Raw genomic sequence first — 144,179 nt, 5'->3', positions numbered from 1 at the left:
GAGACAATCTCCACTCCTTCCAAATTAACAATATAAGCTTAGACCACATGTGGCTTGAATTCAAAGAAATAGTATCGGCAGAAACTGAAAGATTTATATCAAATAAATTAGCAAACGACGGAACTGATCCTGCTTGGTACACAGAACGGGTCAGACCACTGTTGCAGAAACAATGAAACAAACGAGCCAAATTTAAACAGACGCAAAATCGCATAGATTGGCGATCTTTTAGAGAAGCTCAAAATTTTGCGCGGGCTTCAATGTGAGATGCTTGTAATAGTCTCCACAACTAAACTTTTTCTCGAAACCTGGTAGAAAAACCAAGGAGATTCCGGTCTTTTGTGAAGTCTGCTAGCGGCAAGACACAATCAGTGCCTTCTGTGCGCGATAGCAATGGAGGTACTATCGAAGACAATGCTGCCAAAGCAGAGTTACTAAGCACAGCCTTCCGAAATTCCTTCACAAAAGAAGACGAAGTAAATATTCCAGAATTCTAATCAAGAACAGTTGCCAACACGAGTCATGTAGAAGTAAATATCCTCGGAGTAATGAGCAACTTAACTCACTTAACAAAAGGATGTCTTCCAGTCCAGACTGTATACCAGTTAGTTTCCTCTCACAGTATGCTGATACAATAGCTCCATACTTAACAATCAAATACAACAGTTCGCTCGACGAAAGATCCGCATCAAAAGACTGGAAAGTTGCACAGATCACACCAGTATTCAAGAAAGGTAATAGGAGTAATCCACTTAATTACAGGCCCATATCATTAACGTCGACAGGCAGCAGGATTTTGGAACGTATATTGTGTTCGAACATTATAAATTACCATCAGGTTGCCCTCCATTCAGCGGCTGTTGCACGCAGCGACTGTTATTGACTTGTAAATAATAGATTTCAGCTATCAGTCGTCCTTTTGAAATTTTATTGGCAGATCTAGATTTCAGCTAGAAACTAGCCATTCTCAATGCACTATCATTTTTGATCAATGCATGTAATGCCTGTTGGTCGGACTTCATTCACAGTTCATTGAATACTCAATTCAATGAACTGTGAATGAAGTCCGACCAACAGGCATTACATCCATTGATCAAAAATGATAGTGCATTGAGAATGGCTAGTTTGTAGCTGAAATCTAGATCTGCCCATAAAATTTCAAAAGGACGACTGATAGCTGAAATATATTATTTACAAATTATTAATTACCTCGAAGAGAACGGTCTATTGACAGTCAACACGGATTTAGAAAACATCGTTCTTGTGAGAGACAAGTAGCTCTTTACTCACATGAACCGTTCAGTGCTATTGACAAGGGATTTCAAATTGATTCCGTATTTCTAGATTTCCAGAAGGCTTTTAACACTGTACCACATAAGCGGCCTGTAGTGAAACTGCGTGCTTATGGAATATCGTCTCAGTTATGTGACTGGATTCGTGATTTCCTGTCAGAGAGGTCACAGTTCGTAGTAACTGACGGAAAGTCATCGAGTAAAACAGATGTGATTTCTGGCGTTCCCCAAGGTAGTGCTATAGGCACCTTACTGTTCCTTATCTATATAAACGAACTGGGAGACAATATGAGCAGCCGTCTTAGGCTGTTTGCACATGACGGTGTCGTTTATCGATTAATAAAGTCATCAGAAGATCAAAACAAATCGCAAAAGGATTTAGAAAAGAAATCTGTATGGTGCGAAAGTTGGCAACTGATTCCAAATAACGAAAAGTGTGAGTTCATCCACATGAGTGTTAAAATGAATCCGTTAAACTTCGGTTACACGATAAATCAGTAAAATGTAAAGGCCGTAAATTCAACTAAATACCTAGGAATTATAATTACGAAGAACTTAAATCGGAAGAAACACATAGAAAATGTTGTAGAGAAGGCTAACCAAAGACTGCGTTTTATTGGCAGGGCGCTTAGAAAATGTAACAGATCTACTAAGGAGACTGTCTACACTATGCTTGTCCGTCCTCTTTTAGAATAATCCTGCGCGGTGTGGGATACTTTTCAGATAGGATTGACGAATACATCGAAAAAGTTCAAAGAAGGGCAGCACGTTTTGTATTATCGCGAAATAGGGGAGAGAGTGTCACTGAAATGATACAGGATTTGGGGTGGACATCATTCAAACACAGGCGTTTTTCGTTGCGACGGTATCTTCTCACGAAATTCCAATCACGAACTTTTTCCTGCAAATGCGAAAATATTTTGTTGACACCGACCTACATAGGAATAAACGGTCACTATGCTAAAATAAGGGAAATCAGAGCTCGTACGAAAGATATAGCTGATCGTTTTTTCCGCGCGCTATACGATATTGGAATAATAGAGAATCGTGTAGGTGGTTCGATGAACCCTCTGCCAGACACTTAAATGTGGTTTGCAGAGCAGATACCCTCCGCCATACACCATATGGTGGCTTGCGGAGTATTTATGTAGATGCAGATCAGATGTAGATCCGTCAAAATACTGTGCAGTTAAATGAAATAAACAACTCGGCTGAACTTCCGTAGGTACACCGTTAATTACTCAGCTCTTATACTATAAAAATGTACATCATCATTATCTTCATTATCATACCCATCAGCCATCCGACATCTACTGCAGTATAAAGATTTACTCTCGACCTGTAGATAGTTAATGTCATCTTCTGTACACACTTATGTTCCACCTACATTTTTTCTAATGTAATCCACTCACTTTCTATGAGGTCGTCAACTCGGCCTTTTCATTACTTTTGGAATCCAGATTATAAGTTCTTTGGTCCATCTGATACCCTTTCGCCCGACAGTCATGACTCCAGTTTTTTCTACGTTTGTTTGTTATCCTCTCCCCCGTAATAATTTGCAGCATACGCTCTGTCAAGACCCACCCTTACAACTTCCAGACAGCAGTTGGAAACGTGTCAGACTCACTCGGAGAAGTATACCTTTGTTGTTATACAATCACAGTACAGAAATACACATGCTATGTCTCCATCTAAATAAGTACTCCGCAAGTCACATTACCGTGTGTGGCGGAGGGTACTTCGTGCAACATTCTCACTTCCCCTCTTTTCCGTTTTCCAGTCGCATCCGGTTCGGGGATAGAACGATTGCTGGTAAGCCTCCACGTCGGCTCGAACCTCTCTGATTTTATCTTCATTATTTTTTTCGAGGCATACAGAGGATAAAGCAACATACCTGTAGTCTTTTTTTGGAACGAACGCTCTAGGAATTTTGACAGCAGGCCATACCGTGATGCTCATTCAGGTACATCGACAAGATAAGCTATTAACTGCTGCCATATTTAAATAAGTAACTACTAACTCAGGGAATTAAAATGAAACTAACTAAATTTTTATTGTCAAGCGGAGAAACTCAAATTCTATCTACTCTTAGTTACGTGAAACGTATCAAAACGTTATTCGTAAGAATTGAGTCAGTAATATTTGGATAACGTCCTTCACTGTAAGAAGTATATACTTAAAGACTTTGTGCTCAGTTGCATCGAAATCTGTTCATTTTGCTGGAAACAAATTCAGTTATCGTACCATGTATGTGACCAGACAAAGGGAGGATCTACATAAAAAGTCTCATTCATAATATAATACTCAGTGTTATTACAGACAAAAAATTGTGTCACCTTTAAAACAAAAGCTAATAGGTATTATAATTGTAAATAAGCTTTCTTATTATAAATTTTCTTGTTGTCAGTTGCACTGTGTAAACGCCTTGCAGGGTAGAAGCTCCAATGTGTCGGAAAAGCGGTAATGTAATCCGACTGCTTTTTGCCAGATGGCCCATCTTCGCAATATGCATTATAGAAGAAGGAGAGGAGAAAAGGTTTTAGTGCCGTCTTATTGGCTTAACTAATCTGCACATTAAGAACAGCATTATCACCTAAAGTAACAGAGACGTTGAATCGTTATCCCTCAAATGTATTCAACAGCACATAGGAGAAACAGAAATAATAATGGAACGAAACCATGCACGCTGCTTTCAGGGGGTTAGGTAACGTCCGCTCGCTCTAATCTCTCTCGCAGCCTGGACCATTACAATCCATTCGTCGCTGAGCAATAGCCTATTTACTTTGAAATTGCATTCACTCTCAAAAGACAAGAAATAAGAGTCACAACTAAAAAAATATGAAAGCTATGGATAACAACAGGGATCAAAATATCAAGGGCGAGGAAAAGAGAATTACTCAAATACAGGAAAAACAATAACATACCCCCTCTTCTAAACAGTTACATACAAGAATACATTCAAATCTACAGAAAAGTGATACGACAGGCAAAAAAAAAAAAATGGCCAATGATAAGTTCATAACAGAATCAGCAAATAAAAGCCAAGCAGTATGAAAACTCATAAAGAAGTAAGCAAATAGTGTCCCACAAAATGGAAAATATCACTCTTAACCAAACCCCCTGAAAGCAGCGTGCATGGTTTCGTTCCATTATTATTTCTGTTTCTCCTATGTGCTGTTGAATACATTTGAGGGATAACGATTCAACGTCTCTGTTACTTTAGGTGATAATGCTGTTCTTAATGTGCAGATTAGTTAAGCCAATAAGACGGCACTAAAACCTTTTCTCCTCTCCTTCTTCTATAATGCATATTGCGAAGATGGGCCATCTGGCAAAAAGCAGTCGGATTACATTACCGCTTTTCCGACACATTGGAGCTTCTACCCTGCAAGGCGTTTACACAGTGCAACTGACAACAAGAAAATTTATAATAAGAAAGCTTATTTACAATTATAATACCTATTAGCTTTTGTTTTAAAGGTGACACAATTTTTTGTCTGTAATAACACTGAGTATTATATTATGAATGAGACTTTTTATGTAGATCCTCCCTTTGTCTGGTCACATACATGGTACGATAACTGAATTTGTTTCCAGCAAAATGAACAGATTTCGATGCAACTGAGCACAAAGTCTTTAAGTATATACTTCTTACAGTGAAGGACGTTATCCAAATATTACTGACTCAATTCTTACGAATAACGTTTTGATACGTTTCACGTAACTAAGAGTAGATAGAATTTGAGTTTCTCCGCTTGACAATAAAAATGTAGTTAGTTTCATTTTAATTCCCTGAGTTAGTAGTTACTTATTTAAATATGGCAGCAGTTAATAGCTTATCTTGTCGATGTACCTGAATGAGCATCACGGTATGGCCTGCTGTCAAAATTCCTAGAGCGTTCGTTCCAAAAAAAAGACTACAGGTATGTTGCTTTATCCTCTGTATGCCTCGAAAAAAATAATGAAGATAAAATCAGAGAGGTTCGAGCCGACGTGGAGGCTTACCAGCAATCGTTCTATCCCCGAACCGGATGCGACTGGAAAACGGAAAAGAGGGGAAGTGAGAATGTTGCACGAAGTACCCTCCGCCACACACGGTAAGGTGACTTGCGGAGTACTTATTTAGATGGAGACATAGCATGTGTATTTCTGTACTGTGATTGTATAACAACAAAGGTATACTTCTCCGAGTGAGTCTGACACGTTTCCAACTGCTGTCTGGAAGTTGTAAGGGTGGGTCTTGACAGAACGTATGCTGCAAATTATTACGGGGGAGAGGATAACAAACAAACGTAGAAAAACTGGAGTCATGACTGTCGGGCGAAAGGGTATCAGATGGACCAAAGAACTTATAATCTGGATTCCAAAAGTAATGAAAAGGCCGAGTTGACGACCTCATAGAAAGTGAGTGGATTACATTACAAAAAATGTAGGTGGAACATAAGTGTGTACAGAAGATGACATTAACTATCTACAGGTCGAGAGTAAATCTTTATACTGCAGTAGATGTCGGATGGCTGATGGGTATGATAATGAAGATAATGATGATGTATATTTTTATAGTATAAGAGCTGAGTAATTAACGGTGTACCTACGGAAGTTCAGCCGAGTTGTTTATTTCATTTAACTGCACAGTATTTTGACGAATCTACATCTGATCTGCATCTACATAAATACTCCGCAAGCCACCATATGGTGTATGGCGGAGGGTATCTGCTCTGCAAACCACATTTAAGTGTCTGGCAGAGGGTTCATCGAACCACCTACACGATTCTCTATTATTCCAATATCGTATAGCGCGCGGAAAAAACGATCAGCTATATCTTTCGTACGAGCTCTGATTTCCCTTATTTTAGCATAGTGACCGTTTCTTCCTATGTAGGTCGGTGTCAACAAAATATTTTCGCATTTGCAGGAAAAAGTTCGTGATTGGAATTTCGTGAGAAGATACCGTCGCAACGAAAAACGCCTGTGTTTGAATGATGTCCACCCCAAATCCTGTATCATTTCAGTGACACTCTCTCCCCTATTTCGCGATAATACAAAACGTGCTGCCCTTCTTTGAACTTTTTCGATGTATTCGTCAATCCTATCTGAAAAGTATTCCACACCGCGCAGGATTATTCTAAAAGAGGACGGACAAGCATAGTGTAGACAGTCTCCTTAGTAGATCTGTTACATTTTCTAAGCGCCCTGCCAATAAAACGCAGTCTTTGGTTAGCCTTCTCTACAACATTTTCTATGTGTTTCTTCCGATTTAAGTTCTTCGTAATTATAATTCCTAGGTATTTAGTTGAATTTACGGCCTTTACATTTTACTGATTTATCGTGTAACCGAAGTTTAACGGATTCATTTTAACACTCATGTGGATGAACTCACACTTTTCGTTATTTGGAATCAGTTGCCAACTTTCGCACCATACAGATTTCTTTTCTAAATCCTTTTGCGATTTGTTTTGATCTTCTGATGACTTTATTAATCGATAAACGACACCGTCATGTGCAAACAGCCTAAGACGGCTGCTCATATTGTCTCCCAGTTCGTTTATATAGATAAGGAACAGTAAGGTGCCTATAGCACTACCTTGGGGAACGCCAGAAATCACATCTGTTTTACTCGATGACTTTCCGTCAGTTACTACGAACTGTGACCTCTCTGACAGGAAATCACGAATCCAGTCACATAACTGAGACGATATTCCATAAGCACGCAGTTTCACTACAGGCCGCTTATGTGGTACAGTGTTAAAAGCCTTCTGGAAATCTAGAAATACGGAATCAATTTGAAATCCCTTGTCAATAGCACTGAACGGTTCATGTGAGTAAAGAGCTACTTGTCTCTCACAAGAACGATGTTTTCTAAATACGTGTTGACTGTCAATAGACCGTTCTCTTCGAGGTAATTAATAATTTGTAAATAATATATTTCAGCTATCAGTCGTCCTTTTGAAATTTTATGGGCAGATCTAGATTTCAGCTACAAACTAGCCATTCTCAATGCACTATCATTTTTGATCAATGGATGTAATGCCTGTTGGTCGGACTTCATTCACAGTTCATTGAATTGAGTATTCAATGAACTGTGAATGAAGTCCGACCAACAGGCATTACATGCATTGATCAAAAATGATAGTGCATTGAGAATGGCTAGTTTCTAGCTGAAATCTAGATCTGCCAATAAAATTTCAAAGGACGACTGATAGCTGAAATCTATTATTTACAAGTCAATAACAGTCGCTGTGTGCAACAGCCGCTGAATGGAGGGCAACCTGATGGTAATTAATAATGTTCGAACACAATATACGTTCCAAAATCCTGCTGCCTGTCGACGTTAATGATATGGGCCTGTAATTAAGTGGATTACTCCTATTACCTTTCTTGAATACTGGTGTGATCTGTGCAACTTTCCAGTCTTTTGATGCGGATCTTTCGTCGAGCGAACTGTTGTATTTGATTGTTAAGTATGGAGCTATTGTATCAGCATACTGTGAGAGGAAACTAACTGGTATACAGTCTGGACTGGAAGACATCCTTTTGTTAAGTGAGTTAAGTTGCTCATTACTCCGAGGATATTTACTTCTACATGACTCGTGTTGGCAACTGTTCTTGATTAGAATTCTGGAATATTTACTTCGTCTTCTTTTGTGAAGGAATTTCGGAAGGCTGTGCTTAGTAACTCTGCTTTGGCAGCATTGTCTTCGATAGTACCTCCATTGCTATCGCGCACAGAAGGCACTTATTGTGTCTTGCCGCTAGCAGACTTCACAAAAGACCGGAATCTCCTTGGTTTTTCTACCAGGTTTCGAGAAAAAGTTTAGTTGTGGAGACTATTACAAGCATCTCACATTGAAACCCGCGCTAAATTTTGAGCTTCTCTAAAAGATCGCCAATCTATGCGATTTTGCGTCTGTTTAAATTTGGCTCGTTTGTTTCATTGTTTCTGCAACAGTGGTCTGACCCGTTCTGTGTACCAAGCAGGATCAGTTCCGTCGTTTGCTAATTTATTTGATATAAATCTTTCAGTTGCTGCCGATACTATTTCTTTGAATTCAAGCCACATGTGGTCTAAGCTTATATTGTTAATTTGGAAGGAGTGGAGATTGTCTCTCAGGAAGGCGTCAAGTGAATTTTTATCTGCATTTTTGAATAGGTATATTTTTCGTTTATTTTTGGAGGATTTGGGGGTTACAATATTCAATCTAGCTACGACAACTCTGTGTTCACTACTCCCTGTATCTATTTTGATGCTCCTTATTAACTTAGGATTATTTGCTGCTAAGAGGTCAACTGTGTTTTCACAATCGTTGACCATTTGCGTGGCCTCGTGAACTAACTGCTCGACATAATTTTCAGAGTGCCTTTATCAGAATTTCAGATGATGTTTTATGCTTACCTCCCAAATTAAACATGTACTCGTATTTTCGCCGACATATCGAGGGTAATTTAAAGTGACCAGCAACTGTAATCGTATGAACTGGGTATGTGTTTGAAATCAAACTCAAGTATTCTTTGAACCTTTTAAGAGTTGTATCGTCTGAATTGGGAGGTCGGTGAAAGGATCCAATTATTATTTTATTGCGGTTGCCAAAAATGACCTCTGCCCATACTAACTCACAGGAACTATCTACATCAATTTCACGATAAGATACACTACTCCTAAGAGCAACAAACACGCCACCACCAACGGTGTTTAGTCTAGCCTTTCGGATCACCGTTAGGTTCTTTGCAAAAATTTCGCCTGAGCTTATCTCCGGCTTTAGCCAGCTTTCAGTGCCTATAACGGTTTGAGCAGCAGTGCTTTCTATTCGCGCTTGGAGCTCTGATACTTTCCCAACAAAGCTTCGACACTGTACTACTGTCATACCGATGGTTCCTGTATCTGCGTTCTTCCTGTGTTCGGCCTGCAGCCTTTGTGACTGAAGCCATTTTTGTGTTTTCCCGAGACCCTCTAACCTAAAAACCGGCCAATTCACGCCACACAGCCCCTGCTACCCCTGTAGCCGCATCCTGTGTATAGTGGACTACTGACCTACTCAGTGGAATCCGAAACCCAACCACCCTTTGGCGCAAGTCGAGGAATCTGCAGAACCGTCTGACCCTTTGATTCAGACCCTCCACTTGGCTCTGTACCAGAGGTCTGCAATCGGTCCTGTCGACTATGCTGCAAATGGTCAACTCTGCTTTCATTTCGCAAGCGAGACTGGCAGTCTTTACCATTTCTGTTAGCCACCCGAAACCACCGTTCATCGCTTAGTATCAGTTGCTTACTCATCAATAGTAAGATGTGTGCGTGTTTGACCAGAAAGAACGACACCTATTGCGATTGTTGGCAACACACGAACAGACATTAAAAATGTACGTTAATTTTCACTAACAGGCCGGTGTGCACGTGATAGGGCTTGAAATGAAATTATGAATATTTTTGTACTGGATCAGGGTTCGGACCCACATACTTACCTTTGGAGGAGACCTAGAGAAGATTGCAGTCTTGAGAAAAGGAACGAAATGATTGAACTATATTGTTCCGAGAGATTCAGATCCTCGAAAGAGGAGATACGAATTCGAATCACAGTCCAGCACCAAATTTTTCAACGTCTCTAGTTCAATCAAGTACAAGTAAAGTAAGAGCCCTGTTCCTTTAAATGGCTATCGGTTCATCAAATAAAATAAAACTTTCTAATTTAAGTAAGTTTGCTGGCGACTGTATTTCTGTATACCGTGGCTTCCGCTATGTCATTTCCCAACGTAAACCGGCTCTGCCCAGTTGGTAATGAAGGAACGTGATGTTTAATGCGGATTCTGGATTGTAACGTCTTTCTCTTGATGTTACCAGGGGTAAAGTAAATCTGTTTGTGCCTCTTAAAAGTAAATGCCTGAACCCACGCACTGCACCCGTGATAGTTCGTTCTGCCAGACCATTGTGGCCACATTTCCCAGCCCCAGGAGTGTGCTGTAACAGATGCCTGTGACACCAGATTAAGTAACCTAATGTACCGAAGACTGTTTGCCAGTGCTCTTTCTCACTGGAAAATACGCAATTCACTCATTGGGCTCCATAAGTACACTGTAACAGTAATTTCTGTGTGTATGCAATGCATACGGATTAGAATTTAGTGGTGCTCTCTGTTCCACTTCTCTATTCAATATGCCTGACCTAAATGGGCCCTTTATCATTACCGGCCCTGGGCAGTGCAACATCGTACTGACAACAGTACTGCGCATATGTTGATAATCAGACTGTTCGTTTTGCCTGATTTTGTAATCATTTAAATAAAACAACATGACCTTCCAGTGGGAGACATTTCGTCCCTCTTTTCCTTCTGTGAAATTTGTCAATAAGCATTTTGCCTTCCAGCCAGCGAAATGCGACAGAGTACGGCCGGTAAACGATTCACAAACCATGATTTAGTGCCGTTAAGACGATTTATTTAAACGTCACAAGACTGCACTTAGGTGAAATCGATTTCGAGGTGCAAAATGTTTGTTATCTTACTTTTGTGACAGGTGGGCATAAGTGATTTCCAAAGACTTTTTATTGTACTGATATGATCTTTTGTCACAAAGTAACAAGGTAAGTTTTTATTCGTATATATTTTGTAGGAAACTGTAATGGTGATTGAAGATTATACACCTGAATGTTTGACACAACTGGTAGGAGAAAACGCTGCATATTAACCAAACCCCGCGCCTCATCTCCACATCCTCCTATGACATGAGCACGGGATTCTCCTCGCGTACCGCTACAGAGCTGTTCCTAGCACAGCTGAGAATTGGCAACACCGTCACAAACATTAGGCAACACTGTGACAGTGCAATCACTTCCACGTATGGTACTGAACTGACTCGCTAAATTCACTTGATATTCCCTTTGCATCGGAATGACTCGTGCTATATAATCCTCGTGTAAACTAAGATACTGAGACAGAAAATTCACTTTTTTGCCTAAAGAAATGCTATTCTTCACATAAGTGACAACTTTTATTATCTTTCACAATGCGTTATGAGGCTGAGCGACAAATACCATGATGAGAGTGGCGTACAGGCAACAATGTGTCCGGTGGTACCGCCCGTGTCTCGGGTCAGAACGCCTCACTCAATCGTCAGTTCTAACCGTGGTAGGGGCCAGCGTATGCGAGCTTTTTTTCTGATATATTTTATGGAGCTGCGAATTTTCAGAAAAAATTATGTATCGAAGACAGAAGAAAACCTTTACACATCAAATCCTCTTGGTAGCTCGACTCAGTAAGTTGTGTTAATGGTCATAGATCTCGGCTTTCTGACTGCCAAGCTGCTTCGCAATACCAGCGTCTCTGAAGAAATTCGAATCGACCATCAGCGATACGAATTTCAATATTGTTCTTCATTTAAGACTCACATTCCAGGGTGATAATTATGAAAGAAATGAACCTCTTGATTACTATAGGGCCTCTATGCTAAATTTACACAGTAGCAATTAGGAACTCCCTGCAGACATTTGCTAACAGTGGCTCTAGCAATTTACTTTTTCTCTGGGTAGCTTCAAATATGGGCAATTTTGTCGCCTTAAAACCAATTGAATATTTTAAACATCACTTGTGAACAGCGTTCACTTCTCCATTAATTAAGGTATAGACCTCAAACAATTTGCCTGAGTAGCTATAGAGCAGGTTCTGATAGGTATTGACATCATCTTTTGCATACCTTTACCATAGAGAATCAAAGAAAGAAATCAAACACATTACATTGCATTTACTTTCTGTGCCTTGACTAACACATATGAATCCATGACAATAATAAATTATTTGAGGAACCTCCTTTGAAAGGAAAAAGAACAGAATGTGACGCTTTAATTGTAGTTCACTGGATCAAAAACAATGAAATTAATTCTGTGCCACATTGATGTATTGCATTCTAGTGTAATAAAATAATCATCAAATAAAAACGGTTTTGTGCCTCCTTTGCTATCAAGAGTGAAACACAAATCGTAGACAGATTTTATGGGTCACCACTCAACAACATTAAAGCATTTTACATCGTCGAGAGTGCGGAGTGGAGCAGACGCTGTCGGCAGAAGGCGAAACAATGCAGTGCCTCAGCCCCCGCCGGTAGGCGGTGAACGGGTCCCAGAGAATTCAGACGCATGCGGTGTTGAGAGGCAGATGGTCGGCAAAGAAATCTTTCGCTAAAACATTGTTGGACCAAACTGTTATTAACAGTGTGACAGAAAGCGAAATCTATTGTAGATTCGCTTGAATTACACTCATAGCTTCAGCACCGAGAGGAAAGGGGCGATAAAAAATTTGTCGGCGAGTGCTTTTAGTTACCAGACGTCGTATTAGCTAGTCTAGCGTTTTACCTCAAGACTACGGTCGTAGTCAAGAATAAATGGCTCTGGGCACTATGGGACTTAACTGCTGTGGTCATCAGTCCCCTAGAACTTAGAACTACTTAAACCTAACTAACCTAAGGACAGCACACACATCCATGCCCGAGGCAGGATTCTAACCTGCGACCGCAGCGGTCACGCGGTTCCAGACTGTAGCGCCTAGAACCGCACGGACACTCTGGCCGGCTGTAGTCAAGAAAGAAGTACTAAGACTGAAGTCAAGACTTCATCTGGGAAGTGCCACAGTCTACAGTGTTGCCAGATCGAGCATATTGCCGGACATAGGATTCTGAGAGGAGCACGACTGTATTGCCCACCTTACGTGAACGACTCGGCGGTCAATCTTTTGCTCTAAGACTGTATCTACAACACATATTGCACGCTGAAGTCCCAGAAGAATTAAAAAACAAAAGTGGTTTATGAGAGCAACGTTAACTATAGCGTTCGAAGTATTCTTAATATTTTATACGTGTGTGTAAACGCCTTCCAATGCCCACTCACGGAAGACAAGGATAAACAGTCTAGCTTCAATATTATAAATTCGCCTCAGTTTGCGTATGAACTCAGACTTAGGTTGATAATCATTTTGAATATTTAGCAGTACTGTACCCACTGGTGTTAAACTCGTTTTCTACCAATGATTCCCACAGCTACAGAAACAATACTTGTGATACCTCATAGACAAAATACTTATGCAGTGCTATCAGACGAAAAGATCAACTTGACACAAACTGTGGGAAGTTTGTTTTACAACCTTCGTACCTGGATAATGAGCTTCTTCCTATTTCAGATGTCTGTGAACATTGCTGCTTGACACGATTTAAGACGAAACTAAATTCCTTCAGCTACGACAGTATTTAAATAAATCGTCTTAACGGCACTAAATCATGGTTTGTGAATCGTTTACCGGCCGTACTCTGTCGCATTTCGCTGGCTGGAAGGCAAAATGCTTATTGACAAATTTCACAGAAGGAAAAGAGGGACGAAATGTCTCCCACTGGAAGGTCATGTTGTTTTATTTAAATGATTACAAAATCAGGTAAAAAGAACAGTCTGGTTATCAGTATAAGCGCAGTACTGTTGTCAGTACGATGTTGCACTGCCCAGGGCCGGTAATGATAAAGGGCCCATTTAGGTCAGGCATATTGAATAGAGAAGTGGAACAGAGAGCACCACTAAATTCTAATCCGTATGCATTGCATACACACAGAAATTACTGTTACAGTGTATTTATGGAGTCCAATGAGCGAATTGCGTATTTTCCGGTGAGAAAGAGCACTGGCAAACAGTCTTCGGTACATTAGGTTACTTAATCTGGTGTCACTCTGAGCTAGAATTTATGGTCAGCGACTAAGTGTAAGGTCAATGAGTCGGATGCGAGTTTTGCAACTGTGAAATACTTTCCTATATTATACAAGCGAATATTAAATTTGAACTAATATTGCGAAAATTTTTTACTTGGATAGCTTAGAATGAAAACGTTTCTGCTTATTGCAAAGGAAGACAATTGATTTTCATAAACATTGTCTGTCATACACAACTTGAAACAGGTCATGTCGACCAAATCATATGGAAGAACTGACAGCGATGTATATCGGAAGGCAGTAAGATCTCTTGCCTTTTGGTTTGGCAGTACTCGATAGCCATTTCTAGGCGCAAGTAAATGAAGAAAGGCAGCGAGTTTTTGTTATCAAGTAACATCTTCTTCAATTACTTTAGTTTTAATGTAATCTACCAGTAATTGCTGATTGTTGATATTAACATGAAAAGGATTCCGTAGACAGGGGAAGAACAGTGTTGGGTTCGTATCACTGTCTCAGAACTTCAGATCATGCACTTCATCTTTAAATGCATGCACACTTTGATACTTCAGAATATAAGTATATCAGACATCTTTCGTGGTTAATTAACAGGAACGAAAGGGTCTTGATAGAATTCCAGGTTTATAACAAAAACTGTTGTCTTTTATTTTCAGGTTTATATTTGCTTACTGGTATCGGCAAAAACTTCGGTAATTCATGACTCTTCATGGCTAGTCATCAATATGATATGATTAGATTAGATTACATTAGATTAATTCTTGTTTCATAGATCATGAATACGATATTTCGGAATGATGTGGAACGTGTCATTTTAATGAAAGATTTCTTTACATACCATGATTCAATTTCTTTACAATTTTTTACTCTCTATCTTTTTGATGTCTCTCTCTACCTCTCTCTCTCTCTCTCTCTCTCTATCTCTCTCTCTCTCTCTCTCTCTCTCTCTCTCTGTCACACACACACACATTCTTTTTTTATTTTTATGTGTTTGTTGTCTCGACTGTCGGCGAGGCACGAAAACGTCTGCGAATGAGTTTCTTAGTTTTGAGTACACTTACGAAAGAATCATAAAAACAACTATGACAGTTACTGATTTATGATACTTAGTTTGCAGTCAGTTCTGAATATTATTAGTAATTACGCTCCAGTCCCTAAATCTAGTTACAGAAATGCGAATCAGACGCATTACGTATTCCAAGTCGTTGCAGCCGCGACTTGGAGACACCAGCTATGGTCACTTCCCAGCCCGCTGTAAGATCACATCGGTTCATCTTCTTCCTGCTGGTATTGTAACTGAGATTTGGCAACAAGGCAATGTATGTTTGGCAACTCTGTGAGCGACGAGTTACTTCCTGGTGTGCACGGAATTAAGCCTCAAAGTTAACTTGATTTTACCTGTCATTCCCATTGAATAATCTGAGTTATTATCGCTTGAGGTGTAACAAAGGATTGTAACTTTACGGTTTTCGGCCCAGAAAAGTCGTTGCACGTGGAAATAGCAACTAATGTCGTCTTTTAAATAGCGGTTTACGAGTAGTAGCCACTATTGGTCTCGTACGAGGACGTTCAGACATATACTTCTTCGCCAGCTCTGTGGTAACATGCTGACCTGTAAAGAAGCGTCTATAATGATTCGCAGTTCCAGTCTCACTAAGTGTAGCATTTTTATCCCTTCTGTGAAAGAGTTACAAGCAGTCAGATCAGACATCGCTAAGGAAATCTCACGAAAATACTTTCGGCTCATAGTGCAATGGTAAAAAACTTGCAATGCTGCACAACAGCCTCTTTCCACTGCTGACAAGTACATTTTGGGTTTCTAGGAATACATGACTTTATTTATGAAATGCCACATTCGCATCCCTCTTGAGTATGACACAGCATACCAATTAACCACAGACCCAATCAAAATCTAAGTGAGTGGTATTTTACCAATTCGTGTCGATAGAGGCACGCTTGTGTACAGATACTCAGTTTTATTAAAACAGACTTTCGTCGTAAGGTTATTGTGGGTAGTTTTATTACATTTCTTATAATACAGCTGCGAATTCTCTGATGCTATTTGCACATGCAGTTTATTGATTACATGCATGTAGAAAACTTGTTCTGAGTTCAAGCTGTCAAACAAGGTTTGAAGAAGAATAAAATGCCACTACCAGACGACAGCTTATGTAGAAAATTCTTTTCCGACGTATTTTGGCACGATGCGCTCTACCCATACATAATACAAAAGTTTCGAGATGCGTCTGTTGTCTGGTTGTCTATTAAACCTGAAAAGAATAAAATGACACAGAAGTTAGCCCTTTTCCCACATGCGACTATTTTAGGTTGAGAAGTGATGAGAATTATGTAACAAGTTCTATTATGTTGATATCTTAAGCAGACAGTAGAATTGCGTTTTAAAAAATGTAGCAATGAACGTACTCGAAATCGCGACATATTTTCTACGGGTCACGACACTTACCATTACGCTACCAGCGGACACACAGGTACAACAGCTCCAGAACTCAAAAACAATTCCTCCAGAACTTCTGCATTCCACAGCGCTGTGAGATAATGCATGTGCCTGGGTCTAGAATTCTGAGAGACAACCAATTACACCTTTTCGTTCGGACTGCACGATGTTTTCAACAAAGAGATAGCGCAATAGAGTAGGTCAAGTGGAAAGGAACACTTCCTATTTAAATTTCTGCATCCTACACTGTTGGCGGTTCTGTGTAGGTGGCAGTTACGTGACTTTACTTCGGTGATTACAAAATAAAGTTGAATGTATGTACTGGGTGGCCGAGGCAGCTACTTCATGGTGATTCGGTCAACCAAGTAAATGAATTTACTGAACGTACTCCAAATTGATACAGGGAGCCTGTGTGTCAGAATTCTCAGCCAATGTGGCACAACGGCGTTATGATAAAAAAAAATGAGAATGAGCCACTGAGAAGAGGATTTGGTGGTCTGTTGGGCTGATGATAGGTTTATGTATCTATGGTCTGGGTTCGATTCCAACTTCGGTAAGTTATTTTAGATAGGGAGAGGCAGATTCCATTCTCTTCTGGCTACACCAAGTGAAGAAGATAAATGGCATTGTGGTCTGAAATTTACGTTAAAAATGATATTCCTTCTTTACCAAGTAGACGTTAGGTTGAGCCACAATAAAGACTGGAGTGGCGACATGTAGAAACTCTATCACCAGGAACCTTTCTTATACTAGTTATTTATTTCTAGTGACGAAACAAACGCTACGTAGAATCACAGGACACTTATTCTGTCTTTTATCTGAGATTCTGTATGTCGATAAAATTGGTTCTGAACTGGGAATGCAACTCAGACCGCCCTTAACGCGGAATTTGATCCCTTCGTGACAATACAGCTCGTCTACAATTTGTTGTTTGTTCAAAACTGCAGTTTCCTCAACATCTCCACATATTGCTCGTGAATGGGTCCGAATCCTGCCCCGGCACTAAAGATTTCATTATGTATTATCAAGATCTACCATGAGAACACCTATCTGCTGGTGGATAATAATTTCGATGTTTAATGTATTTCCATTCGTTGTCAACACTAACGACATTTGACGTTTTTGACTCCCAGTGAGACACAGAACTATTTGCGAGATCACCGTAAGTTCAAGATGTTATTCCGAACTGCTGGTCGAGAAAAATTCGGTAGCTGACGTGTCTTTGTGTGTAGTCAACAACGATATGTGTGGAGCTCTATTCCCAGTCAGCACTGAACTCCTCGTCATATTATTTCTAGTTCAATCATGCTCACATGTCGCTGCTGGTGCAACAAACCCATATTCAACGTTCGTTTTCTCTAGAATATAACAGAGATAGGTGCTGGGTTGGAGTCCTAGGAAGGAAAAAATTAACGTTTCGTCTCGTCATTTCAGTTAAAACATCTAGCTACTGCCGAGAAAATGCGATATGTCATAGTTGATTGTGCTTCGATATCTATTCGATTAGGTTCTGGGTTCGAATCCCTGTCCAACACAAAGCTTTACCTCACGTAATTTCAAGTAAGTTACTTGTTAAGAAGCAAATTTAACATCTCTCGTAGTTCGTTAACAGGGACAATAGGTGCTGGGTAGGAATTCGCATCCGTTAAAAATTTTTGCGTTATGTAATTTAAAGTTGGTATTTGATAACTGATACTGTCTAAAATCAAGGTATATCACTCTCTGTATGCCTAATCAGTAATGACTGTTAGTTTCCGTCAGTCACGAAATCTTTGCTTAGTCTGTATGACCTGGGTTTGAATTCATATCCAGAACGAGGCGGTTCGTCGTGTCATTTGAAGATCATACATATTCTCAGCTAGCTGCTCGTGAATTACTTAAATTTTTAATGTCATTTTGTGTTAAATAATAAGTACGGTATGTTACTTTGAAGAGGAAATCATCAATACGACGAACTTACTACGTGCATTACCTATCTGACGTAATAATGAGAGTGGTAACATTTCAGGTATGTCATTTATTGTAATAAATGTGAACTTACAAGCCTTAAGGGCAGTCTTACCTGTGATAAGGTGTTCCTTGATATTTGTAGTATCGTAGTATTACTTTACATCTTGAGTTATTGCGATACAGAATAGTGTGTTCTAGTGGTGACTTGTTGGAACCATTTTCAATAGTCAAACGACTGTACCAAGGAGCGATTAGAGGGCCTGGTAGACAGCTGCGTTACGTGGGTTGCATGCGAATCAGGCGAAATGCAATTCAGGTCGTTCGGATACTTTTGTGCATGACTGTCCCATAACCAAATATAGTAGCGATATGATCACACCTAAGAAATAAGGAAAATACACACTCTGGTTAAATTAAACTGAACGAGGTACGATTTTCGAGGTCCCTTGACTGTGTTCATCTCATATATGCTCGTCTTTAAAAGTCGGCTAAGCGAAGTCAAAACTTCGGCGGAGTTCGATGAAAATATTCTGAGGAAAATAAGATGACCTTTTTGAGGAAGTGAACCATGTTAAAAATGCCGAGTGAAGTGAATGTATTGGTGAAAACGGTCTATCATTTTTAACTTCTTTGCATCACAAAGTATATGCTGCAAAAATTTTCGCCTCATTACTGCGTTTGTACTAGCTCTACTTGGTACTAACGCTGCTTCAGGAAGAATGTTCTCTATTAGAAAAACTTTATGAACTAATCAAAAGAACAGGGTTAGTGCGGAAACTTTTAAGTAAGTAATTATAACGAAGGCCCACTTTCATAATTCTTGTGTTGAATAAAATTCTATATGAAAATATCAAACTCTCTCTCTCTCTCTCTGTGTGTGTGTGTGTTTGTGTGTGTGTGTGTGTGTTTGTGTGTGTAGTATTAACGAAAGTTTCCACAAAATGTCGATACATTTCAACTGTTTATGTTGATCCCACATTTGGACTTTGGAAGTCTGGTCACCTTATCTTAAAAGTTACCGAATTTGCTGGCATTTGCTGTTCACATAACGAAGACTGTGATCGTGAAAACATTACGCGAATATGTCATGAAGTCGTCACAATATTATAAGAAAATTACTAATATTGGATTATCTGAAACTAACTACTTAATTATAAACCAAAAACCTCTTTGATAAAGAAAAGACAAGGGCTCTGATAACTTCATGTCTGAGTGCCCATGAACCACGAAGGCACATACGCTAGAAAATAGGAAGTATGAGAAATACTCAAAAAACGGAGATGGTTGATATAATTTTAAAAGTAGAATTGACAGTATATGCATCTTGTGATCTAAACTCGTTTTCTTTCAAATGTTGCTATTAGAATATATTGGTTAAAATTAATATAATAAATGAAAATAATTTACTGCCCAACTCCTGTATTCTTGCTGATACGGCCAAAACATTTTGGCAACCATGAAAAGACAGAAGCAAAACATTATGAAATTTTTATTTAATGACATTAAATTTAGTTGCTGATAGACGTTTAGCACAAATACTGATCGACTCTACAGTGCACAAGTGCATTAGTTTAGTGGAACGAAACACTGATTTTATGAACACACATAACGCGCTTAAAATGTAAACAAAAACGCCAGAACACGTTCGCTACCCGTCAACTTTGAGAACTGCCGTTGCTCCAGCTCACAGCCACTGGTATCAAGCCACTCGTGTTGCATACTGGCGGACCGAATATTTGCTCACTTCAAATTTAGAAACATTTATTACATGCAAAATCTCAGCCTGGCAGTTTGTAATCTGCACTGAATATTGCATATGTGTGTGAGTGTGCATTCTAATAAAATTTTTGTAACAAATTTGCAAAAAAAAAAGAATTAACTAGAGACAATATTTGGAAATCTTTTGTTGATGTAATGCAAAATTATAGTGTCGTTAATGACAGTAATCGTAATTTCGTCAGAGTGTTAATAGTTTTTATTTTTGTTTATTTACTCGATCGATTTTGAGATTGATTACAAGTATTTAACTATTTGTGCTATTGGTAGAACTATATTTACACAGTCACTAAATCAGCTTTGGTCAATTCCAGATTTCAAAAGAATGTACTTTCAAAGAAACCTGATATGGTAAATTACTGCCCTGTATGATTCAGTGCTTTTAGACCTATTAATAGCATGCTTGATTCTCCTATTTTCTTTAAAGTCATATGGAGTTGAACAGCGAGAAACCACCCAGAAGACATGGTCGGCTGTCAAAGCAACTTCGTAGAGCCCACGCAGGATGTGCTGGCCGATCGGAAGTGATCATTTTCGTCCAGAGCGCTGGCCGAGTTCATTCGTTTGTTCGGAAGGGGAGGCGATGACAGAATCGATCCGCACGCCGTGCAATTTTTCTCAAACGATTTTACAGAAACTCTTTGGTTAGAAAATTTCATTTTTGCTTTACTTTAAACATTGTAAGTCAGGTTTTTTGATGATGTGCCCATCATTTCGTTAATGGACATATTTTTTGTGATATTTACATGGAAGTAAGACACTGCTAATTTCGTGAAAGTTCGCTATGATGTTACGCTTGTTGCATATTACATAATATGTTGCTGCGCAAGAAATGTAGCTTACATATTGAATTATCCTTCAGACTTGGGTGGAGGTGTCTATCTGTCACCAACTCGAAAAAATTGATCTGACGTAGAACACTCATTTGCGATCGCGCCGCGCCAGCGATAAAGCCAGAGTGAAATATCCACAACAATCCTCATATATCATAAATGGTTTCAGATAGCGAAATGAGATTTTGGCAAATGATAGCACACAGAGATGAGAGTATTTTTCCATATGGTTATTATATGAAGCTTCATTATCTACCGTGTAATTCCACTAATTATAGGCGTCTTCGATGAAAGAATGATTTTTAAGGGCCATCGATAACTGGTGAAACGAGAAATACTGTGGGTTTTGGAACAACGTGAGTGAGGATGTTACACGTTTATTTTGTTCCGAGGATGAGCTTTATCATAAGATACTGACCTTACTTTAACCGCAGTTCCTCACTTAAATAACTTCGTAAACCACTATTTCAGAATTCTCTTGCAGTTGCGCCTTCACAACATGTCTGTGAGGTGAAACCGCCGTGTTTTGGCAAAATAAGCAAATTTTAATATGGCAACAAGAGAATTGTGTCGATTTCACTCAAAATTCGCCACTAATGACGCTGCTGTGAAAGTGAAAAACGGTTAACAGGTAAGGTGAAAGTAAATCGCTACATTTCCAGCGGAGATACTAACCAAAGCGGAGGTGACAGATCTTTTTGAATTGTCGCCATGCAAGTGTCGTCGTGAAGGTGGCCCACTTAAAATTTACATAAAATGTTACAATAGGCTTCAGTTTAGAATGGCAGTCACCCTCCAGCAAAATGGTTCAAATGGCTCTGAGCACTATGGGACTTAACATCTACGGTCATCAGTCCCCTAGAACTTAGAACTACTTAAACCTAACTAACCTAAGGACATCACACAACAGCCAGCCATCACGAGGCAGAGAAAATCCCTGACCACGCCGGGAATCGAACCCGGGAACCCGGGCGTAGGAAGCGAGAACGCTACCGCACGACCACGAGCTGCGGGCACCACCCTCCAGCACTCGGCATTTCCCCTATAGCCCCTGCCGGTAACCCCCACCAATGCCGCTCTCGCCACGGATACCCTACCGTCTACACATCTACCTGCACCGATATTCTACGCAAAGCTCAAAGTCAGCTACTTTGCAAGTGAGTCGAGATGAAATTCTCTGTGGCAGGTAGAATGGCCATCAGAGTGCATTAGTGTTGTTCCTATTGATACTTGTATATAAGGGGCATGAACAGTGTCACGTGTTGAGTGGTCACAGTGAAGGATGCACAGATGCCGCATACTCGTCAACTTTATCAGCGCCTGTCGGAGTTTGGAAGTGGCATTATTGTGGACCCCCATTCGACCAGCTGGACGAATCGTGTAATATACAGATTTGTAGAAGGCTGCTATTATCGTTACAATTCAGAAAGTTGCCTTTGGAATGGTACCATGATTAGGAAACATGGAATTCTGATGAACGGCGTCACCTTGTCTTCAGCCACGAATCGCACGTCTGCACCACCTCGTATAACCATCGTGGCTACCTGGGAAGAGGTCGCATTCTTCCATTGTTTTGGTGATGCACAGAAGTGTTACTCCTGGCATCATGGTATGGGAAGTTGTCAGGTGTGACTTCATTTTCATGGCAGGTGGCGACTGAGGGAACTCTGAAAGTACAACGTTGTGTCACGGCCATCGTGCGTCCTCATGTGTTAATTAACATGTGACAGTATCATGGCGTCATTTTTCAACAGGACAACGCTCGTCCAAAGATAACACATGTCACTGTGAACTGTCTGCACTCCCATAGAAAGCAAGGTCCCCAGATCTGTCTGCTATAACACATCAATGCTACCGTCTCTGTATTTATGTTTACCCCAGTTATATCCACGACATCAAGGGCCAGTTACAATAGTTGCGTGCCGGCGTGCCTAAGGAGAGTATACGACACCTTCATGACACTCTTTCAAACCGAATCAGTGCACGCATCCAGGCTGGGCAAAGTGCTACATCATACTGAAGTTCTTTGTACTGGAACTTGTTGGGTTTGTTGTTGTGAATTAAATTGGTTTCCTATTCTTTAATTTTTGAGTATGTCTGTATTGATTGTGAACAGGAACAACACAAGTTGTGTGATCACATAAACGCTGTCTGATGAAATGAGTAACTTAATACAACTGCAACTATATAATTGTAACTAATTTTTACCAGAAATAATTAGAAAACATAAAACTATACTAAATAATCTATCTTATGAAATTCTGTGTTGTGCAGTGCAGTGCACAGCTCTACAATGCGTAACGTCACAGTACGTTACTTGCAGTTCCAACACACAGAAGTAACTAAATAAAAACGCTTCATGGAATTACAAAAGGAATTTTGAAGGAATAACTGTCCAAAATGCGTATCTTCAAATGTCATGTAAATTTACGTTTGCAAACTGACTAAATAAAATTTCAAGCATAAAATTCTGGATACACGATTGTAACACTGCGCTGTAGGAATAAGACTGTCTGACAATGAAATGAAATCTGAACTGAATATTACCTAAACTGAATCCGATAATAGTTCTGAAGTGCAATCCTCAACTGTGAATGATTTAACTGTGTCCTGACAGTGATGTTTAACTGGCCGTAACAAATTTTCATTGATTGCCTGTGCCAACAGAAATGCTCGAAAGTGGTGAAAAATAAAAATGCAGCGCAGCAGCACAATAGCAATCCCAGTGCAATACAATAATTAGAAAATAATATTTTCGTGGGGAGACCGTCGAAGATGATGAATTTACTGAATGATGCAGAAGAGACTAGCATTCAAAAACTATATCGCGAAACTCATTTCTTAACAATTATAATCTGTTTATAAATATTATTTATTATTAAAAATATTATTCTGCCACGAAATTAGTTAACAGAGTGGTAAAGGAGTGGTGCATTTATAACTCGGAGTGCAAGTCATGTGAACAGATACTTTTAATTGATCACGTCTGGCCAGTCAACCTAAACGCCTCGAACCATAAAAGAGATTAAAAAAAAGCACTTCGTCTTCAGGCCACGAGTGGGCTACCGGGACCATCCGACCGCCGTGTCATCCTCAGAGGAGGATGCGGATAGGAGAGGCGTGGGGTCAGCACACCGCTCTCCCGGTCGTTATGATGGTATTCTTGACCGAGGCCGCTACTATTCGGTCGAGTAGCTCCTCAATTGGCATCACGATGCACTCAGCACCCCGAAAAATGGCAACAGCGCATAGCAGCTGGATGGTTACCCATCCAAGTGCCGGCCACGCCCAACAGCCCTTAACTTCGGTGATCTCACGGGAACCGGTGTATCCACTGCGGCAAGGCCGTTGACCATTAAGGAGATAATCACCGACATTTTGCCTTCCACAAACTTGTCATAAATTACGCCGGCCAAACAATGAAACGACAACACTGACTGTAAATCTTCACACTTCTCAAATCTATCTTTACAAAATCATATTTCGAAAATTCAATTTCCTCTGCATTAGTATCCCTGTTCTCTGCTAGCTACATCCAGACCGCACAGTAACATATGCAATACCTGACTCAATCACTTTCTTCCCACTGAATGCTACTGGCAACGGCAGTGCTAGAGACAATGAAATATCACATTTCCTGTACTAAGAACCTCTGTTCCAACTAACTATGGAAGTTGATAGGGGAGGAAGAAAGAAATTTTTTAAATACGAGGCCAACAATCTTCGGATACACCAGTTTTGATTTCTTATTAAAGAAATATCTACTATTTCTGAATAGAGAGTAATTAATCCATAATTTGTACGCATGGGAGAGTGCTCCACTAACAATCCGCCACAGAGGTCTTTGCGTTGCCTCCGCTTTAGCTCATGGCTGTATCCCAAAATTCCTGAAGACAACTATCTCATTTGGCTATCTTGTATTTGAGGGTTGCAGCTGCAAAGTCTTCCTCCGCTCCTTTCAGATGGTGTTTTGCCTATTTATCATCCTAACTTGATGATGCCTCATGAGCATGAGCCTGTATCCCGAAGTTCTTGATGTCAACCATCTCTTTTGGCGATCCTGTACTAGAGAGTTATAGCTACAGGTTCTTCCTCAGCTCGTTTCAGATGATGTTGAGATTACTTACCATCGTAGCTTTACAAGTACTGTTCAGACGTATTTAACATCACAAGTGCATTTGCAGCAATCGCACAATCGTGACTATCATCCTGGGACAACAGAATAACAGACAATCACATCCATATGCATAACATGCGTGACACCGATCTATTAGTATTAATACCATTTCCATGGTGTTCCAACTGCGAGAGTATGATCGCTGTGTAAAGTAATCGTTAAACCGCCTTTGTCCAGTTAGTTGAACGTTACAACTCAGTGTATTTACTTTCCTCCCGTCGTCGTTAATAATCAAGTTCTCTCGCTACTTTCAACCGTTTTTGCAATCATAAGATATCAGAACCATTAGCCACAATCGATAGTTCATTGTCAAAAATGGTTCAAATGGCTCTGAGCACTATGGGACTTAACATCTATGGTCATCAGTCCCCTAAAACTTAGAACTACTTAAACCTAACTAACCTAAGGACATCACACACATCCATGCCCGAGGCAGGATTCGAACATGCGACCGTAGCAGTCGCGCGGTTCCGGACTGAGCGCCTAGAACCGCTAGACCACCGCGGCCGGCAAGTTCATTGTCGACTAATGTACAAGCTCTCATGGCAAATATTACCAACTCGTGCGTCGTAAATCTGTGATCTAACTCCTACATTTGCTCTTACCAAGAAACAATGGTACTAGCGACTAATCATTTTAAAATTGAAGAAAAATGTGTGAAGAGTGTGTATGTAGGTTCCGCACTAAATGCCTACGAAATCTTTGTTTGGTGTAATCAGTGATGATGGCAGTGAGAATAAATGTTCCGAAATTGAGTAATTGTACTGTAATATTAATTCTTTATGAAATGAATGAGTGTAAATATGCAAATAAGCTTGCTTTCTGATAGTTTCATCGTGGAATTCCAGTAAAGCTACTGGATTTTGTTGTTTAAGGTGGTCTGTAATACATCGTTTCCAGTTCCAATTTCAGACTGTGAAACAGACGAAAATTTCAACACTGAGCCTGATTTGATCCACTATAAAGGATTTTTGAAAGCCTGCGACTGTGAAAACAATGGGTTTGTTTATAAATAATTCTTCTGCTACCAGTCACGATTTTATTTATTTACTTTTCTCAGGAAGCATTTCGGGAAATGAATCCCATTTTCAAGTGTGTTTTTTGTGTGTATTACGCCATTTTTATGTGATGTTGTTGGTGTGTGAGAGTCTGCTTCATTTCGGTGACTTTGTTGCAATGCAACACGTGATTTTTAGTTGGTTATCGATCTTTTTGTTAAGTTAGTGGCAAAATTTAGAAGAATTTGTACTTACAGTTTTCTTATGATCCATTTGTGCAAAGTCTAACACACAATTTGCTGTACAGTTTAGCCATCGAATATATCTTAGATAAACAAAACAGTTACAAAGATGTTCCAAACTACTGAGGTCATCGGTCCCTAGACTTACATACTACTTAAACTAACTTATGCTAAGAACAACACACATACACCCATGCCCGAGGGAGGACTCGAACCTCCGGGGCGGGGGGGACTGCGCAGTCCGAGACATTGTGCCTCAAACCGCGCGGTCACTAGGTCTTCCACAGAGCATGATATGCTTTTCTAGAGAGGTTATTTATCTTAACAATTTGGATCAGAATTTACTTATATCGGTTTTACAATTGTGCTTATTTCTAAGTGTTACCATTTTTATTTAAGTATACTATCGAAACATCTGAAGAGCTTCACTGATCCACTTTCAGGTTTTTCACTTAATATTTTATATTCATATTTTCATTAATGTGAATGTATCTCCAGGTCTTCTAGCAAATCCATTTTTTGTCCTTTATTTAGTCGGTGGAGTAATTTAACATTTTGCTTTATTTTTTCCAAATGGGTGTCCTGTATGATATATGTGTGTTGCTATGGCTGATGTGGTGTGTCTGTTGTGTGTGTCGGCTTTAAAGTGCTCTGCGAACCTGATGTTGAAATTTCGACCTGTTTGTCATCGGTAGAACATGGGGCACTGAGTTGTAGGCAGGCATCACGAAAAGAATGTTACACATGGACCATTCGACCAAAGCCTTCAGAAAAAGGAAACACACACACACACACACACACACACACACACACACACATTCATTAACAAGGACGTAGCCGAAAGGGAAAGGGTCCGAGAGGTGCAGTACTCCCCCCCCCCCCGCTCTCCCCCCATCCCCCCCACCCCCCGCCATCACCACAACGAAAAGAATGTTACAAATTTCTTTCGAACAAAGCCTTCTGCAGAAAAAAGATATACACCCACATTTGTTCACAAGGACGTAGACGATAGGGTAGGGGCGTCTGGGACTCCCCCTATCACCTAAATGAAATTACACACGACCCAGCTACCCTGCAGTGAAATTAAAAGACACGAGGAAAGATAAAGAAGTCTCCGTTTGAGAGGGTCGTTAGAGAGATTATGCAACGCAGTGCGACTCCAGTGTCAGTATACAATCACTTACAAGTGGGCAAGGGATTAAAGTGGTATTCGTGTCCTCCCTACGTGCATATGGAAACACAGACTACGGCGACATCGTTACCAAACGCATCAAAGCAGGACCAACGTGCTGTTATTCTTGTCTTGGCCGCCGAAGAAAAAACACTGGTAATTATCCATCGGAGAATCAAGAATATGTATGGAGCAGCAGGTCTGTCGAAAAGTACCATTGTGGAACGGTGCGTCAAAGAGTGCGGCTGCTTCATGATAGCGCGCGTCACCACACCGCAAATGTCCTAAAGCAGAATATTCGCCAAATCACGTCGGAGACACCCGAGCACTCGCCCTATAGTCCTGGTCTCTCCTCGTGCCATTATCTGGTCTTCGGTCTCATGAGAAAATGCCCTGAAGGGTCGACGATTCCTGTCGGATGAGGATGTGCAGCAGGCGGTCATCACTCAGCAGGTCACGGTGTTTTACCAAACAGGTGTATTCAGCCAGGTGCTTTGCTGGGGTGATGTATTCCCATGTTGATCCGAGACGCATACCAGTTCTGGACTCTACTGCCTTGGAACGGAAACGTTTTGATCGCTCATTATATTTTGATTTTCGATTATACGCCGAAAAAGGGATAGGCGCTATCGATAGTCAGTAACGTCATCGATATAAATTATTCAAATACGTATATCGCAACCACCATAGACCATCGCCTATCCCTACTTTAGCCAATGCCAGTTACTGTAGGTCTGCAGTATTGACCTTATTTGAGCTCAGTTGCTGTTTTGTTAAGCAGTTAAATTCGTACTTACAGTTAAATTTACTGTAAGTGCTGCCGTTTATTGTTTTTGTGCTCTGTGCTGTTCTGATAGATTCTAATTATGGATATGTTTGTAACAAGAAGTAACAACTTGACTAGAAGAAGGGCTCGATTGATACTACACATTCTGAGACATCAAGGGGGTTAGTTCTGGAGGGAAGCTTGGTGGGGGGAGGCGGGGGCAAAAATCGTAGAGTGGGACCAAGAGATGAGTACAGTAAGCAGATTAAAATGGTTCAAATGGCTCTGAGCACTATGGGACTTAACTTCTGAGGTCATCAGTCCCCTAGAACTTAGAACTACTTAAATCTAACTAACCTAAGGACATCACACACATCCATGCCCGAGGCAGGATTCGAACCTGCGACCGTAGCGGTCGCGTGGTTCCAGACTGTAGCGCCTAGAACCGCTAAGCAGATTCAGTAGGATGTAGATTGTAGTAGTTACTCAGAGATGAAGAGGCTTGCACAGGATAGAGTAGCAGTAGAGCTTCATCAGACTAGTCGTTGGGTTTAAAATCACAATAACAACATAAACATTGCAACTGGAAAGAAGGGGAAAACCGAATCTATCTACTAGCTTATAACTTAAAGATATGTGTGCGCTGCTATAATAACCTAATTAAATACCTACAGCAGTCAAATGTTAACACTGGAGTCATTATTTGCAAACGAATAGAAATTTGTAGTTGCAATAGTTCAGTGTTTCACAGTCAGCGGAGCGGTAAACATCGTTACAGATAACATTAAATTAAAAGTAGTACATTAAAATACACTCCTGGAAATGGAAAAAAGAACACATTGACACCGGTGTGTCAGATCCACCATACTTGCTCCGGACACTGCGAGAGGGCTGTACAAGCAATGATCACACGCACGGCACAGCGGACACACCAGGAACCGCGGTGTTGGCCGTCGAATGGCGCTAGCTGCGCACCATTTGTGCACCGCCGCCGTCAGTGTCAGCCAGTTTGCCGTGGCATACGGAGCTCCATCGCAGTCTTTAACACTGGTAGCATGCCGCGACAGCGTGGACGTGAACCGTATGTGCAGTTGACGGACTTTGAGCGAGGGCGTATAGTGGGCATGCGGGAGGCCGGGTGGACGTACCGCCGAATTCCTCACCACGTGGGGCGTGAGGTCTCCACAGTACATCGATGTTGTCGCCAGTGGTCGGCGGAAGGTGCACGTGCCCGTCGACCTGGGACCGGACCGCAGCGACGCACGGATGCACGCCAAGACCGTAGGATCCTACGCAGTGCCGTAGGGGACCGCACCGCCACTTCCCAGCAAATTAGGGACACTGTTGCTCCTGGGGTATCGGCGAGGACCATTCGCAACCGTCTCCATGAAGCTGGGCTACGGTCCCACACACCGTTAGGCCGTCTTCCGCTCACGCCCCAACATCGTGCAGCCCGCCTCCAGTGGTGTCGCGACAGGCGTGAATGGAGGGACGAATGGAGACGTGTCGTCTTCAGCGATGAGAGTCGCTTCTGCCTTGGTGCCAATGATGGTCGTATGCGTGTTTGGCGCCGTGCAGGTGAGCGCCACAATCAGGACTGCATACGACCGAGGCACACAGGGCCAACACCCGGCATCATGGTGTGGGGAGCGATCTCCTACACTGGCCGTACACCACTGGTGATCGTCGAGGGGACACTGAATAGTGCACGGTACATCCAAACCGTCATCGAACCCATCGTTCTACCATTCCTAGACCGGCAAGGGAACTTGCTGTTCCAACAGGACAATGCACGTCCGCATGTATCCCGTGCCACCCAACGTGCTCTAGAAGGTGTAAGTCAACTACCCTGGCCAGCAAGATCTCCGGATCTGTCCCCCATTGAGCATGTTTGGGACTGGATGAAGCGTCGTCTCACGCGGTCTGCACGTCCAGCACGAACGCTGGTCCAACTGAGGCGCCAGGTGGAAATGGCATGGCAAGCCGTTCCACAGGACTACATCCAGCATCTCTACGATCGTCTCCATGGGAGAATAGCAGCCTGCATTGCTGCGAAAGGTGGATATACACTGTACTAGTGCCGACATTGTGCCTGCTCTGTTGCCTGTGTCTATGTGCCTGTGGTTCTGTCAGTGTGATCATGTGATGTATCTGACCCCAGGAATGTGTCAATAAAGTTTCCCCTTCCTGGGACAATGAATTCACGGTGTTCTTATTTCAATTTCCAGGAGTGTAGAACTGGATATCCTGTGTCGCCCAAAAATCGCTACGATAAACAAAAATGTCGCCTAAGCTACGATAGTAGCATTTTCCCTAAAACTTACGCAAAATTCTATTATGATTAGCCCAAATGGAAAAATATCGCCCTATGTGGTCGCCAGGGTTGAACTCAGTTACGAAAACCGGTTCCGATACGGAACGTTGGGGAGGGGTTTGCGGACAGTGGAAGGAGTGTATGCTGACAGCACATTCTACAAATCGTTTGTTACTATTTTTTTTTCTTTTTTTGTGGGCTGGTAGAATTCGCGAGAGCTAACTGTGTTCTGCATCCTCGACCCCCTCCCCCCCTTTTAGTCCAAAATCTATTTACGCTTTTGTAATACTATAATAACTGAAGCCACGAATTCCCTGCAGAATTAAATCTTGAAATATGCATCCATTCGTCAGATGACAAAACGTGTAAAATGAAACACACAGTATCAGAATTCCATCTTTTGTTGCATTGCATTTTATTTTATTTGTAAACAATGTACAACAACCAGTTTTTGCAAATTATCGACCGAGCAAGGTCTTGAGGAGCTAGCGAACCCTGGATTCAGGAGGTGAGGCGATTCAAATCCACCCACTAGCAACGGTGAAAATCGTTTTATGGTGTTTACCATTTTCAACGTAGACAAATGCCGGAGCTGGTCCTTTACTATAGGCTACAGTCATTTCCTTCCGAATTCGTTTCTTTCCCGACAGATATCAGTTCTCTTAAAAAGGCAACCTCTGTTTCAGTGAAAAGAGCTCCATCGATGGCGATCTGAACATTTCTTCTGCGACTCCAGCACTAAACGCCATATGTGCATTGAAAGGTTGCTAGTGATAGTCATTTTGTACTATGAACCTGTGCATTAAGATAGGTCCCTTGTGAAAAGGCGATTTATCACGTCTTCAAGTTTTACTACAAGGACGAGTTTCTACTGTGAAATGTCTTATTCGTAATATCCTTGGAATAGTGAGTCCAACCGTCACAACTCTAACGTTTTTGTAAATAAACCTCATATAAACGACAACATACGTTGCACATCGTAGAGGAGTTTATTGGCATCAAAGGCTGCGTAACCATATTGCCATGGCTAAATACAAAAATCATTTATGAGGTCCCATATAATAGAAGTCTAGTTGAAATTAATTCGTGAATCAACATTAAGATCCCAAAACAGTAGCTCATTTCTGTGTATTCTGTTTCGATTTATAAATAAATATGCTTGCTATTCTTTAAAGTTGACTATTGAAATAATATTTTTTTAAAAAGGTTTCATTACTTAATAAAACCGAAGAATTTTTATAAAATGAAAAGTATTTTAATAAAATTTGATACTGAGTTGAGGAACTTGGAATCCTTTGATGTGCTACAGAAATTATGACTCCGTTTCAGATAAGACGTAAATTTAAATGCAATATTGTTGCAGGAGAAAGATAGCTATTGTCAAAAGGGATCTGGATAAGTTTAATTTTATGTTGAACCTTGCTCTGGGATAGTGAACACACACACACACACACACACACACACATATATATATATATATATATATATATATATATATATATATATATACTCCTGGAAATGGAAAAAAGAACACATTGACACCGGTGTGTCAGACCCACCATACTTGCTCCGGACACTGCGAGAGGGCTGTACAAGCAATGATCACACGCACGGCACAGCGGACACACCAGGAACCGCGGTGTTGGCCGTCGAATGGCGCTAGCTGCGCAGCATTTGTGCACCGCCGCCGTCAGTGTCAGCCAGTTTGCAGTGGCATACGGAGCTCCACCGCAGTCTTTAACACTGGTAGCATGCCGCGACAGCGTGGACGTGAACCGTATGTGCAGTTGACGGACTTTGAGCGAGGGCGTATAGTGGGCATGCGGGAGGCCGGGTGGACGTACCGCCGAATTGCTCAACACGTGGGGCGTGAGGTCTCCACAGTACATCGATGTTGTCGCCAGTGGTCGGCGGAAGGTGCACGTGCCCGTCGACCTGGGACCGGACCGCAGCGACGCACGGATGCACGCCAAGACCGTAGGATCCTACGCAGTGCCGTAGGGGACCGCACCGCCACTTCCCAGCAAATTAGGGACACTGTTGCTCCTGGGGTATCGGCGAGGACCATTCGCAACCGTCTCCATGAAGCTGGGCTACGGTCCCACACACCGTTAGGCCGTCTTCCGCTCACGCCCCAACATCGTGCAGCCCGCCTCCAGTGGTGTCGCGACAGGCGTGAATGGAGGGACGAATGGAGACGTGTCGTCTTCAGCGATGAGAGTCGCTTCTGCCTTGGTGCCAATGATGGTCGTATGCGTGTTTGGCGCCGTGCAGGTGAGCGCCACAATCAGGACTGCATACGACCGAGGCACACAGGGCCAACACCCGGCATCATGGTGTGGGGAGCGATCTCCTACACTGGCCGTACACCACTGGTGATCGTCGAGGGGACACTGAATAGTGCACGGTACATCCAAACCGTCATCGAACCCATCGTTCTACCATTCCTAGACCGGCAAGGGAACTTGCTGTTCCAACAGGACAATGCACGTCCGCATGTATCCCGTGCCACCCAACGTGCTCTAGAAGGTGTAAGTCAACTACCCTGGCCAGCAAGATCTCCGGATCTGTCCCCCATTGAGCATGTTTGGGACTGGATGAAGCGTCGTCTCACGCGGTCTGCACGTCCAGCACGAACGCTGGTCCAACTGAGGCGCCAGGTGGAAATGGCATGGCAAGCCGTTCCACAGGACTACATCCAGCATCTCTACGATCGTCTCCATGGGAGAATAGCAGCCTACATTGCTGCGAAAGGTGGATATACACTGTACTAGTGCCGACATTGTGCCTGCTCTGTTGCCTGTGTCTATGTGCCTGTGGTTCTGTCAGTGTGATCATGTGATGTATCTGACCCCAGGAATGTGTCAATAAAGTTTCCCCTTCCTGGGACAATGAATTCACGGTGTTCTTATTTCAATTTCCAGGAGTATATATATATATATATATATATATATATATATATATATATATATATATATATGTGTGTGTGTGTGTGTGTGTGTGTGGACATCCATCACGTTGGAAGTACATCGTCATTCTGTCATGCAGTGTAACATCTAGTAGTAACATCGGTAGAACATTACGTGGGAAATCAGCATACATTGCACCATTTAGATTGCCATCGATAAAGTGGGGGCCAGTTATCCTTCCTCCTATAATGCCACACCATACATTAACCTGACAAGGTCGCTGATGTTCCAATTGCCGCAGCCATCGTGGATTTTCCGTTGCCCAATAGTACATATTACACCGGTTTACGTTACGTTACGTTACTGCTTCGTCGCTATATAGAACGCGTGCAAAATATGTCATCGTCCCATAATTTCTCTTGTGCCCAGTGGCACACGACGTTCAAAGTCGTCGCCATGCAATTCCTGATGTATAGAAATATGGTACGGGTGCAGTCGATGTTGATGTAGCATTCTCAACACCGACGTTTTTGAGATTCCCGATTCTCGCGCAATTTATGTGCTACTGATGTACGGATTAGCCGCGACAGCAGCTAAAACATCAACTTGGGAATCATCATTTGATGCAGGTCGTGGTTGACGTTTAACATGTGGCTGAACACTTCCTGTTTCCTTAAATAACTAACTATACAGCGAAAACCGAGCGAGGTGCGCAGTGGTAGCACACGCATTCGGGAGGACGGCGGTTCAATCCCGTCTCCAGCCATCCTGATTTAGGTTTTCAGTGATTTCCCTAAATCGTTTCAGGAAAATGCCAGGATGGTTCCTTTGAAAGGGCACTGCCGATTTCCTTCCCAATCCTTCCGTAACCCGAGCTTGCGCTCCGTCTCTAATGACCTCGTTGTCGACGGCACGTTAAACACTAACCTAACCTAACCTAACCTATACGGCGAACGGTCCGGACACTTGGATGATATCGTCCAGGATACCGAGCAGCATACATAGCACACGACCGTTGGGCATTTTGATCACAATAGCCATACAACACGATATCGACCTTTTCCGCAGTTGGTAAACGGTCCGTTTTAACACGGGTAATGTATCACGAAGCAAATACCGTCCGCACTGGCGGAATGTTACGTGATACCACGTACTTATAGGTTTGCGACTATTACAGCGCCATCTATCACAAAGCGCAAAAAGTGGTCCAACTAAAACATTCATACTTCTTTACGTACTACACGAATGTGTAATAAAAAATGGGGGTTCCTATTTAAAAAAACGCAGTTGATATCCGTTTGACCTATGGCAGCGCCATGTAGCGGGCCAACCATAGCGCCATCTGGTTTCCCCCTTCAAGCTAGACGAGTTTCGTTCTTTGTAGTTTTTTCGTTTGACACTTACTTCGTGAGATATTTGGCCCGGTCACTATGAATGGACCGTGTGCGCACTGTTGAGAATATATGTTATACTTTTTTAAGAAAAGCTTTTCTTGCTTCATTTTATAGACCAAGTGCTATTTGTATGAAGGCCTTCTGAAAGCAAATTATGTACATAAAATTAATAAATAAATATATGGTTTTTGAGCATAAAATCCTCGCTACGTGCTTGTTACTCACACAAGTAAGCATACCTCAGGCACACATGTCCGTCTTCTTCGGCAACTACGTCCGGAATGGCATTTCCTTCGAAAGAAAATCACTAGTTGTTTTGAAATTAAAGGGCGCGTTACGCTTGCTGAAAACCTTTCAGTTCGCTGCCGCCTTCGGTCACACATTTCCTTCCCGCAGACCAGCTGAACACAACGCCTTATCGTTTTCTTCCGCACGTGTTTCTCCATCTTTTACTTCCTGACGTCACTTGGTCACCAGGTCACCAATATGTCTCCTATTTACTATTTTTATCGTTTGTACATAATATTCCAAAACGTTGGTAGAAAACACTCATTGTTGTGTAAATTGAAACGCGTACGTTTCATATGTATTCATTACCAGCGATGGCGAGGCATGACAGAATCTCTGACCAGAGAGTTATTTATCGTTGCTAGTCTGCGCTTGACCGCGCGAGTGTTCAGTTGCGTGTTGTACTCTGTCTGTAGTAGAAGTCGGATACAGTTGTGTGTGGCGAGTCGGCATGCGTCCGCGGTGTGCTCTGCCCACGAGTCTGGTCAGGAATGTGGTGGACGATGTGTATTATAGTAGAAGGTAATGAAGCAGCATTGCGCTCAGCTAATAATGTATGGTAATTGTTATTAATTTGTTCAAGAAATTCCCCAATAATAATTTTTATAAAGTAAATATTTTAAAGAAAAGTAATCATTTCAATTTAAAGAATTTTTCCACTCCTTTGAAGAAAAAGATTCATTTTAAGTTAAATAATATTTCCTATGCATTCCCTCCAAGAATCAAAATTAAATACAGGCAAGCATTGCACGGAGCTGTGCCGAAAAATAAGAGCAGATATAGATGCAGTGTTACTGAGGTAAGAATTTATCAGGTTTAATTATTTCACAGGGCCAAAGGTCAGCGTTGCTGCCCTTATAAGATTTATCAGGTTTAATTATTTCTGTTAGGAAGTTACATTTCCTACATGGGTCATTAGTTAATTAATATTATTGTGGGTTTAATGAGCAATCGTCTTAACGTTAATTTTGTGGGGAGTTTACATTTGAGCCATTTTTATTCTTTAATTTTGCAAGGAGGTTACGCTTGGCTCATTTTATTATTTCATTAATATAGACAAACTTTATTGCGGGGAAGTTACACTTGGCGACATCCGAACCAGGATCGTAATTCTTTGCAAATCTTCTGATAAGTAGCCATATATCTGCTCTTATTTACTTAAATATAATTGGGATTTGGCGCAACGCATTTACTAATTTTGTCATTTTCTTCCACAGATCATCGGAAATTCGTTGTTCTTTGTTGTATTTGTATTTGTTGGATTTTTCATTGTGTTTGTTTCATTTGTGAATAATTTTGATTTTTTTGATTTGAGAAAAATGCCGCGAAAAACTGTTAACACTACATCGCGATGTGTAATGAATGAGATAACCGACTCTAATAATTTGAGCGATAGTACATGCGACACGCAGTGTAATAATGACATTTCCCCATTTACGGGCAATCAGTGCGTGCTGATCACCGGTAATGATTTTATTGCTAGTGATGAGCAAATAAATTCAAATGTGTCCTCTGTTAATTTTACAATTGATGACGCGGGGCGTTCTGTTGCAAGGAGCGCTGCCCAGCTTGACACACCCGGTTTGCAGGATTTTCGTGACGAACGGCAGATTTTTTTAATGAAAATGAACATAGTAATCAGAGTACGACGGACTTATTTAATTCCGGTGTAGTGACTAACAGTGCACATCCGATTGGGAAACATTTTCAAGAATCACAGAATAACCAAATGGTTACACAAAACGTGACAATTGCAGGTACGTCATCAAACAGCACAGAGAATAGAGCCGGTAATATTGACTTGGAACAAATTATGGCAAGATTGCTACAACAACAATTTAGTGAACAGAACAAACAGCCGGCCTCGGTGGCCGTGCGCTTCTAGGCGCTCCAGTTCGGAACCGCGCTGCTGCTACGGTCGCAGGTTCGAGTCCTGCCTCGGGCATGGATGTGTGTGACGTCTTTAGGTTTAAGTAGTTCTAAGTCTAGGGGACTGATGACCTCAGGTGTTGAGTCCCATAGTGCTCAGAGCCATTTGAACCAGAACAAACAACTTAATGAAAATAATGAGAATCTCAAACAACAGCTTAATGAAAAATTAGACAACAATTCTAGACAGCTTAGTGAACAGATTAGAGCCGTTGCCGCGCAGTACTAAGGAACAATTGCGTGAGGAAATTGAGACTTGTGCTAGGAAAAGTAGTGAGGAAATTAGATCTGTTGCTCAAGAATTAAGGGATATGCAAACAGCTGCAACAGAATCACTTACAGACGAAATTAGTGCAGTCGGTAAACAATGCTCTGAGAAGGCAACACAATTACGGGACGAGTTTAAATTGATGACAGCAGAACTTTCGCGCACACTGCATACAAAAATAGACGCGAAGTTCGACCAACAGAACACCCAAATTGACGAACGCTTTAATCACCACTTACAAAACAGTGAAACGCGTTTCCGTAAATTCATACAGGAACAAAATAAAGTAAAACGACAAGTCATGGAAACAAGTACTGCACAGAGACAAGAAGACTAACGTAAATTGTTTGCGAAAGCAAAAACATACGTAGACAACAATATTGCTACAGTATCGGACAAAATTAATACCATCGAACAGTTGAACACCGAATTACGTGATGAAATTTCCGATCTTAAATCGAAAACAGACACACACACACACAGCAGATTTTCAGACAGTGACAGACAGACTCGAACAATTAGAACTAACACAGAATTCTGATGTTATCAAAGCTGACGTTAAAAAATTGAGCGAAACTACACGTAAAATACAAAAACAGATTAATGCCTCTGACACTAAAACCGATGATCAGGTAAAAATACTGACTGAAAAGTATGATGAACTGGCCAGTCGTATTGACGTTATTGAAAATAATAATGACAGCAAATCAGACGATACTTCACCGGTTTCGTTTAACCAAACACCTGAATTCCAAACTCTACAGCAGACAATCAGTGAAATAGATTCGTCTAATAATACATTACGTAGAAAATTGTCAAGTTTACAGCAGGAGGTAACAGAGATGAAAAGTATTTCAGTAAATAACACGTCACAGCATACGGCGAATTCCGAACATTTCTCACACTCACACAGCCAGTATAATTTAGGTAATCTACAGAGAGTACGTGAGTTAGATTCCGAACAGTCACAGTCACATAGATTTACATTCAATCCTGAACCGGTTCCGATATACAGAGACGATAATTTTGATTACAAACATTTTCTATCAGCAAAAAAATCTAAAGTATTTGAAAATGACAGAGCACAGGTACACGACGAGTTTAATTTAAAGTCACCAGAACTGTCACACAGGCTGGATACGGAAAACGATAAGAAATTTGAACAACAGATCAGCCAAATTTTCGAACGTATTAAAGTAACAGAAATGAAAAATGTTTCAGTTGCTAACGCGTCACAGCGTGCGGCACATTCTGAACGTTTGTCGCACTCTCACAGCCAGTGTAACTTAAGCAATTTACAGAGACTACGCGACTTAAAATCCGAAAAGCTACGTGACTTAAAATCTGAAAAACTACGCAACTTGAAATCCGAAATGACACAGACAAACAGATTGTTACACAAACCTGAACGTGTTCTCAAATTCAGAGACGATAACGTTGATTACGAGCAAGTTTTATCCGTAAGAAAATCTAAGGAACTTAATAATGACAGAGCACAGGTACACGCTTTGAACTGGATACGACAATTTGCTTTTGTATTTTCAACAGCATTGCGTGTAATGCAGAAACTAGAATTAGCATGGATACAGCAATTTTCTTCTGAATTTTTACCGCCATTGCCTGTAACGCAGAAGCTAAAATTTATTTGTAGCGCCTAATTGACCTCGGGGATTCATTACGCTTTAATGAGTATGTGCCGTAGCGTGCACAGGGCTCCGAGCTGTAGTAGTGCTGTTTCATCTTTTGTTTTCTGCACTGCTGCCTTCTCTTCTACTATCCTTTATATCTATCAAAACAGCTCTTTAACTATTGCCCTATCTAGGATTAAGAATGAGTCAAGAAAACCCGTTATGACAAATTTTACCGAAAGTGACAGTTCTTTTAGACACTCCCGAAATGACAACTATCGCCGTAACTTTAATAACAGATAAAATTGCAATCATCAGTATGTATAGCATTTTCAGCAATCGTCAAAATTATCAGCAGTCGTAAACACATTTTGGTAATAATAGAGGCTTTTCCCCACAACAGCAACAAAACCAGCCGGTTTGCATACCTAACCAACAATGTAATGCACAAGGTCAACCAAGCCTTAATGTTTCGCTGCGTGCACGTATAGTCCCAGCTCCAACAAATGGTAGCGCACAGCAACAAGGAAATCAGTACGTACAGAAGACACACTACTTCAATTCCTATCGCAATGCACCGTATAGAAATGACTATCATGACAGACGTAAAAACAATGAGCACAATTTTCAGCGTACATCTAATAACAGTCGGTGTTACCAACATCAAAATCATCCGCAAGAACATATTCTCATGAATGAACCAGATAGTAGATATCATCCAAAACGTAATACGTCTGGAAAAAATAAAAGAACAGTTCAAATAGTGGAAATGCCACAGCATCTTGCCGAAAATAATAACACGTCAGATAGGATTTGACTAGATACAGTACAGGTCGCATCTTCTAGTAACACAAGCACTACTTTAGACACGCAGAATGTTGTTCACGAAAATGTAATTACTTTTGACGACATCCGAGACACTCTTTTGCAGGAAAGACCAATTGTTCAGAAAACCATTTCACATCCTGTCATCGAGATTAAAATTGGATCATCGTAATTTTCAGCAGTAATCGATTCTGGATCACCTATGTCAGTTATAAATGAAGAAACTTTCAACGAGTGTAACAAAGAGAATACCTATCCTACATTACCATTAGGCAAAACGAAAGTGAAAGGAGCAGTATCGAGTAAAGGAGTAGACGTTAAATTACAGACACATTTATCATTTTGCATTGCAGGTCACACATTTCACTCAAATTTTTGGATTGTTCCTTTATTGACAACAGACGATATTTTAGGTACTGATTTTCTGGTACAACACGACGCAGTTATTGATTTTCAAAATTCCTATTTAATGATAAAGGATGAAAATGTAAAACTGGTTTTAGAATTTCAGTACTCTTTATCTGCGGAAGAACAAACAATTAATTGTACTGAGGTCATTTCCGTATCACGTAGCATAGACTGTAATTCCACATTGTTCACAGATACGTACGTACATAACTATAATACTCCAGACGAAGCTGACTATGACATTATGCAGATGATTTCTGATAAAGTTAAACAGAGCAGTGCAAATACAGACGACGAACGCACGCAACTACACAAAATTCTTTTACAGCAAGCTCCAGTTTTCGACAACATTCCTGGTACTATGTCCGGTTTTATGTATGAATTTCAAGTCAAACAGCACGACACATTTAAAGCCAAACATTATCCTATTCCGTATATTCATAGAGAGCAAGTTAAGAAAGAATTGCAAGATATGCTTGACCAAGGAATTATTGAACCGGCAGTTAGTCCGTACATAAACCCGCTCCATATTGTTAAGAAAAAAGATGGTTCACTTCGCCTCGTACTTGATTCACGCACATCAATGACATAATTATTAATGAAACAGATCGACCACAGACACTAGAGGAACTACTACGGAAATTTCACGGTACTGCTATTTATTCTACATTAGATCTGAAATCGGGATTTTGGCAAATTCAGCTCCATCCGAACTGCAGAAAGTACACGGCTTTTCTCTGTTTTGGTGACTGTTAACAATTTCGTAAATTACCATTCGGTTTAACTATTTCTTCTGCAGCTTTTATTCGCGGTTTGAACACAATACTTCCGACAGAACTTAAAGACAGAATCACAACGTATGTAGACGACATTCTTATTGCAGAAGATAACTGGTCTGAACACAATCTGATTCTTGAACAACTGTTGCAAACTTTTCGTGCACAAGGACTCACAGTTAATCTCAGTAAATCGCACTTTGGCAAAACTTCTATAAAATTTCTTGGACATGTAATTTGAGCAGAGGGCATTACGCCTGACCCGGAAAAACTTCAAGCTTTACGTGACATTACTGTTCCTACGACGAAGAAACAACTACGCAGTTTTTTGGGTTTAATTAACTTTTTTCGTAAATTTATTCATTACTCTACTTTAGACACCCCTAGATTATGTCAATTGACAGGTAGAAACCCTATTTGGTCCTGGGATAAGCAAGCACATTCTGAATTTATGAACCTGAAACATGCTTTGTTGAAGGCACCACTTTTATCGCACCCAGATCTTACTAGAAATTTTTCCATTGCCACCGACAGTTCTAACACCGCTTTAGGCGTACATATTTTCCAGGAAATTGAAGAAGGTGGTTCTACAATAATTAAAAACATAGCATTTGCAAGTCGCATTCTATCACCTGCTGAACGAAATTATTCTGTTACAGAACTTGAAACATTATGTGTTGTTTGGGCTTTTACGAGATTTAGGCATTTTCTTTATGGAAGACACACCACCGTTTACACAGACCATAGAGCAATACAATTTTTACTTTCGGCTAAATTTACACACGACAGGTTAAGCAGATGGAAACTTTATTTACAGGAATTTAGTTTTACAATTCTTCACATTCCCGGCACACAAAATATTGTAGCACACGCACTATCTCGTTCTCTTAGCAACAATCAGCAAGACATCGCAACCAACTTCTGCAAAGCAAATTTCAGCGTCATGTACATTCAACAAGTTGCATTTGAAAATTTCATTTTGTCGTCATTACAAGACATAGCACAAGAGCAGAATAAAGACAACGTATGGAAAGAGATTAAACACCTTTGGCAAGATAGGAAAATATTACCATTAGAAACCATTACACTGTACGCAATGACATTGTGTTTCGCCGCTCTCATCCTGACAGCAACAATTGGTTATTATGCATTCCTGACGAACTTGTTAACAAATTAATCTGGTATACTCATTTAAGTTATGTAGATTACGGAGCTAGAAAATGTTTTCTTATACTGAGACAGAACTGTTATTTTGCCAACATGGAGAAACGTATACGACGAGTTTTAGCGTCATGTAAAATCTGCCAGAAAGCTAAATCAGATACGAATTCACATATTCCTCCATTATATCCCATTGTACCTGTTAAATTGATACATATGGCCGCTGTAGACATTTTTGGTCCGATTCCCAGAACTAATAGAGGTTTTTGCTACATCTTTGTCGCTGTTGAACTCACTTCAAAATTTGTTACCTTCACTCCGTTACGCAAAGCTACTGCTAAAACTGTTTCGAAAGCATTTGTAAAACATTTTCTATTTCATGTAGGGCATGTGTTGAAAGTAATTTCCGACAATGGACCACAGTTTCGATCTGCTATATGGACACGTATGTTACGAGCTAGGAACATTTCTCCGGTATATATATCCAGGTACCATGCTTCTTCGAACCCTTGTGAACGAGTAATGAAAGAAATTGGTAAACTGTGTAGAATTTACTGCCATAAAAAACATATTGATTGGGACACACACATACTCTCATTCCAAGATGTAATTAATTCCATACCGAATGAATCTACTATGCTATCTCCGTCTGTTATACTGAAAAATGTTGAACCACCTAACAAAATTAAAGAATTAGTAACATTTCCTACATCTCGTCGACTACGACACCATGAAATAATTGACATTGCGCTGAACAACATCAAACCTTGCCGCAGAGCGCCGGAGAAGACAACAAAAACAGGTTTGTATACGCCGTGTCTTTCACGTTGGACAGAAGATATTAGTACGTACACACTATTTATCCAACAAAATAAAAGGTAGGTGCAGTAAATTTGAACTTCTATACGCAGGTCCATATCGGATTCGCAGCATTCCTCACCCCAATGTTGTACACGTCGAAACTTTGAGAACCAGAAAATCGAAAGGAAACCACCACGTCTCCAACATCAAACCCTTTATTGAATGAACATACTTTAGGATTTATCACACTGTAATGCCATTTCCTAATTTTTTTATGACCACTTATGCAATTATACTTATGTGATTACTTACTGATGATTATCGTATTTTTTCTTGGCAAGTGCCCGGCAAGGTAAGGTTAGCAGGTCGCTTTTCTTGTCGTTACACATCAGACCGTGCACATTTTTCCAGAAAAACCTACATATCTTATGAATAATTATGCAATTCTATCTAGTGACATATTAATTTTATTAAATTCTCTCTTCATTAAAGTCTACAATTCTCGCCTCTATTAACTACACAACATACAAGCTGAACACAAAGAAAGTCACATTTCTTGTCATCATTTTTTATGTATGTATGATTGTTTTCCTGTTTGTTTGTATGCATTATGAATTAGTTAAGATATAGCAAACACCAGTTGACTTTGACATTTTTGCCTTATGATATCTCAACATTGTGACTATTTTACACTTTTTTTTGCTACTACATTGTGATACTCTGTGTACATTTTTTGCATCTGAACACTGTCTATATTTTTTGACATAATACGTTTTCTGTCATGGTATGCTGTATGCTTAATTATATCGCTATAAACCAGTTTTTATCTAATGGGTATATGAATTAAATGCAAGACATTAATCTTTGTTCATCATTTTCAGAAAGAAGTAACGTGTAAAGGAAATAAATTAAACAGAAATGGGAATTGCACCTACGGAATAAACGAAAGAAGATGCAAAAACCTTATGAGGAAGAGTAAATGGATCAGGATTAACAAGCATTAACAAGAATATACTATACACATCGTAGAATAGCAGTCTTAAGTAATTTTGTCTTTCAGAATACGAAGCGATTGATGCAGGCTGTCAGACAGAACTTCACATCTTAGTTTTAGTGAGGAAATATGCTAGAAATAAGGAATAGTTGTGTAATGAATAATGAAGTGATTTTTTTTGCAGATGATAATGAATGGTGATGAATAATGATGAAGAATATGCAGCTATGAATATTGAAGTTTTTCTTTACAGGTGATGATAATTATGGAGTTATGATAATATGGATAATGAAGTGATGGATAATGAAGTTTTTTCTTTACAGATGAGGACGATGTTGAAGTTTATGTATTTGTGCTCTGTAGTTATTTAAGTATTTGTTGCAGTTCGTTTTGACAGTATGTGTTGTATTGCATAGTATGATGACTGAAGGTTTTGGAAAGGACAGCTAGGAAATACATTTTATACACATTTCACTACCTGTTAATTCGAAGTCACTACTTTTCAGCACAAAATGCGTTTCTTCTTTCAGTCTAATAATCCATTTTTGTATATTTTGCAGGAGAAATTATTCATGAAATTAATGTACTATAAGCAGTTGTTCATTAAACCCATGTCATTTATGAATGTGATTACATATACTCTACTTGTTTCATAATCTTGATACAGCTGACTCATGACGAATGACGTTACACATCTTCATTTGCAGCAATCACTCGAAAGCAAATATTGTTATTAATTATCGAACCCAACGCAATGCATTGCTAGCACAAAAAAAATAAATGCTTTGTAACTGGCAAATGAATACCACTGATTAATGTAATAAGATGAACTATGAAGACAATGTTTACTATAATTAGATTAATTATGCCATTTATTAACTCATTTTCTATGATGACTTCTGATTGTTTGTAATTAGGCAATGAATGCCAATGTTCTCTATAAATGATTTCTGATGGTTTGTAATTAGACAATGAGTGCCAATGTTCTCTGTAAATGATTTCTGATGGTTTGTAATTAGGCAATGAATGCCAATGTTCTCTGTAAATGACTTGTGATGGTTTGTAATTAGTCAATGAGTGCCAATGTTCTCTGTAAATGACTTGTGATGGTTTGTAATTAGACAATGAGTGCCAATGTTCTCTGTAAATGATTTCTGATGGTTTGTAATTAGGCAATGAATGCCAATGTTCTCTGTAAATGACTTTTGATGATTTGTAATTAGTCAATGAGTGCCAATGTTCTCTGTAAATGATTTCTGATGGTTTGTAATTAGGCAATGAGTGCCAATGTTCTCTGCAAATGACTTCTGATGATTTGTAATTAGGCAATGAGTGCCAATGTTCTCTGTAAAGTTACTCATGAACATTATTCTGTAATACTACGTACATGGTACAGAAATGTTCAATGACTGGGCAATGAGTGCCACCCATTACTAGTGTAATTCTCAATGAAGACTAATATGTGACTTAATGTCCTTCACCTTCTAACCTAATTACCTGGAATTACTGCAATATCCGTTTGTCCTGTATATCCTCATGATCATGGAGAACTATATTTGGTTTTTGCACTAATTCTTCATTGTTGTAACAGACAAAAACGTGGTGTTGACACGACATGCTGTCCACCACCATGAGCGATGAAGATGCTATTATGGTCCCACTGTTTGGTGCACCTAATGTACTACCAAAAGGATAACATGGAATATTACTACGGCATTTCAGTGTCTTGGCTACGCTGATTAATACTTCTGGGAAAAGAACTTTAGATTGCCTCACTTGGTGTTGTGCTTCTGTAGAAAGATATGGACTTTCAGTGCAGCTGCGTGCAACCTAGAGTGCTACAACCATGACGCAATCCTTCCCTTTCCTATCCTAATTCTTGTGACATAGTAAAAAAAAATCATTTTTGTTATCATGATTTGTATTCATGGCCTATACATTTCGTGATTTGCTGATATGTTCTGAACTACAGTGCAGGTGCACTTTTGTCATTTTGTTAACATGTTTTCTACTTATTGCATATACATTTTTTGTGATTTTGCTGATATGTTCTGTACTACTGTGCGTCTGCACTTTTGCCATTTGTGAATATGTTTTGTACTCATTGTATATATTTTGTCATTACCTGATATGTTCTGTACTCAGTGCATGTGCACTATATTTACTTCATGTTCTACACCTATATATATATCTGTATATATTCTGTAATTGTAAGGTTAATTAGTTAAGAAAAAATTTGTTGCTCATGGCAAGTCCAAATGACTCACCATCGCTGCCAAATTTTTGCCCCCCCCCCCCAGTGGAGGGTTATGAAACGCGTACGTTTCATATGTATTCATTACCAGCGATGGCGAGGCATGACAGAATCTCTGACCAGAGAGTTATTTATCGTTGCTAGTCTGCGCTTGACCGCGCGAGTATTCAGTTGCGTGTTGTACTCTGTCTGTAGTAGAAGTCGGATACAGTTGTGTGTGGCGAGTCGGCATGCGTCCGCGGTGTGCTCTGCCCACGAGTCTGGTCAGGAATGTGGTGGACGATGTGTATTATAGTAGAAGGTAATGAAGCAGCATTGCGCTCAGCTAATAATGTATGGTAATTGTTATTAATTTGTTCAAGAAATTCCCCAATAATAATTTTTATAAAGTAAATCTTTTAAAGAAAAGTAATCATTTCAGTTTAAAGAATTTTTCCACTCCTTTGAAGAAAAAGATTCATTTCAAGTTAAATAATATTTCCTATGCATTTCGTCCAAGAATCAAAATTAAATACAGGCAAGCATTGCACGGAGCTGTGCCGAAAAATAAGAGCAGATACAGATGCAGTGTTACTGAGGTAAGAATTTATCAGGTTTAATTATTTCACAGGGCCGAAGGTCAGCGTAGCTGCCCTTATAAAATTTATTAGGTTTAATTATTTGTGTTGAGATGTTACATTCAGTTCACGGTTCATTAATTAAAATTATTGTGTGGGTTTTTTGGTCAATTTGCATTTATCAAATTCCTGTGTGGAGGTCACACTTGGGCCATTATTATTCTTTAATTTTGCAAGGAGGTTACGCTTGGCACATTTTTATTATTCACTTTTGTGGGAAGACAACATCAGGCAGATTCTTTTATTATCACTGACTTTCTAATTTCTTGCGGGGACTTTCAAGTTACATGCGGGGAGGTAATTCAGACGCCAGATATTTCCTATGCGGGGCCTGCGTTTTAGAATATTACATACAGATGAAATCACTTGTACAGGAACGAAACCATTAGGCGCTGTGTTCAGCTGCTTTTCTGGGAGTAAATGTGTGACCGGCGGCCGCAGCGAACTCAAGTTTTCAGCAAGCGTAATGCGCTCATTATCGAAAAAAATTAATTTCCAAACAAATATTGTTTTTCTTTCTAAGACTGCCACAACCAAATATGTTACTTGCGATAAAAAAGTAACGACACTTTCCTTAAATGATCGCAGCAGTTTTGCGCTCTAAAACCATAACAAAAAAAACTTTCGTTAAATCGTTACCGATAAAACTAACGTAGTGACGGTTAAAGTTACTTTATCGAAATAATAACGTCGTTACCAACCGTTACCTTTGAAAAGTAACTGATACTAGTAACGGCGTACAAGTAACGCGTTATTCCAAACTCTGCTTATTTTGATATCTATCTTCCGGGATTTATTTTATTGGTCCATCACTGGTAGATAGCGCTGTTACTGATGTGTCAGTGTGAGGTAGAAGAGAACTGGAGCACGCCCCCTATATAGTACATTAGCAGTGAACCAGTAAACATCCGATCGTCAAAGAATAGAACTCCCACTTACAACAAAACCCCTGATTATGAATGAATTACTGTGTTAAATATTTGACATTAAGCATGTAAACGAGGAAAAGTTTAGAAATTACTGAAATTATGCTTGAAGTTTGTTGGAAGTCGCCAAATACCTTCAATCTCAAATACTGGATGTATTAAGTCTAGGTATTTGCGCGGCGTCAGTTGCACTGCCTCAAGACAAACAGCTTCTAACTGTAAAACGTGTCATGTTGTGTTACATTTGCAATACGCTATTATAAGCCTTAGTGGGTATATTATCGCAGTACTTAAAGTTTTCAAATTCTGTCGATAATCATGCGAAATATTGAACATCAAGTTTTTGTTGCCCCTGGCAAATGTTAGACAGGCAACCTACAAAGTGAATCTATATCCCCCCCCCCACAAATCCCCAAACTTCTCCATTTTAGTTAAATACGCGGAAACCGAAATGAACTTTTCTCTCGGCAGCGGCTTGTGTACTCTAACGAAACGTCCCGACACGTTATTAAGTTTACACTGTTACGAGGGTGCTACTGCGTTATTTTAACTTCGGCGTAGGGTGTCAGGCGTACCTGGATTGCGGAGTCAGTCAGAGCATTCGCCGCCACAAAAGGCCAATGTACGATTCCAGTTCTCGGTCCCTCAGACTGGTTTAATCTTTCAGAAAGCTACTGAGTTGTTCCTGCCAAGACGCAAAATTTCAACTCTGTAAAAAATTGAATGCGAAGTATTCAGTACATTAGACTACAGAAAATGCCTGCTGGTTATATGTTATTGGTTGTGCGATTGATTATCAACATGTTCAGTAAGAAAGTCCGTCTGGAATCGAAAGTGCAACCGAACGCTGGAAAAAATTCGTTGGTCTTTGGTGTTTTTTAATCATTATTTACGAAGAGTTGACAAAGTAATAGCCAAAATTAAATGTCCTAAGCCTTTACAATGAGCTGGGACAGCAACGAAGTTTATTCAAATTCCCAATTTAAGTGGGGTGGTGAGATATTGTTCCTATTTAAAGTGTTCAGTCAGTCATTTGGCGGGCATCAGACGTACTACTTTCCGAACTTTTTTCTAATTATTTAGTAATATAAACACGAAAATGGAACGGACATGCTCAGTGAATATGCGTAGGAATCATCGGAGTAACGACAATTTTTCTTCTTCTGGAATGCTATTCGACGAAACAAGGTAATTAACATTGCTGATAGACCAGTAAACGGTTGTAGTGCATTTTACATTGTGGCTGTTAGAACGGCAAGGAAGACTAAGATGTGTGAATATTAAATGTATGCCGAAATCAGTATTTATTTGTCATAAAAAAGTACATTCGTAGATTTCACTCGTAGGTCGTCAGCAGGTTACCTTCATGTATCTCGACTTGCTCACCTCAGGATGATTCTCGACGATTTCCCAGATCTTGGCTTCCAATTCGTCGCTGAGAGTCTCTTCGGTTGTCAGAATAAACGAAGTCTCTGTAAGGAAAATTTTTTGTTAGCAGAACTTTTATTTACTTCCATAGGCTTTGAATGACATGAAACTTAAAAACTGTTTTGTGAGGAAACCTCACTTCATGACAGCAGTGGTCTAGTGCTATTTGTTCAGATTGATTGAACTGTTTGCTCAACACGACATTATTTGAGGAATATAAAAGAAAATATTACAGGACGATTTCTTTACGAGTTTACAAACTTTCAGCGGTGATGGAGAAGACTAAATGTACCGGTCTGTGGTAACGGACCCTAGATTGGAAACGAACGAGTCGAAGTTTATAAGCGAAAATCGCTCAGATACCTCTGACAGAGTAATACGTGCTTCAGCGTACACAGTGTTTAACAAAAACATTCTTCCCAAGTTCCTGAAATATATCGCACTTGTTATTCGTCAACGGACGTAGTTCCAACATGATGGAGTCTCACCTCATTTTGGACTGAAGCACCTGGATCAGATATTACCTGAAAAGTGAATAGGCAGAGGAGGTCCTCTTTCGTGGCGAATGTGTTCATCTGATCTCAGCCGACTTGATTCCTTGTTTTGGGGTCATGTGGAAAGTTTGTGTACGAAACATCTGTCGAGAATGAAGAGAATCTCTTGGTAAGAATTCTTGTGACACAGTTCAAACGACGCCGGGGATGTTAGAACTGGTACGATAGAACTTCGTGCGACGGTCCAATGTATGCATTGACGTTGGGGGACGCCATATTGAATAAAAGTTGCAAATGTAGCAGGTTTTGAAACTTGTGCAGGTAAATGAAATTCATTACCACTGTAGCGTAGACTTAGCATTTTCGGTCTCACTTAGGCATAACTTGAGTAGTTTTTCGCTTCCACTTGAAGGCTCGATCGTTTCCGTACTAGGAACCCTTACCTCAAACAGATACATTTACCCTTCTCCGACGTCCCTGAAAGTTTATAACATCATCACGAAATCATCCTCTACACATTAACATATTGACTGTATTCATATCCAAATGCTGAACCATGTTAGTGGTGTTAGAAAGCTGCAGTAAGTACGATATTAATATACACCAATTTGCGCCCGCCATGACACACCATTTTTGGTACGAGTTTCAGTAGAAGACTCCAGTTGTCTCACATGTCTAAGGAACGGTGTACATTGTACGGTTTCGCTTTTTACTTCCTTTAGTACGATACATGGTTCCTTAGATATATTAAAGAAAATTGTAGAGTGAAGAAAATGTAATGACTGCCCTTATCAAGCAAACAATAGCACTTGCGCAATTTCAGAGTGATTTGTATGCCTCTTTTTCTAATTATTCTGAGGAGCAGAATTGAATCTCTGCTCCACAGGAACACTGGAGTGAGTTATGGGAAGGAAGGTACTGGAGGTATCGTTCCGAGAAAATTAAACTGTATGAGGCAAATGCTTGGTGAAGTAATGAAGTTTGGTGACAAACATGAGATCACTGATTTTGTAAATTACCGTCGTAATGCAGCAATTTGGAAAATTACTGCTACTGCTGATAAGGATATTTTAGAAACATAATGCATGAATGTAAGCGAAGGCTTCCGCGGCCGTTGTCATCTTCAATAAAATTCTTCAGGGTATCAGACCGCATCGTCATAATTTAAAATGCGCCAACGTTTCGGCCAGCGTTGCAGCTAGCCTTCATCAGGGCCTTACGTAAGGCCCTGATGAAGGCTAGCTGCAACGCTGGCCGAAACGTTGGCGCATTTTAAATTATGACGATGCGGTCTGATACCCTGAAGAATTTTATTGAAGATAATGCATGAAGTTTAAAGCCAAGGTCACAGTTTTAGATGCTGTAAGCAGTGGTGCAACTTAATTACTTTTGTTAGCAGAAAGAAGGACCTTCTTCCCAGGATTAGCAACAAGAATTACATTCACATTCTGTAGTACGGGAAACAAAAGTAGTGATGAAGTTTGTATAAGGAGGGGACATCAGAGACCAGAGAGGTAAACAGGGAAAAAAATCAGGCATATAAAGTGAAAGTATTAGACTTGACTAGTACTCATTTACTTATAATATAGTGACCATTTCGTCCAGTTTGGCCGATGCTGATGTTATTGCAGTTGTTACATGTGATTTTATGTGGACCCGGGTCAGCATATTCTGAGGATTTAGTATTGGCCGAATGTAGTTTTATTTTGAGGTGGCTGTTAGTAGGAAAGTCTAGCTGTATATTTGTGATTTTGAACAGTGCATTTATTTTGTTGGATATTTGACCTAGTTATATACAATGTACACAACGACAGATCACCTAGGTCAAATAGTACTTTCATGTACTACAAAATCCTCAGAATATCCAGGTACATATTAAATCATGTGAAACAACCGCAATAACTTCTACATCGCCAAAACGGGACGAAATGTAGTCAAAACATATTCAACGCTTAACTAATATTACAGTTAGATAGTTTTACTAACAACTAAGCACTGTCAGTTATGAGACAGTTTAGTATCATGTAATATGGACGTCTAGTTCACCTAGACGTAACTACCAATATGTAATCAACCAAAAATACAAAGCGTATGAAGTCCGTAAATGATCTTACCAAGATTGTATTCTGAGGTTACTTGAAAATGACAATGAAAAACAAACAGATTTGTAGTGAAATAAAGACTGTTAACTACATTGCAGCTATTCTGCACTCTCTTTATAATAATGTCGTTATCTGACGGAAACTTTGTTGCAGGCCCAAATCAACAAAAAACTTCCTTCTTGTTTCTTTTTACTCTTAGACCATATACTAAGCTCAACAGACTGTTCATTCAGTTTAAAAGGCGCAGTAATTCTTCGTGACTTTCACAAACGATAGGAATGTCATCAGCGTGTATTATCACTAATGTACGTTAAACCTGTAATCTCACATCCGATCTTCTCTTTACCCTCTTTGCTTGTTCTATATAGAAGTTATACAGTATATCAGAAAGACTGTATGTACCCTGTTTTACGTCTTGACTAATGTGCGAACTTTCTCGTTCTTCCATAATTATTCTTGCCTCTTCACATTGTCTATTAATCGTAAATTCTGTGAATGGTAAGAATATTACATCTCTGAACATTTTCGAACATCTTTCAAGGTGTTATGAAAGTAATTACTTATAGGTATAACATTGTGAATTTATCAGTTTAATATGTCATGGTTGCAAAGTATTGGCAGGAATTATTTACAGAGAAGAATGGAGAAGCTGGTAGAAGCCGACCTCTGAGAATACTATTTTAAGTTCCAGAGAAATGTAGTGACATTATACGAATGATCCGAAGATAGATTAAACAAGGGAAAAATTACGTTTATAGCATTTGTAGACTTAGCGAAAACTATTGACCATGTTGACTCGAATACACCGCTTGAAATTCTGAAAGTAGCAGCAAAGGAAATCTAAGTAAAATTTGAGGAAATTAAAGTTTAGGGAGAGCAAATAAAAACTTACAGGTTTGCCGATGACATTGTAGTTCTGTTAGAGACGCAAAGGACTAGGAAATGCGTTGCTGACGGAATACCAGTACGATTCTGCATGGAGTATGTGAAAGAACTTGCCCCTTGGCTAGCGGCAAAGTACCGTAGCTCTCTGGGAGAGAAATGTGTTCCAGATGACTGGAAAAAAGCACAGGACATTTCTATTTTCAAAAAGGGTTGTCGAGCAGACGCAAAAAACTATAGGCCCACATCGGTGACGTTGGTCAGTCGTAGAATTAGGAAAATGTATTGTGCTCGCATGTTATGAAATTTCTGAAGATCCAAAACCTTCTCTGTAGGGATCAACATGGGTTCCGAAAACAAGGATCGTGTGAAACCCATGGGACTCAAAAAGTCAGAAGGCAGCACATACGGGCTCCCAGGTAGATGCCGCATACTTCCGGAAGGCATTCGATACAATTGCACACTGCCGCCTAGCGAACAAAATACAAATGCACAGAATAATAGAGCAACTGTGTGACTGGACGAAGATTTTAGAGCAAATAAAACACACCATGTCATTCTAAATTTAAAGAAGACTTCAGAGGTACAAGCGACTTCGGCCTTACCCCGGGAGAGTTTTATAGGTCCATTACTTTTGCGCAGTGTATATAAATGACATAGTAGCCACCATACAAAGTTGCACGAGGGTTTTCTCGGAGTATGCTGTTGTATACAGAGAAGTCGCCGCACTAGAAAGTTGTAGCGAAGTGCAATCAGATCTGCAGAGGATCGTCGTTTGGTGCAGGGAGTGGCAATTCATCCGCAACACAAACAAATGTGACCTATTACGTTCGTTTGCGTACCCATCTTCCGCAGTAACTGTTAAAATCTTTTACTATAGGTCATCCATCTTGAGCGGACTGCAATTTAATAAAAAAGAATTACACCAGACACTTTTTGCTTTTACTTATAAAGCATCTTCCGTGGTTATTCTGCAAATTTGATACATGCATTTGTACACTTTTAGATGGTTTGGAGTAAAAACTGCATGTTGTTTATAGAGTTGGTGTGCAAGTGCATATTCTGCTCCTTCCCTCCTTGTCAGCTGCGGTTGGCGTCGAAAGACTTCCTTTCCGTTGGCGCTTGGCGGTTTTTGCCTTTCTGCAGTAGTATTTCTTGCGCTGCGTTATTTACACTTCACTTACTTAAACTGTTTCTCATTCCGCACTGCAACAGTGTTTATGTTTGTTCCTTTGCTTTCGTTCACTTTGAGTGTTGCCAACTTGGGAAACTACTTCTTTGTTTCTTTAGTGTGTGTGTGTTAGTGTGTGTGTGTTTGTGTGTGTGTGAGAGCTAGTGACATTTGCTAAATTATCTTGTATGTACATAGAGACGCGAGAGGAGTTGGGGCTGGTTGACTTTTTTTTTTTTTGGCGGGGGGGGGGGGGAAGAGAGTGGGGATGGGCTTGGACAGTGGTTATAGGACAGAATCTGGGAGGAGATGGTGATGGACAAGACAGTGTAGTTCAGCCTCCCGTCCGCGACCGTGTGTCGCTAGTGTCGCCATAGGAGCGAGAGAGAGAGAGAGAGAGAGAGAGAGAGAGAGCTGCAGAGCGAGTGTGACCGCACAGCACTGCTCTGCGCTGGGCTCTCCCGCGGTCAGATCAAACGTAAACAAAATATTCTATTTTAGAATTAATTTTATGTAAGGGATATAGAGTCTCATTCTTTCTGTTAGTAGTTACAAGGAAGTATTTTTTGTTGTACTTCGTGCTACAATTTTTGTATCCCTTTTCAGAGTTTAGAAATCGGATCCTTAGTTTGCTGTTTTGTACGTAATAATTTTAACTGACCAAGTTTGAAAACTTATTAAAATAGAATTAAGGGTATAAAGCTCTTTAATTCTTACAGTCAACATTGTTAAAGAAGACAATTAACATTTTAGACGTTTTTCTTTTTCGAGGAAACGATTTTGTCTAGGCTTGGTGCAATATTCCGTGAGACTGTTAACCTCAAAGAATTGGTCAAATTTTTATCGCCAAGGAATGAACGATTCTTAGTTTTAGCATGCTTTAAAAGAGAGAAAAAGCACTCACAAATATACGTTGAACCAAACTGTGAGAGAACTTTGGCCGCGTGCTTGTACAAAAGAGGATATTTCTCCTGTGGAAGACAGCCGTAAAAGTCATCCAAAGTTTTACACATAAGAAAGCGGTCCTTCAGGCGGATATGGCACTGTAGGTCAATCAGCTCCAGTTGAAGCACTCGTGAGACGTCGTCTGCCCGAAGGGAAGTCGGGTGAACAAATATATCTATCGGCTGGCGTTCGGGCGGTCCGCACGGCCAGCTAAGCGGTGCGGCTCGGCCACTGCAGCAACGTACGAATTCGCCCGGGGCGCTGGCCGCGGGCGCTAGCGCCCCAGGGGAACAGTTTGGACGAGCCTGCTCTATGTGTACATTTAGTGTTGTGTTAAGTGGTCAGTCAGTCAAAGAGCGCGTGATTTGCCAAGTTGGTGCGATCATTTATAAGTTGTTTCTTTTCTGTTGTGGTTTTTGGTTGCGGTAGTTTTCTCGTAAGGTGAGGAGGTGTTTTTTGTTGTTGTTTATCCTTATATATCCATGTCTGTGTCTGTGGTTGTAATGTTATGTCGGTGTTCTGCAAAAGTTGAATTTGTCCTATACTTACATGCTCTTACATGTTTTTTGTACCTGGCTTCAAATGTCCTCTTGGTTTGACCTACGTATTTTCCATCACATGTACTGCATTTCAGTTGGTATATTTCTGTTTTCTGACATAGATCAGTTTTTCCTATCATTTTTGGGAAGTATTTCTGAATTGATTGGTTCGTTGGTTTAGAGCGGGGGAGGGGGGGGGAGTGAGGGACCATACTCGTAGGTCATCGGTCCCTTTCTGAATTGAGTTGATGGTTTGGTGGGCTATTTTTATGCCTCGTTTTTTGAGTGTGTATTTGTGGTTGTATGTCATTGTGTACCATCTTTTACTTTGTGTTTCTTTCACACTTTGTGTTGTTTCTATTCTTATGGGTATGGTTGTATGTCATTGTGTACCATATTTTACTTTGTGTTTCTTTCACACTTTGTGTTGTTTCTATTCTTATGTTTTGTGTATTTGTTTCTGTGTGATTTTGTCCTTGTGTTGGTGACAGCCGAGTGTTTTTTCTTTTCTGTTTCTTGATTTTCTTGTTCAGCTTTGTTACTAAGTTCTCTTTGTATGCATTGTTTGTGGCTGTTTGTATTATGGTGTTCATTTCTTTTTTTGAAAATTGTCTATATCTGTAATTGTCGGACTATTAAAAAATATTTCATTAACTCACACATACACAGACACACACACACACACACACACACACACACACACACACACAAAATTAGTTTTACAGGTTAGCAACGATCACAACATGAATAAAGCAAACGAACCAACATAAACACTGTGGCAGTGCGGAATGAGAAACAGTTAAGAAAGTGAAATGTAAATAACGCAGCACAACCAACACTGCAGAATAGCAAAAACTGCTAAGTGCAAATGTGAAACGAAATCTTTCGACTCCAACCGCTGCTAACAAGGAGAGAAACACAGTGTCACTTGCACACCAACTTTATAAACAAAACGCTGTTTTTAACCTGAAACAGCCAAGGATGTAGAAACGTATGTTTCCAATTTGCAGAATAAGCACGGAAGATCTTTATAAATAAAAGCGAAACGCGTCTGGCGTAATTCTTTCTTTAATTAAACTGCAGTCAGCTCAAGACGCGTAACCTATAGTAACAAACGTAACGTATTGCGTATACATAGACAGAAAGACCGATTACTTTTTGGTTACACGATTGTAGAACAATCACTGGAAGAAGTTACTTCCACAAAGTATCTAGGGCTAGGTGTACTGAGCTTTTTAAAGTGCAACCACCACATAAAACTAATCGCAGGAATTGGAGATGACAGACTGAGAGTTATTGGACGAATCCTGAGGAAATTTAGTCCATCAACTAAGGAGGTAGCTTCCTAAACCGTCGTTGAATACTACTCGTCAGTGTGGGATCCATACTAGATAGAATTGATAGAGGAAGTAGAGAAGATACAAAGAACAGCAGCGCGTTTTTTTACGCCTTCATTCAGTGAGCACGAAAGCGTCACGGAGATAGACAACCAACTCCATTGGCAGTCGCTGTATAACGGGTTCGCTTACAGTTCAAGTTCCGAGAGAGTGCTTTCCTAGAAGAATCAAAAAATATATTTCTTCCTCCTTTAAACTCGTATATCTCACAAAAATACCATACAGGTAAAATCAGAGAGATTCGAGTCCACGTGGAGGTGTAGCGGCCGTCGTTCTGCCTAAGAACCATTAGCGACTGTAACAGGAAATGGGCGGATGTGACCGTAGTACACGAAGTACCCTCCACCGCACACGGCATGCTGGCTTTCGGAGTAGAGATGTAGGTGTAGAACGGTGTGTATAGTGTCTTGAAAAGAGGTTATAAGATAACACCAACAAAAATAAAACGACGGTAACGAAACGTTCTCGAATTGGCCCAGGCAACGCTGAGAGAATTACATTAAGAAACTAGATACTAAAGGTAGCAGACACTGATGATTTATTAACATGTAGTACAAAGTGATGTGCTGGGAAGTCTTTTCCGAAGGTAAATGTCTGGAGTGTAACCTTCTAGAGAAGTGAAAGATGGTCGACAAACAACTATGACAAGATGAAAATATAAGCTTTTGGTATGTGGTGCTAAAGAGGAAAGTCGAAGATTGGATGGATAGATCGCGTGACTAATGAGGAGTTACCGAACCGTATTGGGGTGAAAAGTAAATTATGGTACAAGTTGACACATTCTGAGCAATCAAAGTATCATCGAGGGAAGTGTAAGAGGATACAAATTGTAGCATGAACATAGTAATGAGGTGCAAACGGATGGAGGCTGAAGTAGTAATTCTGAGATGAAGAGGCCTGTACAGGGAAGAATAACATGTAGAGCTGCGTCAAACCTGTCTTCGGACTGAAGATCACTACAACAGCAACATGACAGCGTCCTTATTTTCCTTAAGTCTTGCTTAGATTAAGAGACATGAAGTCTGAATTGCCTCTGAACATACGTATTAGTTAACGCTTGTATTAGTCAGCCTGCATGTAGGTACCCTCGGATACGTAGCCTGTGATTTCAGGAATCACACTGAATCAGGATGTCTAGTAACTTCTGACAGTGTTGACCTGAGGCTCGATAGACGCACCACACACTACATTGCGTCTATTGTCTCTTTCATCTTCACGATTTTCACCTTTTCACCAGTGAGTCGGTTTAGACATCTGTAGTCTGTCCAATGTCCGTGTTATGAAGTCGAGGACATTTAACTGAAATGAAACAACTGTTACTAGTATGTCTGCAGAGCAGTATCAAGTCCTGCCTTCACCGAGGAGTCATGGTCAGAAGCCGCAGTAGTCATGTGGCAATTAAACTGACAATACCGAAAGAAGCCTCCAGCCATTCTTCACATCGTGGGATGCACTTCCCCCACCCTCACTCGCCATTTTCATGGCGCTCGTGGTCCAACTTCTGCTGGCAACTGAAACGTACCGACTCCCGCCACGCAGAAGTGTTCTATGAAGATCTCGGCGTCGGTGTAGACGATGTTATGCGGGCCGCTCAGTGGAAGGTCCCCTGCAGCACAAATCAGTTAGAGAGTACAGGTTGACACAAATTACCTCTCATTGTACAAAGAAAAAACCATGCATTAATTGTAAAACAGTGAGGTAATTTCAGCCAGAATGTGTGTGATGTATGAAATTCTGGACAAGCAAACACGAAGCTGCATGCCCAGTATTTATTCTTTGATCTGTGTTTGATTGCTACCCGATTATCATGAAACTTACAATGGTATTAATCACATCCAGGTACGCAATGTGTACTCTGCTTAGTAATTCTCAACATTAATTTGATAATAAGGGACTTGAAAAACACATCGTGTAAATAGGTGGCAACTAGTTAGCAACACAAAGTGAAATCAAAAGTACATGTCACCTTTTCCGCGGTTTACATTGATGCACTAAAAGCGATCAGCTAATAAACACGAGTGTCTGCCGTTCTTTCTGCTATTAGGCAGTGTATATTTTAAGTTTGCATGCTTTCGTGTGCTTTGTCATTGATGGTAAAATATTCTCAATCGTTACTTATCCTTGTCTTCACCTTTAAATTTCTTCAGTGCATAACTTTTCGATCTCTCTGCTGCGATCTTCTTTAGGGTTACAATTGTTCCCATAGACGGCTCAACTCTTATAATAAATAGGTATTTTTCCTGCGCTTTTACAGTCCACGAACTGGTGTTACTGGGCACAAATTTTCGCACTGCCATGAGGCTGTCGTTATTTGGTAAAATGCTGAGAGCCGATATTGAAAGAGAAGGTTAATGAATCCAAAATATTATTGTTGTGTTGCACTAAAGGAATTTTTAAGAAAGAAATGACGCTGCTAAAGGACTCAGACGACTTTACCATCATTGTACATATTGCCTATGTAGATGTGATTAAATGCTGGACATCTGTCGAGGAATAACTATTCTGTACAGAGATGGAAGATCTTTGCTTATCAAAAATGGCATTCGTCATGAATATGAAGCGCACAAAGAACCTTAGACCCGATATGTTCGCATGAATTGTTTCTTTCGCTGCACAAAGAAGTCTCACTTACATATGCCGTCCACTTTGCTGTCCATGCGGTTGCCGTTGAATTTGCCGAGAGCATGCCAAGGAAGACTGGAAAATAATTTTTTTACAAAAATTAATGCACTTGGTCATCTTACAATTATAGCTACATATTATACAGGTCTCGATATTCCACTTTAACAGATCTTTAAAAGATGAGATGTACCGGGTTTCCTCGGCGTTAATGATTCATGGTGTGCTTTCTGGTGTTCCATTTTATGCACAATACGAGTATTTCAGCGGTCAACGCCGGCCGGAGTGGCCGTGCGGTTCTAGGCGCTACAGTCTGGAACCGAGCAACCGCTACGGTCGCAGGTTCGAATCCTGCCTCGGGCATGGATGTGTGTGCTGTCCTTAGGTTAGTTAGGTTTAATTAGTTCTAAGTTCTAGGCGACTGATGACCTTAGAAGTTAAGTCGCATAGTGCTCAGAGCCATTTGAACCATTTTTCGACGGTCAACCCAGTCAGTTTCTTCAGGTTCTGCGAGTTTAGCTGTTTTGCGTGCTCGCTGCCTGGTCACCGAACAGAAGACGAATGAGTCGGTCGTCGGAATACTGAACATGAAATAGAATCAACACCCGAAAGAGCACTACGATAGATCTCGTAAAGAAAATGAACTTTGATAGGTAAGATAAAAAGAGAAACAATCAGTTAACACAGCGGGTGTCTCTTAATTTTTGAGGGATGGAAGCGCCCTTCGGATGGGCCAATCGGATAGACCATTTGATGAATGGATACCTGTTAATCTCAATATCAAGGTTCGGGTACCGATCTACCACTTCGGATTTTTATTTTTCAAGTGGTATACGACGCTACTATTCATTGTGTGTTCTCTTCGTCTGTATATCAGAGAAATTGCAGCCAACTACTCAAAATGAAGAAATTTGGAAAAAGTAGACTAAATAAAATTCTTGGGACTCAATAGAATCTCTGTCAGAGGGCGTTCTATGTATTTGTGGGAGGAGAATTGGAAGCCCTCTCCCATTGGTTCTCAGGGAGAAAATCTAAATGATTGAATCGCTATCTTATTCAGGGTTTGACAGGAAACGGTGCGTACCATGAATATTTATACAGAAAAATACACAGCAACCGATTTGTGATTGTGAATCCTTCACGGAAGAAGGGAGACAGCAGCAATGGAGCACCCCCGTCTATAAGACGCTGTGCAATGATGCAAAATTTAGTTCACTGGACGCAATAGCTGGTACTTCCCCAGAGAGAGGCAAAATAGAACGTGCCAATTAATTAATGCTTGGGGTGGTCCCGGCGGAGGTTCGAGTCCTCCCTCGGGCATGGGTGCGTGTATGTTTGTCCTTAGGATAATTTAGGTTAAGTAGTGTGTAAGCTTAGGGACTGATGACCTTAGCAGTTAAGTCCCATAAGATTTCACACACATTTGAACATTTTTTGAACTAATGCATGCCCAAGACAGAATGATATTACATACCATAGAGAAATGTAACTAAACGGCTCGGTGCCAGAATAAGGATGAATAAATACAATGAAGAGGACAAGGTCGAACAAACCTGTAATTTGAATTAAAATCTGAAACTGAGTTTGAAAGGAAGACTACATTTCGAGTACCTGACCTACCACATAGACGGGGAAACAGCACGCCGTCTATTTGACGTAGGATCCAACAAAGCTGCTGTGACTAGTATGAAATAGAAATGTTCAAATGTGTGTGAAATTCTATGGGACTTAACTGCTAAGGTCATCAGTCTCTAAGCTTACACACTACTTGACCTAAATTATCCTAAGGACAAACATACACGCACCCATGCCCGAGGGAGGACTCGAACCTCCGCCGGGACCAGCCGCACAGTCCATGACTGCAGCCCTTTAGACCGCTCGGATGATCCCGCGCGGCTATGAAATAGAAAGTGAAAGAAGAGTACCCTAATCTCTGATATCAGATTACTTAAAAATTGTCTCCTCTTTTACATAATTCAGTAACAGTAAAAGAAACTCATTTTTTAAAATTTTATTCATTTTGTATCCGCTTTTCCATTGCCTCGTTCTGTTAAAATTTTTATGATTAAATTTTTTTAGTATTATTAGGTCTTGTTTCTTTTGCAGTACCAGGTAGTGGGAAGTTTTAGTTGTCAAATGTTGACAAGAAACATCTTCGTGAGGAAATAATATACATCCAGTCAGTTGAAAAATGGAAGGTTTATTTAAACCTCGTGAACATGGATTTAACGTTTACAAAAAGTCTTCTTCGAAAGGAAAGTAATGGCAGCCTAAACAGTTTGACAGCCAATACCACAGGAACAATAATAATTCGTTTCGAATACAAAAATTATTCAGACTTACTGAGTTACATGTTGTAGTGGAGGTACGCTGAAATATGGTCAGAAGGGGTCAGTAAAATATAAAATTTAATTCCGTAATATTAAAAGCATGCACAACATGCTGGTCGTCATTGACTAGTAATTGACCAACAGTCACAGGAAGTACACTTCCGCGACGCAGAAGACTACATAGTTCACAGAGAAAGAAGGGGTGCCTCACACAAAGATCACCCTAGGGTGCCCATGAGAGCTACAACACCAAGAAGAATCGCTACTCTGCTTTTTTTTAAGATCAATTGGAAAAGGTGTCTTTATTTTTGGGAAAAGGTATCTTTATTCCTGATAATACAGGTCAAATCTCCGACAAAATTTACATTTTCATATGCACTGACTCTTACTCCATACATACACAACTTCATCCTCGTCAACCTTACAGCGACAACGTGTCCTAACAACGAAAGACATCGTAGACTAAAAGTAAGACGTACCAATATCCCTTTTGAAAACTTCATCAGTATTCAGTAATGACGTCACGACTATTAAAACTTTGAAGACCACCAAAATTCTCAATAACTCCATTAGCGTCGCATGCGTAATGCTTGGGCTAAGGGAAGCTGCTTGCGACAGAGGGCATGAGTGGTATATGCGAAGGGTTGCTAAACTTCTTTGAAACGTTAAAATTCAAATTATGACATTACAAACCATATCATATGTAGCTACGTACATGTGCAAAATTAAGAAAATGGTAACACTTCATAAGTTAAGAACGAGTTATTATGGTAAAGTGAAATTAAGTAAACTGTGAGGTAATATAAATAAAAAACAATTCAATACACCGGGAGTGGAGGGGGAGGCAGGGGTTGGAGACAGGAATAGAGAAAAATGGGGAGGGGGGAGTGGAAGGAACCAGGAGGAGATCAGGTGGACGAATAGGGGGCGTGGAGAGAACGGAAAGATGACAAAAACATAAACAACTATTATCAGGGTATACATTATAAACGTCAACACCTCACTAAATTTATGTGATTACACATCATATAAACACCGCGGCCGCCCACCGGATCACAAGAAGAGCTAGTCTGGCGCTTGCAAGAGAAAGGATCCGGTACACCCGTCGGCGGCTAGACACGACATCTAAGGAATTACTCGCGCACTACTTAGAGATGGCTTGTTTGCTCTCGCCCGATTCTTGGGAGTGGGTCGACACTGAGTCTTGGGCTCATGCGGACCTGTCTCGACACAGCGCCACTTTTAAACAAGTCTCCAAGTTCCAACGTCTGGCAGCCATAGAACAACAGGCGCAAGAAGTGCAACGACGAACCGTAATCAACTTTACCGGGAAGGAGATTGACGACGCAGCAAAATCAGTTCTGGAAAAGGGACTAAATTTCGCACCAACACCGATTACTATACCCATCGCAGACTTCATCAGTGTATAGAACAAGTAATTTCAACCCTTTCCAGCGAAAAAGCAGAAGAGATACGTCGGGAAACGTGCCGTGCGATTACCAAAGCCACTCTACCGAGGCCGAACATCACGAAAGCAAAAAGAGCTGCCATTCGAGAACTACGGAATGATCCTAAAATAGTTATTTTACCCGCGGATAAAGGAAATGCAACTGTACTGCTTCCATTATCAGAATACAATCACAAAATGTACGACCTACTCGAGGATCCAGCATACAGAAAACTGAAGGGAGACCCGACCAACAGGGTGAAAAGGAAGACTATTGAGCTTCTACACCAGTGCCTGCCGAAGGAAATCGTCAAGAAGCTCCGACCTCGAACTGCTGCACCCCCAAGGCTCTAAGGGTTACCAAAGGTGCACAAAAAGGATGTTCCTTTGCGCCCTATCGTCAGCAACATAGGCGCTCCAACGTACCAGATAGACAAATATTTAACGGTGGAATTAAGCCCTCACGTCGGGAAATGTCAGCATCACGTCAGGAATTCTGCACATTTCATTCAACGGATGCAGGAGCTGCGTCTCCGTAACCAGGACCTCATGGTGAGCTTTGATGTGGTCTCGCTTTTCACCAGAGTGCTGCTTGATGACTCTCTTAAGTTGATTAGGGAGAAATTCAACCCGACAATGACTAATCTTTTCGAATTTGTCCTCACATCAACATTCTTTCTCTTCGATGGAAACTATTACGAACAAACGAACGGTGTTGCCTTGGGGTGTCCTCTGCCATCAGTGGTAGCAAACTTGTTTATGGAGGACTTCGAAGAGAAAGCACTGGAAACTGCAGCACTATGTGCTTTTACAGATATGTTGATGACACATTTGTGATATGGCCACATGGAAGAGAAAAACTTCAAGAGTTTCTCCAACGTCTGAATTCTCTGCATCCTAACATCAAATTCACCATGGAGGTGGAAGAGAGTGGTGAACTCCCGTTTTCTGGATGTCCTAGTCAAGCGCAAAGAGGATGGCACCTTGGGACACAGTGTATACAGGAAAGAATCCCACACTGATCTGTATCTGCACGCTACCAGCTGCCATCATCCTTCACAGCGTGAGGGTGTACTGCGAAGACTGGTACACAGGGACCGCGCAGTATCGGATAGGAAAGCCTACAAGGGGAACTTAACCACCTTAAGGACGTTTTCAAGAAGAACGGATATAACGAGAGTCAAATTCGACGTGCTTTCAGGCAGAATGCACAAGCCCAGCAGAGAGCGAACAAAGAGGACGAGAAGGCAATGGCGTACGTGCCTTATGCCGGCAAAGTATCCAACAAAATCAGCAGAATTCTGGCTCGGCGTAACATCAAATGTGTCTTCCACCACCTCCGAAAACGCGTGCCCTGCTAGGTATAGTAAAAGATGACCTGGGGCTCCGCAAACCGGGTGTTTACCGAGTTCCGTGCAAATGCGGTAAGGCATACATCGGGCAAACTGTACGGACAGTCGAAGAAAGATGCCAGGAACACAGAAGGCACACTGAACTGAAGCAACTACAAAATCTGCGGTTGCGGAACATTACATGGATACTGAAAATACTATGGAGTACGCGAAAATGGAAGTTTTACGGCAGGCCTCGACTTTTTGGGACTGTGTTCTGAAGGTGGTGATTGAAATACGTGTAGCTGATGGGCTGATCAACAGAGACGCCGGGTTCAACCTCAGCAAAGCCTGGGACCCAGCACTCAGCCAACTAAAAGCACAGCGCCGACCCAAAGCGACTTCCACGCCCGAGGAAGGCCACAGGACATCTGATGGGCCACAGTTCGCATCCAGCAGCCAGTAGCCCGCCCCTCCCCATCACCACTCCACGCAGCGCCGCGTGCGGCATGACGCGGGGGAAGGGGTGGGCAGCGATCAGAGTATAAAGGGGAGAAGATTCAGCGGAGACGCTCAGTCTGCATGTATCACCTGAAGATAACGGCAAGGAACGCTGTAGAAATATCGTGGTTTGAAAACGACTGCACCCGGCTGGAGACCCGAGAACAGTACAAACCTCACGAAATACTTTAACATCATAAAATATCGTCGTCTTGGTGCATACGTCAACCTATTCACCATACGCTCCTCAGTTTACAGAAACGAGAAGAACACTAAAATAAAGAACCATGCAGGAGACAGCGATACGTAGCGGGGTAAACAGTGTGTTGAACAGGCAGTGATTGACATTAATGTTTTCCAGGTGTACAGCTGTCTGTCTAAGTATGTTACGTTAAAGGGTAACTGCTCTGAATAGAGCGATGCCAGAAGCAGAAAATGACACGACTGCTGTGGAACACCAGAAAGCGGATACTTACAGAGGCAGGCTGCTGAAGGTGCCATTGATGTTCATCTCGTCGCTGCTATCTCCCGGAGACTGTACCACAGTGAGGCATCCGAGCAGCGACGCGCCGGGGATGTTGTACTGGTACTGCGCGTACCACGTCTTCTCTGCCTGTAAACGAGCGAAAACTCGCCAGTTGTACCTAAAGTAATGACGTTCTTAGGAAAGCGAATACAATTTAAAGTAACATGTATCAATATACGACGATCAATTTATTAGACGCATTCGTATGTGAAGTAATTTACGGTATGTGGTTCTTCAGCTTGTAGTTGTTGCATGTCGTATATTTTGCACCTAAATAACAGTTCTTGAGTCATCATTATTCTGACTGGTTTAATGCAGCACGCCACGAATCCAACTTCCGCGTCAAACTTTTCACCTCGGATAGCAGCTGCAGCCTACATACTCAATTACTCGCTGGGTCTATTCCAATTTCTATCTTCCTCTACAGTTTTACCCTCTGCAGTTCCCTTTAATATCATGGAAGTTTGATGTCATAACAGATGTACTGTCATCCTGTCCCTTCTTTCATATTTTTCTTTCCCCGCCGATTCTGCGCAGAGCCTCCTCATTCCTTACCTTATCAGTCCACCTAATTTTCGACATTCTTCTCTAGCACCACATCTCAAAGGCTTAGATTCTCTTCTGTTCCGGATTTCCCACAGCCCATGTCTCTCGGTCACACAGTGCTGTGCCCCAAACGTACGGTCTCAGAAACTTCTTCCTCAGTTTAAGACCCATGTTTGATACTTGTAGACTTCTATTGGACCGGAATACTCTTTCTGCCAGTGCTAGTTTCCTTTTTACGTCCTCCTTGCTCCGGCCGTCATCGGTTATTTTGTTGCCTAGGTAGAAGAATCCCTCAACTTGGTCTGCTTCGGCGCGCGGGGTTAGCCGAGCGGTCTAAGGCTCTGCAGTCATGGACTGTGCGGCTGGTCCCGGCGGAGGTTCGAGTCCTCCCTCAGGCATGGGTGTGTGTGTTTGTCCTTAGGATAATTTAGGTTAAGTAGTGTGTAAGCTTAGGGACTGATGACTTTAGCAGTCCCATAAGATTTAACACACATTTGACATTTTTTTTTGTCTACTTCGTGATCCCCAAATTTTGATGTTAAGTTTCTCGACTTATTTTCAATCCATATTCTGTTCTCACTAGACTGTTCATTCCATTCAACACATCCTGTAACTCTTGTTCACTTAAACTGAGTATAGCGATGTCATCAGCGAATCTTATCACTGATATCCTTTCACCCTTAAATTCAATCCCACTCTTGCTTCCCTCATTGCTTCTTCGATGTACGGATTGAACGGTAGTGGGGAAAGACTACATCCCTTCCCGTGCCGTACAACCTTTTCAATCCGAGCACTTCGTTCTTGGTCTTCCAGTCTTATTGTTCCTTGTTCATGGTGTTAGGACAGCAACCAGCCACAAATTAACTTTCAGTTTCTTTATTCAAAGGCTACCGTTACCGGTTTCGAATTGTTGTGATAATCCTCAGACAGTTTACACGCTTTCTTTATGACATGTGGTGTGTTTTTTACAGATTAATTGTCCTAAAATATAAATAATACATAATTATAAACACGCCACACACAGATGGTTGCGCTACAGATTTTCGTTGCATGTGACTTACGTGAAACGTCGGTTTGGAGTGTTTGTTTTTGTTTGTTTTCATAAAAATGGTTAATATGTTCTTGTTTCTTGTAAGTCATAATATTTGTGTTTATCATTTTAGGAGCTGTACTAAGTTTTGTTAATACAACATCTAATATTTATCTGAATTTGCAATATTATGAAGTAAATCCGTTTTCTAGAAATAATCGAAACATTGTATGCCTATACACTCAGTTAAGAAATAAAATGAGAATGTTAATCCCCTAGCAAAAAAAAAAAGAAAGAAAAAATACTAAAAAATTACACATAAATAAAATGAGTCACTTTTTTCTCGAGTAGTGACAATACGTTGGCTTATTTATTCATTTAAGAAGGAAAAGTCTTTACACTAACTTCTAATTTTACTAGCAATCTAGGTACAATTTTAACTACAGTAATTAAGTATCATAGACCTTCTGACAGCTGGGCCTGAAGCATCTGCTTCGGGCTGAAATGCATATTGTTCGATGTCATTCACCTCCACAGCATCAGGGTAAAACACATCTTTAACTTCTATTCCAAAGCTGTGTAGAACTGCAGCAGACACAATAACATTCCCACACCTGTTTGATTTAAATAGCATTGTTTTAGTGAGAATTTGGAAACGTTGCTTTGAAACACCGAGCGCTCGCTCTATAACACATCTGGTAGCATTATGGGCTCTATTGCAACGCCGTTCGGCTCCTGTGTAGGCTCGGAACTCAGGCGTCATAACATGTTTGGAGAGAGCATAACAATATCTCCAACAAGCAACGCATCATATTGTCCATTAACAAATGCGGCAGCAACTCTGCTATTGTCCCCAACATTTGTGGAACCCGGGCAACGGCCTACCACGTTCAAAATCTTCATATTGGCACCACAGATGATTTGTGTATTGATAGAAAATAAATTCTTGCAATTTCTGCATAGTTCTGCTTGCGCTTCACATAGACAAAGTATGGATATAAGTACACAATCTATGGTCCCTATGACATCTGAGAATCCACCAGTTCGATAGAATTCCCTTTGTTCTCTGATACTCGTTTATTTTCTTGGCTATGTGGCATGGACACATGCAGTGGCTTTAAGGCAATTAAACTGTTTATCGCAATATTAAAAGCTCTTCCAGCAGTAGTACGATGGATATTAATGAGATCCCCTGCTACTATTAGATAAGTGCCGTGCGAAAGATTCGCAGTTCACAAAGAAGGTCAGCGTAGGAGACAAAGCATGGTTACGGTCAGAATTATGCTGTAGTAACGGCTCCAGAATACCAAGCAGCATCTCAAAAGATTCCTTACGAAACCCAAACCACTCTTTGAAATCACTGCCGCTATACATCGCAAACTGGTCTCTTCTCTTCATTACAGCTCTCGTTCTTGGGATGGTGCATCTCTTCCTCCATCTCCATATATTCTTCGTAGTCCAGGCAATACAGAGAATTCGACATTTAAAACACAGAACTTTAAGATCGCACCTAACTCTCTTACTTTACTCCTACTACTGCCCCCGCAGTAGCGTACTCTTAAATGGTGCTCTCCACCAGTATTGGTGTGAATAAATTTACTTCCGGAGCAAATGTAAAATTTACTCCTGGAGTAATTTAGTTCAGTGCTATCGACTGGAAGTCGCCTATTTCCTTCTCTCTTAGTAACTTACTACTTTAGTTTCACTTACTTCTGGTTGGTGCTCCCCACCCTTAAACTTTAGCTTACGTTTCATAAGGAGTTAGATGGTGCAGTGGTTAGCACACTGGACTCACTTTTTTTTTTTTTAAGGTTTTCCGTGATTTCCCTAAATCGCTTCAGGCAAATGACGGGAAGGTTCCTCTGAAAGGGCTCGGCCGGCTTCCTTCCCCATCCTTCGCTAATTCAATGGGACTGATGACCTCGCTATTTGGCCCCCTCCCCAAAATCAACCAACCTACTCTTCATCATTATTAAATTGCTATTGGGGTCTATATCTGCTGCTTGGTAAGCCTTACAATCCAGTATCTGATTTCGGAATCTCTGCCGGACCATCATGTAATCTTACTAAAATGTTTCCGTATCTCCCAGCCTTTTCCAAGTGTGCGTCTTCCTCTTGTGATTCTTAAACAGAGTATTCGCTATTACTAACTGGTATTTATTGCGTAACACAATTAGTCTTTCTCCTCTATCGTCCCTCCTGCCAAGCCCATATTCTTCTTTTTTCTTCTCCCTTCCATACAACTGCATTGCATTCCGCCATGACTACTGGATTTTCATTTCTCTTTGCGTAATGAAATGCCCGTTCACTACTCTCATATCCTTTCTCTGTCGGTTCATCCTCTGCTTGCGACGTTGGTACGTACACCTGAACTGTTGCTGTCGCTGTTCGTTTGCCGTTGATTCTGATGAGTACAGCACGACCACTGAACTGTTCACAGTAACCCACTTTACCATTTTCTGCTGCTGTTGGTATTGTCCTATGTTCATACATCCAGAAATCCTTGTCTTCTTTCCATTTCGCTTCAGTGCCCCCCCCCCTCCCCCCCCCCCCCCCCCCCGTATCTAGATAAAGCCTCTGCAGTTCCGTTTTCAGTTTTTCTAACTTCCCTACTTCTCTACCACTTTCATACTTCTGACATTCCACGCCACGGTTCGTAGAACGTTATCCTGTCGTTGGTTACTCAGTCTTTTCCTCATGGTCACCTTCCCTACTGCAGCCCCTCCAGGAGTTCCGAATATGGGACTAGTCGGGCATCTTTTGCCTATGGAGAGATCATCATGACACATTTTTTCCAATGAACGGTCATGTGACCTGTGGATACACATTATGTGCATTTAATGCAGTGGTTTCCATTGCAATCTGTATCTTCATGCCGCTGATCATTGCTGATTCTTCTGCCTTTGGGGACAGTTTCCCACCACAATAGCAAGAGAGTGCTGTGAACCTCTGTCGGCTCCTCCGTCCTCTTTGACGAGGCTGTTGGCAGAAAAAGGGTGACTTCGTATTCCGGAAGACATCGGCTGCTGTTGCTGGTGATTTTTATCCGAAATTTATGAAGAGAGGCGAGGTTCAAACCAGGCACTGAGGCAGTTCTAACCACTAGTCAGAGACACTAGCCCTACCGTAGACCACATGTGGAACGACCAGCTAAACAGTACATGACACGGCTCTTTCAGTCTACAAACGCCAGTTCTAGCATAACGATGTTGACTAATTCCGAAATCCATGACATGTATCTCACAATACTACACCCACGACTTACAATGTTTCATTATTTTCTATAAGCCCCTAAGTTCGAGGTATATTTTTGCATTCCATACACAGTGGTGCTTAGATTAGTCTTATGGATCAAAGCATCATCATGTGAGATAATATTAAATTACAAGTAACAAATACCACAACCTTTTTCCAATAAACAATTTTGTTCAATGATATGCATCCAGCACATAATAACCAGGCTTCTGGAATTTCCTTTAGCTCTATTTGCTTTCCTGTCTGAGGCTGAATCTGTTGTTTTGCTTTGGTAGTTCGTTTGTCACGTTTATGATTCAAACCACTGCCTATTGGTCGGAGGACAGGATAAAAACAGTTCACTTTACTGAGAGTAGTCATCTTCCTCCGTTACACTTTCTCCAGAGCTTACCGTGGTGATGTTGAGGCTCTCAGTGGAGGCATCAGGCAGGTTGCAGAAGAGGTCGTTGAGGAACGAACCCTCAGCCAACAGAGGCAGCAGCAGCAGCACACCGAGGAACATCTGCAGCCAAGTTCAGAATTTTTGTTACACAAACGCAGTCGTGCAGCAAGTGCACAGCGACTTTAATATCACATCATTCTTTGCTTACACAACCACTAGAATCATCAGTTTTAAGGGAGACTTTAAGCTCCATACGAAGCTTTATTGTAGTTATACTCTCGGGCCGTTGCTATGCCTTCACTAGTAACTGCTGAAACGACTCTTACTTTCTTTCGATTTCAAGTTCTGTTGCTGAAACATCTACAGTGGTATGGAGTTACAGTGGATTCCTTCGACATCTACTCGGCAAAATGTACGTACTTAAAGACTGGAAAGCAGCACCGGTCTCACCAGCACTCAGGAAAGGACGTAGCAGTAATCCGCAGACCCATATCACTGACGTCGATTCGCTGTAGGATTGTTAGTCATATATCTTATTCGGACGGTAACTTGAAGAAAATGATTTATTGACACATTTATTAAAGAAAATTAGCTGAGTACCTGGCGTTATTTCAATCATTTATTAGTTCATTTCCTCTTTACCCCTCTCTGCCTATCTCCTGCTTCACCTACATCTTCACCATCGCCTCTCTGTGTCCATCTCCTCCACTCCTCTCCACACTGTCCAATTCCACCTGCCCCTCTCTCTGTCCATCACCTCCTCCCTCTCTGTCAATCTGTTCCTCCTCCTCTGTCCATCTGCTCCTTCCCCCTCTGTCACAAGCCTCCTCCCAATTCCATCTCCTCCTCACCCTCTCTTTGTCGATCTTCTCCCCTCCTCTTTCTGTCCATCTCCTTCCGCTCTCCATCTACTCACTTTCCTTTCTATGTCCGCCTTCTTCTCTCCCCTCTCTCTGTCCGCCTCCTCTCCTTTCTCTGTCCATTTCTTCCTCCTCCTCGGTCTGTTAACCTCATCCTCTCTCTGCCTATCTCTTCCTCCCCCCTTTCTATTTCCAGCTCTTTTCTTTCTCTATCCAGCTCCTCCTCTCCCCTCTCTTTGTCCATTTCTCCCTCCTATATCTCTATCCATCTGCTCCTTGTCCTAACCATACTTATCTCTTCCTTCCCCCTGTCTGTCCATCTCGTCCTCCCTTCTCTCACCCCAACAGGAGACCGGTAGTTTTTCCCCATAAAGTATTTCTTTCCAGATCCTAACTACTATGTGTACCAAATTCGACTGAAATCGTTCAAGGTGTTTCGCATGAGATTTTTACCCATGGCTTTGCCCTCACACTCTCATGCCAAATATGTCAAATATATTTCACAGATTTAACATATGTCATACGTATTTGTACACTTATTTCACCTGTAGGCCTAGCGAATTTCGCCCTACAGTTTGATTTCCACACTGTTCAATGTTTATGGCGTCGTATATTTTGAACTATGTGCTGTAAGATGATATAATTATCCAGTTACATGCAGTGGTATATGTGCCTACTATCTGCGTAATGCATTGTGAATAGGATTAGTAGTAAAAAAAGATAATAGATTAAAACGTCATACGTGATGCCGGAGTTTTTCACGCATCTCTGTATTTGCCGTTGCACCTTCTGAATTATGTCTCGGACAAAGATGCATTTTGTAGGTAAATGCAGCAGCGGATGTGCGTACTGTTTGCGAAAAGTGTTGCGATTAGCATTGGTAGCAACGTAGTAGTAAATGTAAACGTCTCTCACGTTGCGGTAGTTTCTCAATTATCTCCTGAACTAAGTGTCGTGCAATGATAAAATTTTCCTGGTACATTCAATGTTATACGTGAATGCTGTGTGCAAAATTTGTCACGAATATAGTTAGTAGTAAAGAAGCAATAAATTAATTGTCATGCTCCATGCTACTGCAAGAACAAAGAAAATGGGATAAGCTATAAACTTTCTTCGTTTCATCATTTTGTGGGGCGAGAAAAAGTTTCGCAAAGGTTTTAAATAGTGTGATACTAGATGACTATAGTAACGGTATTCACGCGTCGTGGCCTTCACAGATTTTTCTCCGCCACCCCACCTCTTTCGTAGACGTGTGATTATTACCCCCACGGTGATTCTTACCAGACAGTATGTGATATGTGTAACAAGTTTGGTTGAAGTCGGTCCAGTGATCTGGGAGGAGATGTGGAATATACATACGCACGTAAATTCATTTGTTCTTGTGAAACACAAATAGCTCTTTATTCACACGAAGTAATTAGTGGTATCGATCGGGGATTTCAAATTGATTTCAGGTTTCTAGATCTCCAGAAGGCTATTGACACTGTTTTTTCAGAAACCACTTCTAATTAAATTGTATGCCTATGGAATATCGTCTCAGTTGTGCCAATGGATTCGTGATTACCTGACAGAAGGGTCTCAGTTCGTAGTAATAGACGGAGCGTCATCGAATAAAGCGGAAGTGATACCTGACATTCCCCAAGAAACTGTTATACATTGAACCTATGGCTTTCATATTCGGTATAAACGATTTAGGAGACAATGTGAGAAGCCTTCTTAGATTGTTTTAGATGATACTGTCTATTACCATATAGTGAAGTCATCAGAAGACGAAAACAAATTGAAGAGTGATTTAGACAAGATATTTTTAATGTGCGAAAAGTGACAATTGACTCTAAATAATGAAAAATATGAGGTCATCTACATGAGTAGCCCTACTAAAAGGAATCCACCAAAATTCCGCTTACGCGATAAATTACACATATCTAAAGGCTCTATCTTCAACTAAATACCTCAGCATTAAAATTACGAGCAACTTAAATTAGAACTATCACATAGCTAACGTTGTGGGAAAGGACTAACTGAAGACTGTGCTTTATTGGTACAACATTTAAAAGGTGCAACAGGTCCAGTAAAGGGACTGCTTACACTACACTTGTCCCTCCTCTTCTGAAGTACTGCTGCGCGGTATGGGATCTTTACTAGATAGGACTGACTGCGAACACCTAAAAAGTTCAAAGAAAGGGCAACTCGTTTTGTATTGTGAAATAGGAGAGACAGTGTCACGGAGTTGGGGTGACAACCACTAAAACAACGCCGTTTTCCTTTGCGGCGATACTTTTTCACGAAATTTCGAACACCATCTTTCTCCTTCGAATCCGAAAACGTTTTGTTGACCCCGACCTACGCAGGGAGAAATTATCGTTGTAATGAAATAAGAAGAATCAGAGCACGCATGGAAAGATTTAAGTGCTCTTTTTTCCCGCGCACTGTTCGAGTGCGCGGCGATAAAGAAATAGCACGAAGGTAGTTCGATGAGCCCACTGCTAGGTACTTAAGTGTGAACTGCAGAGTAGGCATGTGAACGAATTCAGAAATGAGGATTCAGAAACTGAAACTTACTGAGAGATTAAAATTCGATACCAGTCTGCACGTTGCTTTTCATCTTACCAGCTGAGCTGTTCATTCGCAACTCACTAATTTTTCTCACAGCTTCAATTCTGCCACTGCCTTCCTCCTACGGTCCAAGCTAGTGAAAGCGCACACCCCTCTCCAGAATGATAAATTCACTCTGGGAACTTCCAGTAGGGTGTGGCTAAGATATTCATCAGTGACATTATTCCGTCCCAGACTACTAGTCCAGAACGTATGAAAGTGTGATTTTTGAAGTCTGGAAAGGAAGAGGTTGACTTGCAGCTTGCGGCTGGATCGTAAGCCATGCCTGGATGATTCAGTAAGAACATCAAAAGCGTCAGGTAAGGTTCCGGGTTTGACTCCTTGTCCGGAAGACAACTTTAATTTGCCAGCAGATTTCGAAACAACGCTTCACTGGAGAGTGAAAAGTTGATTCTTGAAGTTCACATTATTAAGAATATTTTGTCTGCTAGTTCAGTGTTGTTCAAATTAGCGCACAATTTTTAGAACGAATACGTTCTAAGTTACACAGAGAAGAACCAACATAGGTGCGAATGAAGGCTCAATGCTGTCACAAGCTTGGAATGTCCACTGAAATTTCCACTCTATGATACTGTCAAATAGGCTATAAGAAAATTCTTTGAGATAGAATGAAACCGCGCGTTGCTACGACACTGGGACAAGACACTGCTCTGATTCAGCTTGTTTTCCTATGTAGCTTATCAGAATGGTGAGATGTTTCCATGAAAAGGACAGTGGCTGATTCCCTTCCGTACTCTCGCCTGAAAGACGAGGTACTGCTCTGTTTCCAGTGACTTCTTTGCTGTGGGGATCTTAAATCTGAACTTTCATTTTGCTTCAGTAGCGAGTGACAGTATGAAGAACAACGCTCCAACAATAAAGTTCTTGTCCGCAGCTCGTGGTCGTGCGGTAGCGTTCTCGCTTCCCACGCCCGGGTTCCCGGGTTCGATTCCCGGCGGGGTCAGGGATTTTCTCTGCCTCGTGATGACTGGGTGTTGTGTGATGTCCTTAGGTTAGTTAGGTTTAAGTAGTTCTAAGTTCTAGGGGACTGATGACCATAGATGTTAAGTCCCATAGTGCTCAGAGCCATTTGAACCAATAAAGAATCAAGAATCAAGATAAACAACATTCTATCGAAGGGAGGACGAATCATAGAGCAGGTTATTCTGAACATCTAAATCTAACGAGCTGAATGGCTTTAAGCTCATATATGCTTCACAAGATTAAACGACGACCACTTGCTGACCGCTTTCATTTCCGTATGTTTTCATAGGAGCGGAAGCTTTTACAGCTGCATTTCTGTGTTCTTGCCGTACAGGCGCAGGGTGTCAACAATTTAATAAGAATAAGCACAGGCCATGCAATACACAACAGCTTATATGTAAAGCTGATGCAATACGTATTTGCATGAACGACAGTAAAGGCCAATAATAAACACCTATTTTTGGAATAGCTTAAGCAACTGCAATTGAAATGCAAAAGCAACTGACTACTACAAATGAAAAAATTGGTTCCTGCAGCATGGCAGAATATTGTTCGAGTCAAAAATTGATAAATAGGTAGCAAACACTGTGGGAAATCTGTTACGAAGAAAGTGTATCTCGTGGCTGACTAGACATCTTAAGCCGTCGGCACACGGGACGCGTTTATTGACGTGATTTTGCACTCTCTCCAGCGGTGGTTGTCGCACGTATTTGACTCGCAAACCATACAGTTAGTTCACAAAAATGGAAGTGTGTAGAATTCCTACGTTAGCTCTGTTAAAACGAACATTTCCTTTCCTGACCGTATGGTAGTACCGTTGTTCTCTCTGTGGCACATACAAATGAAAACTTTAACGTCCGTGGACATGTAATTAGATAAAAATGGAAGATCCATGTTCACTCAGGAAAGCCGTCAGCTTCACTAAATCACTGTCATTCCTGACAGAGAACTCACATCTATTCACACAACATCAAATATTACAGGAATTATTTCTAGTGGTTTCATGTGAAACTCTCTCAACGTTTCGGGAAACACGAAGGTGAAAAAACAAATAAATAAATAAAATTCAACCTACCGGGACGAGAACCCTCATCCGATTTCATTTTATTAGCTTTTTATTTACTACGGTATGCTGCAAGTCGTCTCTAAACATCTCTCTTTACCTTTAATTTTGTTCCCGAAATGTTATTGAGAATTGTATAACAAATCATAATAAGGACGACATGTTTTCATGAAACTAAAATGGGTCATTGTCTTAAAAGGGCTTATTCTCATTACATACGAGTTGAGAATAAGTAAATGTGAAAATTCTTTAACTACCAATATGACATTTCCGGTCATTCTGTTACAACAAATCGTATCAAGAACGATACGTCGTCGACATATCAGCATGCTGGTGACTAGAAACAGCATATATTCGTAGGGTGTAACGTGTATCGAATATGAGCTTCTTCTGAACACGACAGGTACAGTATGACGTCTTGCTTTCTGCTCGTGACGTAGGGAGCGTTCTTGGTTACTGTTGGTTCTACCGCAGAACTTGTTTTTTGTTTCACGTTACGAAGTGGCATCTAAACCAGAAATAGCAGGAAGTGACGTCAAAAAACAAGTAGAGCTTCGCGTCAACGTTACCTAACTTTTCCCGTGTGTCGACAGCTTTTAGGGATAGGTTCAACCCTCTAGTTATAGAGGATTTTCTTCTTAAACGCACAAGGAAGCTCTGCTTAAGTGGGTGTGAGTGGCGTTTGACGTTTGCTTTGTATGATTGTGAGAGAAGGGAGGGAATGAACTTCAGTGCCAGCACGCAGCCTATGCCTCTCGAACAGCACCAAGGGGAACGCCGAGCTTGAAGTCTTCACTGCTACGTTTATCCACAGTACAGTTTGTGGACGACTTAAACCAAACTCCGGAAAACAATATTCTCTGACGAGATTACGTGTTAAATCCTGAATCGCTTTTACTAGCAGAGTCAAATATCAGTTTCCAATAGCTGTTTCGCACGAATGACCTCTGAAAATCAGCTCTTTCGGTTTAAAAGTTACTCAGAACGATGAGTGTTTATCTTCAAAAAATGGCTCTGAGCACTATGGGACTTAACATATGAGGTCATCAGTCCCCTAAAACTTAGAACTACTTAAACCTAACTAACCTAAGGACATCACACACATCCATGCCCGCGGCAGGATTCGAACCTGCGACCGTAGCGATCTCGCGGTTCCAGACTGTAGCGCCTAGAACCGCACGGCCACTCCGGCCGGCGCGTTTATCTTCAAGTTAAATGTAAGAGGAGGATAATTTCTTGCTCAGAGCGATATTTCGCCATTCCCTTCGATGGAGACGAAGTCGCTGCGTTTAATCAGAAATGGTAAGCGTTTACATGGGAGCGAATTTTGATTGTGAGAGAGATAATCCTGCGGCAAATATTGCATTTGTGACATCTGTATTGGAGTCTTTATATGACGACCCAGAAGCGGTACTGGACACTGATTTACGAAAAAAGGATTTGCGAACGGCGTCTGAACATGTAAATCGACAGCGCCTAGAGACGTTACCCAGTGGTGTGGTGCTGAGAGATTTGGAATTTAACCGAGAGCACTGACGCTAAGGCATGTATGCGGAAACTTAACGTACAGCCTCTTCTCTCTATGCTGGCCAAATATGGTGGGGACAATTTTCATACAGAACTAAGATTCAAATCAGGTAGCTGCGGCGTGCGTTAGCGACCTCTGCTACGGAAGTGGGAAATATAAAAGTGTCATAAACCAGCGGAAAAATGCTCCTATCGGAGCACAAAAAAGGCGAACACGTTCCTGTTCATTTAAAAGATTGTGACTGAAAATTGGGGTACCAGCTGCCTCTTTCTACCATCCTCAGCGTCTTAAAAAGTTTTCCCAAAAATTTTGGTATTCCAACTTGTACGCGCTGTTTTTAACATCCGACTCTGCTCTCACTTCCACAAGGTCCCCTAGCTGTAACTTGCTCATACCCACTAGTCAAGCGCTGTAAGTCTCTCATACCCACCCACCACTACTTTCCCAGTCCCTCTCACTCATTCAGCTCTACTCGTTATCTCTTTGTGTCTCTGTCCCCTGCATCACAGTCATAGTATCCTTCGTTGTTCCTACTGCTACAGTTTCCTCTCACTGTAGCTGTCTCCCTCTTGCTTTCTCATACTACTAAAATCTCATTCATTCCTTGCTTCCCGCTGCTGCTGTCTCTTCTCATTGTCACTATCTCTCTCTTCCTCGTTGTCACTGTTGTAGACTCTGTCTCTCATGATCACTGGCTCTCACGAACTTCCACTTTATCCTTTTCGTTATTCCTCTCCCATTGGCACTGTCTCCTTCACTTTTATCCTACCACTATTCTGTCACTGTCAACTGCGTCCTACTGCACTGCGTCCCTCTGTTTCTTTCACACTGCGATTGCCTCTTTCGCTCTTTCTATACCACAACCACTGTCTATTATCATCCAGTATGCTATGTCCGCGGACCTAACCGAATCACGCGCGCCCTGCCGTCGCTCAGCTCGGCCACACATGCGCGGTGGTCGGTCTTAGCTTCACGTCGCGGCCGCCGAATGTTCATGGCGTTATTCTATAGTTCTTGCCTGCAGCTCCCTCTATGGCCACAAGATACAACGGGAGCACAGACCTGACGACGGCCACTCGCTCTTGCTCGCTAGCTGTGTTATTGTATAGATCTTATATGACAACCTTTGGCTTAAAACTTAGTTACGATTTGGATTGCACTGTGGATTTGTGAATTGTATTGTGAAGTTAATTACGTAGCTACTTGCTATGAGAGCAGTAGTCGGTAGTAGTATGGAGAATAAAGATAAGTAATATTCCTGATCGCTGGCTCCTTACTTTGAGACTAGTCTTTTCTCGGCCATCAGATATTGCGTCACACCCCGGTCGCGTCCTGTTACCAATTCCAACTTATGTTTGCCACTCCAGGCAGACATAAAACAGTACACATTACTTTCCCGTCTCTTTTCCACTGCCTGCTCCTCCCTCAGCATAAAAAAAGCGCGAATGCGTTCGCGTGCCAGAGCTTTCGGAAAATTTTTACAGGAACAGAGCAATGTGGAATGAAACAGCTGGTACCCAACTCTCTTGTAATAAACATGAACATATTCGCCTTTCCTGTGTTCCGACAGGAACATTTTCCACTGGTTCCCTTCTTTTCCCTGATACAGCACGGCATGTCACTCATATGGAAGAACTCCATGAATCAGTAAAATTTTGATACCTTACTTATGTGAAATAGAAATAATGCAAAACTATATAATCTTACAGCTCAGACCGCATTTTATGTGCACAATAATTTTGCATGTACTTCAGTACTACATCATCATAGGGTTCACAGAACACTTCTGACGATAACGGAGACACTGCACAGAATATTCCTTCGTGCTACGTCACTTTATAAACAACGTTTTCCCCCCACACCGGATTGTACGTGCGTATTTTATACAGGGTGATTCAAAAAGAATACCACAACTTTAGGAATTTAAGACTCTGCAACGACAAAAGGCAGAGCTAAGCACTATCTGTCAGCGAATTAAGGGAGCTATAAAGTTTCATTTAGTTGTACATTTGTTCGCTTGAGGCGCTGTTGACTAGGCGTCAGCGTCAGTTGATGCTAAGATGGCGACCGCTCAACAGAAAGCTTTTTGTGTTATTGAGTACGGCAGAAGTGAATCGACGACAGTTGTTCAGCGTGCATTTCGAACGAAGTATGGTGTTAAACCTCCTGATAGGTGGTGTATTAAACGTTGGTATAAACAGTTTACAGAGAATGGGTGTTTGTGCAAAGGGAAAAGTTCTGGACGGCCGAGAACGAGTGATGAAAATGTAGCACGCATCCAGCAAGCATTTGTTCGCAGCCCAGGAAAATCGACTCGCAGAGCTAGCAGAGAGCTGCAAATTCCACAATCAACTGTATGGAGAGTCCTGCGAAAAAGGTTAGTTATGAAACCTTATCGTCTGAAATTGGTTCAAGAACTGTCTGCAGCTGATAAGATTAAAAGAATCGATTTCTGTGATTTTATCCTTGCTCAAATGGAAACAGATGAATCTTTTGTTTCAAAGATTGTGTTTAGTGATGAAGCAACTTTCCACACTAACGGGAAAGTCAACCGTCACAATGTCTGTATATGGGGCACTGAGAATCCGCGGGAAACAACTCAGTATGAACGTGACTCGCCTAAGGTGAACGTTTTCTGTGCCATTTCAGCCAATAAAGTTTTTGGTCCCTTTTTCTTCGAAGGTGCTACTGTAAGTGGACTACAGTATCTGGAGATGTTAGAGAATTGGCTGTTCCCTCAGCTCGAACAAGAAGCACAATAATTCATATTTCAGCAGGATGGAGCGCCACCACATTGGCACTTATCTGTCCGTAACTACCTGAACGTCAACTACCCGAGGCGATGGATCGGCCGCTAGGCAGCCCGTGACAGAGCACTTCATCACTGGACTCCAAGAAGCCCTGATCTTACCCCCTGCGATTTTTTCTTATGGGGGTATGTTAAGGATATGGTGTTTCGGCCACCTCTCCCAGCCACCATTGATGATTTGAAACGAGAAATAACAGCAGCTATCCAAACTGTTACGCCTGATATGCTACAGAGAGTGTGGAACGAGTTGGAGTATCGGGTTGATATTGCTCGAGTGTCTGGAGGGGGCCATATTGAACATCTCTGAACTTGTTTTTGAGTGAAAAAAAACCTTTTTAAATACTCTTTGTAATGATGTATAACAGAAGGTTATATTATGTTTCTTTCATTAAATACACATTTTTAATGTTGTGGTATTCTTTTTGAATCACCCTGTATATCAAGTAGGGTAACTTTGAACCTCTGTATCTCAGAAAAGAAACAAAGAAAGTTTTAGAAGCTGCTCGGGGTAGGGAACTTAGGACTATATCGTAAAAATTTTATCCATTTGCTGCGCATACCTGTCTTTGAATCTTCGGCGCGATTTTGGTACCCAAAAACCAGCTTTTACGGGTTTTTGTCGGGAACTGCCTATGAACTAAACAATGCTTCCATAAGCCCCATAAGATGCACCAGAGACCACATCTAATGCAAAAATTTCAGCCATTTGTTGTGCATAGCCGTCTTTGAATCTTCGGCGCGGTTATGGTACCTGAAAATCATGATTTTCGGGTATTCTCAGGAACCGCCTATGAACTAAATAAAGCCCCCATAAGTCTCATAAGGCGCGCCGGAGACCACATCCAATGCAAAAGAGAATCAACCGATTTGCTCCATTCACCTAAACTGGAGAAGAAGATTGTTACACTCAAAATTTAACCGTGTACTGTAGGATACTTACGGTAAGACGAGTATACAAGTGGACGCAAAACGCTCGATCCTACCTTTCTGTCACCAAGAGAATTCGAGCTATGAGCCGCCGAAAATCTCATTTTTATGCATGGTGTTTTGGAACATATCAGGAGCAATGCTGTCGCACGCGTACCGATTATATGTGCACTATTCCGGGAAGCTGGTAGAGTGCATGAGGCAGACAGTAGCAGAAAAATACTTACTTTGGTGATTCGGCGTTGTTCTCTGCTTGACAGGGTGCGAGGGTTCTCTTTTATACTCTCTTTTATACAGTAGTATTCAAGGTCGGTGTGATGCTCCACACGTGCGGCGCATGTAGACAAGCTGTCAAAACAAGGCCAGGCGATTTGCAGCTGTTTCACAGACACCGTTACACACTGGACAAAGCCGCTTCCGTTGTTTGCCTGGCTCACAGTCTTAAGGTTACCATATCTTCATGATCAAACACTGAGGGAATTCAGATAATGTGATTTATCTGACATATTTTTCATTTCCTTGAATTCGTTTTAGAATTTTTTTTTACCTATAATTCTGTACTAGTACTAAACATACGTCACATTTCTCATGTCGTACACTACAATCAACAACGAGTTTGAAAGAGTTTATTCCGCTCATTCGTCTACTGAACATTTAGCCGAGAAAATATTCACTCTACAGCTGTTTTATGTATAGGTATGGCAAAATACTACTGTACCACTTTCAGCAATTCACTGCAAGCAACACTCATGTATTGGTAGCATTTCTCAGCGACACTTTTCCCTGTCAAAATTTTATTGCGGCCGGACGGGTTAAAAATGAACCGTAAATGTTTGATCACTTTCTCGCGTCGTACTGTGCACTACAAAAGTTCCACCTACCTCAGTATGGCGTCTGATCACCAGCCCGTTTCTCTGCATACGTAGATACTGTCCAGACGATGTTAAAAGCAGCTTTGAAGAAAAACACCGTCAATACGTTTGCAAAGTTCGCGTAAACTCTGGTAGCAAGGTATCCTGTAATATCTTATAACAAATTTCGGGTGCAGGACGATTGTTTCATCTCTTTAGAAAAATGGCAAAATTCTGCAACGAGTTCTTTTATTTCCCTAGGCTTAAAATCGAACACTTGCCATCAGCCCGTATTTAATTAACGAATGACATCACTGTCCTCAGATCACATGCAAGGCACCCAGGAATGTACTTAAGTCCAACCCGAATTATCACGCGATTTACAGTCATTACTCTGCTACAATATACGAGTTTCACATTAGGTCCTTTTTCAGTGCATATCTAATAAAGAAATTGCTCGCCAAATATTCCATAGACGAATATGAAACATGTCACGTGGAATTTTACAAAGGCCGAAAGTTCACTCGCGGTTCTCTTTCCAACAAAACAATCCAAAAACTTCCAAACTTCACAAAACTGTCCGTAAATGCAACTGCTATTACGAAAAAATGGTTCAAATGGCTCTGAGGTCATCAGTCCCCTAGAACTTAGAACTACTTAAATCTAACTAACCTAAGAACATCACACACATCCATGCCAGAGGCAGGATTCGAACCTGCGACCGTAGCGGTCGCGCGGTTCCTGACTGTAGGGCCTAGAACCGCTCGGCCACTCCGGCCGTCCTGCTATTGCGGCCACACAATCTGTAAGTGAGAAGCCAATTATTTATTCATTTTACACATAATAAAGACCGAAGAGTTTAACATAACCTCACGTCCGATAGTTGACTAGCGGCTCACTCACTGCCGTTCCTTCCAGGGCCTATAACTTCTTGTAATGCGCGGGAAATGCTTAACTCTGATTGGTTGTTCAAAATGACCAGCCAATCAAAACAGTTCTTGGAATTCTTTTTCGCGCTAAAACTGTCTTATGCCAATCAACATCTACAGATGCATTTACGGCACTTCATCATGCAAATATTAATTAAATGTTTCACAAAACCAAATGAAGAGAAAACTAATCTTGAAATAACTTTAGAAAACTATTACTCTGCAAATGGCTATTGTGGCTGCCTTCTTACAAAAGCAAGCACCCTTGGACATACGGCATCAGCAAGGTGGGGAAATTACATTTTTCATTGCAACTTGCTTGCTTAACACTTCCCCATGATACAGTTACATAATGTTTAACATGCGATAATACTGAATCTTTACGCATGTCCCACATATACACTCTCACTCACTCTCATTTATTCAGACAACAAAACAAATAGTTAATAAATAAATATTAATCCTTTCTGAATTTTATGTTATGAGAATGAAAAATAGTGAACGTTTTCAACTATAAAAAATCTAAATAAATTGTTCTGCCATTTCAGTAATAATTCCAAATGATACTAAAAGACAAACTACGATGAATCCTAACTGATTTTAATCTTATAAGTGTCGTTTTGGGGGAATTTTCTCTAACTCTGAAAGTATGCCAGCTAGAAAGCTGAGATTTTAACACAATTTTCTTTTCAATAACAAAGGGTAGTATATTAACCTTTAACTGAATCGAATAATATTTAATATAGTTTATGTAGATTCTTAGGTTCTAGAATATTCTGTCGCTCGAACTGACGCAGGTACCGCTTCCCACAGCTAGGCTAGCGACGGGTGAGAATGAGTCACACTGAAATACAAGCGGCTGTTTCTATCACCGCCAACGGCTCCAAAGCTACGAGCCGTACTGCAAAGCAGTGCAATAAATGCTATTGAGTATTGACTCGTGGCGTTACAGATGCAGTGTTCAGCAAGTAGTATGTTCTTAGAGCACTTATTTCATCAAGGAGAATAGGGTCATCAATAACAATATTAACACCTCTTAAATAAAACATAGTTTTTTCGACTGCTTGCCACTCTAGCCCACTATCCGGTGTTAACCACTGAAATACGGACTCAACATTGTATTGAGTCATCCATTTATTAATATAATTGTAACTAAAAGTGTACATGTAACTTTTAAAGACGTTAACAAATTTCTCTACCTCATGATGACTGGGTGTTGTGTGATCTCCTTAGGTTAGTTAGGTTTAAGTAGTTCTAAGTTCTAGGGGACTGATGACCATAGATGTTTAGTCCCAATAGTGCTCAGAGCCATTTCGTTAACCAAATTTCAGTCGCCGTATTTACTAATACAATGGCGTGACAAAAGTCATGGGATACCCTCTAACGTGTTGGATCTCCTTCTGCTCAGGGTAATGGAGAAACTCGATGTGGCATGGACTCAACATATCGTTGGAAGTCCCCTGTAGAAATATTGAAACATGCTGCCTCTTAACTGGGTCGGGATTTTGTGTACGAACTGTCCTCTCTGTTATGTCCCATAAATATTCGATGAAATTCATGTCGGGCGATATGGGTGGTCAAATCATTCGCTCTAATTGTCCAGAATGTGCGTCAAACCAATAGAGAACAATTGTGGCCCAGTGACATGACGCATTGTCGCCCATAAAAATTCCATCGTTGTTTGGCAACATGAAACCCATGAATGGCTTTTAATGGTCTCCAAGTAGCCGAACATAACCATTTTCAGTCAATGAACGGTTCATTTGGACCAGATGAAGCAATCTGTTTCTTGCAAACAGAGCAACACCATTATGGAGCTAACACCACCTTGCACAGTGCCTTGTTAACAACTGGGGTTCATGGCTTCGTGGGCTCTTCGCCGTACTCAAACCCCACAATCAGCTCTCACCGACTGAAATTGGGACTCATCTGATCAGGCCACGGTTTTGCAGTCATTTAGGGTCCAGTCGATATTGTCATGGGCCCAGAAGAGGCGCTGTAGCCGATGTCATGCTGCTAGCAAAGGCACTCGCCTCAATCGTTTGATGCTGTAGCCCATTAACGCCCAATTTCGCCGCACTGTCCTAACGGATAAGTTCGTCGTACGTCCCACATTGATTCCTGGGTTATTTCACGCAGTGTTGCTTGTCTGTTAGCACTGACAACACTATGCAAACGCCGCTGCTCTCGGTCGTTAAATGAAGGCCATCGGCCACTGTTTTGTCTGTGGTGAGCGGTAATGCTTGAACTTTGGTATTCTCGGTACATTCTTGACACTGTGGATCTCGGAATATTGAATTCTCTAACGATTTCGTAAATGGAATGTCCCATGCTTATCTAGCTCCAACTACCATTCCGCATTCAATGTCTGTTAATTCCCGTCGTGCGATCATGTCTCGTCTTAAACCTTTTCACCTGAGTAAAAATGACAGATCCGCCAATGCACTGCCCTTTTATACCCTGAGTACGTGGTACTATGGCCATCTGTGAAAATGCATTTCGCTATCCCATGACTTCTGTCACCTTATTGTAATTTCCTTTACGTTTTAAGGAAGAAAATGGTTTTCTGTCCATGCGTGGAAACTAGACGCAGCGCTCTCTCAGAGTAGACTTCTATAACTACTTCATTCTCGCCTTCAATATGTAGAATTTGTTTCTGCAAAAAAAAAACTCATTATATTGTGTAGAAACTATAAGTAGCCTTCGGCCAATGGTTACGCTAAAACGCGCCTGATAGTTGCGGAACTTTTGGTTTGGATAAGAAATAACTTTTTAGAGCATCATACATCTCAAGTATCCACCCAATTGCAGGTGCAAGTGACAAGCATTTTGTTTTACAGTGAGACAAAAAACTGCCTTGTATTCTGTTCGTACAAACTCACAGAATTCCTTTAACTTCTAAACTCCTACAACGTAGATTGAGAAATGCGAAGATACAAAGTGTATAAATGCTTCCAGGTACAAATTCAGAAAGTCACAGGCAGCTTTCCCAGCATTATGAAAAATATGGCAAGAACATACGATCACTCAATCCATTTTTCGGTCTTCTGTATAGTTTTCTTGATCCAGTCCGATTAAGACCACCAGCGTTTGCCTTATCATTGCCCCCCCCCCCGCCCCCCCATAAAAAGCAACTACCTTTCTTAACAGATTGTAATTATTAAGAACTACCAATGTTCATTAGGGAGAGACAGCAAATAAATAAGTTTAGTCCGCATACCACTTTCAGGATGGGCGAAAAACTCCAATACTAGGAGGAAAAAACTTTAGATTTCCATGATTACTGGCATCGGTACTGACACAAATCTAATGAACTGGTTCTAATATCGTTCTTAGCTCATTATGACAGTCAGGTGCAATTACTTTGGTCACTATTGCCTCATATTTTGTCCTTTCACATGCGAAATTTGCCTCTATATTTCAGCCGCTGAAAGTTTATTTGGCACATTTATTGGTGTAGTCCATGGAATTAAAGCTCCAGTGGTGTTTAATGGTGTGAAAAGAATGAGTAGCTTCTGCTGCAATTTTTGGATCAGTTTCAGTAAATGTATATCTTATAGCACAGCAGTCAGTCCAGCCTCCAGAATATGTAGGTCCACTGGAAACATTACTGTGAAGCTTCTCTTGTTTATCGAGTCTTCACAAAGGGAAGAGAAAACAAAGAGTAAGAGCATGCGGTGTTGTGAACTTCAAGCAGAATTCACGAAACGCTGTCATCTGGAAATGTCCTGCAGCTAGGACGACATTAATCCATATAAAATATTTAAGTGATTTGATATGGTTAGTACTATCAGCCAGAAAGTTGTTCCTTAGAATGTACTAGATCTTCATTACATTTATACACAATTATTATTTTAATTAAAGACTGACGTTCTGTTTTGTAGAACATTGTAGGGAAACAATATGAAAAGTGACCTGGCTAATGTGTTTTTTTATTATGTCAGTATATGATGCACAATAAAGTAAATAAAATATCATCTTTATCTGCAGAATAGTTACATTTTTAACACTGAGTCATGGTCTTTGAAAGTGTTATCTATTGTTATTGACTTAATGATTGATTTATTGATTCATACTACAAATCTTTCCAGATTGTGGGGGACACAGAACAGACACACACACACACACACACACATACACACACACACACACACACACACACAGATATATATATATATATATATATATATATATATATATATATATATATATATATAAGAAAACCGTAATTATTTCAACAGATGCATGAATTTTAGCTTTATCCACAAAGATTCTTGCAGTAGCTGCATTGTCTTGTTTGGTCTTTTGTATCTCAAATGATCTAATAATTCTGCTACTGAATAGAGGCAATGATCCAATAAGAATGCCCTTAGGGTTTTACAAAAGAGTAAGAAAGCTGATATGTCTTTTACTTTATACGGAAGACTATTGTAAATTTGTATAAAGATGTTTACTGCGGAGGTTTTATAGGCTGACGTCCTTATTGACTGGACATGAGACTTCTCCTTTTGTCTTATATCATGTTCATGGATATTAAAATTTTCATTTACAACTTTTAAATTCTTACTAATATATTTACAGATTTCTAGTATATACATACAGGGAAGAGGGAGAACTGATGACTTTTGAAAGAGGGTTTTGCAAGAAACTGTTTGTCAAGCATGTTGCATTGCTTTTACAGTTATTTTTTGAGTTAAGAAGATGACTGAACTAGGTGGTGTATTACCCCAGAATATAATTCCGTAAAGTAGGATGCTGTGGAATTGGGCAAAGTAGGCAGTTTGGACACTGCTATAACTTGCTTTGACAGAGAGTAAATGCAGACTGTAACATATTTTATTTAGTGTGTAAGACGTCGTGCTCTCCTGACCTTCCTTGCTTACATATTCCGCTCTCAGAATCATATTCCGCACATCAAGACGCTTCATTCGATTCCAAACTCGATAAGATAAAGTCAATGTTGTATGAATTCATGTAAACAATATGCAAATAACAATTAAGCGCACTGTGGTTGAAATACTCGAGGCTGGCGTACACACATACATTCCAGACACGATGGTCACAGGAGCTTTTAGTTTGGGAGAGCAACCGCACACCAGGAGGCCGGTCCCAACCTATCTACGTCGGCCAGTGACCGCCCGTAGAGCAGACAGCGTTTGCCCGAGTGAAAGGACGACCCCGTGTTCGGCTTGAAAGCAAATTCCGCTACATTGTGTGGGAGCGCCCAGCTGCACCAGTGTAACAATAAACTCCAACAAAATTTCATCTTCTTTGGAAACAAAGTTTTTAGGCTCTTGGCTTCAAAATAACCTCAAATGGCACACACATATAAACAAAATTAATGGAACACTTGTGAACGTGGTGTTGCTATTCTGTCATTCTGTGCAACGGATTGATCTAAGATGTTCTCTTTACCCTGTGGCTTCTGTAAGATGCAATTTCCAGCTCCACACTACTACAGAAGTCAAACAGACGCTCCTAACGTTCTAAAGAGAAATGCCTGAAAAAGTTTCAGCAATAAATATCTTCTGGAGTCGTCCGCTGTAAGGAAATGACACAAAAATTCACAAAATTTCTTACATAACTAGTGGGATACTTGGGTACTGGAGTAGTGCTAGTTAGTGTAAGAGAAACATGAAACTAACGAAAATTATTATTTATTTTGTAAAAATTCTGAGAAATCACAATGGCACTTTTAGTTATGAACTGAACACGTTATTTCTGGGTTCTTTTCGGAATGTGAAGATACCTCTCAAGGATAGGATTCGCTAATGAAATTTCTATACAAAGTTTAAGATTGTTATTGACTTGTCAGAATGGCTGAGAGCTGGGCCTACTCAACTTGAATAATTATTCGTCAGAATGTTGCTAGGTAAGGTCGAGGCTCTCGCGTGTGATATGCAGTGAAGTGTGCTGTTATGGAGGAAATATGGGGCTCGCAAGAGCTGTAGCGCACAATACCATAAACTGTGATGACTGCTGTCTGCGCCGCTCGCTGCTGACAAATAAGATAACCCACGTTCTATCTGGATTGCCCTTCGCCAATCAAAATCTCCCTATGCCTTGATGAAGTCAAGGACTCCTATTCGCCCCTAGTCTAACTATTGGCGTGGTACACCGGTCAGATAACAAGTCCACCACGATGCCACTCAAAAATTCGCTAGCAGGCGTTTAACTATAACTCTGTCCGTTCACACAGGACAATATGTGTGGCGGCCAACACAGTGAACAACGCTTAATCGCAAGGACTCAATATAGAGTCGCACTCCAATTCGCTCTCGACAGAGGTGCTCTCCCAGTGAAGTACTGAGGAAAGACTTGTTCCTCACTCTTTGAGTACACGTAAGAGCACGCACGCTCTCGTTACGTGTTCTCGCTCCAAGAGCGACAACGGAACGGCCCCTCTTCACGCCAGACGTGAAGGGGTATACCTATCGGTCTCTTCCATTACTCCTTCAGCTCAAGTTGTCAGAAATATCGTCTGCCAATCAGCATTGCTCTTCTAAAATGGGAGAATGACGTTTCGTTTACGGCGACCAATCTGGAAATCTGTAGCATCGGCGTTTGGCGTTTGCTGTCTCCCTGTGAAAATATCTGAAACTGCATGCAATGTTGTAAAGAATGCGTAGGCTGGGCGCTCCCACACAATGTAGTGGAATTTGCTTTTAAGCCGAACACGGGGTCGTCCTTTCACTCGGGCAACCGCTGTCTGCTCTACGGGCGGTCACTGGCCGACGTAGATAGGTTGGGACCGGCCTCCTGGCGTGCGGTTGCTCTCCCAAACTAAAAGCTCCTGTGACCATCGTGTCTGGAATGTATGTGTGTACGCCAGCCTCGAGTATTTCAACCACGGTGCGCTTACTTGTTATTTGCATATTGTTTACATGAATTCATACAACATTGACTTTATCTTATCGAGTTTGGAATCGAATGAAGCGTCTTGATGTGCGGAATATGATTCTGAGAGCGGAATATGTAAGCAAGGAAGGTCAGGAGAGCACGACGTCTTACACACTAAATAAAATATGTTACAGTCTGCATTTACTCTCTGTCAAAGCAAGTTATAGCAGTGTCCAAACTGCCTACTTTGCCCAATTCCACAGCATCCTACTTTACGGAATTATATTCTGGGGTAATACACCACCTAGTTCAGTCATCTTCTTAACTCAAAAAATAACTGTAAAAGCAATGCAACATGCTTGACAAACAGTTTCTTGCAAAACCCTCTTTCAAAAGTCATCAGTTCTCCCTCTTCCCTGTATGTATATACTAGAAATCTGTAAATATATTAGTAAGAATTTAAAAGTTGTAAATGAAAATTTTAATATCCATGAACATGATATAAGACAAAAGGAGAAGTCTCATGTCCAGTCAATAAGGACATCAGCCTATAAAACCTCCGCAGTAAACATCTTTATACAAATCTACAATAGTCTTCCATATAAATTAAAAGACATATCAGCTTTCTTACTCTTTTGTAAAACCCTAAGGGCATTCTTATTGGATCATTGCCTCTCTTCAGTAGCAGAATTATTAGATCATTTGAGATACGAAAGACCAAACAAGACAATGCAGCTACTGCAAGAATCTTTGTGGATAAAGCTAAAATTCATGCATCTGTTGAAATAATTACGGTATTCTTATATATATATATATATATATATATATATATATATATATATATATATGTGTGTGTGTGTGTGTGTGTGTGTGTGTGTGTGTGTGTGTCTGTTCTGTGTCCCCCACAATCTGGAAAGATTTGTAGTATGAATCAATAAATCAAAGTCAATAACAATAGATAACACTTGCAAAGACCATGACTCAGTGTTAAAAATGTAACTATTCTGCAGATAAAGATATTTTATTTACTTTATTGTGCATCATATACTGACAATAAAAAAACACATTAGCCAGGTAACTTTTCATATTGTTTCCCTACAATGTTCTACAAAACAGAACATCAGTCTTTAATTAAAATAATAATTGTGTATAAATGTAATGAAGATCTAGTACATTCTAAGGAACAACTTTCTGGCTGATAGTACTAACCATATCAAATCACTGAAATATTTTATATGGATTAATGTCATCCTAGCTGCAGGACATTTCCAGAAGACAGCGTTTCGTGAATTCTGCTTGAAGTTCACAACACCGCATGCTCTTACTCTTTGTTTTCTCTTCCCTTTGTGAAGACTCGATAAACAAGAGAAGCTTCACAGTAATGTTTCCAGTGGACCTACATATTCTGGAGGCTGGACTGACTGCTGTGCTATAAGATATACATCATATCGTTATAGGTATCAAGATGGCAAAAGATAACTATAAGTGCAAGTTTAAAGTTTATTACAAAACTAAATTTCTGTTTCTGTGGCAGGTTTGAACAGACATAGATGCAGAATGCACACTATGCAAGTGAGTAATTTACTGTGAATCGTATTGTTACTTATTTTTCTGTTCCATTCACACATTACGTTGTGAATATTGTAATATAATATATACGGATATGTATGCGCTAATGCGGTTTTCTTATTGTTAGTTATGGAATTTTTCTCATTTTGATGGACAAACCTCAATACCTTGTAACTAGAACTGTCAGTGCCGTGGCGTCTTGTGCATAAAATATTATAAACAACGTAGCCAACACGTCTAGCAGCTAAATAATTTAATAGTGATACAGCACAGTAAATAAATAAGTAAAATAGGTTAGTATTAAGATAGGATTTTAAAACTTATTCTTGTTCCAGCTGCTATTTGACCATCTAGCGTGGAGAGCATTCTGATTTATTAAACCATAATGTGAAAAATAAACTCAAGAAAAGTAAAGCTGCACAGGATGCAACTCGAAGAGCAATAAAGTTTCTCCACAATTATCTACTGAAACTGATCCAAAAATTGCAGCAGAAGCTTCTCATTCTTTTCACACCATTAAACACCACTGGAGCTTTAATTCCATGGACTACAACAATAAATGTACCAAATAAACTTTCAGCGGCTGAAATATTGAGGCAAATTTCGCATGTGAAAGGACAAAATATGAGGCAATAGTGACCAAAGTAATTGCACCTGACTGTCCTAATGAACTAAGAACGATATTAGAACCAGTTCATTAGATTTGTGTCAGTACCGATGCCAGTAATCATGGAAATCTAAAGTTTTTTCCTCCTAGTATTGGAGTTTTTCGCCCATCCTGAAAGTGGTATGCGGACTAAACTTATTTATTTGCTGTCTCTCCCTACTGAACATTGGTAGTTCTTAATAATTACAATCTGTTAAGAAAGGTAGTTGCTATTTATGGGGGGGCGGGGGGGGGCAATGATAAGGCAAACGCTGGTGGTCTTAATCGGACTGGATCAAGAAAACTGTACAGAAGACCGAAAAATGAATTGAGTGATCGTATGTTCTTGCCATATTTTTCATAATGCTGGGAAAGCTGCCTGTGACTTTCTGAATTTGGATCTGGAAGCATTTATACACTTTGTATCTTCGCATTTTTCAATCTACGTTGTAGGAGTTTAGAAGTTAAAGGAATTCTGTGAGTTTGTACGAACAGAATACAAGGCAGTTTTTTGTCTCACTGTAAAACAAAATGCTTGTCACTTGCACCTGCAATTGGGTGGATACTTGAGATGTATGATGCTCTAAAAAGTTATTTCTTATCCAAACCAAAAGTTCCGCAACCATCAGGCGCGTTTTAGCGTAACCATTGGCCGAAGGCTACTTATAGTTTCTACACAATATAATGAGTTTTTTTTTGCAGAAACAAATTCTACATATTGAAGGCGAGAATGAAGTAGTTGTAGAAGTCTACTCTGAGAGAGCGCTGCGTCTAGTTTGCACGCATGGACAGAAAACCATTTTCTTCCTTAAAACGTAAAGGAAATTACAATAAGGTGACAGAAGACATGGGATAGCGAAATGCATTTTCACAGATGGCCGTAGTATCACGTACTCGGGGTATAAAAGGGCAGTGCATTGGCGGATCTGTCATTTTTACTCAGGTGAAAAGGTTTAAGACGAGATTATGATCACACGACGGGAATTAACAGACATTGAATGCGGAATGGTAGTTGGAGCTAGATATGCATGGCACATTCCATTTACGAAATCGTTAGAGAATTCAATATTCCGAGATCCACAGTGTCAAGAATGTACCGAGAATACCAAAGTTCAAGCATTACCGCTCACCACAGACAAAACAGTGGCCGATGACCTTCATTTAACGACCGAGAGCAGCGGCGTTTGCATAGTGTTGTCAGTGCTAACAGACAAGCAACACTGCGTGAAATAACCCAGGAATCAATGTGGGACGTACGACGAACTTATCCGTTAGGACAGTGCGGCGAAATTGGGCGTTAGTGGGCTACAGCATCAAACGATTGAGGCGAGTGCCTTTGCTAGCAGCATGACATCGGCTACAGCGCCTCTCCTGGGCCCGTGACAATATCGACTGGACCCTAAATGACCGCAAAACCGTGGCCTGATCATATGAGTCCCAATTTCAGTCGGTAAGAGCTGATTGTGGGGTTCGAGTGCGGCGAAGAGCCCACGAACCCATGAACCCCAGTTGTTAACAAGGCACTGTGCAAGGTGGTGTTAGCTCCATAATGGTGTCACTCTCTTTACAAGAAGCAGATTGCTTCATCTGGTCCAACTGAGCCGTTCATTGATTGAAAATGGTTATGTTCGGCTACTTGGAGACCATTAGAAGCCATTCATGGGCTTCATGTTGCCAAACAACGATGGAATTTTTATGGGCGACAATGCGTCATGTCACTGGGCCACAATTGTTCTCTATTGGTTTGACGCACATTCTGGACAATTAGAGCGAATGATTTGACCACCCATATCGCCCAACATGAATTTCATCGAATATTTATGGGGCATAACAGAGAAGACAGTTCGTACACAAAATCCCGACACAGTTAAGAGGCAGCATGGTTCAATATTTCTACAGGGGACTTCCAACGATATGTTGAGTCCATGCCACATCGAGTTTCTCCATTACCCCGAGCAGAAGGAGATCCAACACGTTAGAGGGTATCCCATGACTTTTGTCACGCCATTGTATTAGTAAATACGGCGACTGAAATTTGGTTAACGAAATGGTTCTGAGCACTATTGGGACCGGTGTTAACCACTGAAATACGGACTCAACATTGTATTGAGTCATCCATTTATTAATATAATTGTAACTAAAAGTGTACATTTAACTTTTAAAGACATTAACCAATTTCTCTACCTCGTGATGACTGGGTGTTGTGTGATGTCCTTAGGTTCGTTAGATTTAAGTAGTTCTAAGTTCTAGGGGACTGATGACCTCAGAGCCATTTGAACCATTTTTTCGTAATAGCAGTTGCATTTACGGACAGTTTTGTGAAGTTTGGAAGTTTTTGGATTGTTTTGTTGGAAAGAGAACCGCGAGTGAACTTTCGGCCTTTGTAAAATTCCACGTGACATGTTTCATATTCGTCTATGGAATATTTGGCGAGCAGTTTCTTTATTAGATATGCACTGAAAAAGGACGTAATGTGAAACTCGTATATTGTAGCAGAGTAATGACTGTAAATCGCGTGATAATTCGGGTTGGACTTAAGTACATTCCTGGCTGCCTTGCATATGTACTGGGTTACATGAACTGTGATCTGAGGACAGTGATGTCATTCGTTAATTAAATACGGGCTGATGGCAAGTGTTTGATTTTAAGCCTAAGGAAATAAAAGAACTCGTTGCAGAATTTTGCCATTTTTCTAAAGAGATGAAACAATCGTCCTGCACCCGAAATTTGTTATAAGATATTACAGGATACCTTGCTACCAGAGTTTACGCGAACTTTGCAAACGTATTGACGGTGTTTTTCTTCAAAGCTGCTTTTAACATCGTCTGGACAGTATCTACGTATGCAGAGAAACGGGCTGGTGATCGGACGCCGTACTGAGGTAGGTGGAACTTTTGTAGTGCACAGTACGACGCGAGAAAGTGATCGAACATTTACGGTTCATTTTTAACCCGTCCGGCCGCAATAAAATTTTGACAGGGAAAAGTGTCGCTGAGAAATGGTACCAATACATGAGTGTTGCTTGCAGTGAATTGCTGAAAGTGGTACAGTAGTATTTTGCCATACCTGTACATAAAATAGCTGTAGAGTGAATATTTTCTCGGCTAAATGTTCAGTAGACGAATGAGCGGAATAAACTCTTTCAAACTCGTTGTTGATTGTAGTGTACGACATGAGAAATGTAACGTATGTTTAGTACTACTACAGAATTATAGGTAAAAAAAAATCCTAAAATGGATTCAAGGAAATGAAAAATATGTCAGATAAATCACATTATCTGAATTCCCTCAGTGTTTGATCATGAAGATATGGTAACCTTAAGACTGTGAGCCAGGCAAACAACGGAAGCGGCTTTGTCCAGTGTGTAACGGTGTCTGTGAAACAGCTGCAAATCGCCTGGCCTTGTTTTGACAGCTTGTCTACATGCGCCGCACGTGTGGAGCATCACACCGTCCTTGAATACTACTGTATAAAAGAGAGTATAAAAGAGAACCCTCGCACCCTGTCAAGCAGAGAACAACGCCGAATCACCAAAGTAAGTATTTTTCTGCTACTGTCTGCCTCATGCACTCTACCAGCTTCCCGGAATAGTGCACATATAATCGGTACGCGTGCGACAGCATTGCTCCTGATATGTTCCAAAACACCACGCATAAAAATGAGATTTTCGGCGGCTCATAGCTCGAATTCTCTTGGTGACAGAAAGGTAGGATCGAGCGTTTTGGGTCCACTAGTATACTCGTCTTACCGTAAGTATCCTACAGTACACGGTTAAATTTTGAGTGTAACAATCTTCTTCTCCAGTTTAGGTGAATGGAGCAAATCGGTTGATTCTCTTTTGCATTAGATGTGGTCTCCGGCGCGCCTTATGAGGCTTATGGGGGCTTTATTTAGTTCATAGGCGGTTTCTGAGAAAACCCGAAAATCATGATTTTCAGGTACCATAACCGCGCCGAAGATTCAAAGACGGCTATGCACAACAAATGGCTGAAATTTTTGCATTAGATGTGGTCTCTGGTGCATCTTATGGGGCTTATGGAAGCATTGTTTAGTTCATAGGCAGTTCCCGACAAAAACCCGTAAAACATGGTTTTTGGGTACCAAAATCGCGCCGAAGATTCAAAGACAGGTATACGCAGCAAATGGATAAAATTTTTACGATATAGTCCTAAGTTCCCTATCCCGAGCAGCTTCTAAAACTTTCTTTGTTTCTTTTCTGAGATACAGAGGTTCAAAGTTACCCTACTTGATATATAGGGTGATTCAAAAAGAATACCACAACATTAAAAATGTGTATTTGATGAAAGAAACATAATATAACCTTCTGTTATACATCACTACAAAGAGTATTTAAAAAGGTTTTTTTCACTCAAAAACAAGTTCAGAGATGTTCAATATGGCCCCCTCCAGACACTCGAGCAATATCAACCCGATACTCCAACTCGTTCCACACTCTCTGTAGCATATCAGGCGTAACAGTTTGGATAGCTGCTGTTATTTCTCGTTTCAAATCATCAATGGTGGCTGGGAGAGGTGGCCGAAACACCATATCCTTAACATACCCCCATAAGAAAAAATCGCAGGGGGTAAGATCAGGGCTTCTCGGAGGCCAGTGATGAAGTGCTCTGTCACGGGCTGCCTAGCGGCCGATCCATCGCCTCGGGTAGTTGACGTTCAGGTAGTTACGGACAGATAAGTGCCAATGTGGTGGCGCTCCATCCTGCTGAAATATGAATTGTTGTGCTTCTTGTTCGAGCTGAGGGAACAGCCAATTCTCTAACATCTCCAGATACTGTAGTCCAGTTACAGTAGCACCTTCGAAGAAAAAAGGACCAAAAACTTTATTGGCTGAAATGGCACAGAAAACGTTCACCTTAGGCGAGTCACGTTCATACTGAGTTGTTTCCCGCGGATTCTCTGTGCCCCATATACAGACATTGTGACGGTTGACTTTCCCGTTAGTGTGGAAAGTTGCTTCATCACTAAACACAATCTTTGAAACGAAAGATTCATCTGTTTCCATTTGAGCAAGGATAAAATCACAGAAATCGATTCTTTTAATCTTATCAGCTGCAGGCAGTGCTTGAACCAATTTCAGACGATAATGTTTCATAACTAACCTTTTTCGTAGGACTCTCCATACAGTTGATTGTGGAATTTGCAGCTCTCTGCTAGCTCTGCGAGTCGATTTTCCTGGGCTGCGAACAAATGCTTGCTGGATGCGTGCTACATTTTCATCACTCGTTCTCGGCCGTCCAGAACTTTTCCCTTTGCACAAACACCCATTCTCTGTAAACTGTTTATACCAACGTTTAATACACCACCTATCAGGAGGTTTAACACCATACTTCGTTCGAAATGCACGCTGAACAACTGTCGTCGATTCACTTCTGCCGTACTCAATAACACAAAAAGCTTTCTGTTGAGCGGTCGCCATCTTAGCATCAACTGACGCTGACGCCTAGTCAACAGCGCCTCAAGCGAACAAATGTACAACTAAATGAAACTTTATAGCTCCCTTAATTCGCCGACAGATAGTGCTTAGCTCTGCCTTTTGTCGTTGCAGAGTTTTAAATTCCTAAAGTTGTGGTATTCTTTTTGAATCACCCTGTATAAAATACGCACGTACAATCCGGTGTGGGGGGAAAACGTTGTTTATAAAGTGACGTAGCACGAAGGAATATTCTGTACAGTGTCTCCGTTATCGTCAGAAGTGTTCTGTGAACCCTATGATGATGTAGTACTGAAGTACATGCAAAATTATTGTGCACATAAAATGCGGTCTGAGCTATAAGATTATATAGTTTTGCGTTATTTCTATTTCACATAAGTAAGGTATCAAAATTTTACTGATTCATGGCGTTCTTCCATATGAGTGACATGCCGTGCTGTATCAGGGAAAAGAAGGGAACCAGTGGAAAATGTTCCTGTCGGAACACAGGAAAGGCGAATATGTTCATGTTTATTACAAGAGAGTTGGGTACCAGCTGTTTCATTCCACATTGCTCTGTTCCTGTAAAAATTTTCCGAAAGCTCTGGCACGCGAACGCATTCGCGCTTTTTTTATGCTGAGGGAGGAGCAGGCAGTGGAAAAGAGACGGGAAAGTAATGTGTACTGTTTTATGTCTGCCTGGAGTGGCAAACATAAGTTGGAATTGGTAACAGGACGCGACCGGGCTGTGACGCAATATCTGATGGCCGAGAAAAGACTAGTCTCAAAGTAAGGAGCCAGCGATCAGGAATATTACTTATCTTTATTCTCCATACTACTACCGACTACCGCTCTCATAGCAAGTAGCTACGTAATTAACTTCACAATACAATTCACAAATCCACAGTGCAATCCAAATCGTAACTAAGTTTTAAGCCAAAGGTTGTCATATAAGATCTATACAATAACACAGCTAGCGAGCAAGAGCGAGAAGCCGTCCTCAGGTCTGTGCTCCCGTTGTATCTTGTGGCCATAGAGGGAGCTGCAGGCAAGAACTATAGAATAACGCCATGAACAATCGGCGGCCGCGACGTGAAGCTAAGACCGACCACCGCGCATGTGTGGCCGAGCTGAGCGACGGCAGGGCGCGCGTGATTCGGTTAGGTCCGTGGACATAGCATATTGGATGATAATAGACAGTGGTTGTGGTATAGAACGAGCGAAAGAGGCAATCGCAGTATGAAAGAAACAGATGGACGCAGTGGCAGTAGGACGCAGTTGACAGTGACAGAATAGTGGTAGGATAAAAGTGAAGGAGACAATGCCAGTGGGAGAGGAATAACGAAAAGGATAAAGTGGAAGTTCGTGAGAGCCAGTGATCATGAGAGACAGAGTCTACAACAGTGACAACGAGGAAGAGAGAGATAGAGAAGAGACAGCAGCAGCGGGAAGCAAGGAATGAATGAGATTTTAGTAGTAAGAGAGAGCAAGAGGGAGACAGCTACAGTGAGAGGAAACTGTAGCAGTAGGAACAACGAAGGAGACTATGTGATGCAGAGGACAGTGACACAAAGAGATAACGAGTTGAGCTGAATGAGTGAGAGGGACTGGGAAAGTAGTGGTGGGTGGGTGTGAGAGACTTACAGCGCTGGACTAGTGGGTATGAGCAAGTTACAGCTAGGGGACCTTGTGGAAGTGAGAGCAGAGTCGGATGTTAAAAACAGCGCGTACAAGTTGGAATACCAAAATTTTTGGGAAAACTTTTTAAGACGCTGAGGATGGTAGAAAGAGGCAGCTGGTACCCCACTTTTCAGTCACAATCTTTTAAATGAACAGGAACGTGTTCGCCTTTTTTGTGCTCCGATAGGAGCATTTTTCCGCTGGTTTATGACACTTTTATATTTCCCACTTCCGTAGCAGAGGTCGCTAACGCACGCCGCAGCTACCTGATTTGAATCTTAGTTCTGTATGAAAATTGTCCCCACCATATTTGGCCAGCATAGAGAGAAGAGGCTGTACGTTTCCGCATACATGCCTTAGCGTCAGTGCTCTCGGTTAAATTCCAAATCTCTCAGCACCACATCACTGGGTAACGACTCTTGGCGCTGTCGATTTACAAGTTCAGACGCTGTTCGCAAATCCTTTTTTCGTAAATCAGTGTCCAGTACCGCTTCTGGGTGGTCATATAAAGACTCCAATACAGATGTCACAAATGCAATATTTGCCGCAGGATTATCTCTCCCACAATCAAAATTCGCTCCCACGTAAACGCTTACCATTTTTGATTAAACGCAGCGACTTCGTCTCCATCGAAGGGAATGACGAAATATCGCTCTGAGCAAGAAATTATCCTCCTCTTACATTTAACTTGAAGATAAACGCGCCGGCCGGAGTGGCCGTGCGGTTCTAGGCGCTACAGTCTGGAACCGCGAGATCGCTACGGTCGCAGGTTCGAATCCTGCCGCGGGCATGGATGTGTGTGATGTCCTTAGGTTAGTTAGGTTTAAGTAGTTCTAAGTTCGAGGGGACTGATGACCTCATATGTTAAGTCCCATAGTGCTCAGAGCCATTTTTTGAAGATAAACACTCATCGTTCTGAGTAACTTTTAAACCGAAAGAGCTGATTTTCAGAGGTCATTCGTGCGAAACAGCTATTGGAAACTGATATTTGACTCTGTTAGTAAAAGGGATTCAGGATTTAACACGTAATCTCGTCAGAGAATATTGGTTTCCGGCGTTTGGTTTAAGTCGTCCACAAACTGTACTGTGGATAAACGTAGCAGTGAAGACTTCAAGCTCGGCGTTCCCCTTGGTGCTGTTCGAGAGGCATAGGCTGCGTGCTGGCACTGAAGTTCATTCACTCCCTTCTCTCATAATCTTACAAAGCAAACGTCAAACGCCACTCACATCCACTTAAGCAGAGCTTCCTTGTGCGTTTAAGAAGAAAGTCCTCTATAACTAGAGGGTTGAACCTATCCCTAAAAGCTGTCGACACACGGGAAAAGTTAGGTAACGTTGACGCGAAGCTCTACTTGTTTTTTGACGTCACTTCCTGCTATTTCTGGTTGAGATGCCACTTCGTAACGTGAAACAAAAAACAAGTTCTGCGGTATTTCGGCAGTGTCCCATGTAAAGTAGAACCAACAGTAAGCAAGAACGCTCCCTACGTCACGAGCAGAAAGCAAGACGTCATACTATACCTGTCGTGTTCAGAAGAAGCTCATATTCGATACACGTTACACCCTACGAATATATGCTGTTTCTAGTCACCAGCACGCTGATGTGTCGACGACGTATCATTCTTGATACGATTTGTTGTAACAGAATGACCGGAAATGTCATATTGGTAGTTAAAGAATTTTCACATTTACTTATTCTCAACTCGTATGTAATGAGAATAAGCCCTTTTAAGACAATAACCCATTTTAGTTTCATGAAAACATGTCGTCCTTATTATGATTTGTTACACAATTCTCAATAACATTTCGGGAACAAAATTAAAGGTAAAGAGAGATGTTTAGAGACGACTTGCAGCATACCGTAGTAAATAAAAAGCTAATAAAATGAAATCGGATGAGGGTTCTCGTCCCGGTAGGTCGAATTTTATTTATTTATTTGTTTTTTCGCCTTCGTGTTTCCCGAAATAATTTCTGTAATATTTGATGTTGTGTGAATAGATGTGCGTTCTCTGTCAGGAATGACAGTGATTTGGTGAAGCTGACGGCTTTCCTGAGTGGACATGGATCTTCCATTTTTATATAATTACATGTTCACGGACGTTAAAGTTTTTATTTATATGTGCCACAGAGAGAACCATACGGTCAGGAAAGGAAATGTTCGTTTTAACAGAGCTAACGTAGGAATTCTACACACTTCCATTTTTGTGAACTAACTGTATGGTTTGCGAGTCAAATACGTGCGACAACCACCGCTGGAGAGAGTGCAAAATCACGTCAATAAACGCGTCCCGTGTGCCGACGGCTTAGGATGTCTAGTCAGCCACGAGATACACTTTCTTCGTAACAGATTTCCCACAGTGTTTGCTACCTATTTATCAATTTTTGACTCGAACAATATTCTGCCATGCTGCAGGAACCAAATTTTTCATTTGTAGTAGTCAGTTGCTTTCGCATTTCAATTGCAGTTGCTTAAGCTATTCCAAAAATAGGTGTTTATTATTGGCCTTTACTGTCGTTCATGCAAATACGTATTGCATCAGCTTTACATATAAGCTGTTGTGTATTGCATGGCCTGTGCTTATTCTTATTAAATTGTTGACACCTTGCGCCTGTACGGCAAAAACACAGAAATGCAGCTGTAAAAGCTTCCGCTCCTATGAAAACATACGGAAATGAAACCGGTCAGCAAGTGGTCGTCGTTTAATCTTGTGAAGCATATATGAGCTTAAAGCCATTCAGCTCGTTAGATTTAGATGTTCAGAATAACTTGCTCTATGATTCGTCCTCCCTTCGATAGAATGTTGTTTATCTTGATTCTTTATTGGTTCAAATGGCTCTGAGCACTATGGGACTTAACATCTATGGTCATCAGTCCCCTAGAACTTAGAACTACTTAAACCTAACTAACCTAAGGACATCACACAACACCCAGTCATCACGAGGCAGAGAAAATCCCTGACCCCGCCGGGAATCGAACCCGGGAACCCGGGCGTGGGAAGCCAGAACGCTACCGCACGACCACAAGCTGCGGACAAGAACTTTATTGTTGGAGCGTTCTTCTTCATACTGTCACTCGCTACTGAAGCAAAATGAAAGTTCAGATTTAAGATCCCCACAGCAAAGTCACTGGAAACAGAGCAGTACCTCGTCTTTTAGGCGAGAGTACGGAAGGGAATCAGCCACTGTCCTTTTCATGGAAACATCTCACCATTCTGATAAGTTACATAGGAAAACAAGCTGAATCAGAGCAGTGTCTTGTCCCAGTGCCGTAGCAACGCGCGGTTTCATTCTATCTCAAAGAATTTTCTTGTAGCCTATTTGACAGTATCATAGAGCGGAAATTTCAGTGGACATTCCAAGCTTGTGACAGCATTGAGCCTTCATTCGCACCTATGTTGGTTCTTCTCTGTGTAACTTAGAACGTATTCGTTCTAAAAATTGTGCGCTAATTTGAACAACTAGCAGACAAAATATTCTTAATAATGTGGACTTCAAGAATGAACTTTTCACTCTCCAGTGAAGCGTTGTTTCGAAATCTGCTGGCAAATTAAAGTTGTCTTCCGGACAAGGAGTCAAACCCGGAACCTTACCTGACGCTTGTGATGTTCTTACTGAATCATCCAGGCATGACTTACGATCCAGCCGCAAGCTACAAGTCAACCTCTTCCTTTCCAGACTTCAAAAATCACACTTTCATACGTTCTGGACTAGTAGTCTGGGACGGAATAATGTCACTGATGAATATCTTAGCCACACCCTACTGGAAGTTCCCAGAGTGAATTTATCATTCTGGAGAGGGGTGTGCGCTTTCACTAGCTTGGACCGTAGGAGGAAGGCAGTGGCAGAATTGAAGCTGTGAGAAAAATTAGTGAGTTGCGAATGAACAGCTCAGCTGGTAAGATGAAAAGCAACGTGCAGACTGGTATCGAATTTTAATCTCTCAGTAAGTTTCAGTTTCTGAATCCTCATTTCTGAATACGTCCACATGCCTACTCTGCAGTTCACACTTAAGTACCTAGCAGTGGGCTCATCGAACTACCTTCATGCTATTTCTTTATCGCCGCGCACTCGAACAGTGCGCGGGAAAAAAGAGCACTTAAATCTTTCCATGCGTGCTCTGATTCTTCTTATTTTATTACAACGATAATTTCTCCCTGCGTAGGTCGGGGTCAACAAAACGTTTTCGGATTCGAAGGAGAAAGATGGTGTTCGAAAAGTATCGCCGCAAAGGAAAACGGCGTTGTTTTAGTGGTTGTCACCCCAACTCCGTGACACTGTCTCTCCTATTTCACAATACAAAACGAGTTGTCCTTTCTTTGAACTTTTTAGGTGTTCGCAGTCAGTCCTATCTAGTAAAGATCCCATACCGCGCAGCAGTACTTCAGAAGAGGAGGGACAAGTGTAGTGTAAGCAGTCCCTTTACTGGACCTGTTGCACCTTTTAAATGTTGTACCAATAAAGCACAGTCTTCAGTTAGTCCTTTCCCACAACGTTAGCTATGTGATAGTTCTAATTTAAGTTGCTCGTAATTTTAATGCTGAGGTATTTAGTTGAAGATAGAGCCTTTAGATATGTGTAATTTATCGCGTAAGCGGAATTTTGGTGGATTCCTTTTAGGAGGGCTACTCATGTAGATGACCTCATATTTTTCATTATTTAGAGTCCATTGTCACTTTTCGCACATTAAAAATATCTTGTCTAAATCACTCTTCAATTTGTTTTCGTCTTCTGATGACTTCACTATATGGTAATAGACAGTATCATCTAAAACAATCTAAGAAGGCTTCTCACATTGTCTCCTAAATCGTTTATAGTGAATATGAAAGCCATAGGTTCAATGTATAACAGTTTCTTGGGGAATGTCAGGTATCACTTCCGCTTTATTCGATGACGCTCCGTCTATTACTACGAACTGAGACCCTCCTGTCAGGTAATCACGAATCCATTGGCACAACTGAGACGATATTCCATAGGCATACAATTTAATTAGAAGTGGTTTCTGAAAAAACAGTGTCAATAGCCTTCTGGAGATCTAGAAACCTGAAATCAATTTGAAATCCCCGATCGATACCACTAATTACTTCGTGTGAATAAAGAGCTATTTGTGTTTCACAAGAACAAATGAATGTAGGTGCGTATTTATATTCCACATCTCCTCCCAGATCACTGGACCGACTTCAACCAAACTTGTTACACATATCACATACTGTCTGGTAAGAATCACCGTGGGGGTAATAATCACACGTCTACGAAAGAGCTGGGGTGGCGGAGAAAAATCAGTGAAGGCCACGACGCGTGAATACCGTTACTATAGTCATCTAGTATCACACTATTTAAAACCTTTGCGAAACTTTTTCTCGCCCCACAAAATGATGAAACGAAGAAAGTTTATAGCTTATCCCATTTTCTTTGTTCTTGCAGTAGCATGGAGCATGACAATTAATTTATTGCTTCTTTACTACTAACTATATTCGTGACACATTTTGCACACAGCATTCACGTATAACATTGAATGTACCAGGAAAATTTTATCATTGCACGACACTTAGTTCAGGAGATAATTGAGGAACTACCGCAACGTGAGAGACGTTTACATTTACTACTACGTTGCTACCAATGCTACTCGCAACACTTTTCGCAAACAGTACGCACATCCGCTGCTGCATTTACCTACAAAATGCATCTTTGTCCGAGACATAATTCAGAAGGTGCAACGGCAAATACAGAGATGCGTGAAAAACTCCGGCATCACGTATGACGTTTTAATCTATTATCTTTTTTTACTACTAATCCTATTCACAATGCATTACGCAGATAGTAGGCACATATACCACTGCATGTAACTGGATAATTATATCATCTTACAGCACATAGTTCAAAATATACGACGCCATAAACATTGAACAGTGTGGAAATCAAACTGTAGGGCGAAATTCGCTAGGCCTACAGGTGAAATAAGTGTACAAATACGTATGACATATGTTAAATCTGTGAAATATATTTGACATATTTGGCATGAGAGTGTGAGGGCAAAGCCATGGGTAAAAATCTCATGCGAAACACCTTGAACGATTTCAGTCGAATTTGGTACACATAGTAGTTAGGATCTGGAAAGAAATACTTTATGGGGAAAAACTACCGGTCTCCTGTTGGGGTGAGAGAAGGGAGGACGAGATGGACAGACAGGGGGAAGGAAGAGATAAGTATGGTTAGGACAAGGAGCAGATGGATAGAGATAGGGGAGGGAGAAATGGACAAAGAGAGGGGAGAGGAGGAGTTGGATAGAGACAGAAAAGAGCAGGAAATAGAAAGGGGGGAGGAAGAGATAGGCAGAGAGAGGATGAGGTTAACAGACCGAGGAGGAGGAAGAAATGGACAGAGAAAGGAGAGGAGGCGGACAGAGAGAGGGGAGAGATGAAGGCGGACATAGAAAGGAAAGTGAGTAGATGGAGAGCGGAAGGAGATGGACAGAAAGAGGAGGGGAGAAGATTGACAAAGAGAGGGTGAGGAGGAGATGGAATTGGGAGGAGGCTTGTGACACAGGGGGAAGGAGCAAATGGACAGAGGGGGAGGAGCAGATTGACAGAGAGGGAGGAGGTGATGGACAGAGAGAGGGGCAGGTGGAATTGGACAGTGTGGAGAGGGGTGGGGGAGATGGACACAGAGAGGCGATGGTGAAGATGTAGGTGAAGCAGGAGATAGGCAGAGAGGGGTAAAGAGGAAATGAACTAATAAATGACTGAAATAACGCCAGGTACTCAGCTAATTTTCTTTAATAAATGTGTCAATAAATCATTTTCTTCAAGTTACCGTCCGAATAAGATATATGTCTAACAATCCTACAGCGAATCGACGTCAGTGATATGGGTCCGCGGATTACTGCTACGTCCTTTCCTGAGTACTGGTGAGAAGTCATGTGAAGTTAGCACCCCTTTTTCAATAAATATACATTTTTTTCACAGTTCTTGATAGATGTACAATAGTTCTAGAGTTCTTTGTACAAAATTTCAATAGTTCTGCAGAATTTAGCGACCAAAACAACAATACTCGAAAAAAATTTTGTATCGAAAATGTTCTTTGGCAGTTTCCGCAAAATGTAAATAAGTACAAGAGTTCTGAGCACAGTTCTGAACAGAGCTCCAAGAGTTCTTTCGAAAATCCAAGTAACATTTTTTTGTGCAGCTAATAGTTTACGAGATAATTGCATTTTAATGAGAAAATCTTTTCACTTACTGTGAAGTTGGCACCCTTTTTTTCAGAAATATATATTTTTTTCAGAGTTCTTGATAGATATGGCATAGTTCTAGAGTTCTTTGTACAAAATTTCAATAGTTCTGCAGAATTTAGCGAAGAAAACAACAATATTCGAAAAATTTTTCGTATCGAAGACATTTTTTGTCAATTTTCGCAAAAATTAAACTTGTACAACAGTTCTGAGGACAGTTCTGAACAGAACCCCAAGAGCTCTATCGAAAATCCCAAACAACATTTTTCTATGGCGATAATAGTTTGAGATAAATTGATTTAATATGGGACACACTTTCTTTACGGAAAATATAAATATATTCGTACAACAGTTCTGATGACAGTTCTGGACACCACGTGAAGAGTTCTATCGAAAATCCTAGTGAAATTTTTTTGTGCGGGTAATAGTTTAAGAGCTAATTGCAACTTAATTAAGAATTCCATAAGAGCTCCTACTGTGAAGTTGGCACCCTTTTTTTCAGAAATGTATATTATTTTCAGAGTTCTTGATAGATATGCCATAGTTCTAGAGTTCTTTGTACAAAATTTCAATAGTTCTGCAGAATTTAGCGACGAAAACAATATTCGAAAAAATTTTCGTATCGAAAACATTCTTCGTCAATTTTCGCAAATTGTAAATAAGTACAACAGTTCTGAGCACAGTTCTGAACAGAACTCCAAGAGTTCTATCGAAAATCCAAGTAACATTTTTTACTGCAGCTAATATTTTACGAGATAATTGCATTTTAATGAGAAAATCTTTTCACTTTCTGTGAAGTTGGCACCATTTTTTTCAGAAATATGTTTTTTTTTCAGACTTCTTGATAGATATGGCATAGTTCTAGCGTTCTTTGTACAAAATTTCTATAGTTCTGCAGAATTTAACGAAGAAAACAACAATACTCAAAAAAATTCGAATAGCAAACATTCGTTATTAATTATCGCAAAAAGTAAATTCGGACAACAGTTCTGAGGGCAGTTCTGAACAGAACCCCAATAGTTCTATCGAATATCCTAATTACAATTTTTTGTGCAGCTAACACGTTACGAGATAATTGCAATTTAAGGAGGGAACCTCTTCACTTACTGTGAAGTTGGAATCCTTTTCTTCAAAAATATATATTTTTTCAGAGTTCTTGACAGAAATGTCATAGTTCTAGAGTTATTTGTACAAAATTGGAATAGTCCTGCAGAATTTAGCGAGAAAAACAACAATACTCGAAAAATTTTTCTTATCGAATACATTCTTTGTCAATTTTCGCAAAAAGTAAATTCGTACAACAGTTCTGAACAGAACACCAAGAGCTCTATCGAAAATCCTAATAATATCTTTTTGTGGCGATGATAGTTTATACGGTAACTGCTTTGATGTTAGACCCACTTTCTCCACAGAAAAAGTAAATTCGTTCAACAGTTTTGATGAACAGTTCTGGTTAACACCTCAAGACTTCTATCGATAATCATAATAACATTTTTTGAGGTTATAATAGTTTGTATGGTAATTGATTGTGGGGCACTCTTACTAAAAAAAAATTATGTCTGTTCGTATGCTCTGATGCCAGCTCTGGATAGCATTGTAAGAGTTCTATCGAAAATACTAGTAACATATTCTGTGCAGGTAATTGTTTACGTAGTAACTGCCTTTATTAAGGAATGCTTATGAGCATTTCCCGTGAAGTTTGAACCCCTTTTACGATAAATATAAATTTTTTTCACAGTTCTTGATTTATATGCAATAGTTCTAGATTTCCCTGCTCAAAACACGAATAGTTCTACAGAATTTCGGGAAGAAAACATTAACTCGGCAAATTTTTGGTATGGTAAAAAATTATTTGTCAGTTTGGAAAAAATAAATTTGTATAACAGTTCTGTTGGCAGTTCTGGATAGCACCGGAAGAGTTGCATTGAAAATGATAAGAACATTTATGTGGCGATAATAGTTTATACAATAATGGTTTTAATCTGATACTAACTTTATCTAATATAGCAAAATTCGTAGGATAGTTCTGATGACAGTTCTGCATATCACCCACAGAGTTCTACCAAAAACTATAACATTATTTGTGACGATGACATTATATGAGATAATTAATGTGGGACTCACTTTTATCATGTAAAAGTAATAAATTCGTACAAAAGATCTGATGGCATTTCTTAATACGACCCTAAGAGTTCTACCGACAACTGTAATAACATTTTTTGTGGGGATAACAGTTAATGAGATAATAGCATTTTCGAGAGACCCACTTGGTCTACATTATAATAAATTGGCACAACCCTTTTGCTGACAGTTCTGGATAGCACCGAAAGAGTTCTTTCAAAAACCCTCATAACATTTTTATGGTGCCAGTAGATTATGAAATAGATTGTGTGTTCACTCTGCAGTGGGTGTGCGCCGATGTGAAACTTACTGGCAGATAAAAACTGTGTGCCGGACCGGGTCTCTAACCCCAGGCTGTGACGAAAGAATATCGTCACAATATCCTTTCGTCCAGGAGTGCTTCTTCTGCAATTTTCGTAGGACAACTTCTACGAAATTGGGAACGCAGGAGATAAAGTACTGCTGGAAGTACAGCTATGAGTACGATCGTAAATTCTCACTTTTATTTTGGAAAACCGAAAATCGAAAACCCGGATGTATATTCTACTAAATACAAAAAGTCTAAATGTTCAGCACTATACAAATGCCAGTACACCTTCTTAAGACTGACTGTAGTAACTGTAGGTGGAAGCGTGGGATGTGCACGCTTAGATGATTCAAGGAGAGAAGGCTCATCAGTGCAAAACAAACAGATGGCTGAGAGAGCAGATACATTCACACGCGCCACTAACCAGATGGTGTCACACCTGTCGAGAATCGCACCAGAGGTACAATGAGCTGTGGTGGAGTGCTGTTGGCGTGGTTACTATGCAACTTACTTGATGGGCATCAATACACCGTTATATTAATGTACAATACTTGAGAAACAATGTCATTCACACACTCCGAGTTCCTTATCACTCAGTACTAGACTAAATTACCGGCCTAGTGATAAGCAGCCTATGTACCTCACCGACTACACATCTTCGTGTTACAAGAAAAAAAGAGAAAAATACCAAGGGACACAAAATATGAATCCGGATAAACCGGAAATCCGGATTACTGAGGACCAAATAAACGAGGTTCTTATTTACAAATTTCGAACTTCTTATTAACTTTACTACTGTATCCCCTCAACATTATAACACCTCTATCAGTCATGTATTGAATTAGGATTTAAACATACTACTTAGTTCGTTTGTACGATATATTCAGTAAATATACTTACATTTCTATACATTGTAAAGACTTTTAACTCTCGCTGTAGTGTAACTCATCAAACTTCCACACTTCCTTTCTAACTAGAACAAATGTTTGCAACAATATTAACGACAGCAATTTCAAATTTATTCGTTACACACAGCACATGTTTTTATGTATCCTAGCGGCTGGTGACGTTGCCACATAACTGTCATCCATGAGGGTCCTGGGAATATTTTTAGCTGTTAGTGGGTCCTGGATGTCATGAGAGCTCAAAACAATTACTGTTTTACGTAATAAAATTCATCTGGTTCTTCCTGATTCTAAAAGTATACACTTCATGTGTGCCTTTCATTGTTGTATGATTCAGTATCGACGCTAATGCTCTCTTGATGAGATATGAGCCGATTGCTCGTTTTTATCCACTGTGCCCTTTCGTATTTCATTTCAGCGATTAATTTATTTGTTTATCAACGTAGTAAGTAGTACAAAGCTAATCCAGAATGTAAACTGCACTTAAATTCTGTTTGAACTGTTTAATAGTCAGTGTCCGCTGTCTGAACGTCAAATTTCAGATTAATACACTGCGCGTGGTTGCGTTATTTTATAGGAATTTTATTATTGTAAGTGGGAAGTACTAGATAGTGTTGAAGAAATCCAAAGCATATTGTTCGAAGAGCATAATATTATTCGAAATTTACGTGTACCAATAGGTGCAGCCAAAGTAGCATTTGTGATGCTGTAATTACCTCATAGATAACGATATTTCTCTATTGTAGTTTTGTATTCCAATCAGAATTTTGAGAGCATCAAAGCCTCATTTCAGCGTGAGAGAGGGGTAAAATCAATAGATGATATTGAACTGAAAGCCTTCATGAGTCTCTTGTTTTTAATTGTTGTTAACAAAAGTAACAGATAAAGCCTGGAAGATCTGTGTGGAACTGATGGTGATGGCATTGAAAAATTTCTCCTCGCAAATGAACATAAAACGTTTCAAATTTATTCTGGAGAGCCTTAGATTTTACAGTCGCGCTATTCGTGATGAAAGGAGACAATTAGACAAGCTAACAGCTATTCGGGAAATATTTACTGTGTTTGTACGCAACTGCCACAAATCTTACACCCTTGGAGAAAATGTTACAGTAGACAAGAAGCTGGAAGGATTCTGTGGAAGGTACAGTTTTCGCCAATATGTATCAATCAAAACAAACGAGTATGGATTCTTAAGTGTGGATTCTTAAGTATTTTACCTGTAAAATTTGGAAATATACGCTGTGTTGCAACCAGAAGGATTTACCAACTGAGCAATAAACATTTTGATGTTGTTCTGTGACTATGTAAACCTATATATCAGTAAGGGCGAAATGTGAAAGCGGACAACTGGTTTACTAGTACTGGAATGATAATAGAGCTATGAAGGGAGAATTTTTCTTTTGTTGGCATGATGAAGAAAAACAAGCGTGGAGATTTCTCTAGAGTTTGCTATCAGTAAAAGAAGGGATGCCCACATTTCCTTTTTTGGCTTCCACAAGACTGAACAATAGTTTCCTCCGTACCTAAAAAGGGGACGTGTGTGATCCAGGCATCACGTTTGCATGAAGATAATTCGATAGATGCTGACATTGTAGATAAACGGAAACCATCCACCGTAAATTTTAAAATAGCGTTAAGTGTGGTATTTTCACAGCGGATAAGCCGAATGCTTTGTACAACGCTGCAAGAAATGTGGGCCGCTGGTCAATGGTTGTATTTTTGTAATGATTAGTGCCGTTGGAATCTATGCACAAGTGATTTATTGTGACAACAGTAAGAATTGTATCAGAAGGAAAGGGTTCTTGAATCAGCTATGTTATACAATGTTGTTTTCTTCGCTAAAGTCTGCATAACTATTGAAATTTTGTACAGAGAACTCTATAACTATGCCTTATCTATCAATAACTCTGAAAAAAATATATATTTCTGAAAAAAATGGTGCCAGCTTCACAGTAGGAGCTCGTATGGGGTTCTTAATTAAGTTGCAATTACCTCTTAAACTATTACCTGCACTAAAAAATTCTACTAGGAATTTCGATAGAACTCTTCACGTGGTGTCCAGAACTGTCATCAGAACTGTTGTACGAATATATTTATATTTTCTGTAGAGAAAGTGTGTCCCACATTAAATCGATTTTTCACAAACTACTATCGCCATAGAAAAATGTTATTAGGATTTTCGATAGAGCTCTTGGGGTTCTGTTCAGAACTGTCCTCAGAATTGTTGTACAAGTTTTAATTTTTGCGAAAATTGACAAAAAATGTTTTCGATTGAAGCATTTTTTCGAGTATTGTCGTTTTCTTCGCTAAATTCTGCAGAACTATTGAAATTTTGTACAAAGAACTCAAGAACTATGGCATACCTGTCAAGAACTGTCAAAGAAATATACATTTCTGAAAAAAAGGGTGCCAACTTCACAGTAAGTGAAAAGATTTTCTCCTTAAATTGCAATTATCTCGTAAGCTATTAGCTGCACAAAAAAATGTTACTTGGGCTTTCGATAGAACTCTTGGAGTTCTGTTCAGAACTGTGCTCAGAACTGTTGTACTTATTTACAATTTGCGAAAATTGACGAAGAATGTTTTCGATACGAAAATTTTTTCGAATATTGTTTTCGTCGCTAAATTCTGCAGAACTATTGAAATTTTGTACAAAGAACTCTAGAACTATGGCATATCTACCAAGAAATCTGAAAAAAGTATGCATTTGTGAAAAAAAGGGTGCCAACTTCACAGTAAGTGAAAAGATTTTCTCCTTAAATTGCAATTCTCTCGTAAGCTATTAGCTGCACAAAAAAATGTTACTTGGGTTTTCGATAGACCTCTTGGAGTTCTGTTCAGAACTGTGCTCAGAACTGTTGTACTTATTTACAATATGCGAAAATTGACGAAGAATGTTTTCGATACGAAAATTTTTTCGAATATTGTTTTCGTTGCTAAATTCTGCAGAACTATTGAAATTTTGTACAAAGAACTCAAGAACTATGGCATACCTGTCAAGAACTGTCAAAGAAATATACATTTCTGAAAAAAAGGGTGCCAACTTCACAGTAAGTGAAAAGATTTTCTCCTTAAATTGCAATTATCTCGTAAGCTATTAGCTGCACAAAAAAATGTTACTTGGGCTTTCGATAGAACTCTTGGAGTTCTGTTCAGAACTATGCTCAGAACTCTTGTACTTATTTACATTTTGCGGAAATTGTCAGAGAATATTTTCGATACGAAAATTTTTTCGAGTATTGTTGTTTTCTTCGTTACATTTTGCAGAACTATTGAAATTTTGTGGAAAGAACTCTAGAACTATGGCAAATCTAACAAGAACTGTGAAAAAAATGTATATTTCTCGAAAAAGGGGTGCTAACTTCACACGACTCTGGTGAGACCAGTGCTGCTTTCCAGTCTTTAAGTACGTACATTTTGCCGAGTAGATGTCGAAGGAATCCACTGTAACTCCATACCACTGTAGATGTTTCAGCAACAGAACTTGAAATCGAAAGAAAGTAAGAGTCGTTTCAGCAGTTACTAGTGAAGGCATAGCAACGGCCCGAGAGTATAACTACAATAAAGCTTCGTATGGAGCTTAAAGTTTCCCTTAAAACTGATGATTCTAGTGGTTGTGTAAGCAAAGAATGATGTGATATTAAAGTCGCTGTGCACTTGCTGCACGACTGCGTTTGTGTAACAAAAATTCTGAACTTGGCTGCAGATGTTCCTCGGTGTGCTGCTGCTGCTGCCTCTGTTGGCTGAGGGTTCGTTCCTCAACGACCTCTTCTGCAACCTGCCTGATGCCTCCACTGAGAGCCTCAACATCACCACGGTAAGCTCTGGAGAAAGTGTAACGGAGGAAGATGGCTACTCTCAGTAAAGTGAACTGTTTTTATCCTGTCCTCCGACCTATAGGCAGTGGTTTGAATCATAAACGTGACAAACGAACTGCCAAAGGAAACCAACAGATTCAGCCTCAAACAGGAACGCAAATAGAGCTAAAGGAAATTCCAGAAGCCTGGTTATTATGTGCTGGATGCACATCATTGAACAAAATTGTTTATTGGAAAAAGGTTGTGGTATTTGTTACTTGTAATTTAATATTATCTCACATGATGATGCTTTGATCCATAAGACTAATCTAAGCACCACTGTGTATGGAATGCAAAAATATACCTCGAACTTAGGGGCTTATAGAAAATAATGAAACATTGTAAGTCGTGGGTGTAGTATTGTGAGATACATGTCATGGATTTCGGAATTAGTCAACATCGTTATGCTAGAACTGGCGTTGTAGACTGAAAGAGCCGTGTCATATACTGTTTAGCTGGTCGTTCCACATGTGGTCTACGGTAGGGCTAGCGTCTCTGACTAGTGGTTAGAACTGCCTCAGTGCCTGGTTTGAACCTCGCCACTCTTCATAAATTTCGGATAAAAATCACCAGCAACAGCAGCCGATGTCTTCCGGAATACGAAGTCACCCTTTTTCTGCCAACGGCATCGCCAAAGAGGACGGAGGAGCCGACAGAGGTTCACAGCACTCTCTTGCTATTGGGGTGGGAAACTGTCCCCAAAGGCAGAAGAATCAGCAATGATCAGCGGCATGAAGATACAGATTGCAATGGAAACCACTACATTAAATGCACATAATGTGTATACACAGGTCACATGACCGTTCATTGGAAAAAATGTGTCATGATGATCTCTCCATAGGCAAAAGATGCCCGACTAGTCCCATATTCGGAACTCCTGGAGGGGCTGCGGTAGGGAAGGTGACCATGAGGAAAAGACTGAGTAACCAACGACAGGATAACGTTCTACGAACCGTGGCGTGGAATGTCAGAAGTATGAAAGTGGTAGAGAAGTAGGGAAGTTATAAAAACTGAAAACGGAACTGCAGAGGCTTTATCTAGATACGGGTGGCGAGGGGGGGGGGGGGGGGGGCACTGAAGCGAAATGGAAAGAAGACAAGGATTTCTGGATGTATGAACATAGGACAATACCAACAGCAGCAGAAAATGGTAAAGTGGGTTACTGTGAACAGTTCAGTGGTCGTGTTGTACTCATCAGAATCAACGGCAAACGAACAGCGACAGCAACAGTTCAGGTGTACGTACCAACGTCGTAAGCAGAGGATGAACCGACAGAGAAAGGATATGAGAGTAGTGAACGGGCATTTCATTACGCAAAGAGAAATGAAAATCCAGTAGTCATGGCGGAATTCAATGCAGTTGTATGGAAGGGAGAAGAAAAAAGAAGAATATGGGCTTGGCAGGAGGGACGATAGAGGAGAAAGACTAATTGTGTTACGCAATAAATACGTTAGTAATAGCGAATACTCTGTTTAAGAATCACAAGAGGAAGACGCACACTTGGAAAAGGCTGGGAGATACGGAAACATTTTAGTAAGATTACATGATGGTCCGGCGGAGATTCCGAAATCAGATACTGGATTGTAAGGCTTACCAAGCAGCACATAGACCCCAATAGCAATTTAATAATGATGAAGAGTAGGTTGGTTGATTTTGGGGAGGGGGCCAAATAGCCAGGTCATCAGTCCCATTGAATTAGCGAAGGATGGGGAAGGAAGCCGGCCGAGCCCTTTCAGAGGAACCGTCCCGTCATTTGCCTGAAGCGATTTAGGGAAATCACGGAAAACCTAAAAAAAAAAAATGTGAGTCCAGTGTGCTAACCACTGCACCATCTAACTCCTTATGAAACGTAAGCTAAAGTTTAAGGGTGGGGAGCACCAACCAGAAGTAAGTGAAACTAAAGTAGTAAGTTACTAAGAGAGAAGGAAATCGGCGACTTCCAGTCGATAGCACTGAACTAAATTACTCCAGGAGTAAATTTTACATTTGCTCCGGAAGTAAATTTATTCACACCAATACTGGTGGAGAGCACCATTTAAGAGTACGCTACTGCGGGGGCAGTAGTAGGAGTAAAGTAAGAGAGTTAGGTGCGATCTTAAAGTTCTGTGTTTTAAATGTCGAATTCTCTGTATTGCCTGGACTACGAAGAATATATGGAGATGGAGGAAGAGATGCACCATCACAAGAACGAGAGCTGTAATGAAGAGAAGAGACCAGTTTGCGATGTATAGCGGCAGTGATTTCAAAGAGTGGTTTGCGTTTCGTAAGGAATCTTTTGAGATGCTGCTTGGTATTCTGGAGCCGTTACTACAGCATAATTCTGACCGTAACCATGCTTTGTCTCCTACGCTGCAACTTCTTTGTGAACTGCGAATCTTTCGCACGGCACTTATCTAATAGTAGCAGGGGATCTCATTAATATCCATCGTACTACTGCTGGAAGAGCTTTTAATATTGCGATAAACAGTTTAATTGCCTTAAAGCCACTGCATGTGTCCATGCCACAGAGCCAAGAAAATAAAGGAGTATCAAAGAACAAAGGGAATTCTATCGAACTGGTGGATTCTCAGATGTCATAGGGACCATAGATTGTGTACTTATATCCATACTTTGTCTATGTGAAGCGCAAGCAGAACTATGCAGAAATTGCAAGAATTTATTTTCTATCAATACACAAATCATCTGTGGTGCCAATATGAAGATTTTGAACGTGGTAGGCCTTTGCCCGGGTTCCACAAATGTTGGGGACAATAGCAGAATTGCTGCCGCATTTGTTAATGGACAATATGATGGGTTGCTTGTTGGAGATATTGTTATGCTCTCTCCAAACATCTTATGACGCCTGCGTTCCGAGCCCAAACAGGAGCCGAACGGCGTTGCAATAGAGCCCATAATGCTACCAGATGTGATATAGAGCGAGCGCTCGGTGTTTCAAAGCAACGTTTCCAAATTCTCACTAAAACAATGCTATTTAAATCAAACAGGTGTGGGAATGTTATTGTGGCTGCTGCAGTTCTACACAGCTTTGGAATAGAAGTTAAAGATGTGTTTTACCCTGATGCTGTGGAGGTGAATGACATCGAACAATATGCATTTCAGCCCGAAGCAGATGCTTCGGGCCCAGCTGTCAGAAGGTCTATGATACTTAATTACTGTAATTAAAATTGTACCTAGTTTGCTAGTAAAATTAGAAGTTAGTGTAAAGACTTTTCCTTCTTAAATGAATAAATAAGCCAACGTATTGTCACTACTCGAGAAAAAAGTGACCCATTTTATTTATGTGTAATTTTATAGTTATGTTGTATTTTTTTCTTTCTTTTTTTTTTGCTAGGGGATTAACATTCTCATTTTATTTCTTAACTGAGTGTATAGTCATACAATGTTTCGATTATTTCTAGATAACGGATTTACTTCATAATATTGCAAATTCAGATAAATATTAGATGTTGTATTAACAAAACTTAGTACAGCTCCTAAAATGATAAACACAAATATTATGACTTACAAGAAACAAGAACATATTAACCATTTTTATGAAAACAAACAAAAACAAACACTCCAAACCGACGTTTCACGTAAGTCACATGCAACGAAAATCTGTAGCGCAACCATCTGTGTGTGGCGTGTTTATAATTATGTATTATTTATATTTTAGGACAATTAATCTGTAAAAAACACACCACATGTCATAAAGAAAGCGTGTAAACCGTCTGAGGATTATCACAACAATTCGAAACCGGTGACGGTAGCCTTTGAATAAAGAAACTGAAAGTAAATTTGTGGCTGGTTGCTGTCCTAACACTATGAACAAGGAACAATAAGACTGGAAGACCAAGAACGAAGTGCTCGGATTGAAAAGGTTGTACGGCACGGGAAGGGATGTAGTCTTTCCCCACTACCGTTCAATCCGTACATCGAAGAAGCAATGAGGGAAGCAAGAGTGGGATTGAATTTAAGGGTGAAAGGATATCAGTGATAAGATTCGCTGATGACATCGCTATACTCAGTTTAAGTGAACAAGAATTACAGGATGTGTTGAATGGAATGAACAGTCTAGTGAGAACAGAATATGGATTGAAAATAAGTCGGGAAACTTAATATCAAAATTTGGGGATCACGAAGTAGACAAAAAAAATGTCAAATGTGTGTTAAATCTTACGGGACTGCTAAAGTCATCAGTCCCTAAGCTTACACACTACTTAACCTAAATTATCCTAAGGACAAACCAAACACACACACCCATGCCTGAGGGAGGACTCGAACCTCCGCCGGCTTTGTATCTGCTCGGTGCGGACGTCGCAAGATACCCGTTTCAGTTCGTAGTTGATCCATTATCTCAGTTTTTTTTTTTTATTACAGAGGGCAACTAACCCTCTGACCGAACACGCTGAGTTACCGTTCCGGCGACCGCTCGGCTAATCCCGCGCGGCGAAGCAGACAAAGTTGAGGGATTCTTCTACCTAGGCAACAAAATAACCCATGACGGCCGGAGCAAGGCGGACGTAAAAAGGAAACTAGCACTGGCGGAAAGAGTATTCCGGTCCAATAGAAGTCTACAAGTATCAAACATAGGTCTTAAACTGAGGAAGAAGTTTCTGAGACCGTACGTTTGGGGCACAGCACTGTGTGACCGAGAGACATGGGCGGTGGGAAATCCGGAACAGAAGAGAATCTAAGCCTTTGAGATGTGGTGCTAGAGAAGAATGTTGAAAATTAGGTGGACTGATAAGGTAAGGAATGAGGAGGCTCTGCGCAGAATCGGCGGGGAAAGAAAAATATGAAAGAAGGGACAGGATGACAGTACATCTGTTATGACATCAAACTTCCATGATATTAAAGGCAACTGTAGAGGGTAAAACTGTAGAGGAAGATAGAAATTGGAATAGACCCAGCGAGTAATTGAGTATGTAGGCTGCAGCTGCTACCCGAGGTGAAAAGTTTGACGCGGAAGTTGGATTCGTGGCGTGCTGCATTAAACCAGTCAGAATAATGATGACTCAAGAACTGTTATTTAGGTGCAAAATATACGACATGCAACAACTACAAGCTGAAGAACCACATACCGTAAATTACTTCACATACGAATGCGTCTAATAAATTGATCGTCGTATATTGATACATGTTACTTTAAATTGTATTCGCTTTCCTAAGAACGTCATTACTTTAGGTACAACTGGCGAGTTTTCGCTCGTTTACAGGCAGAGAAGACGTGGTACGCGCAGTACCAGTACAACATCCCCGGCGCGTCGCTGCTCGGATGCCTCACTGTGGTACAGTCTCCGGGAGATAGCAGCGACGAGATGAACATCAATGGCACATTCAGCAGCCTGCCTCTGTAAGTATCCGCTTTCTGGTGTTCCACAGCAGTCGTGTCATTTTCTGCTTCTGGCATCGCTCTATTCAGAGCAGTTACCCTTTAACGTAACATACTTAGACAGACAGCTGTACACCTGGAAAACATTAATGTCAATCACTGCCTGTTCAACACACTGTTTACCCCGCTACGTATCGCTGTCTCCTGCATGGTTCTTTATTTTAGTGTTCTTCTCGTTTCTGTAAACTGAGAAGCGTATGGTGAATAGGTTGACGTATGCACCAAGACGACGATATTTTATGATGTTAAAGTATTTCGTGAGGTTTGTTGGGTCTCCAGCCGGGTGCAGTCGTTTTCAAACCACGATATTTCTACAGCGTTCCTTGCCGTCATCTTCAGGTGATACCTGCAGACTGAGCGTCTCCGCTGAATCTTCTCCCCTTTATACTCTGATCGCTGCCCACCCCTTCCCCCGCGTCATGCCGCACGCGTCGCTGCGTAGAGTGGTGATGGGGAGGGGCGGGCTGCTGGCTGCTGGATGCGAACTGTGGACCATCAGATGTCCTGTGGCCTTCCTCGGGCGTGGAAGTCGCTTTGGGTCGGCGCTGTGCTTTTAGTTGGCTGAGTTCTGGGTCCAAGGCTTTGCTGAGGTTGAACCCGGCGTCTCTGTTGATCAGCCCATCAGCTACACGTATTTCAATCACCTCCTTCAGAACACAGTCCCAAAAAGTTGAGGCCTGCCGTAAAACTTCCGTTTTCGCGTACTCCATAGTATTTGCAGTATCCATGTAATGTTCCGCAACCGCAGATTTTGTAGGTTGCTTCAGTTCAGTGTGCCTTCTGTGTTCCTGGCATCTTTCTTCGACTGTCCGTACAGTTTTCCCGATGTATGCCTTACCGCATTTACACGGAACACGGTAAACACCCGGTTTGCGGAGCCCCAGGTCATCTTTTACTGTACCTAGCAGGGCACGCGTTTTCGGAGGTGGTGGAAGACACATTTGATGTTAAGCCGAGCCAGAATTCTACTGATTTTGTTGGATACTTTGCCGGCATAACGGACGTACGCCATTGCCTTCTCGTCCTCTTTGTTCGCTCTCTGCTGGGCCTGTGCATTCTGCCTGAAAGCACGTCGAATTTGACTCTCGTTATATCCGTTCTTCTTGAAAACGTCCTTAAGGTGGTTAAGTTCCCCTTGTAGGCTTTCCTATCCGATACTGCGCGGTCCCTGTGTACCAGTCTTCGCAGTACACCCTCACGCTGTGAAGGATGATGGCAGCTGGTAGCGTGCAGATACAGATCAGTGTGGGATTCTTTCCTGTCTCCCAAGGTGCCATCCTCTTTGCGCTTGACTAGGACGTCCAGAAAACGGGAGTTCACCACTCTCTTCCACCTCCATGGTGAATTTGATGTTAGGATGCAGAGAATTCAGACGTTGGAGAAACTCTTGAAGTTTTTCTCTTCCATGTGGTCATATCACAAATGTGTCATCAACATATCTGTAAAAGCACATAGTGCTGCAGTTTCCAGTGCTTTCTCTTCGAAGTCCTCCATAAACAAGTTTTCTACCACTGATGACAGGGGACACCCCAAGGCAACACCGTTCGTTTGTTCGTAATAGTTTCCATCGAAGAGAAAGAATGTTGATGTGAGGACAAATTCGAAAAGCTTGGTCATTGTCGGGTTGAATTTCTCCCTAATCAACTTAAGAGAGTCATCAAGCAGCACTCTGGTGAAAAGCGAGACCACATCAAAGCTCACCATGAGGTTCTGGTTACGGAGACGCAGCTCCTGCAGCCGTTGAATGAAATGCGCAGAATTCCTGATGTGATGCTGACATTTCCCGACGTGAGGGCTTAATTCCACCGTTAAATATTTGTCTATCTGGTACGTTGGAGCGCCTATGTTGCTGACGATAGGGCGCAAAGGAACATCCTTTTTGTGCACCTTTGGTAACCCTTAGAGCCTTGGGGGTGCAGCAGTTCGAGGTCGGGGCTTCTTGACGATTTCCTTCGGCAGGCACTTGTGTAGAAGCTCAATAGTCTTCCTTTTCACCCTGTTGGTCGGGTCTCCCTTCAGTTTTCTGTATGCTGGATCCTCGAGTAGGTCGTACATTTTGTGATTGTACTCTGATAATGGAAGCAGTACAGCTGCATTTCCTTTATCCGCGGGTAAAATAACTATTTTACGATCGTTCCGTAGTTCTCGAATGGCAGCTCTTTCTGCTTTCATGATGTTCGGCCTCGGTAGAGTGGCTTTGGTAATCGCACGGCACGTTTCCCGACGTGTCTCTTCTGCTTTTTCGCTGGGAAGGGTTGAAATTACTTGTTCTATAGACTGATGAAGTCTGCGATGGGTATAGTAATCGGTGTTGGTGCGAAATTTAGTCCCTTTTCCAGAACTGATTTTGCTGCGTCGTCAATCTCCTTCCCGGTAAAGTTGATTACGGTTCGTCGTTGCACTTCTTGCGCCTGTTGTTCTCTGGCTGCCAGACGTTGGAACTTGGAGACTTGTTTAAAAGTGGCGCTGTGTCGAGACAGGTCCGCATGAGCCCAAGACTCAGTGTCGACCCACTCCCAAGAATCGGGCGAGAGCAAACAAGCCATCTCTAAGTAGTGCGCGAGTAATTCCTTAGATGTCGTGTCTAGCCGCCGACGGGTGTGCCGGATCCTTTCTCTTGCAAGCGCCAGACTAGCTCTTCTTGTGATCCGGTGGGCGGCCGCGGTGTTTATATGATGTGTAATCACATAAATTTAGTGAGGTGTTGACGTTTATAATTTATACCCTGATAATAGTTGTTTATGTTTTTGTCATCTTTCCGTTCACTCCACGCCCCCTATTCGTCCACCTGATCTCCTCCTGGTTCCTTCCACTCCCCCCTCCCCATTTTTCTCTATTCCTGTCTCCAACCCCTGCCTCCCCCTCCACTCCCGGTGTATTGAATTGTTTTTTATTTATATTACCTCACAGTTTACTTAATTTCACTTTACCATAACAACTCGTTCTTAACTTATGAAGTGTTACCATTTTCTTAATTTTGCACATGTACGTAGCTACATATGATATGGTTTGTAATGTCATAATTTGAATTTTAACGTTTCAAGCAAGTTTAGCAACCCTTCGCATATACCACTCATGCCCTCTGTCGCAAGCAGCTTCCCTTAGCCCAAGCATTACGCATGCGACGCTAATGGAGTTATGGAGAATTTTGGTGGTCTTCAAAGTTTTAATAGTCGTGACGTCATTACTGAATATTGATGAAGTTTTCAAAAGGGATATTGGTACGTCTTACTTTTAGTCTACGATGTCTTTCGTTGTTAGGACACGTTGTCGCTGTAAGGTTGACGAGGATGAAGTTGTGTATGTATGGAGTAATAGTCAGTGCATATGAAAATGTAAATTTTGTTGGAGATTTGACTTGTATTATCAGGAATAAAGATACCTTTTCCCAAAAATAAAGACACCTTTTCCAATTGATCTTAAAAAAAGCAGAGTAGCGATTCTTCTTGGTGTTGTAGCTCTCATGGGCACCCTAGGGTGATCTTTGTGTGAGGCACCCCTTCTTTCTCTGTGAACTACGTAGTCTTCTGCGTCGCGGAAGTGTACTTCCTGTGACTGTTGGTCAGTTACTAGTCAATGACGACCAGCATGTTGTGCATGCTTTTAATATTACGGAATTAAATTTTATATTTTACTGACCCCTTCTGACCATATTTCAGCGTACCTCCACTACAACATGTAACTCAGTAAGTCTGAATAATTTTTGTATTCGAAACGAATTATTATTGTTACTGTGGTATTGGCTGTCAAACTGTTTAGGCTGCCATTACTTTCCTTTCGAAGAAGACTTTTTGTAAACGTTAAATCCATGTTCACGAGGTTTAAATAAACCTTCCATTTTTCAACTGATTGGATGTATATTATTTCTTCACGAAGATGTTTCTTGTTAACATTTGACGACTAAAACTTCCCACCACCTGGTACTGCAAAAGAAACAAGACCTAATAATACTAAAAAAATTTAATCATAAAAATTTTAACAGAACGAGGCAATGGAAAAGCGGATACAAAATGAATAAAATTTTAAAAAATGAGTTTCCTTTACTGTTACTGAATTATGTAAAAGAGGAGACAATTTTTAAGTAATCTGATATCAGAGATTAGGGTACTCTTCTTTCACTTTCTATTTCATAGCCGCGCGGGATTATCCGAGCGGTCTAATGCGCTGCAGTCATGGACTGTGCGGCTGGTCCCGGCGGAGGTTCGAGTCCTCCCTCGGGCATGGGTGCGTGTGTGTTTGTCCTTAGGATAATTTAGGTTAAGTAGTGTGTAAGCTTAGGGACTGATGACCTTAGCAGTTAAGTCCCATAGGATTTCACACACATTTGAACATTTCTATTTCATACTAGTCACAGCAGCTTTGTTGGATCCTACGTCAAATAGACGGCGTGCTGTTTCCCCGTCTATGTGGTAGGTCAGGTACTCGAAATGTAGTCTTCCTTTCAAACTCGGTTTCAGATTTTAATTCAAATTACAGGTTTGTTCGACCTTGTCCCCTTCATTGTATTTATTCATCCTTATTCTGGCACCGAGCCGTTTAGTTACATTTCTCTATGGTATGTAATATCATTCTGTCTTGGGCATGCATTAGTTCAAAAAATGTTCAAATGTGTGTGAAATCTTATGGGACTTAACTGCTAAGGTCATCAGTCCCTAAGCTTACACACTACTTAACCTAAATTATACTAAGGACAAACACACACACCCATGCCCGAGGGAGGACTCGAACCTCCGCCGGGACCACCCCAAGCATTAATCAATTGGCACGTTCTATTTTGCCTCTCTCTGGGGAAGTACCAGCTATTGCAACCAGTGAACTAAATTTTGCATCATTGCACAGTGTCTTATAGACGGGGGTGCTCCATTGCTGCTGTCTCCCTTCTTCCGTGAAGGATTCACAATCACAAATCGGTTGCTGTGTATTTTTCTGTATAAATATTCATGGTACACACCGTTTCCTGTCAAACCCTGAACAAGATAGCGATTCAATCATTTAGATTTTCTCCCTGAGAACCACTGGCAGAGGGCTTCCAATTCTCCTCCCACAAATACATAGAACGCCCTCTCACAGAGATTCTATTGTCTTCTTGAGTCTCAAGAATTTTATTTACTCTACTTTTTCCAAATTTCTTCATTTTGAGTAGATGGCTGCAATTTCTCTGATATACAGACGAAGAGAACACACAATGAATAGTAGCGTCGTATACCACTTGAAAAATAAAAATCCGAAGTGGTAGATCGGTACCCGAACCTTGATATTGAGATTAACAGGTATCCATTCATCAAATGGTCTATCCGATTCGCCCATCCGAAGGGCGCTTCCATCCCTCAAAAATTAAGAGACACCCGCTGTGTTAACTGATTGTTTCTCTTTTTATCTTAGCTGTCAAAGTTCATTTTCTTTACGAGATCTATCGTAGTGCCCTTTCGGGTGTTGATTCTATTTCATGTTCAGTATTCCGACGACCGACTCATTCGTCTTCTGTTCGGTGACCAGGCAGCGAGCACGCAAAACAGCTAAACTCGCAGAACCTGAAGAAACTGAATGGGTTGACCGTCGAAAAATGGTTCATATGGCTCTGAGCACTATGCGACTTAACTTCTAAGGTCATCAGACGCCTAGATCTTAGAACTAATTAAACCTAACTAACCTAAGGACAGCACACACATCCATGCCCGAGGCAGGATTCGAACCTGCGACCGTAGCGGTCGCTCGGTTCCAGACTGTAGCGCCTAGAACCGCACGGCCACTCCGGCCGGCGTTGACCGCTGAAATACTCGTATTGTGCATAAAATGGAACACCAGAAAGCACACCATGAATCATTAACGCCGAGGAAACCCGGTACATCTCATCTTTTAAAGATCTGTTAAAGTGGAATATCGAGACCTGTATAATATGTAGCTATAATTGTAAGATGACCAAGTGCATTAATTTTTGTAAAAAAATTATTTTCCAGTCTTCCTTGGCATGCTCTCGGCAAATTCAACGGCAACCGCATGGACAGCAAAGTGGACGGCATATGTAAGTGAGACTTCTTTGTGCAGCGAAAGAAACAATTTATGCGAACATATCGGGTCTAAGGTTCTTTGTACGCTTCATATTCATGACGAATGCCATTTTTGATAAGCAAAGATCTTCCATCTCTGTACAGAATAGTTATTCCTCGACAGATGTCCAGCATTTAATCACATCTACATAGGCAATATGTACAATGATGGTAAAGTCGTCTGAGTCCTTTAGCAGCGTCATTTCCTTCTTAAAAATTCCTTTAGTGCAACACAACAATAATATTTTGGATTCACCTTCTCTTTCAATATCGTCTCTCAGCATTTTACCAAATAACGACAGCCTCATGGCAGTGCGAAATCTTGTGCCCAGTAACAGCAGTTCGTGGACTGTAAAAGCGCAGGAAAAATACCTATTTATTATAAGAGTTGAGCCGTCTATGGGAACAATTGTAACCCTAAAGAAGATCGCAGCAGAGAGATCGAAAAGTTATGCACTGAAGAAATTTAAAGGTGAAGACAAGGATAAGTAACGATTGAGAATATTTTACCATCAATGACAAAGCACACGAAAGCATGCAAACTTAAAATATACACTGCCTAATAGCACCTAACGTTACTTTCATCAGAAAGAACGGCAGACACTCGTGTTTATTAGCTGATCGCTTTTAGTGTATCAATGTAAACCGCGGAAAAGGTGACATGTACTTTTGATTTCACCTTGTGTTGCTAACTAGTTGCCATCTATTTACACGATGTTTTTTTCAAGTCCCTTATTATCAAATTAATGTTGAGAATTACTAAGCAGAGTACACATTGCGTACCTGGATGTGATTAACACCATTGTAAGTTTCATGATAATCGGGTAGCAATCAAACACAGATCAAAGAATAAATACTGGGCATGCAGCTTCGTGTTTGCTTGTCCAGAATTTCATACATCACACACATTCTAGCTGAAATTACCTCTGTTTTACAATTAATGCATGGTTTTTTCTTTGTACAATGAGAGGTAATTTGTGTCAGCCTGTACTCTCTAACTGATTTGTGCTGCAGGGGACCTTCCACTGAGCGGCCCGCATAACATCGTGTACACCGACGCCGAGATCTTCATAGAACACTTCTGCGTTGCGGGAGTCGGTAAGTTTCAGTTGCCAGCAGAAGTTGGACCACGAGCGCCATGAAAATGGCGAGTGAGGGTGGGGGGAAGTGCATCCCAAGATGTGAAGAATGGCTGGAGGCTCCTTTCGGTATTGTCAGTTTAATTGCCACATGACTACTGCGGCTTCTGACCATGACTCCTCGGTGAAGGCAGGACTTGATACTGCCCTGCAGACATACTAGTAACAGTTGTTTCATTTCAGTTAAATGTCCTCGACTTCATAACACGGACATTGGACAGACTACAGATGTCTAAACCGACTCACTGGTGAAAAGGTGAAAATCGTGAAGATGAAAGAGACAATAGACGCAATGTAGTGTGTGGTGCGTCTATCGAGCCTCAGGTCAACACTGTCAGAAGTTACTGGACATCCTGATTCAGTGTGATTCCTGAAATCACAGGCTACGTATCCGAGGGTACCTACATGCAGGCTGACTAATACAAGCGTTAACTAATACGTATGTTCAGAGGCAATTCAGACTTCATGTCTCTTGATCTAAGTAAGACTTAAGGAAAATAAGGACGCTGTCATGTTGCTGTTGTAGTGATCTTCAGTCCGAAGACAGGTTTGACGCAGCTCTACATGTTATTCTTCCCTGTACAGGCCTCTTCATCTCAGAATTACTACTTCAGCCTCCATCCGTTTGCACCTCATTACTATGTTCATGCTACAATTTGTATCCTCTTACACTTCCCTCGATGATACTTTGATTGCTCAGAATGTGTCAACTTGTACCATAATTTACTTTTCACCCCAATACGGTTCGGTAACTCCTCATTAGTCACGCGATCTATCCATCCAATCTTCGACTTTCCTCTTTAGCACCACATACCAAAAGCTTATATTTTCATCTTGTCATAGTTGTTTGTCGACCATCTTTCACTTCTCTAGAAGGTTACACTCCAGACATTTACCTTCGGAAAAGACTTCCCAACACATCACTTTGTACTACATGTTAATAAATCATCAGTGTCTGCTACCTTTAGTATCTAGTTTCTTAATGTAATTCTCTCAGCGTTGCCTGGGCCAATTCGACTACGTTTCGTTACCGTCTTTTTATTTTTGTCGGTGTTATCTTATAACCTCTTTTCAAGACACTATACACACCGTTCTACACCTACATCTCTATTCCGAAAGCCAGCATGCCGTGTGCGGTGGAGGGTACTTCGTGTACTACGGTCACATCCGCCCATTTCCTGTTACAGTCGCTAATGGTTCTTGGGAAGAACGACGGCCGTTACACCTCCACGTGGACTCGAATCTCTCTGATTTTACCTGTCTGGTATTTTTGTGAGATATACGAGTTTAAAGGAGGAAGAAATATATTTTTTGATTCTTCTAGGAAAGCACTCTCTCGGAACTTGAACTGTAAGCGAAACCGTTATACAGCGACTGCCAATGGAGTTGGTTGTCTATCTCCGTGACGCTTTCGAGCTCACTGAATGAAGGCGTAAAAAAACGCGCTGCTGTTCTTTGTATCTTCTCTACTTCCTCTATCAATTCTATCTAGTATGGATCCCACACTGACGAGTAGTATTCAACGACGGTTTAGGAAGCTACCTCCTTAGTTGATGGACTAAATTTCCTCAGGATTCGTCCAATAACTCTCAGTCTGTCATCTCCAATTCCTGCGATTAGTTTTATGTGGTGGTTGCACTTTAAAAAGCTCAGTACACCTAGCCCTAGATACTTTGTGGAAGTAACTTCTTCCAGTGATTGTTCTACAATCGTGTAACCAAAAAGTAATCGGTCTTTCTGTCTATGTATACGCAATACGTTACGTTTGTTACTATAGGTTACCCGTCTTGAGCTGACTGCAGTTTAATTAAAGAAAGAATTACGCCAGACGCGTTTCGCTTTTATTTATAAAGATCTTCCGTGCTTATTCTGCAAATTGGAAACATACGTTTCTACATCCTTGGCTGTTTCAGGTTAAAAACAGCGTTTTGTTTATAAAGTTGGTGTGCAAGTGACACTGTGTTTCTCTCCTTGTTAGCAGCGGTTGGAGTCGAAAGATTTCGTTTCACATTTGCACTTAGCAGTTTTTGCTATTCTGCAGTGTTGGTTGTGCTGCGTTATTTACATTTCACTTTCTTAACTGTTTCTCATTCCGCACTGCCACAGTGTTTATGTTGGTTCGTTTCCTTTATTCATGTTGTGATCGTTGCTAACCTGTAAAACTAATTTTGTGTGTGTGTGTGTGTGTGTGTGTGTCTGTGTATGTGTGAGTTAATGAAATATTTTTTAATAGTCCGACAATTACAGATATAGACAATTTTCAAAAAAAGAAATGAACACCATAATACAAACAGCCACAAACAATGCATACAAAGAGAACTTAGTAACAAAGCTGAACAAGAAAATCAAGAAACAGAAAAGAAAAAACACCCGGCTGTCACCAACACAAGGACAAAATCACACAGAAACAAATACACAAAACATAAGAATAGAAACAACACAAAGTGTGAAAGAAACACAAAGTAAAAGATGGTACACAATGACATACAACCATACCCATAAGAATAGAAACAACACAAAGTGTGAAAGAAACACAAAGTAAAAGATGGTACACAATGACATACAACCACAAATACACACTCAAAAAACGAGGCATAAAAATAGCCCACCAAACCAACAACTCAATTCAGAAAGGGACCGATGACCTACGAGTATGGTCCCTCACTCCCCCCCCCCCCCTCCCCCGCTCTAAACCAACGAACCAATCAATTCAGAAATACTTCCCAAAAATGATAGGAAAACTGATCTATATCAGAAAACAGAAATATACCAACTGAAATGCAGTACATGTGATGGAAAATACGTAGGTCAAACCAAGAGGACATTTGAAGCCAGGTACAAAAAACATGTAAGAGCATGTAAGTATAGGACAAATTCAACTTTTGCAGAACACCGACATAACATTACAACCACATACACAGACATGGATATATAAGGATAAACAACAACAAAAAACACCTCCTCACCTTACGAGAAAACTACCGCAATCAAAAACCACAACAGAAAAGAAACAACTTATAAATGATCGCACCAACTTGGCAAATCACGCGCTCTTTGACTGACTGACCACTTAACACAACACTAAATGTACACATAGAGCAGGCTCGTCCAAACTGTGCCCCTGGGGCGCTAGCGCCCGCGATCGCCCGCGGCCAGCGCCCCGGGCGAATTCGTATGTTGCTGCAGTGACCGAGCCGTGACGCTTAGCTGGCCGTGCGGACCGCCCGAACGCCAGCCGATAGATATATTTGTTCACCCGACTTCCCTTCGGGCAGACGACGTCTCACGAGTGCTTCAACTGGAGCTGATTGACCTACAGTGCCATATCCGCCTGAAGGACCGCTTTCTTATGTGTAAAACTTTGGATGACTTTTACGGCTGTCTTCCACAGGAGAAATATCCTCTTTTGTACAAGCACGCGGCCAAAGTTCTCTCACAGTTTGGTTCAACGTATATTTGTGAGTGCTTTTTCTCTCTTTTAAAGCATGCTAAAACTAAGAATCGTTCACTCCTTGGCGACAAAAATTTGACCAATTCTTTGAGGTTAGCAGTCTCACGGAATATTGCACCAAGCCTAGACAAAATCGTTTCCTCGAAAAAGAAAAACGTCTAAAATGTTAATTGTCTTCTTTAACAATGTTGACTGTAAGAATTAAAGAGCTTTATACCCTTAATTCTATTTTAATAAGTTTTCAAACTTGGTCAGTTAAAATTATTACGTACAAAACAGCAAACTAAGCATCCGATTTCTAAACTCTGAAAAGGGATACAAAAATTGTAGCACGAAGTACAACAAAAAATACTTCCTTGTAACTACTAACAGAAAGAATGAGACTCTATATCCCTTACATAAAATTAATTCTAAAATAGAATATTTTGTTTACGTTTGATCTGACCGCGGGAGAGCCCAGCGCAGAGCAGTGCTGTGCGGTCACACTCGCTCTGCAGCTCTCTCTCTCTCTCTCTCTCTCTCTCTCTCTCTCGCTCCTATGGCGACACTAGCGACACACGGTCGCGGACGGGAGGTTGAACTACACTGTCTTGTCCATCACCATCTCCTCCCAGATTCTGTCCTATAACCACTGTCCAAGCCCATCCCCACTCTCTTCCCCCCGCCCCCCCCCCCCAAAAAAAAAGTCAACCAGCCCCAACTCCTCTCGCGTCTCTATGTACATACAAGATAATTTAGCAAATGTCACTAGCTCTCACACACACACTAACACACACACACACTAAAGAAACAAAGAAGTAGTTTCCCAAGTTGGCAACACTCAAAGTGAACGAAAGCAAAGGAACAAACATAAACACTGTTGCAGTGCGGAATGAGAAACAGTTTAAGTAAGTGAAGTGTAAATAACGCAGCGCAAGAAATACTACTGCAGAAAGGCAAAAACCGCCAAGCGCCAACGGAAAGGAAGTCTTTCGACGCCAACCGCTGCTGACAAGGAGGGAAGGAGCAGAATATGCACTTGCACACCAACTCTATAAACAACACGCAGTTTTTACTAAAAACCATCTAAAAGTGTACAAATGCATGTATCAAATTTGCAGAATAACCACGGAAGATGCTTTATAAGTAAAAGCAAAAAGTGTCTGGTGTAATTCTTTTTTATTAAATTGCAGTCCGCTCAAGATGGATGACCTATAGTAAAAGATTTTAACAGTTACTGCGGAAGATGGGTACGCAAACGAACGTAATAGGTCACATTTGTTTGTGTTGCGGATGAATTGCCACTCCCTGCACCAAACGACGATCCTCTGCAGATCTGATTGCACTTCGCTACAACTTTCTAGTGCGGCGACTTCTCTGTATACAACAGCATACTCCGAGAAAACCCTCGTGGAACTTTGTATGTTGGCTACTATGTCATTTATATACACTGCGCAAAAGTAATGGACCTATAAAACTCTCCCGGGGTAAGGCCGAAGTCGCTTGTACCTCTGAAGTCTTCTTTAAATTTAGAATGACATGGTGTGTTTTATTTGCTCTAAAATCTTCGTCCAGTCACACAGTTGCTCTATTATTCTGTGCATTTGTATTTTGTTCGCTAGGCGGCAGTGTGCAATTGTATCGAATGCCTTCCGGAAGTATGCGGCATCTACCTGGGAGCCCGTATGTGCTGCCTTCTGACTTTTTGAGTCCCATGGGTTTCACACGATCCTTGTTTTCGGAACCCATGTTGATCCCTACAGAGAAGGTTTTGGATCTTCAGAAATTTCATAACATGCGAGCACAATACATTTTCCTAATTCTACGACTGACCAACGTCACCGATGTGGGCCTATAGTTTTTTGCGTCTGCTCGACAACCCTTTTTGAAAATAGGAATGTCCTGTGCTTTTTTCCAGTCATCTGGAACACATTTCTCTCCCAGAGAGCTACGGTACTTTGCCGCTAGCCAAGGGACAAGTTCTTTCACATACTCCATGCAGAATCGTACTGGTATTCCGTCAGCAACGCATTTCCTAGTCCTTTGCGTCTCTAACAGAACTACAATGTCATCGGCAAACCTGTAAGTTTTTATTTGCTCTCCCTAAACTTTAATTTCCTCAAATTTTACTTAGATTTCCTTTGCTGCTACTTTCAGAATTTCAAGCGGTGTATTCGAGTCAACATGGTCAATAGTTTTCGCTAAGTCTACAAATGCTATAAACGTAATTTTTCCCTTCTTTAATCTATCTTCGGATCATTCGTATAATGTCACTACATTTCTCTGGAACTTAAAATAGTATTCTCAGAGGTCGGCTTCTACCAGCTTCTCCATTCTTCTCTGTAAATTATTCCTGCCAATACTTTGCAACCATGACATATTAAACTGACAAATTCACAATGCTATACCTATAAGTAATTACTTTCATAACACCTTGAAAGATGTTCGAAAATGTTCAGGGATGTAATATTCTTACCATTCACAGAATTTACGATTAATAGACAATGTGAAGAGGCAAGAATAATTATGGAAGAACGAGAAAGTTCGCGCATTAGTCAAGACGTAAAACAGGGTACATACAGTCTTTCTGATATACTGTATAACTTCTATATAGAACAAGCAAAGAGGGTAAAGAAAAGATCGGATGTGGGATTACAGGTTTAACGTACATGAGTGATAATACACGCTGATGACATTCCTATCGTTTGTGAAAGTCACGAAGAATTACTGCGCCTTTTAAACTGAATGAACAGTCTGTTGAGCTTAGTATATGGTCTAAGAGTAAAAAGAAACAAGAAGGAAGTTTTTTGTTGATTTGGGCCTGCAGCAAAGTTTCCGTCAGATAACGACATTATTATAAAGAGAGTGCAGAATAGCTGCAATGTAGTTAACAGTCTTTATTTCACTACAAATCTGTTTGTTTTTCATTGTCATTTTCAAGTAACCTCAGAATACAATCTTGGTAGGATCATTTCCGGACTTCATACGCTTTGTATTTTTGGTTGATTACATATTGGTAGTTACGTCTAGGTGAACTAGACGTCCATATTACATGATACTAAACTGTCTCGTAACTGACAGTGCTTAGTTGTTAGTAAAACTATCTAACTGTAATATTAGTTAAGCGTTGAATATGTTTTGACTACATTTCGTCCCGTTTTGGCGATGTAGAAGTTATTGCGGTTGTTTCACATGATTTAATATGTACCTGGATATTCTGAGGATTTTGTAGTACATGAAAGTACTATTTGACCTAGGTGATCTGTCGTTGTGTACATTGTATATAACTAGGTCAAATATCCAACAAAATAAATGCACTGTTCAAAATCACAAATATACAGCTAGACTTTCCTACTAACAGCCACCTCAAAATAAAACTACATTCGGCCAATACTAAATCCTCAGAATATGCTGACCCGGGTCCACATAAAATCACATGTAACAACTGCAATAACATCAGCATCGACCAAACTGGACGAAATGGTCACTATATTATAAGTAAATGAGTACTAGTCAAGTCTAATACTTTCACTTTATATGCCTGATTTTTTTTCCCTGTTTACCTCTCTGGTCTCTGATGTCCCCTGCTTATATAAACTTCATCACTAATTTTGTTTCCCGTACTACAGAATGTGAATGTAATTCTTGTTGCTAATCCTGGGAAGAAGGTCCTTCTTTCTGCTAACAAAAGTAATTACGTTGCACCACTGCTTACAGCATCTAAAACTGTGACCTTGGCTTTACACTTCATGCATTATGTTTCTAAAATATCCTTATCAGCAGTAGCAGTAATTTTCCAAATTGCTGCATTACGACGGTAATTTACAAAATCAGTGATCTCATGTTTGTCACCAAACTTCATTACTTCACCAAGCATTTGCCTCATACAGTTTAATTTTCTCGGAACGATACCTCCAGTACCTTCCTTCCCATAACTCACTCCAGTGTTCCTGTGGAGCAGAGATTCAATTCTGCTCCTCAGAATAATTAGAAAAAGAGGCATACAAATCACTCTGAAATTGCGCAAGTGCTATTGTTTGCTTGATAAGGGCAGTCATTACATTTTCTTCACTCTACAATTTTCTTTAATATATCTAAGGAACCATGTATCGTACTAAAGGAAGTAAAAAGCGAAACCGTACAATGTACACCGTTCCTTAGACATGTGAGACAACTGGAGTCTTCTACTGAAACTCGTACCAAAAACGGGGTGTCATGGCGGGCGCAAATTGGTGTATATTAATATCGTACTTACTGCAGCTTTCTAACACCACTAACATGGTTCAGCATTTGGATATGAATACAGTCAATATGTTAATGTGTAGAGGATGATTTCGTGATGATGTTATAAACTTTCAGGGACGTCGGAGAAGGGTAAATGTATCTGTTTGAGGTAAGGGTTCCTAGTACGGAAACGATCGAGCCTTCAAGTGGAAGCGAAAAACTACTCAAGTTATGCCTAAGTGAGACCGAAAATGCTAAGTCTACGCTACAGTGGTAATGAATTTCATTTACCTGCACAAGTTTCACAACCTGCTACATTTGCAACTTTTATTCAATATGGCGTCCCCCAACATCAATGCATACATTGGACCGTCGCACGAAGTTCTATCGTACCAGTTCTAACATCCCCGGCGTCGTTTGAACTGTGTCACAAGAATTCTTACCAAGAGATTCTCTTCATTCTCGACAGATGTTTCGTACACAAACTTTCCACATGACCCCAAAACAAGGAATCAAGTCGGCTGAGATCAGATGAACACATTCGCCACGAAAGAGGACCTCCTCTGCCTATTCACTTTTCAGGGAATATCTGATCCAGGTGCTTCAGTCCAAAATGAGGTGAGACTACATCGTGTTGGAACTACGTCCGTTGACGAATAACAAGTGCGATATATTTCAGGAACTTGGGAAGAATGTTTTTGTTAAACACTGTGTACGCTGAAGCACGTATTACTCTGTCAGAGGTATCTGAGCGATTTTCGCTTATAAACTTCGACTCGTTCGTTTCCAATCTAGGGTCCGTTACCACAGACCGGTACATTTAGTCTTCTCCATCACCGCTGAAAGTTTGTAAAATCGTAAAGAAATCATCCTGTAATATTTTCTTTTATATTCCTCAAATAATGTCGTGTTGAGCAAACAGTTCAATCAATCTGAACAAATAGCACTAGACCACTGCTGTCATGAAGTGAGGTTTCCTCACAAAACAGTTTTTAAGTTTCATGTCTTTCAAAGCCTATGGAAGTAAATAAAAGTTCTGCTAACAACAAATTTTCCTTACAGAGACTTCGTTTATTCTGACAACCGAAGAGACTCTCAGCGACGAATTGGAAGCCAAGATCTGGGAAATCGTCGAGAATCATCCTGAGGTGAGCAAGTCGAGATACATGAAGGTAACCTGCTGACGACCTACGAGTGAAATCTACGAATGTACTTTTTTTATGACAAATAAATACTGATTTCGGCATACATTTAATATTCACACATCTTAGTCTTCCTTGCCGTTCTAACAGCCACAATGTAAAATGCACTACAACCGTTTACTGGTCTATCAGCAATGTTAATTACCTTGTTTCGTCGAATAGCATTCCAGAAGAAGAAAAATTGTCGTTACTCCGATGATTCCTACGCATATTCACTGAGCATGTCCGTTCCATTTTCGTGTTTATATTACTAAATAATTAGAAAAAAGTTCGGAAAGTAGTACGTCTGATGCCCGCCAAATGACTGACTGAACACTTTAAATAAGAACAATATCTCACCACCCCACTCAAATTGGGAATTTGAATAAACTTCGTTGCTGTCCCAGCTCATTGTAAAGGCTTAGGACATTTAATTTTGGCTATTACTTTGTCAACTCTTCGTAAATAATGATTAAAAAACACCAAAGACCAACGAATTTTTTCCAGCGTTCGGTTGCACTTTCGATTCCAGACGGACTTTCTTACTGAAAATCAATCGCACAGCCAATAACATATAACCAGTAGGCATTTTCTGTAGTCTAATGTACTGAATACTTCGCATTCAATTTTTTACAGAGTTGAAATTTTGCGTCTTGGCAGGAACAACTCAGTAGCTTTCTGAAAGATTAAACCAGTCTGAGGGACCGAGAACTGGAATCGTACATTGGCCTTTTGTGGCGGCGAATGCTCTGACTGACTCCGCAATCCAGGTACGCCTGACACCCTACGCCGAAGTTAAAATAACGCAGTAGCACCCTCGTAACAGTGTAAACTTAATAACGTGTCGGGACGTTTCGTTAGAGTACACAAGCCGCTGCCGAGAGAAAAGTTCATTTCGGTTTCCGCGAATTTAACTAAAATGGAGAAGTTTGGGGATTTGGGGGGGGGGGGGGGATATAGATTCACTTTGTAGTTTGCCTGTCTAACATTTGCCAGGGGCAACAAAAACTTGATGTTCAATATTTCGCGTGATTATCGACAGAATTTGAAAACTTTAAGTACTGCGATAATATACCCACTAAGGCTTATAATAGCGTATTGCAAATGTAACACAACATGACACGTTTTATAGTTAGAAGCTGTTTGTCTTGAGGCAGTGCAACTGACGCCGCGCAAATACCTAGACTTAATACATCCAGTATTTGAGATTGAAGGTATTTGGCGACTTCCAACAAACTTTAAGCATAATTTCAGTAATTTCTAAACTTTTCCTCGTTTACATGCTTAATGTCAAATATTTAACACAGTAATTCATTCATAATCAGGGGTTTTGTTGTAAGTGGGAGTTCTACTCTTTGACGATCGGATGTTTACTGGTTCACTGCTAATGTACTATATAGGGGGCGTGCTCCAGTTCTCTTCTACCTCACACTGACACATCAGTAACAGCGCTATCTACCAGTGATGGACCAATAAAATAAAACCCGGAAGATAGATATCAAAATAAGCAGAGTTTGGAATAACGCGTTACTTGTACGCCGTTACTAGTATCAGTTACTTTCAAAGGTAACGGTTGGTAACAACGTTATTATTTCGATAAAGTAACTTTAACCGTCACTACGTTAGTTTTATCGGTAACGATTTAACGAAAGTTTTTTTTTTGTTATGGTTTTAGAGCGCAAAACTGTTGCGATCATTTAAGGAAAGTGTCGTTACTTTTTTATCGCAAGTAACATATTTGGTTGTGGCAGTCTTAGAAAGAAAAACAATATTTGTTTGGAAATTAATTTTTTTCGATAATGAGCGCATTACGCTTGCTGAAAACTTGAGTTCGCTGCGGCCGCCGGTCACACATTTACTCCCAGAAAAGCAGCTGAACACAGCGCCTAATGGTTTCGTTCCTGTACAAGTGATTTCATCTGTATGTAATATTCTAAAACGCAGGCCCCACATAGGAAATATCTGGCGTCTGAATTACCTCCCCGCATGTAACTTGAAAGTCCCCGCAAGAAATTAGAAAGTCAGTGATAATAAAAGAATCTGCCTGATGTTGTCTTCCCACAAAAGTGAATAATAAAAATGTGCCAAGCGTAACCTCCTTGCAAAATTAAAGAATAATAATGGCCCAAGTGTGACCTCCACACAGGAATTTGATAAATGCAAATTGACCAAAAAACCCACACAACAATATTAATTAAATAATGAACCGTGAACTGAATGTAACATCTCAACACAAATAATTAAACTTAATAAATTTTATAAGGGCAGCTACGCTGACCTTCGGCCCTGTGAAACAATTAAACCTGATAAATTCTTACCTCAGTAACACTGCATCTATATCTGCTCTTATTTTTCGGCACAGCTCCGTGCAATGCTTGCCTGTATTTAATTTTGATTCTTGGAGGGAATGCATAGGAAATATTATTTAACTTGAAATGAATCTTTTTCTTCAAAGGAGTGGAAAAATTCTTTAAATTGAAATGATTACTTTTCTTTAAAAGATTTACTTTATAAAAATTATTATTGGGGAATTTCTTGAACAAATTAATAACAATTACCATACATTACTAGCTGAGCGCAATGCTGCTTCATTACCTTCTACTATAATACACATCTTCCACCACATTCCTGACCAGACTCGTGGGCAGAGCACACCGCGGACGCATGCCGACTCGCCACACACAACTGTATCCGACTTCTACTACAGACAGAGTACAACACGCAACTGAACACTCGCGCGGTCAAGCGCAGACTAGCAACGATAAATAACTCTCTGGTCAGAGATTCTGTCATGCCTCGCCATCGCTGGTAATGAATACATATGAAACGTACGCGTTTCATAACCCTCCACTGGGGGGGGCAAAAATTTGGCAGCGATGGTGAGTCATTTGGACTTGCCATGAGCAACAAATTTTTTCTTAACTAATTAACCTTACAATTACAGAATATATACAGATATATATAGGTGTAGAACATGAAGTAAATATAGTGCACATGCACTGAGTACAGAACATATCAGGTAATGACAAAATATATACAATGAGTACAAAACATATTCACAAATGGCAAAAGTGCAAACGCACAGTAGTACAGAACATATCAGCAAAATCACAAAAAATGTATATGCAATAAGTAGAAAACATGTTAACGAAATGACAAAAGTGCACCTGCACTGTAGTTCAGAACATATCAGCAAATCACGAAATGTATAGGCCATGAATACAAATCATGATAACAAAAATGATTTTTTTTTACTATGTCACAAGAATTAGGATAAGAAAGGGAAGGATTGCGTCATGGTTGTAGCACTCTAGGTTGCACGCAGCTGCACTGAAAGTCCATATCTTTCTACAGAAGCACAACACCAAGTGAGGCAATCTAAAGTTCTTTTCCCAGAAGTATTAATCAGCGTAGCCAAGACACTGAAATGCCGTAGTAATATTCCATGTTATCCTTTTGGTAGTACATTAGGTGCACCAAACAGTGGGACCATAATAGCATCTTCATCGCTCATGGTGGTGGACAGCATGTCGTGTCAACACCACGTTTTTGTCTGTTACAACAATGTAGAATTAGTGCAAAAACCAAATATAGTTCTCCATGATCATGAGGATATACAGGACAAACGGATATTGCAGTAATTCCAGGTAATTAGGTTAGAAGGTGAAGGACATTAAGTCACATATTAGTCTTCATTGAGAATTACACTAGTAATGGGTGGCACTCATTGCCCAGTCATTGAACATTTCTGTACCATGTACGTAGTATTACAGAATAATGTTCATGAGTAACTTTACAGAGAACATTGGCACTCATTGCCTAATTACAAATCATCAGAAGTCATTTGCAGAGAACATTGGCACTCACTGCCTAATTACAAACCATCAGAAATCATTTACAGAGAACATTGGCACTCATTGACTAATTACAAATCATCAAAAGTCATTTACAGAGAACATTGGCATTCATTGCCTAATTACAAACCATCACAAGTCATTTACAGAGAACATTGGCATTCATTGCCTAATTACAAACCATCAGAAATCATTTACAGAGAACATTGGCATTCATTGCCTAATTACAAACCATCAGAAATCATTTACAGAGAACATTGGCACTCATTGTCTAATTACAAACCATCACAAGTCATTTACAGAGAACATTGGCACTCATTGACTAATTACAAACCATCACAAGTCATTTACAGAGAACATTGGCATTCATTGCCTAATTACAAACCATCAGAAATCATTTACAGACAACATTGGCACTCATTGTCTAATTACAAACCATCAGAAATCATTTATAGAGAACATTGGCATTCATTGCCTGATTACAAACAATCAGAAGTCATCATAGAAATGAGTTAATAAATGGCATAATTAATCTAATTATGGTAAACATTGTCTTCATAGTTCATCTTATTACATTAATCAGTGGCATTCATTTGCCAGTTACAAAGCATTTATTTTTTTTGTGCTAGCAATGCATTGCGTTGGGTTCGATAATTAATAACAATATTTGCTTTCGAGTGATTGCTGCAAATGAAGATGTGTAACGTCATTCGTCATGAGTCAGCTGTATCAAGATTATGAAACAAGTAGAGTATATGTAATCACATTCATAAATGACATGGGTTTAATGAACAACTGCTTATAGTACATTAATTTCATGAATAATTTCTCCTGCAAAATATACAAAAATGGATTATTAGACTGAAAGAAGAAACGCATTTTATGCTGAAAAGTAGTGAACTTCGAATTAACAGGTAGTGAAATGTGTATAAAATGTATTTCCTAGCTGTCCTTTCCAAAACCTTCAGTTATCATACTATGCAATACAACACATACTGTCAAAACGAACTGCAACAAATACTTAAATAACTACAGAGCGCAAATACATAAACTTCAACATCATCCTCATCTGTAAAGAAAAAACTTCATTATCCATCACTTCATTATCCATATTATCATAACTCCATTATTATCATCACCTGTAAAGAAAAACTTCATTATTCATAGCTGCATATTCTTCATCATTATTCATCACCATTCATTATCATCTGCAAAAAAAATCACTTCATTATTCATTACACAACTATTCCTTATTTCTAGCATATTTCCTCACTAAAACTAAGATGTGAAGTTCTGTCTGACAGCCTGCATCAATCGCTTCGTATTCTGAAAGACAAAATTAGTTAAGACTGCTATTCTACGATGTGTATAGTATATTCTTGTTAATGCTTGTTAATCCTGATCCATTTACTCTTCCTCATAAGGTTTTTGCATCTTTTTTTCGTTTATTCCGTAGGTGCAATTCCCATTTCTGTTTAATTTATTTCCTTTACACGTTATTTCTTTCTGAAAATGATGAACAAAGATTAATGACTTGCATTTAATTCATATACCCATTAGATAAAAACTGGTTTATAGCGATATAATTAAGCATACAGCATACCATGACACAAAACGTATTATATCAAAAAATATAGACAGTGTTCAGATGCAAAAAATGTACACAGAGTATCACAATGTAGTAGCAAAAAAAGTGTAAAATAGTCACGATGTTGAGATATCATAAGGCAAAAATGTCAAAGTCAACTGGTGTTTGCTATATCTTAACTAATTCATAATGCATACAAACAAACAGGAAAACAATCATACATACATAAAAAATGATGACAAGAAATGTGACTTTCTTTGTGTTCAGCTTGTATGTTGTGTAGTTAATAGAGGCGAGAATTGTAGACTTTAATGGAGAGAGAATTTAATAAAATTAATATGTCACTAGATAGAATTGCATAATTATTCATAAGATACGTAGGTTTATCTGGAAAAATGTGCACGGTCTGATGTGTAACGACAAGAAAAGCGACCTGCTAACCTTATCTTGCCGGGCACTTGCCAAGAAAAATACGACAATCATCAGTAAGTAGTCACATAAATATAATTGCATAAGTGGTCATAAAATGTGTAAGTTCATCTGGAAAAATATGCATGGTCTGATGTGTAACGACAAGTAGAGCGACCTGCTAACCTTACCTTGCCGGGCACTTGCCAAGAAAAAATACGATAATCATCAGTAAGTAATCACATAAATATAATTGCATAAGTGGTCATAAAAAAATTAGGAAATGGCATTACAGTGTGATAAATCCTAAAGTATGTTCATTCAATAAAGGGTTTGATGTTGGAGACGTGGTGGTTTCCTTTCGATTTTCTGGTTCTCAAAATTTCGACGTGTACAACATTGGGGTGAGGAATGCTGCGAATCCGATATGGACCTGCGTATAGAAGTTCAAATTTACTGCACCTACCTTTTATTTTGTTGGATAAATAGTGTGTACGTACTAATATCTTCTGTCCAACGTGAAAGACACGGCGTATACAAACCTGTTTTTGTTGTCTTCTCCGGCGCTCTGCGGCAAGGTTTGATGTTGTTCAGCGCAATGTCAATTATTTCATGGTGTCGTAGTCGACGAGATGTAGGAAATGTTACTAATTCTTTAATTTTGTTAGGTGGTTCAACATTTTTCAGTATAACAGACGGAGATAGCATAGTAGATTCATTCGGTATGGAATTAATTACATCTTGGAATGAGAGTATGTGTGTGTCCCAATCAATATGTTTTTTATGGCAGTAAATTCACACAGTTTACCAATTTCTTTCATTATTCGTTCACAAGGGTTCGAAGAAGCATGGTACCTGGATATATATATCGGAGAAATGTTCCTAGCTCGTAACATACGTGTCCATATAGCAGATCGAAAGTGTGGTCCATTGTCGGAAATTACTTTCAACACATGCCCTACATGAAACAGAAAATGTTTTACAAATGCTTTCGAAACAGTTTTAGCAGTAGCTTTGCGTAACGGAGTGAAGGTAACAAATTTTGAAGTGAGTTCAACAGCGACAAAGATGTAGCAAAAACCTCTATTAGTTCTGGGAATCGGACCAAAAATGTCTACAGCGGCCATATGTATCAATTTAACAGGTACAATGGGATATAATGGAGGAATATGTGAATTCGTATCTGATTTAGCTTTCTGGCGGATTTTACATGACGCTAAAACTCGTCGTATACGTTTCTCCATGTTGGCAAAATAACAGTTCTGTCTCAGTATAAGAAAACATTTTCTAGCTCCGTAATGTGCATAACTTAAATGAGTATACCAGATTAATTTGTTAACAAGTTCGTCAGGAATGCATAATAACCAATTGTTGCTGTCAGGATGAGAGCGGCGAAACACAATGTCATTGCGTACAGTGTAATGGTTTCTAATGGTAATATTTTCCTATCTTGCCAAAGGCGTTTAATCTCTTTCCATACGTTGTCTTTATTCTGCTCTTGTGCTATGTCTTGTAATGACGACAAAATGAAATTTTCAAATGCAACTTGTTGAATGTACATGACGCTGAAATTTGCTTTGCAGAAGTTGGTTGCGATGTCTTGCTGATTGTTGCTAAGAGAACGAGATAGTGCGTGTGCTACAATATTTTGTGTGCCGGGAATGTGAACAATTGTAAAATTAAATTCCTGTAAATAAAGTTTCCATCTGCTTAACCTGTCGTGTGTAAATTTAGCCGAAAGTATTGCTCTATGGTCTGTGTAAACGGTGGTGTGTCTTCCATAAAGAAAATGCCTAAATCTCGTAAAAGCCCAAACAACACATAATGTTTCAAGTTCTGTAACAGAATAATTTCGTTCAGCAGGTGATAGAATGCGACTTGCAAATGCTATGTTTTTAATTATTGTAGAACCACCTTCTTCAATTTCCTGGAAAATATGTACGCCTAAAGCGGTGTTAGAACTGTCGGTGGCAATGGAAAAATTTCTAGTAATATCTGGGTGCGATAAAAGTGGTGCCTTCAACAAAGCATGTTTCAGGTTCATAAATCCAGAATGTGCTTGCTTATCACAGGACCAAATAGGGTTTCTACCTGTCAATTGACATAATCTAGGGGTGTCTAAAGTAGAGTAATGAATAAATTTACGAAAAAAATTAATTAAACCCAAAAAACTGCGTAGTTGTTTCTTCGTCGTAGGAACAGTAATGTCACGTAAAGCTTGAAGTTTTTCCGGGTCAGGCGTAATGCCCTCTGCTCAAATTACATGTCCAAGAAATTTTATAGAAGTTTTGCCAAAGTGCGATTTACTGAGATTAACTGTGAGTCCTTGTGCACGAAAAGTTTGCAACAGTTGTTCAAGAATCAGATTGTGTTCAGACCAGTTATCTTCTGCAATAAGAATGTCGTCTACATACGTTGTGATTCTGTCTTTAAGTTCTGTCGGAAGTATTGTGTTCAAACCGCGAATAAAAGCTGCAGAAGAAATAGTTAAACCGAATGGTAATTTACAAAATTGTTAACAGTCACCAAAACAGAGAAAAGCCGTGTATTTTCTGCAGTTCGGATGGAGCTGAATTTGCCAAAATCCCGATTTCAGATCTAATGTAGAATAAATAGCAGTACCGTGAAATTTCTGTAGTAGTTCCTCTAGTGTCTGTGGTCGATCTGTTTCATTAATAATTATGTCATTGATGTGCGTGAATCAAGCACGAGGCGAAGTGAACCATCTTTTTTCTTAACAATATGGAGCGGGTTTATGTACGGACTAACTGCCGGTTCAATAATTCCGTGGTCAAGCATATCTTGCAATTCTTTCTTAACTTGCTCTCGATGAATATACGGAATAGGATAATGTTTGGCTTTAAATGTGTCGTGCTGTTTGACTTGAAATTCATACATAAAACCGGACATAGTACCAGGAATGTTGTCGAAAACTGGAGCTTGCTGTAAAAGAATTTTGTGTAGTTGCGTGCGTTCGTCGTCTGTATTTGCACTGCTCTGTTTAACTTTATCAGAAATCATCTGCATAATGTCATAGTCAGCTTCGT

The 144,179-nt window shown here is 40.6% G+C and overlaps 2 protein-coding genes across 2 annotated transcripts; one reads left to right on the top strand and one right to left on the bottom strand.

The window, feature by feature from the left end:
- Positions 1-49,123: 49,123 nt before the first annotated feature.
- On the bottom strand, positions 49,124-81,795 carry LOC126198539 (uncharacterized). The gene is made up of 6 exons (XM_049934941.1): positions 81,755-81,795; positions 70,771-70,881; positions 65,499-65,635; positions 59,427-59,491; positions 58,317-58,400; positions 49,124-49,308 (listed from the first exon to the last, which is right to left on the bottom strand). The coding sequence occupies exons 2-6, from the start codon at positions 70,879-70,881 to the stop codon at positions 49,187-49,189; spliced, it is 519 nt and encodes a 172-aa protein (XP_049790898.1). The 5' UTR covers positions 81,755-81,795; the 3' UTR covers positions 49,124-49,186.
- Positions 81,796-95,856: 14,061 nt separating this feature from the next.
- Positions 95,857-135,351, top strand: LOC126198538 (uncharacterized). The gene is made up of 6 exons (XM_049934940.1): positions 95,857-95,897; positions 113,737-113,847; positions 119,086-119,222; positions 125,219-125,283; positions 126,323-126,406; positions 135,164-135,351. The coding sequence occupies exons 2-6, from the start codon at positions 113,737-113,739 to the stop codon at positions 135,283-135,285; spliced, it is 519 nt and encodes a 172-aa protein (XP_049790897.1). The 5' UTR covers positions 95,857-95,897; the 3' UTR covers positions 135,286-135,351.
- Positions 135,352-144,179: the final 8,828 nt, after the last annotated feature.

The sequence above is a fragment of the Schistocerca nitens genome, chromosome 8 (assembly GCF_023898315.1).
Source record: "Schistocerca nitens isolate TAMUIC-IGC-003100 chromosome 8, iqSchNite1.1, whole genome shotgun sequence".
Taxonomy (NCBI): domain Eukaryota; kingdom Metazoa; phylum Arthropoda; class Insecta; order Orthoptera; family Acrididae; genus Schistocerca; species Schistocerca nitens.
Note: the sequence above shows the minus strand (reverse complement) of the source record. Positions and strands in the feature narration are given on the sequence as shown.

What these genes read in the sequence shown, in the direction of transcription:
- LOC126198538 (XM_049934940.1), top strand. Translation starts at nt 113,737, where the DNA reads ATGTTCCTCGGTGTGCTGCTGCTGCTGCCTCTGTTGGCTGAGGGTTCG. An exon ending in ACATTCAGCAGCCTGCCTCT is followed by an intron (nt 119,223 to 125,218) that starts GTAAGTATCCGC and finishes ATTATTTTCCAG; the next exon opens with TCTTCCTTGGCATGCTCTCG. An exon ending in CTTCTGCGTTGCGGGAGTCG is followed by an intron (nt 126,407 to 135,163) that starts GTAAGTTTCAGT and finishes TTTTCCTTACAG; the next exon opens with AGACTTCGTTTATTCTGACA.
- LOC126198539 (XM_049934941.1), bottom strand. Translation starts at nt 70,881, where the DNA reads ATGTTCCTCGGTGTGCTGCTGCTGCTGCCTCTGTTGGCTGAGGGTTCG. An exon ending in AGAGCCTCAACATCACCACG is followed by an intron (nt 65,636 to 70,770) that starts GTAAGCTCTGGA and finishes GCTCGTTTACAG; the next exon opens with GCAGAGAAGACGTGGTACGC. An exon ending in CAGCAAAGTGGACGGCATAT is followed by an intron (nt 58,401 to 59,426) that starts GTAAGTGAGACT and finishes TTTGTGCTGCAG; the next exon opens with GGGACCTTCCACTGAGCGGC.